This window comes from Triticum urartu, chromosome 7A (assembly GCF_056163025.1).
Source record: "Triticum urartu cultivar PI428250 chromosome 7A, HENAU_Tu73, whole genome shotgun sequence".
Classification (NCBI taxonomy): Eukaryota; Viridiplantae; Streptophyta; class Magnoliopsida; order Poales; family Poaceae; genus Triticum; species Triticum urartu.
The window spans coordinates 86,266,089-86,410,267 of NC_141879.1; the positions used below are offsets into that span (position 1 = coordinate 86,266,089).

General features: G+C 45.1%; 5 protein-coding genes, 2 long non-coding RNA genes and 1 pseudogene across 10 annotated transcripts; 3 read left to right on the forward strand and 5 right to left on the reverse strand.

Moving 5' to 3' along the window:
• Positions 1–15,151: 15,151 nt before the first annotated feature.
• On the reverse strand, positions 15,152–18,375 carry LOC125524217 (uncharacterized). Of its 2 annotated transcripts, none has more exons than XM_048689288.2 (3): positions 18,185–18,375; positions 15,761–15,847; positions 15,152–15,660 (listed from the first exon to the last, which is right to left on the reverse strand). In XM_048689288.2, the coding sequence occupies exons 1-3, from the start codon at positions 18,191–18,193 to the stop codon at positions 15,391–15,393; spliced, it is 366 nt and encodes a 121-aa protein (XP_048545245.1). In that variant the 5' UTR covers positions 18,194–18,375; the 3' UTR covers positions 15,152–15,390. The 2 variants fall into 2 exon arrangements, with proteins under 2 accessions (XP_048545245.1, XP_048545243.1); XM_048689286.2 differs by having other exon boundaries at positions 15,154–15,660; positions 15,761–15,850.
• A 31,783-nt stretch (positions 18,376–50,158) lies between these two features.
• Positions 50,159–52,953, reverse strand: MAX2 (RNI-like superfamily protein). The gene is made up of 2 exons (XM_048690609.2): positions 50,412–52,953; positions 50,159–50,334 (listed from the first exon to the last, which is right to left on the reverse strand). The coding sequence occupies exon 1, from the start codon at positions 52,754–52,756 to the stop codon at positions 50,603–50,605; it is 2,154 nt and encodes a 717-aa protein (XP_048546566.2). The 5' UTR covers positions 52,757–52,953; the 3' UTR covers positions 50,159–50,334; positions 50,412–50,602.
• On the forward strand, positions 52,952–57,425 carry LOC125525596 (putative thiol methyltransferase 2). The gene is made up of 8 exons (XM_048690611.2): positions 52,952–53,257; positions 53,937–54,067; positions 54,698–54,784; positions 55,361–55,461; positions 55,533–55,632; positions 56,641–56,687; positions 56,852–56,930; positions 57,093–57,425. The coding sequence occupies exons 1-8, from the start codon at positions 53,101–53,103 to the stop codon at positions 57,147–57,149; spliced, it is 759 nt and encodes a 252-aa protein (XP_048546568.2). The 5' UTR covers positions 52,952–53,100; the 3' UTR covers positions 57,150–57,425.
• A 2,091-nt stretch (positions 57,426–59,516) lies between these two features.
• On the forward strand, positions 59,517–61,483 carry LOC125518426 (uncharacterized). The gene is made up of 2 exons (XR_015611089.1): positions 59,517–60,266; positions 60,465–61,483. It is a non-coding gene; the product is annotated as an uncharacterized LOC125518426 (long non-coding RNA).
• A 16,765-nt stretch (positions 61,484–78,248) lies between these two features.
• LOC147958083 (protein FAR1-RELATED SEQUENCE 5-like) lies at positions 78,249–79,665 on the reverse strand (annotated as a pseudogene).
• Positions 79,666–79,708: 43 nt separating this feature from the next.
• Positions 79,709–80,750, reverse strand: LOC147958084 (protein FAR1-RELATED SEQUENCE 5-like). The gene is made up of 3 exons (XM_087531945.1): positions 80,607–80,750; positions 80,468–80,533; positions 79,709–80,164 (listed from the first exon to the last, which is right to left on the reverse strand). The coding sequence occupies exons 1-3, from the start codon at positions 80,748–80,750 to the stop codon at positions 79,709–79,711; spliced, it is 666 nt and encodes a 221-aa protein (XP_087388071.1).
• Positions 80,751–81,195: 445 nt separating this feature from the next.
• LOC125524980 (uncharacterized) lies at positions 81,196–84,082 on the forward strand. Of its 3 annotated transcripts, none has more exons than XR_007291095.2 (2): positions 81,196–82,166; positions 83,487–84,082. It is a non-coding gene; the product is annotated as an uncharacterized LOC125524980 (long non-coding RNA). The 3 variants fall into 3 exon arrangements; XR_015611091.1 differs by lacking the exon at positions 81,196–82,166 and adding an exon at positions 82,213–83,043 and having other exon boundaries at positions 83,225–84,082; XR_015611090.1 differs by lacking the exon at positions 81,196–82,166 and adding an exon at positions 82,213–83,043.
• Positions 84,083–118,946: 34,864 nt separating this feature from the next.
• LOC147958085 (uncharacterized) lies at positions 118,947–119,582 on the reverse strand. The gene is made up of 2 exons (XM_087535902.1): positions 119,394–119,582; positions 118,947–119,309 (listed from the first exon to the last, which is right to left on the reverse strand). Exons 1-2 carry the CDS (start codon positions 119,580–119,582, stop codon positions 118,947–118,949), a joined length of 552 nt encoding a protein of 183 aa, XP_087392028.1.
• Positions 119,583–144,179: the final 24,597 nt, after the last annotated feature.

The window sequence follows — 144,179 nt, forward strand, 5'->3', positions numbered from 1 at the left end:
GCTAGTCAACTAGAGGCTTACTAGGGACATGGTGTTGTCTATGTATCCACACATGTATCTGAGTTTCCTATCAATACAATTATAGCATGGATAATGAACGATTATCATGAAAGGAAATATAATAATAATCAATTTATTATTGCCTCTAGGGCATATTTCCAACAGTCTCCCACTTGCACTAGAGTCAATAATCTAGTTCACATCGCCATGTGATTAACACTCACAGGTCACATCACCATGTGACTAACACCCAAGAGTTTACTAGAGTCAGTAGTCTAGTTCACATCACTATGTGATTAACACTCAATGAGTTCTAGGTTTGATCATGTTGCTTGTGAGAGAGGTTTTAGTCAACGGGTCTGAACCTTTCAGATCCGTGTGTGCTTTACAAATCTCTATGTCATCTCCTAGATGCAGCTACCACGTTCTATTTGGAGCTATTCCAAATGACTGTTCTACTATACGAATCCAGTTTACTACTCAGAATAATCTGGATTAGTGTCAAAGTTTGCATCGGCGTAACCCTTTACGACGAACTCTTTTACCACTTGCATAATCGAGATAATTCCTTAGTCCACTAGTTACTAAGGATAACTTTGACCACTGTCCTGTGATCCGTTCTTGGATCACTCTTGTACCCCTTGACCGACTCATGGCAAGGCACATTTCAGGTGTGGTACACAGCATAGCATACTGTAGAGCCTACGTCTTAAGCATAGGGGACGACCTTCATCCTTTCTCTCTATTCTGCCGTGGTCGAGCTTTAAGTCTTAACTTCATACCTTACAACTCAGGCAAGAACTCCTTCTTTGACTGATCCATCTTGAACAACTTCAAGATCATGTCAATGTATGTGCTCATTTGAAAGTACCATTAAGCGTTTTGATCTATCCTTATAGATCTTGATGCTCAATGCTCAAGTAGCTTAATCCAGGTTTTCCATTGAAAACACTTTCCAAATAACCCTATATGCTTTCCAGAAATTCTACGTCATTTCCGATCAACAATATGTTAAAACATATACTCATCAGAAATTCTATAGTGCTCCCACTCACTTCTTTGGAAATACAAGTTTCTCATAAACTTTGTATACACCCAAAATCTTTGATCATCTCATCAAAGCATACATTCCAACTCCGAGATGCTTACTCCAGTCCTTAGAAGGATAGCTGGAGCTTTGCATACTTATTAGCATCTTTCAGGATTGACAAAACCTTCCGGTTGTATCATATACAACCTTTCCTCAAGAAAATCGTCGAGGAAACAATGTTTTGACATCCTATCTGCAAGATTTCATAAATAATGCAGTAATCGCCAATATAATTCCAACAGACTCTTAGCATCGCTACGAGTGAGAAAGTCTCATCGTAGTCAACTCCTTGAACTTGTCAGAAAACATCTTAACGACAAGTCGAGCTTTCTTAATGGTGACATTTACCATCATTGTCCGTCTTCCTTTTAAACCCATCTGTACTCAACAGCCTTACGACCATCAAGTAGTTCTTCCAAAGTCTACACTTTGTTTTATATATGGATCCTCTCTCGGATTATATGGCCTCGAGCCATTTATCGGAATCCAGGCCCACCATCGCTTCTCCATGGCTCGTAGGTTCATTTTTGTCTAGCAACATGACTTCCAAGACAGGATTACGTATCACTCTGAAGTAGTACGCATCCTTGTCATCCCACGAGGTTTGATAGTGACTTGATCTGAAGTTTCATGATCACCATCATAAGCTTCCACTTCAATTGGTGTAGGTGCCACAGGAACAACTTCCTGTGCCCTGCCACACACTAGTTGAAGAGACGGTTCAATAACCTCATCAAGTCTCCACTATCCTCCCACTCAATTCTTTCGAGAGAAAATTTTCCTCGAGAAAGGACCCGATTCTAGAAACAATCCTTTCTTGCTTTCAGATCTGAGACAGGAGGTATACCCAACTGTTTTTGGGTTGTCCTATGAAGATGCATTTATCCACTTTGGGTTCGAGCTTATCGGCCTGAAACTTTTCCACATAAGCGTCGCAGCCCCAAACTTTTAAGAAATGACAGCTTAGGTTTCTCTAAACAATAGTTCATACGGTGTCATCTCATCGGAATTACGTGGTGCCCTATTTAAAGTGAATGTGGTTGTCTCTAATGCCTAACCCATAAACTATCGTGGTAATTCAATAAGAGACATCATGGTATGCATCATATCCAATAGGGTGCAGTTATGATGTTCGGACACACCATCACACTATGGTGTTCCAGGCTGTATTAGTTGTGAAACAATTTCCACAATGTCTTACTTCTGTGCCAAACTCGTAATTCAGATATTCATCTCTATGATCATATCATAGATCTTTTATCCTCTTGTCACGACGATCTTTCAACTTCACACTGAAATTACTTGAACCTTTCAATAATTCAGACTCGTGATTCATCAAGTAAATATACTCAACATCTACTCAAATCATCTGTGAAGAAAGAACATAACGATATCCACTACATGCCTCAGCACTCATTGGACTGCACACATCAAAATGTATTACTTCCAACAATTTTCTTTCTAGTTCCATTTTACTGAAACTGAGGCTTTCAGTCATCTCGCCCATGTGGTATGATTTGCATGTCTCAAGTGATTCCAAAATCAAGTGAGTCCAAACGGTCCATTTGCATGGAGTTTCTTCATGCATATACACCAATAGACATGGTTCGCATGTCTCAGACTTTTCAAAAATGAGTGAGTCCAAAGATCCATCAACATGGAGCTTCTTTCATGCGTTTTATACCGATATGACTTACGTGGCAGTGCCACAAGTAGGTGGTACTATCATTACTATCTTATATCTTTTGGCATGAACATGTGTATCACTATGATCGAGATTCAATGAACCATTCATTTTAGGTGCAAGACCATTGAAGGTATTATTCAAATAAACAGAGTAACCATTATTCTCCTTAAATGAATAACCGCATTGCGATAGACATAATCCAATCATGTCTATGCTCAACACAAACACCAATCTCGATGGTAGAAGGAGCGTACGATATTTGATTATATCAACATTGGAAACACTTCCAACACATATCATCAGCTCACCTTTAGCTAGTCTCCGTTTATTCCGTAGCTTTTATTTCGAGTTACTAACACTTAGCAACCGAACCGGTATCTAATACCCTGGTGCTACTAGGAGTACTAGTAAAGTACACATCAACACAATGTATATCCAATATACTTCTATCGACCTTGCCAGCCTTCTAATCTACCAAGTATCTAGGGTAATTCTGCTCCAGTGGTTGTTCCCCTTATTACAGAAGCACTTAGTCTCGGGTTTGGGTTCAACCTTGGGTTTCTTCACTAGAGCAGCAGCTGAATTGCCGTGTCATGAAGTATCCCTTCTTGCCCTTGCCCTTCTTGAAACTAGTGGTTTCACTAACCATCAACAATTGATGCTCCTTCTTGATTTCTACTTTCGCGGTGTCAAACATCGCGAATGTCTCAAGGATCATCATATATATCCCTGATATATTATAGTTCAACACGAAGCTCTAGCAGCTTGGTGGTAATGACTTTGGAGAAACATCACTATCTCATCTGGAAGATCAACTCCCACTCGATTCAAATGATTGTTGTACTCAGACAATCTGAGCACAAGCTCAACAATTGAGCTTTTCTCCCTTAGTTTGCAGGCTAAGAAAAACGTCGGAGGTCTTATACCTCTTGACGTGGGCACGAGCCTGAAATTCCAATTTCAGCCCTCGAAACATCTCATATGTTTCGCGACGTTTCAAAACCGTCTTTGGTGCCTTAATTCCAAACCGTTTAACTGAACTATCACGTAGTTATCAAAAATGTGTATGTCAGATGTTCGCAACATCCACAGACAACGTTCGAGGTTTAGCACACTGAGCGGTGCATTAAGGACATAAGCCTTCTATGAAGCAATGAGGACAATCCTCAGTTTACGAACCTAGTCCGTACAATTGCTACTATCAACTTTCAACTAAATTTTCTCTAGGAACATATCTAAACAGTAGAACTGAAGCGCGAGCTACGACATAATTTGCGAAATCCTTTTGACTATGTTCAGGATAATTAAGTTCATCTTATGAACTCCCACTCAGATAGACATCCCTCTAGTCATCTAAGTGATTACATGATCCGAGTCAACCAGGCCGTGTCCGATCATCACGTGAGACGGACTAGTCAACATCGGTGAACATCTTCATGTTGATCGTATCTGCCATACGACTCATGCTCGACCTTTCGGTCTTCTGTGTTCCGAGGCCATGTCTGTACATGCTAGGCTCGTCAAGTCAACCTAAGTGTTTGCATGTGTAAATCTGTCTTACACCCGTTGTATGTGAACGTCTGAATAAAACACCCGATCATCACGTGGTGTTTTGAAACAGCGAACTGTCGCAACGGTGCACAGTTAGGGGGAACACTTCTTGAAATTATTATGAGGGATCATCTTATTTACTACCGTCGTTCTAAGCAAATAAGATGTATAAACATGATAAACATCACATGCAATTAAATAATAGTGACATGATATGGCCAATATCATATAGCTCCTTTGATCTCCATCTTGGGGCTCCATGATCATCATCGTCACCGGCATGACACCATGATCTCCATCATCATGATCTCCATCATCGTGTTTCCATGAAGTTGTCACGTCATCTATTAGTTCTACTACTACAGCTAACGGTTAGCAATAAAGTAAAGTAATTACATGACGTTTATGTTGACACGCAGGTCATAAATAAATAAAGACAACTCCTATGGCTCCTGCCGGTTGTCATACTCATCGACATGCAAGTCGTGATTCCTATTACAAGAACATGATCAATCTCATACATCACATATATCATTCATCACATCCTTTGGCCATATCACATCACATAGCATACCCTGCAAAAACAAGTTAGACGTCCTCTAATTGTTGTTTGCATGTTTTACGTGGCTGCTATGGGTTTCTAGCAAGAACGTTTCTTACCTACGCAAAGACCACAACGTGATATGCCAATTGCTATTTACCCTTCATAAGGACCCTTTTCATCGAATCCGATCCGACTAAAGTGGGAGAGACAGACACCCGCCAGCCACCTTATGCAACTAGTGCATGTTTGTCGGTGGAACCGGTCTCACGTAAGAGTACGTGTAAGGTTGGTCCGGGCCGCTTCATCCCACGATGCCGCCGAATCAAGATAAGACTAGTAACGGCAAGCATATTGAACAAAATCATCGCCCACAACTACTTTGTGTTCTACTCGTGTATAGAATCTACGCAATAGACCTAGCTCATGATGCCACTGTTGGGGAACGTAGCAGAAATTCAAAATTTTCCTACGTGTCACCAAGATCTATCTATGGAGAGACCAGCAACGAGGGGAAGGAGAGTGCATCTACATACCCTTGTAGATCGCTAAGCGGAAGCGTTCAAGTGAACGGGGTTGATGGAGTCGTACTCGTCGTGATTCAAATCACCGATGACCAAGTGCCGAACGCACGGCACCTCCGCGTTCAACACACGTACAGCCCGAAGACGTCTCCCATGCCTTGATCCAGCAAGGAGATAGGGAGAGGTTGAGGAAGACTCCATCCAACAGCAGCACAACGGCGTGGTGGTGATGGAGGAGCGTGGCAATCCTGCAGGGCTTCGCCAAGCACCACAGAAGAGGAGGAAGAAGAGATGCAGGGCTGCACCAACGAGAGATCGAATCACGTGTCTTCTGGGCAGCCCAATGCCTCAATATATATAGGGAAGGGGAGGGGCTGCGCCCCCTCTAGGGTTCCCACCCCTAGGGGGGGCGGCAGCCCTAGATGGGGAGCAAAGGGGGCGGCCAAGATGGGATGGGAGAGGGAGGCGCACCAATATGGGCCCTAAGGCCCATATCCCATTAGGGTTTGCCCCCTCTCCATCTCTTAGGCGCATGGGCCTTAGTGGGGCTGGTGACCTTGGCCCATGTAGGCCAAGGAACACTCCCTACAGCCCATGTGGCCCCCCGGAGCTGGTGGCCCCACTTGGTGGACCCCCGGGACCCTCCCGGTGGTCCCGGTACATTACCGATAAACCCCGAAACTCTTCCGGTGACCAAAACAGGACTTCCCATATATAAATCTTTACCTCCGGACCATTCCGGAACTCCTCGTGACGTCCGGGATCTCATCCGGGACTCCGAACAACATTCGGTAACCACATACAAACTTCCTTTACAACCCTAGCGTCATCGAACCTTAAGTGTGTAGACCCTACGGGTTCGGGAGACATGCAGACATGACCGAGACGTTCTCCGGTCAATAACCAACAGCGGGATCTGGATACCCATGTTGGCTCCCACATGTTCCACGATGATCTCATCGGATGAACCACGATGTCAAGGACTTAATCAATCCCGTATTCAATTCCCTTTGTCTAGCGGTACGATACTTGCCCGAGATTCGATCGTCGGTATCCAGATACCTTGTTCAATCTCGTTACCGGCAAGTCTCTTTTACTCGTTCCGTAACACATCATCCCGTGATCAACTCCTTGGTCACATTGTGCACATTATGATGATGTCCTACCGAGTGGGCCCAGAGATACCTCTCCGTCACACGGAGTGACAAATCCCAGTCTCGATTCGTGCCAACCCAACAGACACTTTCGGAGATACCTGTAGTGCACCTTTATAGTCACCCAGTTACGTTGTGACATTTGGTACACCCAAAGCACTCCTACGGCATCCGGGAGTTGCACAATCTCATGGTCTAAGGAAATGATACTTGACATTAGAAAAGCTTCAGCATACGAACTACACGATCTAGTGCTATGCTTAGGATTGGGTCTTGTCCATCACATCATTCTCCTAATGATGTGATCCCGTTATCAACGACATCCAATGTCCATGGTTAGGAAACCATAACCATCTATTGATCAACGAGCTAGTCAACTAGAGGCTTACTAGGGACATGGTGTTGTCTATGTATCCACACATGTATCTGAGTTTCCTATCAATACAATTATAGCATGGATAATAAACGATTATCATGAACAAGGAAATATAATAATAATCAATTTATTATTGCCTCTAGGGCATATTTCCAACACTAGTACCAGAGGTTCTCTGACCACGGCTGGTACGCCTGCCGGGCTTGTCAAGTGCGTAGGGGGATTCAAATTTCTTGGGAACGGTCCACTTCCGCTTACCAGACATAACCTCCTCATCCTTATCGATTGTTGCACCCTTTTTTCCATTCGCCTTAGCCATGAACTTGCTGACAGAAGATGGACAAATGTCTATGTCCGATGAAGGTGCTAGAGTAGAAGTACCAACCACCCAAGGGTTTTTCGGTGTACCCCCACATACATCATTACGCTTAACATGTGAAGCTTCCTTGTGTCCATTCATATTCGGTGGGGTTTTCTGTTTGGCAAACTAAATCGTGTGAACATTTCTGGACGTAAAAAAATTAAACGAGAAAATTATAGACAGAAAGATAAATACATAGTACCTCAGGTACGGTTTTATGGTCGGGAAGCACTATATCAGGCTGCGTCATGTCAATGATCGGCTGTCCATCACTGTCCATGTCTTCCTTGTACACGAATTCCTTCTTTTCATATGGACCATTCTCGAACGAATCCACTTCGTCCGGATCATTCTCGGCGGATGGCACGGCAACAGCCGGCTTGTACATGACACCTGCTTTGTTCAACTTCTCCAACAACCTCTGCAATAGAAATATAAACTTAGTAATGCTAGCATGGTTTAAAACAGCAAACATACTGTAAACTATAAAGTTTGGGTGTGATACCTCAGCAACTTGATCAGGGATTTGCCTCATCTGGGTGTGTATGAAGTCCATGCACCGCTTCATTAGAAGCTCCATCAAATCTTCTGACAATGCGACTGTCGTCGACTTCTTTGCGTTTCTAGTTGCAGGCTTGGTTTTTGGCTTCATGGTAGGCGCATTATTTGGGATGTTGGGCTCCTGAGCCCTATACTCCTGGGTGATATTATTTTCGATCTGCATGCGATATTCAAGTACATGTGATCAATAAAAAATAAATATTATTAAGTTACAAAACATTTAAGAAAGACGAAACACAATGACTTACCCTGACGTTACCACGGCCGCGCCCATTGTCATAGTCGAACCTATCTCTCCTAGTGGTTGCACCTTCTGTCCAGTTTCTCATAATAGGTTGTAAGGACAAGTTCTGATTATAGGTGCATTCGCCGTCGACCGGTTGCACCTTCTCCCAGTACAAGTACTACAAAAAAATATAAGGATTTAGAGTTAGTAAACTACATCACATAAAATTGCAATGATCTGATAATTGACATTATGCAACAGGTCTCATATGTGTACCAGCAAGAGAGCCAAATTGCCTTTCGGCCATTGGCGGAGGTGTTTGCCTTTCTTCACTATGCGAAGGCAATCAAGGAGAACACGCATGGTGAAGGCATTCCAGTTAATCTTTGAAATACGTTTCACATCTTCGACCAAAGCGTAGTACTGCTTTGGCACAATCTTGCTCGACATGGAAGTAATAATTGTTCCTAACAGGACAAGGACTACTTTGCGAAGGAAATCATCGTCCGTGGCTTTACTTTTAATTATGTCCTCAATGAGATTATCTATCACTATGTTTTCTGATGTCTTACTGAGAAATTGTGGCGGCACCCGCTCCTTCATGTCCTCGCCTTCTTCAGTCAGAATGTCCGAAGCAGACAGTCCTTGGTTCTCGAGGTTAAAGATGCACTCGACGTCGACCGCACCGAGAGTCACCTCCCCAACCTGCTCTTGTATAATGAATCTGCCCGTGCTGGCCTGAAAATTCTCAATCATATACCTAATCAGTAGGGTACGCATCTTAATAGCTGGTATCTGCAGCATGTTGCGCAATGTTGTATCAGCCACTCTAGCGCGTTGGCCGCTCGATAGAGCTGCAACAAGCTTGCACCATTTCTCTACGGCGCATACCATTTCTCCATTCAGCTCGTCCATCCTGTTGAAAGAAAATATATAACTTCGTGACATTAGCTAACACTAAAGCAAAAAATAACAATAGACATGCAAAAATATAAAACTTTCTGGCAGTAGCTAACACTAATGCAAAAATAACACTAATGCAAATACAAAACTATCACCATGTATAATGCAACATGCAGCCAAGTGTGTGCTGACATGAGGCAATAAAAAAATAACTACAATTGGTAATTGAATTTACTTGCATCTGATCAAGTTCTTTGAGTATCAGATAAATTATATAATCAATAAATTTAATATGGTCAACTGTTACTAATTCGTCTGGTTGTCTTATTAACAGGGTGACAGATTGTTCAGCTGTAACTATAAACTAGAGTCTATAGCAATGGTACCTATTTGAGGTTCATCAACACCTAATGCTAATAACTCTTTAATGTTTTATGTGCACAACAATATAATTGAATCGTGTGACAAAAATATAATTGGATCTTGTGACAAAAAATGTATTGCATCATGCTTCTCGAGAAACAACATCTTATTCTACCATGCTATGAAAGAACCAAAGATTGTTTTTATCTACGCCATCTGGTCAGAACGCATCTAGTCGAGTTCATACTAGTTGAAAATATGTGGTAAACCTAAGTCCATCAAAGCAACGAGATGGAGGAAGTAGCTTGCTATGAAGGCGCGAGTGAAGGAGGACAATTTACTTGATCGGTCGACGGAGATGAAAGAAGTCGGCAATGCGTTCTGGACGTAGTTCGTCGAGGTCGGCCTCCACGTGCGGACGACCTTGATCTTCTCAGGGTTTTTGTGGCGTGTGGGATGCGGCGGAAGGAGCTGTCAACGCCTCGCCGGCAGGAGTCGATCTAGTCGACGACATGTGCGAGGAGGAGGAGATTATATACGAGGTCGACGCCTAGGTCGTCGTAACTTCCCTGTGGCCAATCTCGCGATCTATATTTTCCTCCGTTGAAGCGAGGCTGAACGTGCTCCTCAATCGTAGGGATTAGGAACATATGGATTAGCACGATCCCAGAAATGTGTAACAGAACGGCAACTACTCCCGTGATCGACGTGCGTGTGATCGACGTGCATGGAAAGCGCAGCGTTGTGGGCCCCACAATATGGATCCAACACTTATTTGCGGTCTGGGCCGGCCCACCTACCTGCATTGTTTCTTCCCTCAAAATAAATATCACTGGTTCATCCCTAAAAAAAACTCTTTGTGACACCTATTAGTTATTGTATACTTGTATATGTTCAACAATATTTATAGTATCTCTATCATTTCTATAATATTATACATGCATCGAGTGTCGGAAATGAACGATACTTGTCATGCATGCATGCCATGGTCATCGTAGGTTACGCATAATGTTTGGGATCATTTCGTGAGATCGTAGGTTACGCATAAACCACTTTCAGACCTGCCCTCCGGCAGACCCGAATGGTCCTGCTTGTACATGGTGCATGTGGAAGCATGCATGAGATGACCCCGACTTTTGGGACCATGTGGGCTTGGCCAATGTGGTCCCCCAGGCAAGGTGTGCACGAATTCGGACACAAAACGCACGTTGCGTCACGTGGGGGCAGTGTTGTAGGGTTTTGTCATCGGAAATACCCTACAAAATGCATCGAGTGTCGCAAATGAATGATACTTGTCACGCATGCATGCCATGGTCATCGTAGGGTATGCATGAAGTTTGGGATCATTTGGTGGGACCGTCAAGGAAAACCAATTTCAGACGTGACCTCCGGCAGACTCGAATGGTCCTGCTTGTACATAGTGCATGTGGAAGCATGCATGAGATGACCCCAACTTTTGGGACCATGTGGGCTTGGCTAATGTGGTCCCACAGGCAAGGTGTGCACGAATTCGGACACAAAACGCACGTTGCGTCACGTGGGGGCAGTGTTGTAGGGTTTTGTCGCCGGAAAACCCTAGAAAATGCATCGAGTGTCGCAAATGAACGATACTTGTCACGCATGCATGCCATGGTCATCGTAGGGTATGCATGAAGTTTGGGATCATTTGGTGGGACCGTCAAGGAAAACCAATTTCAGACGTGACCTCCGGCAGACCCGAATGGTCCTGCTTGTACATAGTGCATGTGGAAGTATGCATGAGATGACCCCAACTTTTGGGACCATGTGGGCTTGGCCAATGTGGTCCCCCAAGCAAGGTGTGCATGAATTCGGACACAAAACGCATGTTGCGTCACGTGGGGGCAGTGTTGTAGGGTTTTGTCGCCGGAAAACCCTAGAAAATGCATCGAGTGTTGCAAATAAACGATACTTGTCACGCATGCATGCCATGGTTATCGTAGGGTATGCATGAAGTTTGGGATCATTTGGTGGGACCGTCAAGGAAAACCAATTTCAGACCTGACCTCCGGCAGACCCGAATGGTCCTGCTTGTACATAGTACATGTGGAAGCATGCATGAGATGGCCCCAACTTTTGCGACCATGTGGGCTTGGCCATTGTGGTCCCCCAGGCAAGGTGTGCACGAATTCGGACACAAAACGCATGTTGCGTCACGTGATGGCAGTGTTGTAGGGTTTTGTCGCCAGAAAAACCCTAGAAAATGCATCGAGTTTTGAAAATGAACGATACTCGTCATGCATGCTTGCCATGGTCATCCTAGGGTGTGCATACAGTTTGGTATGAATTGGTGAGACCGAGAAGATAATCCTGCTTCTAGTACATGGTGCACGTGGAGGTATGCATGCGAATGTCCCAACTAGATTTGATTTAACAATATTTCAAGGATCAAACAGAAAATAAAATTTATAATTAGGAATGAAGAATTGAAATAAAACAGAACATTTTATCAGAATGAAGAAGTGCAATAGAAGATAACATATTATTTTACATTTTGGAAATATTTCAAATATAAAGAAGAGAACAAATATTAGAATGAAGAAGTGAAATAAATCAGAACATTTTATCTTACAAACTAAAAATATTTAAAAAATAATAAAGATAAGAAATATTAGAATGAAGAATTGAAATAAAACACAACATTTTAGTTCATATTTCGTAAATATTATCAATATACAAAAGAGTACGAACAAATGAAATAAAACACAACAGAATTTGGCATATTTTTTTAATTTTAGTAAACACTGTTAGAAATAATATAGAAAAAAAGAGATTTGATTTCAAATATTAGAAATATAAACAAGAAAAGAAACAAAGAAAATATAAAACATATCAGCGCGCCGGTAAGGCTGCCCTGGGCCAGCCCGCCCGAATTGGGCCCAAGGCGGAGCCGCGCAGGGCACATCGCAGCGCACAGCCGTTGGGTGGTGGGAGTTTAGTCCCACCTCGCCAAGCGAGAGAGCGCCACACCCGACTGCGACTCCCCTCCCAAGCTCCTATCAATTGCAGGCAGTACATTGCCTAACTCTCGTCCCCTCTGCCCCGTGGGGCCTACTAGCAGCAGAGATATTCTGCACCACGGACCTGCATCCTGGCCCATGCACGGCAGGGTTCCTAGTCGTATGCAGGCCGTGGAGTATGAATTCTCCTGCTCTGGTAGGCGGGCACTTTTTTTTGGCATATTGCCATGTGTATTGATCTTGAAATCACACACTAAATTATACACCTGCTCACACGCATTCAATACACATTTTTTTTGCATATATGACAAGTAAATGTTTTGACCTTCAAGTCATCTAATATATTTTACACATGCTCACTTACATGTAATACACATGTATATTAATTGGATTTCAACAAAAATGAGGCCGTGGTGTATGAATTCTACTACCACATTATATCATACATTAGGAAAGACAACCATGAAAAGTGAAATATGAGACAACATTATATCATACATTATTTAAATTTATAACTGTCAGAACAAAGAAAACAGGAGAATATAGAAAACAGAAGAACAAATTTGAATGAATAAGTGCAATAAAAGACAACATATTATCTTACATTTTGGAAATATTTCAAATATAAAGAAGAGAACAAATATTAGTATGAAGAAGTGAAATAAAAGATAACATATTATCTTACATTTTGGAAATATTTCAAATATAAAGAAGAGAACAAATATTAGAATGAAGAAGTAAAATAAAAAAGAACATTTTATCTTACAAACTAAAAATATTTAAAAAATAATAAAGATAAGAAATATTGAAAAGAAGAATTGAAATAAAACACAACATTTTAGTTCATATTTCGTAAATATTATCAATATACAAAAGAGTACGAACAAATGAAATAAAACACAACATAATTTGGCATATTTTTTAAATTTTAGTAAACACTGTTAGAAATAATATAGAAAAAAAAGATTTGATTTTAAATATTACAAATATAAACAAGAAAAGAAACAAAGAAAATATAAAACATATCAGCGAGCGGGTAAGGCTGCCCTGGACCAGCCCGCCCGAATTGGGCCCAAGGCGGAGCCGCGCAGGGCACATCGCAGCGCATAGCCGTTGGGTGGTGGGAGTTTAGTCCCACCTCGCCAAGCGAGAGAGCGCCGCACCGGTTTATATACCCGGCTGCGACTCCCCTCCCAAGCTCCTATCAATTGCAGGCAGTACATTGCCTAACTCTCGTCCCCTCTGCCCCGTGGGGCCTACTAGCAGCAGAGATATTCTGCACCACGGGCCTGCGTCCTGACCCATGCATGGCAGGGTTCCTAGTCGTATGCAGGCCGTGGAAAATGAATTCTCCTGCTCTTGTAGGTGGGCACTTTTTTTTGGCATATTGCCAATGTGTATTAATTTGATCTTGAAATCACACACTAAATTATACACATGATCACTTGCGTTCAATACATATTTTTTTTGCATATATGACAAGTTAATGTTTTGACCTTCAAGTGATCTAATAAATTTTACACATGCTCACTTACATGAAATACACATGGATATTAATTGGATTTCAACAAAATGAGGCCGTGGTGTATGAATTCTCCTCCCACAAGCATGCCATGGTCATGGTACGCTGTGCAAAAAGTTTGGAATCATTTGGTGGGTCTGGCAAGGAAAACCTCTTTCAAACTTGCCCTCCCGCAGACCCAAATGGTCCGGCTTGTACATGGTGCATGTAGGGGCATGCATGAGATGACCCCAACTTTTGGGAGCATGTGGGTCACCATGATCAAGAAAGTTTGTGTGATTTGGAGGTGGTGGGAAAAATCACATTTTTTCAAAAACTGGCTTAAGTTAGACCAAATGGCCCCTCCGGAATGCGGTCATTTTTTCGACCACCTCCAAATGACCTCAACTTTGGCACACATGATCTATTGCACAAAAAAATGTGGGTTTCCAAGGTTTTATTTTTTTTGAATTTTTTATTAATTTATAATGCCCTCTAGACTGACTGGTCAAAACATCGGTCTATACCTCAGGGGGGCATTGTAAAATATTCTTTCTATATTTTTGAATTTTTTTGAATTTATAATGCCCTCTTATATTTGTTTACTTTTTTAATGCCCTCTTATTTTTTTTGAATTTTTTATTTATAAAGCTAGGTTTCCAAGATGGCTAGGATGGCCCATGCTTTTCCTTTTGTTTATTTTTTCCTTTCCCTTCACTTTACATAAAAATTACCTGAGCACTCAAAAAATGACATAAAAATTACATGACTCCTCAAATAATAACATACCAAAAATTCAAAAGGTATTTTTATCAAACACATCATTTTGAATATTTATATTTTCTTTTCTTATAAATAAGTGACATTTTCAAAATTCTAATAAGTAGGGTAATATAACTTTATTACAAAATAAAATAGATCTTATTTCAAATTCCTTTTTTTGCACACATTATTTTTAACTAGTATTACATTACTCTTCTAAATTTACATTTAATTCCTTCACACTTTGATGATGGAATATTTGCTCTCTAATTGCAACATAGGTTCAAATGATGGAACATTTGATCTTTTTGCTTATTCAAATTATGCGTTGATGGAATGTGTGAGGATGAACAATTATCAGTAACTTTACTAAACCCCATGTACTATAATTCATGATAGCCATTTTGGAACATTGCCACATTCAATATTTGGTATAATTGGCACATGGGCACAGCATGTTGCACTTGCCCACAGCATAGACAAGTGTTGCAGCATGTCTCAAGCAACACTGAAGCGCCATTTGTGATCATTGCACCATCGAAACAACAACTAAACATGAAGGAAGCATTCACCACCAATAAAGTTAAGGCCACACATATATAGATAGCATTCTAGGTTACCACCACAGGTAGCAGGCAGTTCACAACAGATCCAGTTCAAACACACAATACATTACATTACATTACATTACATTAATATAGCTAGTTTCCAAGCAGTTCAGACCCAGATGCAGCTTTCCAAAAGTAAAACATCATCAAATATACTGATGATGAGTACTGCTTCCAGCTTCCGATGATCAGCATGATGTACGACTAGAGGTCAGGGTTTCTCAGGACCTTCAGGAGGGCAGAATGCTGACCAATGATCTTGTAGTCATGACTGGAGATCGATGTAGCCCGACAATGTTCCATCGGATGCTCCAATAACCCAGATCTGGGCTTGGGCTTGCTGCAGTAGGGGCAACGGTACTTTTCATTCCTCCAGTTGTAGTACTTAGCTGGTCCTTGGGCCCTGATCTTCAACACCTCCTTCTCTTCAAAGGACTCGACGTTCCCCTCGACCACATCATCTCCAGATTCATACTACACACATTAATGACTGACATTAATACATTATGCATTCAAAAACTATAAACACATAATACTAACTCAATGCAGAAATAACATTTCAACTAGGCCTTACCTCGTACGGCTCATCTTCATCAGACTCATATGGGTAGAACCCAGTCTTGTCCCACTTCCTCTTGTTGCCCACAAGATCCTCCTCCTCCTGCTATATTGTCAAACAAGCACATCAATTACAATGAATTGAATTGCAGTTCAAAGAATGTCATTACAAACAAAATTGTTAATGTGAACCACATTGGTATGTTGCAAGTGACCAAATGCTTTCCTTATAAATACAGAATCTAAGCAATCAATCAACAGACAAATGATGTCCTTCATAAATGCTAATGAAAATGCAAGCTGGATTCTTGACATTCCCTGGATTAACCCAACACTTTTCTTTTGAGAGAATTCCCCCCCACACTACTTAATGGAAACATATAGTATATTTTGTTGCTAGGATCCTGCCTTGGAATGTTTACTTCACACTTTACATATAGTATATACTAATTACAGAAGCCAACTACAAATTTTAATATGTTTTTGGGATAATGCAGCAAAGCTCCTACACATATTAACATAATGCACTAGTTAATTAGGTACAACTTCAACTATAAATGCATACATCTCCAACAAACATCTAAAATTTCATTACTTACCTAAACAACAACAAATTATACTATAGATGAATCTTGTATCATCTAAATCAATTCATTGGCACATCTTAATTAATGCATTCCAAATCAAATATGTTTCCATCCAGTATCATTGAACCACAGATCAAATCAAATAATCATAAATGTCAACAGCATTGAACTACAGATCTAATAATCATATGACATCTATCTGACCTTAAATTCCCCCTTAAATAAGGTATTCAACCTCATACTAATTAAATTCTAACAAGCAAAAATTCAACTACTAATCTAATAAGCATCTGAAAAACCCCAAGATGCTTTTATCTCTGAAGCAACGGCATTGCAGAGGATGTTCAATGCTGTCAATATCTCTGAAGGAACGACAAAATTCCACTACTAACCCAAACTAAATAAGCATAGACTGCCCCTTCCCCTCGACCACACTTCCCCTCTCCTTCAGAAGCCCCAATCCAGCACAAAAAAATCCAGCCCTTGAGAAGCTCTTTTTGATTAACATGACAACACCCAGTACATGAGCACATCCTTCACTATATTTACAACCAAACTAATGCACCATCTAATCACCTCACGTAGACAATTTCCAAAAACACAAGGCCATGCACAACCCATCTTATAGCCTCTGCCTGACAGGCATCAATCAAGCATCAAATAACTGCAACTATGACAACATGCATCAATCAAGCATCTAAGAATTGCAACTATGACAACCATAATCCCTAGAACTAAGCATCCATTTAATTAATCATCAAGCCAAAGAACTAAAGCAGGCACCAACCCAAACCAATACAGAAGTATATATTTGACTAATCCATCGTCTAATCCTCAAGCCAAACACCTAAAGAATTGCAAAAATTCCACTACTAATCTAATAAGCATCTGAAAAAACCCCATCCCTCAATCTGGCTACTTCTAACCTAATCTAATAATCATATGTGGTCCACCATTCTTGCAAGAATCAAATACAGGAAAACCCTAATGCAGAGAAAACCCTACCTCCAACAAATCTAACCAAACAAAGTTCTGGCCACAAACCCTACAATCTAAAAACTACCAACTAAAAGTTAGCCGCAGATACCTTCTGCTCCGCTTCCTCCTCGCCGGAGCCAGCCTCCACCTTCTCCACCTCGTGCGCCTCGCCAGAGCCCGCCCCCACCTTCTACGCCTCGCCAGAGCCCGCCTCCACCTTCTGCGCCTCGCCGGAGTTCGCCAGAGCGGGCGCATCTGGTTGGACCGCCCCGCTGCGGCCCGCCCCCGCCTTCTCCAGATCTCCAGCGGAGGGAGCACCGCGCTGGACGCCGGCACGCCCCCTCACAAAGGTGCCAGCAGCCACCTGCCGCGCCTGCTCCACCAGATCTGTGCCATGGCGGTGGAGAGGATGCGGTGAGGGAGACGAGGAGGTTGGAGAGGAGAGGGAGTGGGGAGTGGAGAGTGGAGAGAGGGAGACGATGCGGCGGGGGGAAATGGTGGGCGATGCGACCGGAGGTGGTTGCCGTCCACATTTATATGATGGGACAGTTTTGGCAACTACCCGCGACACGTGCTGCCCCACGCGCGGGCGGCTTCACGCGTGCACGAAAGGCCGCCGTATACAAACAAATACGTATACGGACGGGCATACATATACGGCCGGGCATATGATCTAACCGGGCCCGTAAGGGCCTCCCAGGGCTCCTCGACGGCTATACGCGGGGGCAACAAAGACGATCGTGCCCCCCGTTATAAACCGTTTTTGGTTCATCCTGGCCGTCGATGTGTTTTTCCATCCCGCGTTCAACCAGGTGGGAGCACCGGAGCAGAAACGCTCGCGCTCACCAACAAAAGAAGACGCATGGTGGGCGCACCGATTCCATCTCTCCAGAACCGGCGACGATCGAAACGGCGACTTTCCGTTGCACGTGCACATAGCTAGAGCACGCGGGTAGAGGATGTATGGTGGTGCACGGGACACGCAGAAGGCGATGAAACGACACTGCTTGTGAGCAGTATATATAAAAGAAAACGCCTCTAGCTACGTGGCCCTTGGTTCACCGCGGAAGGCTGCCCCAGCTCCGGCCAGCCCGATCGACCGGCCACCGCACCCGCAGAGAAAAGGAAAAGGAAAAAGACACGCAGAACTGTGCCGCGACGCCGAGACCTGACGCCGCACCTCCGACCGATCCACATCCATCCATCCACTCGGTAGGGAAGGAGGGCCGGTCACCCACCACCACCATGTTCATGTTCCGTCCATGAAAGCTAAGCTAGCTAGCTAGTCCATGTCGATCCTATCCACAACGTGCGTGCGTGTTTTCCGGCGCATGATCCAAAGCATGCACGCAGCAGGTGGCAACTGGGATTGGGATTTAGTTAGGTACGCACGTAGTAGTACGTAGCTGCTCCTGCTAGTCAAGTCAGCTAGATAGATAGTGCATGCCACACGCAAAGCCAACGACGAAACGAAACCCAATCCCACTCACATGTCCATGTCTATCTCCAGTTCTCGGTCGGGGCCGGGACCCGGAGGTTTGGGCTTTGGTGTTTCCTCCCAACCTCCCTCCCTCCCTCCATGCTGTCGTCGCATGCTTGGATGCTCAGGGATAGCAGGGCAGGGTAGGTGACTGGGTTGATCACATGGACGTCCCTCTTATTGGATGCTCCGCCCGGATAAGGCGGAGAAGATACCACATTTTGTTTAGTACTACTTGTGATCCTTATTTATTACTCGTGCTATCAGTGTAGGACCCAATAAAAGACGGTTTAATTAATTATAACATCGACAGATGTAATGTGTACTTCCTCCGTTCCTAAATACAAGTCTTTTTAAAGATTCCAACATAGGACTACATACGAAGCAAAACGAGTGAATGTACACTCTAAAATATGTCTATATACATCCATATGTTGTAATCCATTTAAAACCTCTAAAAAGACTTATATTTAAGAATGGAGGGAGTATTAACGATTAGGATGAGCCACAGGGAGAAAAAAAACCCAGGATATACTCCGGTTAGTAGAATGGCACGATGCTTGATGATGAAAAAGACTGGGCAAGGTGGAAGGAAACTAGACAAGGGGACGGCCTAGCTAGGACGCACAAACTTGCTCCAAGCTATGCACCCAACCAAAACTAATCACAATTGTTGTTCTTAATTTGCCTGAAAAACCTTTTCAAATTGGTCGATTTCTGAAGGCGTTGCTCCAAGGCAAATACGAGGATGCTGCGGATAGTGGCAGCGAGGCCGGGCAAGGAGTGACCAGGAGCCGAGGACGGCATGGCAACAGCGTCGCCTGAGGAGAGGAGTCGGAGGTTGATAGGTGGTGGGGGGTGCTGGAAGGTCATCGACGTTGGAGTTCAGGGCGGCGGCATGGTGGATGAAGCGGCTTGGACAGGGCCGGGCGCCGGGTGGTTGGGCGCGGGCGGGATGGATAAGGGACGAGGAAGATGAACGAGAACCATTGGATGTGAATTAAACAGCTATGAAAATCAATTGACCGAAAAGAAAAACGGACAAGGTTGTCTCAAACTGCTACTGAAAATCTAGGTTTAGGCAACTGGTTGGTGCGATTTATGGCTTCTAATTCTTTCCCGCGGGCCGACCCGGCTGGTACATATGCCAAGCATATACATGCATAGTATTTTCTTTAAATGATGGCAAAAGCTTTGTCTCATCTCATTAATTAAGAAGAGTTTTACAAGTTACCGAAACGATCAAGAGCGGCCAAAAAGCTCGTAAGCCGAATCTCACGGCATCAAGGATCTCAAATGTTTAGCGCCCGCTAATCCCTCAAGTGCGGACTCGGACTTAATCCTGCCTGCTATTACCGCGGGCGTGGATGCCACGTTCCCAAAAGACTCTTGCATTTCTCTTATTCCAAATCTTCCATGAAGCCAACATAACCATGGAGAGACACCTTTCCTCACATTACCGTTGGCATTTACCATACCATGGAGTGCCACCAATCTTCGATCGAGTCAAAAATTGATCCAATTTGTCCAAGTTGATGTGCGCTAGACCAAGCCTGTCCGCGGTCCACACACGATCTTGGATGTGCCCTAGCCTGATGGACGTACGGAATGCCGACGATGATGCACTTGCCTTGTCCGATCGAGTTGCAGATCGAAGTGGTATGCACGTACCCCTGTTTGAATTGATACGGCTACTGGCTAGCTGCTACGTACCCCTTGGGGGTTTTGGCTTAGCTTGGCCCTAGCCGGCCATTTGCTTTTGCCGACCTTCGGTGAAAGCAAAGGCTGAAAGCCTGAAAGCAGCATCCGGCGCAAGCTACTACTGGAACGCGCGCCGGGAGGAGGGTTCGCGATAGCCGAGATGCTACCGCACGCCGTCGCTCTCCGCCGCGATTCCTCTCCCGCTTTCTTTCTTTCTCCGTGGATGGATAACAAAGACAAAGCGCGCAGTGAATGGAGAGCCGATCGATCCCTGCATACGGCGCCCCGCACGTAGCATGGTGACGTCACTGCATACGGCGACCCGCACGGAGACTAGTCCACGTGCGCCCTCCACCATGCATGCATTCTCGCAGTACATGTTGTACGTCTGGTGATCCATCGAACTAGACGAACGGTCACGACGCGGCGCAGCGGAGCGAAAACGAACGGACGGACGGGCGGTATCGATCAATGATCAATCTCATCAGTCTCGACCCGTCATGATCCGTTGTCTTCCATCGATCGATCGAACTTACGTACGTGCCGTTCCCTTTCGCTTTCATTTTTTAACTGCTACTACGTGGTGACCAGTACCACCACGGCCCGGCCGAACCGATCGAGGAACAATTAGACGGTCCAAATTATTATTTTTCCGGAACTTACGGGGTTTTGTTCATGTCTATATTTTACCAAACCTACGGGGGCACAAGTTTAAGGTAATCACGATCTGTTTAGTGTTAGTAGAAAGAGAGTATCGATGATTTATTTATGGAATAGTTTCATTAATATTCGGAATAGTTACAAGAGGAACCGGAAGCGTTTCAAGGTCACCAGAAGGGTTTCAAAATTTATCAGGCAATACCGGATATTCCAGATAAATAATATACATGTGAAAAACGTTTCTGATGATGTTAAACTAATAATAAAAGGTTCTAGTAATTGTAAGGAGGCTTTTATATTTTATGCAATATCAATAGGTCTTAAAAGGCTGAAGTAGTGAAAGGCAACTTGGGCAACAAGGGCCCAAATGGAGCCCCCCCCCCCCTTTTTATAGGGGAGGCCAAACTGGAGTGAGGTGGGGTGTGTGTGTGTGGGGGGGGGGGGGGGGGGGGGGATTCCTTGGCCGGCGCACCAAGGAGGGCCCTCCTTGGTGGCAGCCCCTCCTCCCCTCTCTAACCTATATATACTAATGGATTTTGTCCTTTGGACACACAAGTTTCGGAGCCTACTCTAGTTCATTTAGTTCTAATTCTAATTGATTCTAGTTGATCTAATTAGATCTAGACCTAGTTCTTCTGATCCTCATAATTAGAAGCCCCGTGTGATTCTAATCTCCCCCTCTAATTCTCCGGCGATGATTAGCTCTGGACGACGAAGCGCTTTCGGATCGTGAAGACTGTACGCTTGCAACCAAGTAGAGAGGCCGTGCTTTCGGTCTTTCGTTCGAGTGATCGTTCGCGGAATTGTTAATCTACTGTTCAGGGGACTCTTAAGTATGATCTACACCGACTCGTCTACTTTCGGTGGACTCCGGAGTCGGTAACGATCGTGATCCCAACCTCATATGAATCTTCATATTGTTCATGGGCGATCGTAGGATGATTTTTGTTTTTTTATACAACGTTTCCCAACAGGAATGTACATTGAACAATGTGAACTCATGTCATAGTCATTGCAGCGCTCCAAGGGCAAGGATGTAGCAGAGGGCAGCAACTCGAAGAGGCATTGAGGAAGGCCGACGAATGTCGGCCATTTCCACGAGAGCGTAGGTCCAACCCTATGGAAGATAATTTTAACACATGTGTTGGGGTTACTTTTGATCCCTAATGGTTTTCGTAAGCACATGACCACCATCCCTCCGAAGATCGGCAATATGATGAAAATAGGTTACGACTGGAGGGTGAAGGTTCGGGATGCCAACGGGAGGCTTGCCATTGATCAAGGGCGGCCGGCTTCGCCATCGCTCACCAGCTAAAGATTGGCTACATGCTCACCTTTAAGGTTGCGATTTACATGACTTTTAACGCGATTGTGTTCGACCTTTCCGGCTCTGAGGTGGTGGTCAAGTGCGATAAGCATGACCCAACCCTTCAATGAGCAGAGATTAATGTCTGTTTGTCGGTCCTAAACTATTTTGTTGTCGTTTCTGCTCTACTGACATGTTTGTTCGCGGGTGGTTGTCCATGTGATACTATTATGCATGACTTCCTAGTTCCTAGACCGTAGTCTAATATATGTGTGTTAAAGTCGCTTAAAATATGTTCATTGTTGTTGTGCCTATCAGTGTGTGGTAGCCTCACCACACAAAGAAAAAGCTTGGCAGATGCAAGTTTTGCATGTAACCGAACAACTACAAATTGTATCTTGGGAGTACATGTTTGCAACCAAACGCTAGTAGTTCTGCAGTAACTCAGCTTGGAGTTTTGTGGGCTACTCCCTCTGTTCCATAAGGTACGGTGTCGAAAAATGTCTTACATTATGGAATGAAGGGAGTGTTAAATGAAGTGTACATAGAGATTGCATTAGCACAGCCAGAGGCTCCAGCGATCGACAGATGCAATATGGCCAAAATGGCTATTAGGTAATCAAAATCAGACACTCCCTAGATTATTAGAGACTAATGCCTGTTCGTCGGCGCGTCGGTCCTGAACTATTTTGTGGTTGTTTTGTGTTCTACTGGCATGTTTGTTCATGTGTGGTCGTCCATGTGATACTATTATGCATGATTTGCTAGACCGCTGTCTGGTATACGTGTGTTAAAGTCGCCTAATGCATGTATGTTCATTGGTGTTGTGCTTATCACTGTAACCTCAGTACCTCACCACTCGAAAAAAGATTGGCACATGCATGTTTTGCATGTAACCAAACAACTGATGTTGCATCTGAGGAGTACATGTTTACAACCAGACGCCATGTTAGTATTTCTGCTGTAATGCAGCTTGGAGTTTTGTGGGCTATTAAAATGAAGTGCAGATAGAGATTGCATGCTCCAGCGATCGACGGATGCAATGTGGCCAAAATGGCCCTAATCAAAATCAGACACTCCCTACATATACGGTGAATCCACCTACGACATGCATGCATGTAGTGGCACTGTTGTCTTTAAACGGCAACGGGATGGTCGAGAAGAGTAGCGTGCCTTGCCTTGCCCGCCGCCACCACGTACGGTTCCACCCGCGCTCCCGAGCAAAAGTAAAGGTGACGATGCATGGTCATGGTGTTGGTGTCCGTTCCATCCAAAGGAGTAAAAGGAAGGATAGGCCTCCCCTCCACGTGGCCCCTGGTTCGCCGCTGGAAGCTGCCATCCTCGTCCATGGCCTCCACTCATCCTCCTCCTGCCATGCATGCACCCGCAAAGAAAAGGAAAAAAGGACCCAGCCAACACTGTGCCGCGACGCCAAGACCTGACGCTGCACCTCGGATCCGACCGATCCACATCCATCCGTCCACTCGGGAGTCAGGAGGGAGGGAAGGGCACCCACCACCACCACCAACGCACCATGTTCCACTAGGCACTAGCTCTCCCGGACAAGCTCAAGCCCACGTCCATGTCCATGTCTATCTCCAGTTCTCGGTCGGGCCCGGGACCCGGAGGTTTCGGATTAGATTTGGTGTGTTCCTCCCTCCGTGCTGTCGTCGCATGGGTGGATCCACAGGGGTACTAGTAGGGCAGGGTAGGTGACTGGGTCGATCACATGGACGTCCCTCTCCTCTCAGTGGATGCTCCGGCCGGATAAGGAGGAGAAGATACCCCCGTTTTGTTTACTTGTAATCTTTGTCCATCAGTATGTCACGTGCCATCACTGTAGGACCCAACAAAACACGGTGTAATTAATTCACATAGCCGAACGTAATGTGTATTAACAAATAGGACCAGCTACAGGGAGAAACAAAACCAGGATATAGTTAGTAGAATGGCACGATGACGGATGAAGAAAAACACTCGGCAAGGTGGAAGGAAACTAGCCAGCCAAGTTGAAGCTATGCCCCGAGCGGGGCGAACCCAAAACTACTGACAATTGTTGTTCTTCATTTGCCTGAAAACCCTACACTAGTGCAGAATCGGGCAATAACATCGGTTCGTAAGGCCCTTTAGTACCGGTTCCATAACCGGCACTAAAGTGTGGGCACTAAAGGCCCCCCTCCCCCTTTAGTACCGGTTCAGCACGAACCGGTGCTAAAGGCAACCACGTGGCACGAGTCAGCTCCGGGGGCCGGGTGTCGTGGTTCTAACTCTGATAGTGATGTATGGGGATGAGTATGGAGAGGCTAGATCCTAACTATTGCGAAGTTGTTACACGCGAGGTTTACGAGTTCAGGCCCTTCTCGGAGGAAGTAATAGCCCTACGTCTCGGAGCCCGGAGGCGGTCGACTGGATTATGCGTGTATGGATTACAGGGGTGCGAACCCTTCCTACTGAGGAGGGGGGTGGCTTATATAGAGTTCGCCGGCTCCCTCCTGCCCTCAGTAATGCGGGGTTTAAGGTACATTTAAGATTAGGCGTTACTGTTAACGCCCCTAATAAAGTGCTATAAAGGTCATGAAGACTACTTAACAGCTGACCGTTAGCCTATGGAGTGACTGTAGGCCTCCTGGCAGTCGAGTGATTACCTTCACGATCGAGTGGTAGCTTCTTGGTCGAGTGTCTTGAACCTGTCGAGTGGAATACCTTCAAGTCGGTTGATAGGTGACTTCTTCTAGGGATGTCCTTGGGTAGGGCTCTTTGGACGGGTCCGTGCCCCTATCCTAGGTACATAGCTTCATCATTAGCCCCCGAATGGATCGAGGTTAGAGTGGGGAAAGAGTTGGGGATCCTTTCCGACTGGTTCTTCGGGGCTGTATGAGTGTCTCGTTTACGGTCAGTTGTCACGGATGACGTCATCAACTCCTTCCAGTCGCCTTGATCCATTCCAGGCCCTTCGTCGAGTGAATATCTTTGCTTGCGAAATCCGAGTGTTGGTGCGAGCGGGATACTCTGTTTTTGGCAAGCGGTTCTGCGGCCCGCGGATCTCGCGGGATTCGGATTTTGGGAAGCGCGCGGGACGGGAGCAGCCGCAGTAATCAAAAGTGATAAAGCGGAAACTCCTCGATCCTCGCGTCGCCTTTTTCGCCACGTACTGGGCGCGCGTCTGTTGCGGGATTTGACTGGACTGCCTGGGCCTATCAGTCAGCCACTCGGGAGCGGCCCCTTATAAGTTGCCGGCTCGGGGCTTCCAAGCCGTGCGCTTCTCTTCTTCTTCCTTCTTCCTCTCTCCTTTCGTCAGCCCTCCCGCGACCTTCGGCCGTACCCTAGCGCCGTTAGCCCGTACGAGACCTCGCCGACGACGATGGTGAAGGGCAAGGCTACTGCTTTGGAGCGCGCGAAGAAGGTGGCGGCGGCGGGGAAAGGAAAGAAGTCTTCATGAGGTGGATCTTCCTCCCGGACCACCCTGCCCAAGGGTTGGATTCAGGGCGACTGGATGCCATCGGTGCTTCGACAGGAAGATCTTGACGACATGGTCGAGGAGGAGCCATTCCCCACGAGGCTGCGCGTCTCCCGGGAAGGGAGATCGAACCGCAACCCCGTGACGGTGAGTGCGTGCTCCTCGCCACCCACATCGACCGAGGGTTTTCTCTGCCTCCCCATCCGTTCTTCCGGAGTTTCTTGAATTTCTTTGGAGCGCAGCTCCATCACTTTACCCCCAACTCCATAGTCTATCTTGTCGCGTTCATTGCCATGTGCGAGGCCTTCCTGGGTTGCCGTCCGCATTGGGGGCTTTTCAAGCATATTTTTACTTGCCGCTCTCAGTCGGTTAAAAAGGCCAAGTCGAGTGATGAGAAGACGCAGGTGATCCAGCTGTGCGGGGGCCTGGCGATCCAGACGAGGGGGAAGAGCCGTTTCCCCTCTATCACCTTCCCGGAGTCGGTCCGTGGCTGGCAGTCGACCTGGTTCTACTGCTAGGACCAGGCGACCCCCGGACAGTCGACCGGTCTTCCTCCTTTTTCCCTCGACCGAGCCGAGAAGCCTGTCTCTCTGAAAGTCACGCCAGAGGAAAGTGCCCAAGTCAAGGTATTGGCGGGACGAGTGGTTGAGCTTGTCCGTGAGGGGGTGACTGGGATGGATCTGTTAGAGGTTTTTCTCCAGAGGCGCATCCAACCGCTCCAGGCGCGAGACCACCCGATGTGGTTATATTCTGGTCTTGACGACACCACTCGGATCCACCCGGAGGAGGTCACCGACGAGATGCTGGAGGGGTGGCTGTCAAGCATCACAGGGAACAAAGACAACCCCCGAGGAGCCAGAAGGGTAATTCCACTCGACAACTCATATGAAGTGGATCAGGTATGTCTTTGTGCTGGATATCTGGCCTTCTGTATTAGTCTCCTTTGGGTAAGTCGATTGACTTTCGCCCTGTCTGTTGTCTTCCAGGCTACCACTGAGATGTACTCGACGCCCAACGGGACACAGGGGTCGACTGAAGAAGGTGAGGGGAGCGGAGGCGAGAGCGGGGACGACCAGGTCGAGTGGGAGTCCGACGGCGAGGGAGAGGAAGGCGACGACATCTTCTCCAGCGAAGAGGAGGAGGAGGCTGAACCCTCTCGCCCGGAGGGGCGGTCCAAGCTCGCCCACGATCCAGCGCAGGAGCGTGGCAAGGCGACTGCTTCTGTTGGGCAGTCGTCGAAACGCCCTCGGACTTCTTCTCCTCCGCCGATCGGGAAGACTCCCAAGCACCCACGAACGATGCCATCCAAGCCGCCCAAGGCCTTGCCCAAGATGAAGATAGCCGTTCCCACCATTTCCGGGTAACAATAACACTTGCTTTCCTTTGTCGACTGTGGACGGATCCTTGGTCGATTCGCTGGGCCAACTGACTAACTTTCGAGATTTGCAGTGGTGCAACTTCTGAGGTCTCCGCCAGGAACGACGACCAAGAGATGGAGGATGCTGTCACCTCCAACCCTGGTACGATCGCTGATGTCCTGCTCACGAGTCGACTGAAACTTTATTGCGACTCTGGTCGATTGAATGTTTTCCTTGCAGCTCCTCCTCATGTTATTGACCTCCCGGACGACGACGACAACGCACCACTGAGGGTGAAGAGGAAGAAGAAGGCGTTGGCTGGCAAGACTCCGCAATCTACTCCGGCACCTGAGGCCGTTGTTCGGGACGATGGCGAACCCACTCGGGCTTCCATGACTTTCGCTGTTCCTCTGACGAGTGTGCGGCCTTCGGCGTCGACTGCAGATCCGTCTTTACTTTTTGCTGCGTACCCCGTCCCTGAGGACCAAGCGGCTGCCGCGAAGGAGGCTGTACGCCAGGCTGGAGTCATGATGGAACAGGTAAAAGTGGCTCGGGAGGCTTGCCAGGCGGCTTATGACGCAAGCTCGGCTCTTCAGAGCAATGTCCAGGTCAGTCGACTTCAACACTTGATCTGTTTTGATATGTCCTTTGAAGAATCTCTTTTCCGAAGATCTTTAAGTTTGTACACCCACTGGGTGTGTTTGCCGATTCTTGGACGAGTGGGGGCACGCTAAGTGCACCCACTGGGTGTAGTCCCCAAGACTATCTTTAAATTGAGTCTTAGTTGAGTTTCTTCGCTCTGTCTGATCGGGCCATGTCGAATGGAACAGTATCCCGTCGACTGCGGGCAGTCGACGTCTTTTTCTCTCTCTTTTCTTACTGTGGGGGCACGCTGAGTGCACCCACTGGGTGTAGTCCCCAAGGCTACTGTCGAATGTTTTTGCTTCGGCTGTAGTATTAGAAACTCCATTATTGTCTGTTAGCTGCTCGGAAGCAACTTGTCTTGGACTCGACTTCAGGGGTCGGTCGGGTGGGATAGGAACCGGTGGGGGCACGCTAAGTGCACCCACTGGGTGTAGTCCCCGAGACTATGGTGGACTGTTGGCAGTCGACTGTAGTCTTATTATTTATTGCCTTTGTTGCTTTTTTTTACTGAAATTGTAACTCCTCCCCTTTGACTTCAGAAATCTTGTGATCTTGGAACCCGCTTGGCTGACTTGGAGAAGCAGCAAATTCAAATGAACCTTGATCTGGAGCTGGCCAGGACAGAGCTGCAGAAGGTCAGAGACGGCGCTGCAGGTAAGACGCCTTTGTCGACTGGTTAATTTTCAGGCTTGAGTATCTTTTCGCTTTCTCCGACTTAATCATCATTTTTTGCAGAAAAACTGAAAGAAGCTCTGGCGAAGAAGGATCAGGACTTGGCTGCTGCCCGCAAGGAGGCTGATGACAAGACCGCTCTGGCCGCGCAGAAGCTGGCTTCGGTCAACCAATTAGAAGGAGAGAATACCAAGTTGAAGGCCGCTCTGAAGGAAGCCAATAAGGAGTGTTTGCGTTGGAAGAAGGAGCACCTCACCCTGAGCGAGAAGATGGAAGGCATCGCTCGCAGGAGGGACGACCTAGAGGGCTACTTGAGGAGCTTTGCCAAGAAGTTGTACATCAAGCTCGAAGGTGCACACTCAGTTCCGACTGGTTTTTCGTGTCGACTCAGTTTTACGGAATTTGACTTATCCTTGGGTCGTGTATGCAGAACTTTGTCAGAACTTCGAAGAGGAGACCGGGCGGATCGAAACAGGTTTGGATCCGATCAACTCTCCGGTGAAAGACGAAGCTGCCATTTACCTGCTCCGACTGGAATCCCGTATTGACGGCGTCGTGGATTACTTGGCTCGACTGAAGGTCGCCATGACGCGGATCGACCCGACGCTTTGGCCAGAGTCCACGCTCCAGAATGATCTCGAGTCTCTGATGACTCGACTCAACGAAATCCCTGACCGAGTGCAGGAGTGGAAAAAGTCTTCAGCTCGGTGTGGTGCTGACGTGGCTCTGTCTCTGATCCGCGTCCATTGCAAGGAAGTGCGGGAGGAGAAGCTGGCCGCCATCCAAGTCGCCAACACGAGAAAGCACAACTTCCAGGACTTCACGGAGACATTTATTGCTGCTGCTACCCGCATCGCAGACGGGATCGACTTGGATGAGTTTGTCGCCCCTGCCAGTCCTCCTCCTCCCGAGGAATGAAAAAACTTGCCTCGGAATGCCGAGTGTATTTTGTAATCCGTTAAACTCTGCTTTAAATTTGCCTCGGAATGCCGAGTGGAAGTGTAACAGTTAAACTCTGTCGAGCCGGGGGCTCGAGTACTTTGATCTGAGGTCTCTGGGACCTTTTAGGCTTTATTTGAACTTGATTTGTCGTTGAATCTCTTTGTGGATGATCCGTCGAGTGAAACTTGGTCTTCATTCGAAATAACTTTGTGTCTGTAGTGCAGCTCCGAAGGAGAAGGTAGTAGTCGATCTACACCCTGTTACTGCAGGCTGGGACGGAGCGCACATTGTATTTGTGGTGAAGCTCTCCAGGAAGAGGTGGCGGTCGACCCACACCCTGTAGCTGTGGGGTGGGACGGAGCGCACATTGTATTTGTGGCGAAGCTCTCCAGGAGAAGGTGGCAGTCGACCTGCCCCTCGTCGTCCTTGGGAAAAGAGTTGTGTCTCATACTTAGGCGAGTGCTGGACTGCAGCTAAGCCCCCGAGTGGGAGGTTCGCTCTCCACTCAATAGGATTTTTCAAACTTAGGCGAGTGCTGACTGCAGCTAAGTCTCTTCGTAGGAGAACTTAGGCGAGTGCTGGACTGCAGCTAAGCCCCCGAGTGGGAGGTTTGCTCTCCACTCGGTAGGATTCTTCAAACTCAGGCGAGTGCTGACTGCAGTTAAGTCTCTTCGTAGGAGAACTTAGGCGAGTGCTGGACTGCAGCTAAGCCCCCGAGTGGGAGGTTTGCTCTCCACTCGGTAGGATTTTTCAAACTTAGGTGAGTGCTGACTGCAGCTAAGTCTCTTCGTAGGAGAACTTAGGCGAGTGCTGGACTGCAGCTAAGCCCCTGAGTGGGAGGTTTGCTCTCCACTCGGTAGGATTCTTCAAACTTAGGCGAGTGCTGACTGCAGCTAAGTCTCTTCGTAGGAGAACTTAGGCGAGTGCTGGACTGCAGCTAAGCCCCCGAGTGGGAGGTTTGCTCTCCACTCGGTAGGATTTTTTAAACTTAGGCGAGTGCTGACCGCAGCTAAGTCTCTTCGTAGGAGAACTTAGGCGAGTGCTGGACTGCAGCTAAGCCCCCCGAGTGGGAGGTTTGCTCTCCACTCGGTAGGATTTTTTTTTAAACTTAGGCGAGTGCTGACTGCAGCTAAGTCTCTTCGTAGGAGAACTTAGGCGAGTGCTGGACTGCAGCTAAGCCCCCGAGTGGGAGGTTTGCTCTCCACTCGGTAGGATTTTTTAAACTTAGGCGAGTGCTGACTGCAGCTAAGTCTCTTAGTAGGAGAACTTAGGCGAGTGCTAGACTGCAGCTAAGCCCCCGAGTGGGAGGTTTGCTCTCCACTCGGTAGGATTTTTCAAACTTAGGCGAGTGCTGACTACAGCTAAGTCTCTTCGTAGGAGAACTTAGGCGAGTGCTGGACTGCAGCTAAGCCCCTGAGTGGGAGGTTTGCTCTCCACTCGGTAGGAATTTTTGAACTTAGGCGAAACGGATTCGCGGCTAAGTCACCCACTGGGGGTTTTCGTATGTAAACAAAAGTGACAGCAATCATTGGAACACTCTTGTCTTTGATAAGAATGAACTACGGAAGTTTCTCTTATTACATCTTTATAGGAAGGAACTTAAGTGTAAAAATGGCGGAGCAGTTCTGCGTTCCAAGCTCGTGGCTCGTCGATCTGGCGATCAACATTGTAAAGGTGATATGCTCCGTTATTAAGGACTCTGGTGATGATGAAGGGGCCTTCCCAAGTAGGAGCAAGCTTGTGCGGTTTCTGTTGATCCACTCGGAGGACCAAATCTCCTTCTTGGAAGGCTCGACTCTTCACATGCCGGGCATGGAATCGACGCAAGTCTTGCTGATAAATGGTCGATCTGATCATGGCCATCTCTCTTTGTTCTTCCAGGAGGTCTACTGCATCTTGCCGAGCCTGTTCTGCTTCGTCTTCGGTGTAAAGCTCGACTCGGGGAGCGTTGTGAAGGAGATCACTTGGCAGAACGGCTTCGGCTCCATAAACAAGAAAGAATGGGGTTCTTCCAGTCGACCGGTTAGGGGTGGTCCTTAATCCCCACAGAATTGACGGAAGCTCGTTGACCCAGGCACCTGCCGCGTGCTTGAGATCACGCATTAGCCGAGGTTTTAGTCCCTTGAGGATCAGACCATTTGCTCTTTCAGCTTGTCCATTCGACTGGATTAGGACCCTAAGGTGGGCGCCAACTGTCGTGGTTCTAACTCTGACAGTGATGTAGGGGGGTGAGTATGGAGAGGCTAGATCCTAGCTATTGGGAAGTTGTTACACGCGAGGTTTACGAGTTCAGGCCCTTCTCGGAGGAAGTAATAGCCCTACGTCTCGGAGCCCGGAGGCGGTCGACTGGATTATGCGTGTATGGATTACAGGGGTGCGAACCCTTCCTACCGAGGAGGGGGGGGTGGCTTATATAGAGTTCGCCGGCTCCCTCTTGCCCTCAGTAATGCGGGGTTTAAGGTACATTTAAGATTAGGCATTACTGGTAACGCCCCTAATAAAGTGCTATAAAGGTCATGAAGACTACTTAACAGCTGACCGTTAGCCTACGGAGTGACTGTAGGCCTCCTGGCAGTCGAGTGATTACCTTCACGGTCGAGTGGTAGCTTCTTGGTCGAGTGTCTTGAACCTGTCGAGTGGAATACCTTCAAGTCGGTTGATAGGTGACTTCTTCTAAGGATGTCCTTGGGTAGGGCTCTTTGGACGGGTCCGTGCCCCTATCCTAGGTACATAGCTTCATCACCGGGAGCCCTTTAGTACCGGTTGGTAACACCAACCGGTACTAAAATGTTTGGGTTTTTTTTTGGTTTTATGATTTCTTTTTCATTTAATTTTGTGTTTTCCATTTTAATTCTTTTTCGTTTGCTGGTATTTTACGATACTACACATTGTACACGTTATAAAAATAGAATTTCTAGTAGAACCAATCATATATATATATCATCAATGTCTCACAAACCACCATATTAATTCACACATACACACATGTATAGCTATATACAATTTCTCCTACATATGCATGTTGCCTTCGGAGCCAGTGGCATTAGCCTAATTGGTGCCTTCGGAGCACGATGACAATTGGAAGTGATTCATGACCTGGTCGATGGGGGCGGTAGCGGGTAATAGTATTCTCCCTTCGGATTTATGACCTGGTCGAGCAAAAATCCCGCTATTTCCTCTTGAAGTGCTTCTACGCGCTCCGTTTCTAGGAGCTTGTCCCGCACCTCTGTGAATTGTTAAGAAGGAGATCAATATGCATGTGTATTAGTTGTGTGACTAGATATCGATAACGGTGTAAAAATTGTGAATAGTGTTCTGACAAGCGTACCCATTCCTGTCTTTGAGATCTGCTCCTTTCGGACGCCATCATGCGAATGTTCTCGCAAACGCAGAATGCACATAGATCAGTCCTCTGCGCCTGCTTCAGGGCCTTTACGAGAATGGAATTTAATTTGATCAGATAATAATTAATCAAGCATGATAATTAAAGAGATGGCAGCTAGCTAGCTAACTAGTACTACTTAATTACTTACCTTGGGTCGAAACCATTTCAGCTGTCGTTTCCATTCGCCTGGAGTGACGCTGATGAACCTTGCCCAAGCCCTGCCCGCCGACAAAAAAAATGAATAAAGGGGTTATTAAATAGTTCATATCATGAAATGACGAACTAAATAGGCCGAGATATATAGTTAATAATGATTGAAATTACCTGTTGACCATCCCAAACAAGATGTTATAGTCACTATTTGCTTTGAGTAGTGAGTCTAGTATTTCAACTGTTCCGGCGTCAACTTTAATGATACACAAGATCCAGTGAAATCTGCATGCACACACGTTTGCATGTCTTAATTAAGCGGGCATATGTAAGCAAAAACATGTAGCTAGCTAGCTAGTAGGCAAAAACAGAGAATTTGTAGTACAAGACAGTGTGACTCACTGGAAGTTGTAAGGAAGTAGTATATCTTCATTGTATTTGAGGCGCTTCAAGAACTTTAGCATGTTGTCCTCTACCTGCTTTTCATGATGTGGATTTATTTTCCATGTGTATTCATTAACGGTGTTTGGGTCAATGAACCCAATGCCATAGCGTCCACCTTTTCTCATTTCATACATCTTCATCCTGCATAATACCACAGAAAAGAATATAGTGAGAATAATTACAGGTAATGATTGATCAAAAGGATCACTACAGCTAGTTTGAGACTTAAATTACAGAAAGAAATCACATACAGACAATAGCAACTGATGATAGATTTGTCGAGTGCGTCTTGATTGTATAACTGAAACAGTTCAGAATACTCAACTGTCACAGGTTTCTGATGGTAGTAATGATCCTTCTTGACTTGCACCATGAGGGACTCTCGATCGGATCTCTTGGTAATGTCCATGTACCATTGATGCAATTCATACATTCTCGTTGGGAGCTTCTTGACCTCTTCTGGCTTGACCAAAGGTTGGCCCCGGGCATATTTCCGTTTTATTTCCTCCTATCTAAGCACAGGAATGGGCTCGATATCGAGGAGTTGTCCAACAGTGATGTTGAGAGTTTCAGCGTGCATTATATGCTCCTGGGTTATTACCACATCGCCCAGCTCGGGAACGTAAACTGTTTGCCCATAATAATATTGGGCGCGCGTACTGTCACGTATTGTTGGCACAACAAGCGGGGGGATCGATTGCGCCGCCTGTTCTCCCAGCCGGGCAACGGTTTTCCCGCATTTTTTGACAGTTGCTTATTGTTTGCTCGAGCTCGAGCTCGCCTTCTTCTGTAGACGTTGTCGATTTAACTTCCTGATGTGGCGCTCATAGTCTGTGTCAACAGGCTTGGGAGCTGGTGGTTGAGCCATACGAATGAAGTGGTCAATCTTTTCCACATGCACTTTCTTTCTTGGCGGCGGTGGCGGTTTCGGTCCAAAATGGGCGTCGACTTCTACCCGCACTATGGCATTGGTTTGCTCCTCGGTCCTGTCGTAAGCCCTCTCAGGAAGAGGAGTAGTGAGGTTTGGACCATATTTATATCGCTTGCCTCCGCCTGTACTTCCTGTACTATGACCTCGACTCGTACTGCTACGCACCATAGTTGCGAGGTGTCTCTTCTGCGATTGCTGAGGCGGCGGAGATGGCTGACGGGGCTGAGTTGGACGAGGAGGAGTGGCCTGAAGCTGTGCCGGACTTGGAGGAGGAGTGGCCTGAGGTTGTGCCGGACTTGAAGGAGGAGTGGACGTCTGACGCTGTGTCGGACTTGAAGGAGGAGTGGCCTGACACTTTGCCGGACTTGGAGGAGGAGGAGTGGCCTCACGCGTTGGTGGACTTGGAGGAGCGGGAGTCTGCTGAATCGGTGACGAACTTCGACGAGGAGTCGGGTGACGCGGTGTCGGTGGCCTTTGAAAGATGATGCAATCCTTTCTTCATAGGATGATACGATGTTTGGCCTCTCCGAGTGTGTGCTCCTCGTCACCTTCAGGAATGTCAAGCTCTAGCCCCGAATATTGGTCCACCACCTCATCAACCATGACACGAGCATAGCCAGCTGGAATCGGGTTGCAATGGAAGGTTGCATCGGGGGAATTTGTATAAGCAACGCCGTCCGCCACCTTCAAGGATATGTTCTTAATTTTGAAGTGTAGCTCGCAGTTAGTGCTCTCTGTGATGTCATCCACGGGGTATCTATCCAGCATTGCGTCAAACGGGGCGGAACCCGCGCTGCTTCTCGGCATGGATGGGGTGGTGGTATCCAATGCTGGATCATCCGCTAGCTGCTGCAGCTGCTGAGACCCCCTTTGCTGGCTAAGTGAGTCGATCTGCTCCTGCTGCCGCTGGAATTTGACTGCCAAGTCCGCGTGCGCTGATTCTAGGCCTTGAAGTCGTTCATAGTCCAGCTTCCTCTTCTCCTCCTCCATCTTCCTCTACTTCTCCTCCGCAATCTTCCTTCTCGCACGGGTTCTGTAGTCGGCGTTTCAGTCCGAAAACCCCTCATACCACGGAATAGCGCCCTTGCCTCGTGTTCTTCCCGGGTGTTCAGGATTTCACAGGGCACGCGTAAGATCGTCGTTCTCTCTGTTGGATTGGAACACCCCCGTTCGAGCCTCTTCTATTGCAGCAAGTATATTATCGTCGGCTCCGTTCAGACATGCCTTCGTCGAAACTTTGCCTGTCTTCGGGTCCAACTCCCCCCATGCGCATAGAACCAAGTCCTGCACCTGGGGGGCCAGCTCTTAGTAACTGGAGTGACACCTGCATCCTCCATCTCTTTCTCAGACTTATCCCACTTAGGCATTGCCACCACGTAGCCACATGGCCCCAGCTTATGGAACCTATCCTTTTTTTCGGCATTCTTCTTGTTTATTCTCGACCGTTCCTTAGCTAATTCTGAATCCTTGAATTTCACGAAATCGTCCCAATAAGCACTTTGATTCTCTAGTGTTCCCTCGAATACTGGAGTCTTCCTTCCATCCTTGATGTACTTGTCCCATACACGATTTTTGTGGTTGTCGAATGCAACCACCATCTTCCTAAGAGCGGCGTCCTTGACTTTCTCCACATCTGCATCTGTGAAATGATCTGGTAGGGTGAAATGTTCCATGAGAGTATCCCAAAGCAGTTTTTTTGTCTGTCGTCGACAAAAGTAACATTTGGACGTGGCTTTGCTGGCTCTCTCCATTCTTGAAGGGAGATCGGGAGTTGGTCCTTCACAAGAACTCCGCACTGATGAACGAACTTGTCCGCAATCTTCTTAGGCGCTAATGGTTCTCCATTAGGTCTGATTGCCTCGATATTGTACTTTACGCCCTCCTTCAACTTTTTGTTCGGGCCTCGTTTCGTTCTGTTGCCTGAAGATTTGCTCAATCCGGATGGCTGAAAGAAGAAAGATCGATTCGTTAATATATCTTCAACTCATTTAAAACATGTGATGATCACCAGATGCCTGCTTATATAAATATATATACCTCGCCGGTCTTTGTTGTTTCAGGATCAACATGTTCTTCTTCATCGTCATAATCGTAGTTCATGACTTCATCAATTCGGGTGTCGCGATGAATTGAATACTACAGAAGAATCTAGGACACTCGCGGTTCTTGCGGCGCGGGCGGTGGACACCCAAAGAGAAGGAACCCTCACAGGATCATAGCTGAAGTGAGATCCCTGAAGAAACTGCCAGGTATTGGAGAACCTGCCGCCCTCTAACGCAACCATGTAGCGATGGACGTGCTCGTCCTCCTCCCTGACACGGCGATGTACCACCTCCGGCGGGGACGGCTCCCTCCGCACCGAAACTGGCCCACGCAAACGCCACCAAACGAGATCAGGGTCGACGACGGGACCCGGGGCCGGGTTCCTCATCAAGCGGCGCGCCCCTCCAGGAAGCACCTCCTAGTGCCAGCCCGGCGGAGCCCAGTCCCGGACATGGGTCAGCCGGACGTCGTCGCGGATGGGTCGACGGCGAGGATGCGGGCCGGGCATCGTCGAGAACAAATACTAGCTATATGCCCGCAAAAAGTAACATTTTTTAATGATTGGATTTTGATAACTAAAATTTCTAACATTTCTATATAACACTAATTATGCTATCATTGCATATGTCAAAATTCTATATGCTATTTCATACTAATTAAGCATCTAACACTAAAAACAGAAAACACAACTTCTATACATCCATTAAAAAACTGAAAAACAACATTATATAAAAAATTTCCATACTAATTAAACACTAATTATATCCATCTAACATGCATTCATACATATATACTAGTGAAAAAATAATAATCTAAAAAATCTAAACTAATTAAACATACAAAATACGTATATACTAATATATACATGCATTAATTCATACATATGTACGTGTATGTGTGTGTGTGTTTATCATGCTTGTGTGTGTGTGTGTATGGGCTCGGGGAGGGGCGGTGCCCATGGTGGCCGCCGGGGGCGAGGGAGAGGGGTTAGAGGGGGAGAGCTCACAGCGGGGCGACGGCGACGGCGAGGCGACGACTGGGGGCGGCGACGGGCCGGGGCGTGACGCGGGGACGGCGCGACGGGGACGGGCCCGGGGCGGCGACGGGGACGGGGGCGGCGACGGCGACGGCGTCGATCGACCGAGGTGCGCGGGCGGTGCTTTAATGGGGAAACAGAGGAAGAAACAGAGGGAGAATGAAATTTTCGTAAGTGTTGTATATATAGAAGGCACCTTTAGTACCGGTTGGAGCCACCAACCGGTACTAAAGGCCTGTTTTGGCCAGCCAAGCGGCGGGAACCGCACCCCCTTTAGTACCGGTTGGTGGCTCCAACCGGTACTAAAGGCCCCCTTTAGTACTGGTTGGTGCCACGAACCGGTACTAAAGGGGGTGCGCGGGCGCAGGTGCGGTGCGGCAAGTTTAGTCCCACCTCGCTAGCCGAGGGGCGACCGCACTGATTTATAAACCCCCGTGCGATAGCTCTCTCGAGCTCCTCTCCAAAGCAGGCCTACTAGGCCTACATGTTCTATGCTGCCCTGTGGGCCTACTGGGCCTTTGCGGGCCTGCATCCTGGCCCAACAACAGGTTGGGTTTCTAGTCGTATGCAGGCCGCTCTGGCCTAGTAGGCAGGCTTTTTTTTTTAATTTTTTGCTTTATTTATTTTTGAGTTGTTTTTTTGTGTATTTAGAGTTTCTTTGTGAATATTTTTGCTTTAGGTACAAAAAATTTACAAACTTTCTGTTAGTGCTCGTAGTTTTCAAATTTGAATAGTTTAAATTTTGAATTATTTAAAATTAGTGTGAATCACTAGTTTGTGAATAACTTAACTTTAAAAATCAGTAAAGGCATGAAATAATTTGTTTGCACATAAAAATTCTTCGCGTTTCAAATGCCAAAACACATAATTAACTACCCTAACTAATACAGAGATTCTCTTCTGGGTGTGAAACACAGAAGAAAGTGATGATAGTGAAGCCGATCACATCCCAGATCTTTGGGTGTGAAACTTTTTCTTTGCATGTGTCCCTTTGCGCCGTAACCATGGAAAATCTTTATCATTTAACGGGATGCTCGGGTCAATATTCACTGTGAATGGAGCAATTTCATCAAACTTTTCATAATCTTCTGACTTGTCTGTCTTGTCATCCACTCCCACGATGTTTCTCTTCCCAGAAAGAACTATGTGCCGCTTTGGCTCATTGTACGATGCATTCGCTTTCTTATCTTTTCTTTTTCTTGGCTTGGTAGACATGTCCTTCACATAGAAAACCTGTGCCACATCATTGGCTAGGACGAATGGTTCGTCTGCATACGCAAGATTGTTGAGATCCACTGTTGTCATTCCGTACTGCGGGTCTTCCGTTACCCCGCCTCGTGTCATATTGACCCATTTGCACCGAAACAAAGGGACCTTCAAACCACGTCGATAGTCAAGTTCCCATATGTCCTATATATAACCATAATATGTTTCCTTTCCCGTCTTGGTTTTTGCATCAAAGCGGACACCACTGTTTTGGTTGGTACTCTTCCTATCTTGGGCGATCGTGTAAAATGTATTACCATTTATCTCGTACCCTTTGAAAGTCATTTTATTCGAAGATGGTAACTGGGACAACAAGTACACGTCATCTTCAATAGAGGTGTCATGCATGGTACGTGTCTGCAACCAGCTGGCGAAACTCCTGGTTTGTTCACGTGTAATCCAGTCATCAGACCGCTCCGGGTGTTTGGAGCGTAGCAAATTCTTGTGTTCATTCATATACGGAGCCACCAAGGCGGAATTCTGTAAAACTGTGTAGTGTGCTTCAGTGAGAGAATGTCCGTCCATACATATTATTTGTTCCCCTCCTAGCGTGCCTTTTCCATCCAGTCCGCCCTTATGCCGCGATTCAGGAACACCAATCGGCTTAAGGTCAGGAATAAAGTCAATACAAAACTCAATGACCTCCTCATTTTGACGGCTTTTGGAGATGCTTCCTTCTGGCCTAGCACGGTTATGAACATATTTTTTTAAGACTCCCATAAACCTCTCGAAGGGGAACATATTGTGTAGAAATACTAGGACGTGCGTCATGATGTTGAAGAAGGATGGTGGGAACACCAACTCGAAACTGACAAGACATTGCACCAAATTATTCTCTAACTTGGTATGATTTCTGGATCGATTACCTTCTGAGAGATTGCATTGAGAAATGCACATAGCTTCACAATGGCTAATCGAACGTTTTTCGGTAGAAGCCCCCTCAATGCAACCGGAAGCAGTTGCGTCATAATCACGTGGCAGTCATGAGACTTTAGGTTCTGGAACTTTTTCTCTGCCATGTTTATTATTCCCTTTATATTCGACGAGAAGCCAGACGGTACCTTAATACTGAGCAGGCATTCAAAGAAGATTTCCTTCTCTTCTTTGGTAAGAGCGTAGCTTGCATGACCCCGATGTATGCCGTCTTTTCCGTGCATACGTTGCTGGTCCTCCCGTGCCTCAGGTGTATCTTTTGTCTTCCCATACACGCCCAAGAAGCCAAGCAGGGTCACACAAAGATTTTTTGTCACGTGCATCACGTCGATTGTGGAGCAGACCTCTAGGTCTTTCCAATAGGGCAGGTCCCAAAATATAGATTTCTTCTTCCACATGGGTGCGTGTCCGTCAGCGTCATTCGAAACAGGTTGTCCACCAGGACCCTTTCCAAAGACCACCTTCAAATCCTTGACCATATCATGTACATCAGCACCAGTACGGTGGCGAGGATTCGTCCGGTGATCCGCCTCACTTTTGAAATACTTGCCTTTCTTTCTTACGGGATGCCTGCTCGGAAGAAATCGACGATGTCCCAGGTACACATTCTTCTTACAATTAGCCAAATATATACTGTCGGTATCGTCCAAACAGTGCGTGCATGCGCGGTATCCCTTGTTTGTCTGTCCTGAAAGGTTACTGAGAGCAGGCCAATTATTGATGGTCACGAACAACAACGCCTTTAGGTCAAATTCTTCCTCCATGTGCTCATCCCACGCACGTACACCTGTTCCATTCCACAGTTGTAAGAGTTCTTCAACTAATGGCCTTAGGTACACATCAATGTCGTTGCCGGGTTGCTTAGGGCCTTGGATGAGCACTGGCATCATAATGAACTTCCGCTTCATGCACAACCAAGGAGGAAGGTTATACAAACATAGAGTCACAGGCCAGGTGCTATGGTTGCTGCTCTGCTCCCCAAAAGGATTAATGCCATCTGCGCTTAGACCAAACCATATGCTCCTTGCGTCATCTGCAAACTCCTTTCCGTACTTTCTTTCGATTTTTCTCCACTGCGACCCGTCAGCGGGTACTCTCAACTTTCCGTCTTTCTTACGGTCTTCTCTGTGCCATCGTATCGCCTTGGCATGCTCTTTGTTTTGGAACAAACGTTTCAACCGTGGTATTATAGGAGCATACCACATCACCTTGGCAGGAATCTTCTTCCTCCTCGACATCACCAGGGTCATCGCGGCTGATCTTATAGCGCAATGCACCACATACCGGGCAAGCGTTCAAATCCTCGTACTCACCGCGGTAGAGGATGCAATCATTAGGGCATGCATGTATCTTCTGCACCTCTAACCCTAGAGGGCAGACAACCTTCTTTGCTTCGTACGTACTCTCGGGCAATTCGTTGTCCTTTGGAAGCATATCCTTTATCATTACCAGCAACTTTCCAAATCCCTTGTCAGATACACTATTCTCTGCCTTCAATTACAGCAATTCCAGTGTGGTGCCCAGCTTTTTCTTGTCACCTACGCAATTCGGGTACAACAATTTTTTGTGATCCTCTAACATGCGCTGCAACTTCTTCTTCTCCAAATCACTTGCGCAGTTTCTCTTTGCATCGGCAATGGCCCGACCTAGATCATCAACGGGCTCATCTGATGCCTCTTCTTCAGCTTCTTCCCGCATTGCTGGCTCAGCTTCTTCCCGCATTACCGGCTCAGCTTCTTCCTTCATTGTTGTATCATCGTATTCAGGGAACCCATGGCCAGGATAGCTGTCGTCGTCCTCTTCTTCTTCATTGTCTTCCATCATAACCCCTCTTTCTCCGTGCTTGGTCCAAACATCATAGTGGGGCATGAAACCGGACTCAAACAGGTGGACGTGAATGGTTCTTGACGTAGAGTAATTGTTACTATTCTTACAGCCAGCACATGGACAAGGCATAAAACCATCCGCCCGCTTGTTTGCCTCAGCCGCAAGCAGAAAAGTATGCACGCCCTCAACGAACTGGGGAGAGCATCGGTCATCGTACATCCATTGCCGGCTCATCTTCATTACACAACACCGAATAGAGCAAATTAATACAAGTTCATACATAAAGTTCATACAACACTTAAATGCAACAAACAAATAACTCTCTAGCTAAAGCATTTAAATGCAACAACAAATGCGATCAAGATCGCAACTAAGGTAACAATTGATCCAATAGCATAATGATACTAAGCCTCACTATCGATGACATATTTTCTAATCTTTCTAATCTTCAAACGCATTTTCTCCATCTTGATCTTGTGATCATCGACGACATCGGCAACATGCAACTCCAATTCCATCTTCTCCCCCTCAATTATTTTCATTTTTTCTTTCAAGTACTCGTTTTCTCTTTCAACTAAATTTAACCTCTCAACAATAGGGTCAGTTGGAATTTCCGGTTCACATACCTCCTAGAAAAAATTTCTATGTCAACTTGACGGGCATAATTTGTCATAAACACGAAATGCAACTAGTTTTAAAAAAGAATATATATATACCACATCTGAATCATAACAAGGACGAGGGCCGACGGGAACGGATATCAAAACCATGGCACCATATGTATAACAAACAACGTACGGGTAAGATAATTATACGAGTAACTATATATCCAAATCACACAAACATCAATTTTTATATAAAATTTCATGAACAAGAGGCTCACCATAAGGTGGTGCCGGCGACGGGACGGTGCGGGCGATCGACGGTGGTTACGACGGAGATTTAGAAGGCACTAAGTAAACCGCACCTACATATGCAAAATAAGTGTTATTTTTGACCTCAAATTGCATATAAATCAAATACTAGCACATATATATATTTCCTCCCAAATTACCAAACTCACAAATTAATCACTATATAAAGCATTGCAAGAGCTAATCTAGCAATGAGAGATGAAAGGACAAAGTTGCTAACCTTTGTGATCATTTGAATGGATGGGGGCCTTCAAATCTTGACAAATTTTGGGCAAAATGTGTGATGAGGTCGAGAGGAAGAGGGGAAGAACAGAGAGGAGAGGGGAAAGGGGAAGAACAGAGCGAGCTCGGGTGGACGAAGGGTTTATGTAGGACGACCTTTAGTACCGGTTCGTCCCAAGAACCGGTACTAAAGGTGCTGGAGGAGGCCCAGACTGACAACATCCTGCCACCACTCTCATTAGTACCGGTTCGTGGCATGAACCGGTGCTAAAGGTTAGCCACGAACAGGTACTAATGAGAGCGGCCCGGCTAGCCGTTGGAACCGGCACTAATGTATACATTTGTGCCGGCTTAAATACAAACCGGCACTAATGTGTTTCATGTTTGACCCTTTTTCTAGTAGTGCTATTTAGTTCGGTCGAATCCTGAAGGCGTTGCTCTGAGGCAAATACTGGGATGCTGCGGAGTGTAGTAGCGAGGCCGAGCAAGGAACGACCGGGAGCCGAGGACGGCACGACAACAACGCCTCCTGTGGAGAGGAGTCGCATGTTGACAAGTGCCGGGGTTGTTGGAAGGTCGTCGACGTCAGAGTTCGTGGCAGCAGCATGTGGGAGGATGCGGCTCAGGCAGGGCGGGGCGGGATGGAGAAGGGATGGAGAAGATGAATGAGAACCGTTAGACGAAAATCAAACGGGTCTGAAAACTGAACAACTAGCTCGTGCCGTTCGTAAAAAAAAAAACCTAGCTCGGGCATGCATAGCATATATAGTAGCCTACCTACCTTGATCGACGGAATGCCGGCGATGATGCGTTTGCCTTGTCCGATGGTAGATGAATACGCGCAGGATCGAGTTGCAGATCGAAGTGGCACGTAGTACGCACGCACTCCTGTTTGAATTGATGCTCCTGATGGCCAGCTACTACACCTTGGGTTTTGGCCTAGCTAGCTTGGCCCCTAGCCGGTCGGCCGTCGGCCCTTTTCCGTGGCCGACCTCCGGCGAAAGCAAAGGCGACCCTTGACCCGTGCCCAAGCGACTACTCGAACACGCGCGAACCCGGCCGGCCAGCTGCAGTGCTACCTCAGACACGCCATCGCTCTCCGCGATTCCCCTCCCGCCTTCCTTTCTCCGTGGATGGATGACAAAGAGCGCCGTGATTGGAGAGCGTAGGGATCGATGATGTCCTGCGGCATGCACCGAACGAGCCAGGCCAGGGGTCGATCACCTGCTCACATCTATCGGTACCGCCCGCGCGCGGCCTTTGTCCTCGCCGCGACGGCGACGCGCGAGGGGCATGGATCGTCGCGGTGGATGGCGTTGGCGCCGTGGAAAAGATCGCACCACCGGGTATCTACGTCGGAGCAGGACCGGCAGCTAGGCACACGGAACGCGAAAGGGGGAGAGAGCGACGTACGGGGCCGGTCGCCGTCTTATCGGCGCGGATGAGGATGGACCAATCACGTGGAGGTGGGGCTCGCACGCCACCTCCGTCCCCGGCCGGTCGTCGTCAATCGGCATGGATGAGGCGATCGGATCTGTTGCACGTCGTCCGTGGCTGAGAGCTAGCTAGCCAATTAGCCGACGGACAGATCAGCAGCTGTCCGGGTGGAGTCTAGCTACTTCTGTAGATGAAAACGGGGTATAGAAACAGCACCATCCGTAGAGTGAAAATCCTGCGTGGCCACAGCGTATCGTTTCTTTCTTCGAGAGGAAGAAAGAAAGCCATCTCGCTCGCATGCCGCCGAGCGCTTCCTTCCGTCGCCGCCCTCCGGCGGCTCCTCTCCGCCGACGACCTCGATCGTCGGTGGTGAGGGGGTCGCCGGATATCGTTTTAGGCTTAAGTAGATTATAGATTTTGGGATGTTCATTGTCTTGGCTTCGGCGGTGACGGTAGCGGCGTTGAATATATCCTACCCTAATAAGTCGATCGGTCCTATGGTTGAGGATGATTTTGGACACCAGTCTGTTCAAGTAAGGATGGTGCGGCGCGGCAACATCGTCATGGTGAACATGTGTCTTTGGGCTCTGCCGTTGCAACAACGTTGGCTCCAGCGCCGACACGGAGCTTGGGAGATAGTTCAGAAGCGGATGCATATTACGGGGTCTGAATCGGCATCATCTGTAAGATGGTGAATTGTCTGCTGGGTTTGCAGATGGCAGTATTGTTTCCTCCTTCGACGGTTTTGTCTCGCGGGGGTGCAGGTTTGATGAATGCACCGGTCTGATTCGTTCAACGGTAACGGTTTTGACTTTGGGAGCCATCTTGGAGGCTTGCAAAGCCAAAAAAACCGCATATCATCAATGAATTCGCGTCCAGCTCAGACGAGGAGGTGATCCGTCATTCTTTTGTGGTTGTTGTACTGGTGCCAGAGGCACGTGATGAGCGCTGGTGTCAAATTTAGAGGATTCTTCAGACTTGATTATAATTTTTCTTCTTGGCTGGTGTTCCTTTGTGCAAAGACTAGTGTTTCGTTGTCTTTTCAGCTAAATCAGATCGGTGTGTACCTAATTTGTACTTCTAATTTATGCTACTAGTCAATGTGCACGTGCAATGCACATTAATTCGGAAGTATATTAAGTGCATGCGGATATTAAGTAGGATATTATTAGCAGGTTATTACGTGATTAGCTCTCTATTTGACATGAAATTAACTGCACGCTAAACGTGTTGAGCGCTCGACATTGAAGCAGTCTAGGTCCTTGGACTAACCTGATTTGATGGCCGAGATTAATTTAATATGCCCCTTTAACTCTTTTTATATTGGTATAGATAAATTAAATGAGACACTTATTACCATAAAAAAACAGACCACAGCTCAGCTCAGCCGGGCCGGCTGCATGCACTGGTGTCGATCCATCAGTGATGATGGACAGCACGTACGGACGTTCACTGCCTACGGCAACGCGCACGCAGACTAGTGGACGTTCGCCCTCCACCATGCATGCATTCTTGCAGTACATGTTGTACGTCTGGCCATCGATCCACCAACACCAACGGGAACGGTCAAGCCGCGGCCTGCAGCGGAGGGAAAACGAACCGACGAACGGACGTACATGTGGCAGTAGTATCGATCAATCTCATCAATCTCGACCCGTCATGATCCCTCCGTTGTCTGTCATCGATCCAACGTACTACGTACATGTCGTTCCCTTTCACTTTCATGTTTAATTGCTAGTAGCACGTACGTGTCACCAGCACCACCTGTGTTAATTTCCCTCTGAAAGCATTTTTTAGGAATCACACGGGGAGAGCTCTCCCACCTGATCATATTTCCCTCTCTGAAAGTAGTAGAACTCCATCTGTGAACTAATATAAGGCCTTATACAATGAGAGGTGTTTAGAGAAATAAACCAGACTTTTCTTAAGCACCGGTGCTTATTTGTACAGGGTAGATGCTTAATTAAGCGTCTCTCCTATAGAAATAGGCACCGGTGCCTGAGAAAATCTCGGTTTATTTTTCTAAGCATCCCTCTAAGCATATCCTATTATACAAGGCCTAAGATGCTTCGGCAGTTTGAATTGACCTGCCAAAACACATTATATTAGTGCGCGGAGGTAGTATTATTTTAGCAGGCAACTTTTGGAGCATCATATTGTCAACTATCGAAGAACGTCATTTTTCACTACTAACCAAAAAAAGGTGATCAAACACAACACGTTTAGCCATTTTCTATACGCTAATACAAGTCAGATCCTCGTCAGTGTCAGTTGTTATCCACTGGCACCAAGGACATTATGCGATCGAATGACGTAGAACCTCCATGCAGAAAGAAAAAGGAAAAGGAGTGACGTATCGTAGAAGCCACATTTGTTTCTCGCTGCCTCAATTTTATCTGGACATTACTTCAACCATAATGAAATATAAGATCTTTTGTATCACTACTTTAATGATATGAACGATCTTATACTCCCTCCGTATCAAAATATAAGACATTTTTAGACCAGCTTAGCCTACAAAATCGTTTCATATTTTGATACAAAGGTAGTATTTCTTTACGGAGGGAATGCATTTTTCATAAGAAGAGTCTGATCTAGTTAGGGCAAGTACAGTGGTTGATAAGATAATCTTATCTGAAACCTTGCATGTAGTTTAGAGATGACAATAAAAGTATGTCTATAATGAGTTATCTCTTAACCTTATCTTTAATAACTAGTTATTACTAAAAATATGGTGAGACATATTGTGCTAAAAGATCATCTCTTAAATAAGAGAAGATTCTTATGATTTTTCTTTTCTCCACCTCAACGTTTATTCTACGTGACACTCCTAAGATAACACCGTTGTATATGCACTTAGAGCATCTGTAGTGTGTTAGAGGCAAACCTGCCTCTAAGCTGGGCCCCATGATCCGCCTCTAACCAGGGGCGACTTGTGTGAGAGCTCACATTAGATGAGATCTATAAGATCGTTTTTTTAATACATGTTCAAACTCCTATGTACAACCACAAAAAGTTTGAACTCCTAATTCAACTTACATTAATAGAAACAAAAAAGACAAAATTGAATGTGAATAGTATTAAACTACTATTCACCCAAACATGTCACTATTCACATTCAAATTTGTCGCCCAAAGAGCCGCAATGTGTTGAATGTTTGCTGCCTCTATAGTTAAGCCCACCCCCTATTAGAAAATATATTGTTTGACCATTCATACAGTGTGTAGATGTTAAAAAACAATCTTTTTTTTTTGAAACAAGAAAAAAAATGGGCCTGGACTATGTTTTAGTGCTTAGAAAAGAATAGAGGCAACTTCTATGCTTAGAGGCGACGCTAATCATTTTTGACATGAAGACAGCTTGTGCAGTGTTTAGAGGCGGCAGCAAAGGCGTTAGAGGCAGGCGGATATTTCTCACAGATGCCCTTAGTAATCTCATTGACGATTGTGTAGTTTCAACATAATGAGCAAGATTAGGTGTAGTGTACGTCAACATGGCTAAGCCGTTGTTCCAAATCACTTTTTCCTTATCTTCATACGTGAATGACGTTATTGTTGATAATAACCAATATCACGCGGGTTACTATTCTTGCAATGAAAAGGCAAGGCACAACTCAAAATGAAAAAAGAAAAGGCAAGCTAGGTTATCTTGGCCCTTGAATCAAAATGAAATAACCATGAACGGCCCAAATTGGTCTGGAAGCGTCGCAAAAGCAAACCGATCCAACTCAACAAACTACTCCCTTCGTAAAAAAAAATATCAGTTTTGCTAAGTCTCAGTCGACTTAGATTTCGTTATGTTTCAGTCGATGTTATATTCCTTTGATCTTGCATGGAGATTCATACACAAAAATTCTTTTCAGTTTTTCTTTTTCTTTTTATATACTACTCACTTGATTGAGACTTGGTTAAGTCTCAGTCGACTGAGACCTAGACACACCCAAAAAATATAAAAACTTTAGTGATCTAAATGCTCTTATATTTCTCCATGGAGAGAGTACTAGTAATTCACATCACGCCGAGGATAACACCTCCAGAAAACCAAGGAAGGAAGCCAGCAGAGCTAGCTACTAGTAGCACCTACAGCAAGCAAGCAAGCAAACGCTTTACCCTTTTCCCTCTCCACTGCTTTTCCGAGCGAATGAGGTGCATGCATACACAGCTCTGCACATGCATGTTTGACTTCGCTGCCCGTCTCCGTACCGCACGCGGCGGCGACGACCACAAAAATCCTCCGGCCGATGAGTCGACATGTAGCTCATACGGCGTCGATCATAGGTTCGGCTGAACCATGGTCCAGAATCACGCCTCTCAGCACGCGCGTTGCGCTTTCGCTCGCAGGAAGCGCATCGCCTGAGGCCCACGATCGAGCAAGCATCCATCCACCGGGCGATCTGACCTCGGAATCACTCCTCATCAGGCAGGCACTTTTGGAATGGAACGGCATGGAGAATTGGGCATCTGCGGCTGATGGAATGGCATGGCATGGAGAATTGGGCATCTGCGGCTGCTTTTGAGCTTTGGTTCATAAACTGATGGATAAACCGCACGACGGAAGGGAGGCACAACCACTAGATCAGTACTGCAGCGTGGAACCGCCAGCAGCAGAATAACTCGTCGCGACGTTTGTTCTTCCACGGCAACCTGGCATTCAGCAGGGTAAGAACAAGTCATTAGCACGTCAACTTCACATTGTAGAGTAGAGTACCACCGCGCCTGGAGGAAATATACGAGGTGGAAATGCCCCTGAGGTCGCAAAAGATGTGGGTAAAATGGATGCAAGAGTCGCATACAAGTCTAGAACATTTTGCAGTTATATGACGGGCATATTCTATTTCTACATGATGCAAAGTTTCGGTTACAAATTCCGTCTGTGGATCTCAATATTAAAAGGACGAATAATTTGTAATGGTAATGCTAACTAAATATGAGATGAGATATAAAAGATAAAATGCCGCGGCGAACCTTTTGAGCTCCGTCTGCCCAATGCCCAATGCCCAATGCCCAATGCCGACCAGTTGCTTAAACGATAGGCAACGGGACGATGCATGTGTGCGTCTTTGTCACACACACACAAAGAAAAGGGCAAATCATGTGATGAACAAGCCCTCAACGTGGCACATGCACGCGAGAGGAAGAAAGAAAAGAGCAAGCTTCTGCTCTACCTAATCTAATCTGGCCCTTCTAGACGCCAGCTTTGCACTGAATTCTATAGAGCACCAGCATCCTACTCCTCCACTGAGACGCCTCCAGCTAACTACTTAACCCGAAAAGAAGGCATACTATTAGCGCACGCGCTGCTCGCACATTAGATTGGGACAAACAGAGACCTCTCTGTCACCAAGAGTACGCAGGGCTGTGCTTTGGTGCTTGGCTGCCTGCCTTTCTTCTGCAATAAGAGGAGAAAGAATCGTTGGGACTTGGCTTTGACAAAACGCACCTGGGATCGGAACTTGGAAGGGCGCGCGTCCATACCAGTTCTTCTGCAATAGGTTCCGATGCCGATCTTGTTCCGCGGCACGCCTGTCCGTCCTGTCCTCCTTGTCATGCTGCGATTTGCGGAACCACTCCTTAGTTGGGGGCCTTTGGGTTAACAAGTACTCCTATCAGCAAATTGTGGTAGTCTGCTCTGATGATGGGCTGCTAGCTTGGACCTTGCAGAAGCTCCTTTGATCTTTGATGCCTGCATCAACAAGGAAGAAAGTTAATTTGAGCACTCTGTACTTCTGTTGTCAGATCAGACCGAATTCTTAATGGCGGGGTGAACTTTCTTCTGTCAGGTGTTACAAGTTCATCTCATTTCAGTACTTAGCATAGCAGCTTGCAAGCCGGTTTGCCATGCAGTTTGAACTTATGGTCAAACCTGTGGATGCAAGGCAAAGGAGACAGTAGTAAGCACAAGGACACAGCGACAAATTATAACTTCCCAGTGCAGCTACTACGTATGCACCAGTTTCTCCATTCGTATAATTAACCAGCAAATTTTGGAATGAGGCCATCTTCAGAATGACGAAATGTGACAGTTGAAGGACAAGGGCATATGACAAACAAGTGACTGCCGATTTTTCTAATGTTTACAGAGCTCAAACATTACAATTTACCCGAATAATAACGCCAATTTCTCTTGCCGCAGTTCAACTGAGCTCAGCTTGAAAATAAATAAAAAACTTTTTCCCTTGACAAAATTCCCTCAAATGCTAATTTATCATCTTGCCTCCTGCAAATATGTGAACTCTGAGTCTCTCTCTTATTACACCAGAAAAAGAAAAAGGAATGCAAATAAAGATTCGATACCACTGTCACTTGATCAGGCATTGTCTTCTACTCTTATCATCAATGGACTGAGCAATTCCAGTTACTACAGCAATCATCGCAAGCAACCCAAAGATACTTCAGTAGCACTCTGGGTGACTAAACAAGAGCAAGGGCTCTCTGTGTTGATGTATTCAACATCGAATCACTGTAATGGTGCACCCAATTCGGCCTCAATCAGGAATTTGCCGAAATTGCCGGTTGTTCAGCTGCTGCTCGAACCGGAGACAAGATTCAGCCCGCATCTCTGTGATCATCATGTCGTTCTCCGGTGCTGGATAGTAGTCCTCCCTTAGCTGCACGTCCCTCAAGTTTGGCATTTTCTGGAAGAAGCTCATGAAGTGCTCGTGTGTGGTGCCATGGATGAAGAGCTTCCTGAGTCCGATGGAGTGCTGGAAAAGTGCGACCGCTGGCAGTGACAGGCTCCGGTGGTTCACATCCTTGTCTTGGGGCGGCCAGTAGTCCAGCTCATACAAACTCAGCAATGATTCGATACCGCTCAGATAAAACCGCTCCCACTGTGAAAGATCCATATGCCCCGTTGGCGCGGTGAGCGCATAACCCACCGCCTCGCTGAGGTCCAACTTCATCTTGGCCAGCGCCTGGAAGGCTCCAAGGTCGCTTAAGCCAAAAGCTGACCCGTGAAATGGACGCGGACAAGTCCGGAGATCGCCCTCCACCTTAATCGAGATCTTCTCAAGAACAGGGCAGCTATCGAGCCCGGCAGAAATGAGCGGGGAGAGCAGCTGACCAGCAGGGCACCAAAGGGAGAGTGAGCGGAGCATCTCCCAGCTTTCATAATTATCCATTTCCAAGTAGGAGAACCTGCATTTCTTGGGCGCGGACTGGTACGCCATTTCACTAGGCTCGTCATCCTCATGATCACTTCCGGTTGTGCCGTTGGCCAGGCAGCTGGAGCTGGGCTGTTCAACCTCCTCCCAGTCACAGTTGATCTCAAGGCTCTCAATCCGATCGCGGATTGGGTTCAGAGCAGCAAGGCATGCTGCAGTGTGCAGAAACCGGCAGTGCAGCACACTGACCTCCTTCAATGTAGGCCGAAGCGCCATGGCTAGCCTCCTGATCCCATCTGACGTGACAAGGTTGCATCCTTGTATGGCAAACTTGGCAAGCCTCCCACAGCCACGGCCGATCGCGCCGAGGCTGGCGTCGGTGAGATCCTCGCAGTTCTTGATGCAGAGCGACTCCAGCCCGCCGCACACGGCGACGCCGTCGAGATGCAGCCAGGCGGCCTTGCACAGCCCCTGGAAGCACCCCAGCGTCAGGACCTTGATCCGTGGGCACCTGCGTGCGAGCACCTCCAACGCCGGAGCTGCCTCGAGCACATTGTGCTGGAGGTCCAGCATGAGGTCCTCCAGCCCAGGGAGCGCGGCAAAGAAGTCAACGAGCCCCACGGCGGTAATGCCCGCCTGCTCCCGCTGGCTGGTGGACGCCGGCTCGAAGGGCTCGCTGAGGCGCAGGACGGTGAGCCGGGGGCAGCTGGCGGCGAGCGAGCGCAGCGCGTCGTCGCCGACGTGGTCGACGTAGCGGGGGTTGAAGACGCAGGGCGCGACGAGCCGCCGGAGGCCGGGGCAGGCGGCGGCGATGGCCGCGAGCTCGGCGGCGTGGAAGCCGTTGGAGGCGCCGGCGAGGCCGAGGTCGAGGTCGGTGAGCCTGGCGGCGGCGGCCGGGTGCGCGTCGAGCGCCGGCACGACGTCCTCCGTCCAGCAGTAGAACTCGGAGAGGTCGAGGGCCGCGAGCTGGGGGCAGGCCCCGAGCAGCGGCTCGAGATCCGCGCCGCCGGGGAGGTCGAGCGGCCGCTGGTGCCAGCGCACGAGCTTGACGGCCCGCAGCGTGGCCCGCCAGCAGGGGGCCAGGCTGGCGAGCGTGGAGGGGTCGCGGCAGTAGACGGCGAGGCGGGCCACGGCGGGGAAGTAGGCGGCGAGGCGCGCCGCCACGTACGCGTTCCGCTCCGCGATCTCCTCCGGGCGGAGCGCGAGGTGGTTGGAGGAGGAGGAGGCGGGCGCCCCCGCGACGCGCGAGGCGGACGAGAGCAGCGGGTGGCCCCACGGCGAGGCGAGGGAGAGGTCGAGCCTCTCCAGCGCCGGGAAGCAGAAGGCCGGCGGGAGGAGGAGGAAGTCGGCCGTCCGCGGGTCCCCGCGCAGCGCCATGGCCGCCCGCGTCGCCCGCTCCGCCGCCAGCAGCCGGCGGCAGGCCATGGAGGCCCGGTGCCGCGAGCGCGGGTCGTGGAGGGCGCCGAGGATGAGCAGCAGCAGCGGCTCCGGCAGGTCCAGCAGCGCCGACGCCGCCCCCGCCGCCGCCTCCGCCATGCGCAAAGCCGCCGGCTTTCCCCTTCCTCTTCTCCCCCCGCCGCGGGGGCTCGTCGCCGCGGGAGGAGGACGGATTTGGGTGCGGGTGAGGGAGGGGACGGGGCGGAGGCGTGCGCACAGGGGAAGTGATATACTCGACAGCTCCGCCCGGCTCCGGCTTTCCTTTTCTTCCCCGCTTTGCCCTTTCTTTTTTCTCCCCTCCCTCCCTCGCCGGTTTTATCCTCTTATCCCCTTCGTATTTTGTACTCCTCCTCCTGCCATTGTTTTTTATCCTTTTCCGCTTTTTGTCGCCGCAAAGCGCGAAGCTTTCTCGCGCGCGCTCTCCCGGCTCGACAGCGCGGCGGATGCGCCACGTGCTGCCGGCTGGCCGCGCCGTCGTCTCGCGCGGGGCGCGGGCGGCGGCGATGGGGTCGTCGGCGGGGGCGGGGGCGGGGGACCCGGGCGGGAACCCGACGGTGGGGAGGCTGCGGGAGATCTTCCGGGGCGGCGGCGACGCGGCAGGTGAGCTCGCTCGATCTCTGGGCCGATTGGTTGGTTGGCTGCTGCGGGTCGCTGTTGGGTGGGTGGGGGAGTTGAATGAATGAATGAATGGGGTGTGCTGCTGGTGGTTTCTCGTCCTCGTCGAGGTCGGGCGATCTCGTCTAGTCTCGTCTCGTACCTGGTGGTTGGCGCGATCGGCTAGCTGTGTGTGGGGTGGACGGATCGCGGCAAGCGGGCCGACGAGTAGTTGGGGAATTTTCCGCGGCGAGTTGGTTGGAGGCAACGACCTATGTATGTTTGGTAGCAGACTAGGCGTCAATGTGTGAAAATTGGATTATGGTTGGGGAGTTTCTCAGATGGGGGTCGCAGGTTAGGGGAGAATCTTCGCCCATTTCGTCGGGGAGCAATTCCAGAAATACGGAAATAACGCGGTAGAGCGGTCCATGTAGGAATCAGCTAGAGGGTAATCCATAACAGAATGAGGGGATTTCACTAGAGGGTAAAGGGCGTATGCTTGAGATACGTATAGTGGAATTGGATCACTGCAAAGCAGAAAATGCACTGTCGGCTTAATGTGTCATGGTGCCTCGTACCATCGCTTGATTCGTTTTTCGGTTCGCCATTGTATCTGTTTCCTGTCTTGTGGAGTAATTTCCCTTGCTATTTTTGGTTGCTCATTATTGCTGCTGCTGCTGGTCAGATGGCTGGGAGAAGTCCTGGGAGACTGGCGTGACCCCGTGGGATCTGGGGAAGCCGACGCCTATCATCGAGCATCTCGTTAAAACAGGAACTCTCCCTAAAGGAAGAGCGTTGGTCCCGGGATGCGGCATGGTATGTTAAGCAGATGGCATTTATCATCTGCCTCTGTCTGAACACTTACGCCTTTCCCTTCAATCTGTGCAATTTTCTGGCTACACCTATAAACCCAAGTGACATCCGTTATATGGAATGAGTCATCTAAGTCTTTATAAGATTTAAAAGAAACCCAATGGTAATCTCAAGTTTCTTGCTAAGGAAAAGGTTCAATAATAATGTGGTGATCAATTAGTAAAAAAAATTGGTCGCCAGCTAAACATTCAGCTCTTTCACCATTTGATAAAAAAAGAGTCATCACATACCGTAACAATGTGATCTAGTACTTCTTTAGCCTACTATAAACATATCAAATTTGTTTACACAGAGAGCAATTGTCATATGTATGAACTAGTGTGTTGAATATATATATTTTTCTATGGGGAGTCCTGGATGCGAGATTAATGTGGCAACTAAACTATTCTTTTAATGAATATGACAATTAAACCAAAATTTACAGCTTGAAATGCAAAACACGTTAAGTGGTTACCTGGTTCATGTCTATATATAAGATCATTTTGCAAATTGATACTAGTAGGACGGTTCTGCTCCAATTTTCCTTGCAACGACTTGTCATCAATCTTTTCTGATTGAGCTGCTGTATAACAGGGTTATGATGTGGTTGCTCTGGCAAGCCCTGAGAGATTTGTCGTTGGCTTAGAGATTTCTAATATAGCTGCTGAGAAGGCTAAGCAGGTGAGATGTAACTGAGTAAGAGCTTGATTGGCAGCTAAGGTGAGTTTATAACACAATGCTAGTTGCTTCTTTTAATGTTTTTTTTGGTAAATTCTTCTGTGCAGGATGATGATTTGTCATGTAAACATGCTTGATACCTTATCTAGAAAAAATATAGTTAATTCCAAAGTAGTTCAGGTCCATTTTGTGCTGGGAAAGATTAACCGTGTTTCTTGGAAGCAAAAGCTTTTATGCGGAGAATGGTTGTGTTTGATTTATGTCACGGGGCTAATTACAGCAGGCAACCATATATCTTCTAAAATGATGACTTTGTGACCAAGGATGCTACCTCTAATTTTTACATTTTTACATTAACATGTGTACTCATGAATCCTACTGCAGTATTGATTATAATGGCAACTGAACCCAGCTCTTGGTATTTGGATTGAATTGGTGTTTTTATAAATAATAATCATAACTGGGAATAAATTTAATGTACTATTACCATTTATCTAAAAAAACATCTTGCTATCCTAGGTACCCTTTGTGGTTTTAAAACTTATATACATTTAATTGTTTTCCCTGTTGATGTACCAGTGGTCATCATCTTTGCCAAATGCAGATTGGTTTTCTTTTCTGATTGCTGATTTCTTCAAGTGGAGACCAAGTGAACCATTTGACCTCATTTTCGACTATACGTACGTGTTAATTTATCTTGCTTATTTGTCATTCTGGAGGCAGTTTAGATCACCTTTATTAATTCACACAGGTTCTTTTGTGCACTTGATCCAAGCATGAGGCTGGCTTGGGCAGAGACAGTTAGTCGCCTTCTGAAACCAGATGGAGAGCTTATCACCTTGATATATTTGGTGAGGACAGAATCTCTCTATGCTTCTTGTTTACTTTTGCATTGGAGATGTTATTCTACTTATCATATGATATGATATATACTAAACTGAACTCTAAAAATGTTAACCAGTTGATTTACCTTTTAAGATTTCTATGCTGTTCTATGTTATACGAATAGCCTAATCCTGGAGGATTGTGGTGGTATTGCTGTCCTTCTATCAAGGATCATGAGTAGACAGAGTAGTAGTCATAGGTAACAACTGGAACTCGCTACTAAATTCACAGCAACTATGCCTGCAGCAAGTTCTGAACTCCGAAGAAAGCAAATACTCCCTCCGTCCCAAAATATAAGAACGTTTTTTACACTAGTATAGTATCAAAAACGTTCTTATATTTTGGGACAGAGGGAGTAGAATCTAGGTATCTTGGTAGAGCCAAATTCTTATGAGTAATTACCTTATAGTTTCCTGGACCTATGTTCTGGAGAACTGCAACATGCAACAATACGCATCGAAGGACATTGGATGAATTGATTAATGTGGGGTCCATAGCTTGGTGTGAAGCAGCAGGACTTTGCAGCCAAGTCTGAGCACTTGACGCGCAAATCCACCAACCATCTTATCGCTTTTTCCTCATTTCCTATCCTTATGTAACCACATGTTTTCATGACCTTTGGTGCATGGCACACTTTAAAAGAATCAGTATGCTTACTCTTCTTAAAGCTAATGCTGACATTTGATAAAGACATGCTAAAACCTCCCACGCTGTCGTTCCAATGTATTTTGCTTTGACACTTCGGAGTCGGACAGACAATCAGTGCTCTAATAGAAAACACACAAAAAATTCCGGGTGCCTACTCCAATGCCCATCCCTGATTGAAACAAGGGGGTGTTGATGCACATATTAAATCACTAGTTAGCACCAAAATCAATCTGGATAGGTGCATGAACGTGACCGGCTTCTTCGGATGCCGTCACATTACTTTGTTCACAACTGGAAGGCACTGCATATAATATTTCTTATTACAGATCAGCGATCAGGAAGGGGGGCCGCCCTACAATAATACAGTTGCTGAGTAAGTATGCATGCATGTCCCGTCCCTATCGTCGAAAGAATTAATTTCCAGTTGAAAAGCCCGGGTTTTTCCTCGGTGATGACGCAGCTTTGTGTAGGACAGAAACCGAAATGTCATCCTGCCTTCATTATTGACCCGATGGCCGTTCTTTTGCGAAACTGCAGCTATCAGAATGTGCTGGAGCCGCTGGGTTTCAAGGCTGTTTGGATGGAAGACAACGAGCTGGCTATTAAACCGCGCAAGGTACATCCTACACGCCGCTGTTGCTTTTCCTGTACCGAGTTATCTCCGGGGAAGAAAAATGAGTTATCTTGTGAACGCTCGCTCCTCTTGTCGGCAGCTATATTGGAGCTATGGCCCCCTTCTGTTCATGTCTTTGATCTTTCACATGCTTTTCCGTTCCAGGGTTTCGAGAAACTTGGAAGGTGGAAGAGATGCGGCAGGCGGCAATCTTCTTTGTGAGCATATATGAAGACCTTGCTGTATAGTTTGTATACACTGTGTATTGTGTTAGCTTCTGTGCTCAGTTCGTCATGTGCACTTCCTGAACGATGCATGTGTGATGTGCCATTTACTGCTTCTGTTCGAGATGAAATCGGCCGTGTGAAATTTCCGTGTGCTCTAAATGAGCACCTTATGGTATGGTGAGACGCTATTTGTGTTGTGCTGTCAACTTGGAGATCATTTTGAAACAAATCAAAGAGCTCAGGAAATGGTGATGGTAAATTATTTTTTCTTCGGAGCTTCTTGGTAAGATTTTGTTGTTGAGGGGAGCCAATTTGACCTCTCATGTTCCCTCTCCTTTCATCCTCGAGAGTCACCCAGATACTCTATTTCCGCAGGCCATAGCAGGTGTTGTGAGCGGTGGTCCCACTTGTCCCTGGCAAAGGCTCATTGGGACCGGTTAATCCCACCCGTTGGATCTGGATCCAACTGGGTGCTCGTTCCTGACCTCATGCTAGGGTTTTCATCGTCTAGGGCTGACGTCACTGCTCTCACCGGGTTGTTTGTTCTGTGCGCCTCTCCCTACCTCTCATGGGCTAGTTTGCCACCGCCTTCATGGCATGGGATGTGACCACTAGCGAGCACGCTCCAGAAGTCTATTTAGTCGATCAAGCATGAGATTCGACTTGGGCTTTTCATTTCCATATGAAATGGAGATGTGACCCTCTTCTGGTTAACCGCAAAAAAGAAAATGCTGGTTAATTATCTCTACTCCTATAAAAATCTGAGTTGGTGATGATGGTGTGCCTGCCATCTTTCATTTACAGCCATCCGATTTGCATCCAATGCGTCTGAGACAAACTATGGCAATTTTACAAATAACCCCCTGCCACTTCAGTTCAGTGTTTAGCCCATCTCTACCCCCACCTCATCTAGCGCCATCTCATGAAAGAAAGAAGGATCTGGACAGGTCGGTGCCGTCGTTCGTTCACCCCCAGGCTCCATTGCCGACCACTACCACAAACCCCTCCTCGCTGTCTCCACCACCCCCTTCCCTGTCTCCCTGACTTCGACCTGGGTAAGTATGCTGCCGATTAGGACTAGACACGAGCCAAGCCGAATTCAAACAGCCATGTTAGCTCGCTCGGAAGCAGCCAGCTCGGCTCGGCTGGGTGATGCCAACGAGCTGCATATGGGTGGCTCAGCTCGTTCTGCACTGGCTCTGTTTAGCCTGAGCGGCTCGTGAGTGGATGGACAAGGGAGGTGCATGCTGTGGATGTGCTGTGAGTGATGGTGGTCACCGCCGGCCACCAGCGCGTGCCAGAGCAAGTGGCGGTGCGGCGTTGAGGCGGAGGGCACGCACCTGCCGACGTTGGTGAGGATGCAACACAAGCAGAGAAGAACATGGGTGGGCAACGCATGAGCATCTGCGTGCGTGTGTGCGCTCGGCGACGAAAGCATGCCTGTGTGCGTGGGGCGGGGATGGATTATGGATGCGTTGGGAAGAAGAAGAGAATGTAAGAGGGAGGGAGGTGTGAGCAACAGCTGTGTGCGGCGGCGGGGGGGATGGATGCATCGCGTGGGTCAGTGGGTACATGCTGCTCGTCTAGGTCACCAAATAAGGATAGCTTCATATTGGGCTTGGGCTGCTCTTGTAGCCTATACATTTCGCTGCTAATTTTTAAAAAAATACTGGGCTGGAAACGAGCCACAGCCCCAACATTTCACCACCGGAGTCGTTCGAGCCCCAACGTTTCACTGCCTCCCCTGTATTCTTGCTTCAGCAGCCCCAACTGCGACCACAACGTTTGTGTCCTCCCCTGTCTCCTCCAACACCAACCCCCACAAGTACGTTGGTGGCTACGCCCTGCTCATCCTCGGCGGCGCAGCCACCACCTACTATTATTTCCCCCTTCCCGGCAACGTAATCCATGTTGATCACACTCTCATAGATGGAACAGAGTGTGGGGAGGTGAGATGCACTGCCCTTCGCCTTCTGATCTGACAAGGACCAATGTATGGGTATTGATGAAGAAGAAAATCTTCTTCTGCAGTTGCAGATATGTAATGGTAACATATGGAAGAAATGCCTATTCTGTAGTTGCTCGGCCCGACTCAGCTCGGCACGGCAAGGATCTAATTATAGGTTCGTCCTATTTTTTTAATTGATTGTTGCATAAGAAATGCCAGAAGGAAGATGGGACATGAACTTGGCTCTTGAGTTCAAATAATATCAATAAAATTTAAAGAAATCTTTTGGAAACAAACATGCAGAACTATTTGTGCAACATTTCATGAAAAAATAACATTAATGTTGGACTAGAAAAATAAACAAATCGTTAAAAAACTATTTTAAAAGCTTTTTTTGGCAAAGCACCACAAGTGTTTTTTCTTCATGAAGTTTTGCATGCAGCTTGAACACTGGAACATGTTTGTTTGCAAGAATAGGTTTGTTATGTTTGCTATTCTGTCTGCATTTACTCTTCATCCGGATGCTTGTGAGCTCAAAAGCAGAATGAATATATCCAAAGAAACATATTGATATTTGTTACACATGAGATGACCACCACATAAGTTGTGAAATAAACTACTCTAGATCAATGCATTTTGGTTAGCCGTGCAACGCACGGGCATCTTACTAGTATGAATGGACAAACTGATGTACATAACGTAACAGCACTCAGAAGCTATTATTTGTCGCCGTGTCCCTGTTTACTACTGTCACTTTCCTCTTCCTTGCTGCATCCGATCCACAGGGTTGACCATAACTTCAAATTGCATGGCAAACAGGTTTTACAAGCAGCTGCTGAGTACTGAAATGAGATGAACTTGTAACACCTGACACAAGAAAGTTCACCCGCCATCAAGAGTTCCATCTGAACTGCCTACAGGATGCTGAAATTAACTTTCTTGTTTTTGATGCAGGCATCAAAGATCAAAGAAGCTTCTGCAAGGTCCACCCGCAATTTGCGAATACTTGTTAACCCAAAGGCCCTGAACTGAGGAGTGGTTCCGCAAATCGCAGCATGACAAGGAGGACAGGATGGACAGGCATGCCGCGGAACAAGATCGGCATCGGAACATATTGCACAAGATCACGCGTGGACGCGCGCCCTTCCCAAGTTCCGATCCCAGGTGCGTTTTGTCAAAGCCAAGTCCCAACGATTCTTTCTCCTCTTTGGGTGCATGCTATTGGAGGGAAAGGCACCCAAGCACCAAACCACAGCGCCCTGCGTACTCTTGCTTGGTGACCAAGAGGTCTCTGTTTGTCTGTCCTAATCTAATGTGCGAGCAGCGCGTGCGCTAATAGTTATGCCTTCCTTTTGGTTCAAGTACGTAGCTGGAGGCGTCTCAGTGGAGGAGGAGGATCCTGGTGCTGTATAGAATTCAATTGCAAAGCTGGCTGGCGTCTAGAAGGGCCAGATCGATTAGGTAGAGCACAAGCTTCCTCTTTTCTTTCTTCCTCTCTCGCATCAATGTGCCACGTCGACGTGTGGGTGACAAAGACGCACGCATGCATCGTCCCGTTGCCTGTGGTTTAAGCAACTGGTCGGCATTGGGCAGAAAGGGGCTGGATGGAGCTCAAAAGGTTAGGTTCGCCGTGGCATTTTATCTTTTCGCTATCTCATCTCATGCCAGGTCGCCATGGAAGCTAGCTAGGCTGGTGACCTGCAAGGAGAAGAACAGACGTCGCGACGAGTCACTCTGCTGCTGGCGGTTCCACGCCGCAGTACTGATCTAGCGGTTGCGCCTCCGTTTCGTCGTGCGGTTTATCCATCCGTTTATGAACAAAAGCTCAAAAGCAGCCGCAGATTCCCAATTCTCCATGCCATGCCAATGCCATTCCATCAGTCGGAAATGTTCTGCAAGTGCCTCCGGCGAGAAGTGATTCCGAGGCCAGATCAATTTGCCGATGGACGGATGCTTGCTGGGATCATCAGTGGGCCGGTTTCAGGCGACGCGTTTCCTGTGAGCAAAAGCGCAAAGCGCGTGCGGAGGATGGGATACGAGGCGGCCGGCCGTCCGTCGACTGATCGGCCGGAGGACTTTGTTTGTGGCCGTCGCCGCGTGCGGATTGTACGGAGACGGGCGGCGAAGTCAAGCATGTCCATGTGAAGAGCTGTGTATGCATGCACCTTCCTCGCTCGGAAAGGAGAAAGGGAAAAGGGTAAAGCGTTTGCTTGCTTGCTTGCTGTAGGTGCTACTAGTAGCTAGCTCCGCTGGCTTCCTTCCTTCCTTGGTTTTCTGGAAGTGTTATCCTCAGCGTGATCTGAATGATGCTTTTTGGGACGCTTCCAAGCTATTTTGGACCGTTCATACTTCATTTTGATTCGAGGGCAAAAATTTACCTAGCTTTCATTTATTTATTTATTTATTTGGAGTTGTAGCTTGCCTTTTAATTAGAACAATTGATGTCATCCATGCATGAAGATATAAAGATACTCAATCGCTGCTAAGGAACTAGATTAGCCTCAGCTGCGTAAAATTTAGATTGATATCCGGACAAGATCGGAACAGATAAAACAAATGTGTATTCTACGTCACTCCATCGGCAACTGGGGGATGACAGTGGATCACAGCTTTACACTGACGAGGATCTGACTTCTACCAGCATATAGAGATCACTGAAAAAGCTGTCGTTGGTCGCTTAGTGGGAAATGACATTTTTCACTTCAGAATATGATACTCTACAATAAGGGTTTTCTGAAAAAATAATACTAAAACTTTTAGAAACCACATGTGCCGCCCTGCGCGTACGTCTATGTAGCCAAACGAAACAACGTGCGGGTGCAGTGCAGGCTCGACTCGTTTGTTACTCCCTTGGTCCTAAAATATATAGGGCTTGGCGTCCTGGATTTGGCTAAGTTTGCAAGAGCCCTTCGGCTTAGATGGCTGTGGTTCGAGTGGACTGAACCTTCCAAGACGTGGATTGGAATGGACAACTCTTGTGATGAGCTTGATCGTGATCTATTCTACGCCTCGACGCGCATCGCCATTAGCAACGGGGCATGCGCGCCATTTTGGGACTCCCCATGGGTTAATGGCGAGAAACCTTCCGTCATAGCACCTTTCATCTTCGAGGCTTCCACGAGGAAAAAATGAAAGGTACAGGAGGCCATGCATGCGGGCGCGTGGCTGTCCAAAATCAAGCTCCCCAACAACTGGACAATGAAGCATATCCGACAGCTTGTCACGCTTTGGGCTCGGCTGAGGGCCATCCCCCTCGCGGTGGACGCCGAGGACACCATCACCTGGAAGCATACTGCCAGCGGAATCTACTCCGCCACATCCGCGTACACTGCGCAACTCCTTGGGTTGGTCAGCTCGCCCATGGGCTTCGTCGTTTGGAAAGCATGGGCTCCCCCTAAGATGAAATTCTTTGCTTGGCTGGCAATCCAAAACCGAGTCTGGACGGCGGATAGATTGGAGAGGAGAGGGTGGCCGAACTGCGGCCTATGTCCACTCTGCAAGCAGACGTTGGAATCGGTGAGCCACATCTTCTTCAAGTGTCGGTAGTCCATTAGACTATGGGGCATGATCAAAGGCTGGCTCAAACTCGACTACCTCGACATCTCCTTCTGGATCACGATGCGCTCCATCAAGGACTGGTGGTTCAACATGTCGTCCTCCAGCATGCCCAACCGGAAGGCGATGACTTCTCTTGCTATGCTGACCTGCTGGACCATTTGGTGCGAGAGAAATGCACGGGTGTTTCGTCACAAGTCCACGCTTCCATCTGTATTGTTGTCAAACATTCAGAGTGACGTCAGTCTTTGGGTAATTGCGGGTGCTAAGCACTTGGGTCAAATCATGCTGGGAGAGTAGTGGCATTGTAATATTTTCTTTCGCTTTTCTTCTAAAAGCAACTCTAAACTCCTTCTTAATTAATGGATGAGGCAAAGCTTTTGCCTCCGTTTTGAAAAAAAATTGTTTAAATTTAAACTAAAAACGCACGATAATCAAATCCAGCCGGACATGCGTATCATTAAAAGTGCACCGGCCACTGGATTATCATGTCGTGCAAAGTTCGGCCATAGGCATCGTCTGTGTAGCAGTTTTGTTTTGGGACGGAAGGAGTAGTTAAATAACCGATAACATAGACAACATGCATGCATATTGGGTGGCCATGTTCAACGTGCAGTACAACCATCGACGCCATGTCATTGATATGTTGAATTGCGAGAATAGCCCAATTAATCAACCAGTGCAAGTACGTTTTTGTTAGTATGAGTATGATTATGGGGAAATATTAGTAATACTATATACGCTTTCAGAGGCAAATTAACACAGAAACATGCATGAACCGTCAGTTCATCCTTCGGTTCCTTTGGGCCGGGATGGTACTTAAACATGATTTTTTTTTGTTGAGGGGCTTAAACATGAAATTGAAATCGAAAGGGAGCGGCATGTACGTACGTACGATCGATGACAGATAACCGCACATATGAAGTTTGATTTTGCTAACCACATGTTCCATGCGGTGACAGATAACTGCACATGACGGGCAAGGTTAATGAGGCGACGATACTGCCCGTCCGTCCGTCAGCCCTCCCTCCGTCGAGGCGCAGCCCCGTCCCAGCTGTGGACTGTGGGAATTTCCACGCCACGGAGTCACGGAGACGGTGCTGTTTTTACCACGCATCATCGTTGGTGGTAGCATGCACGAGCTAGCAACAGTATATGCTTGGCACACGAGCCTGCGGAAACGAATTAAAAGGTAGAAATCGCATCAACCGGTTGCCTAAATTCAATTGAAATTTTAGTACACTAGTTCGGACCACCTATAAGTCAGATTTCCGGAGCCGTCTGATTCACATCCAACGGTTCTGTTTCATCTTCCCTCATCGCTTCCCCATCCTGCGCCGGCCTAACCACTGGCTCGCCACCTAGCCGCCCCGCTCTGCCGGAGCCACTCCCGGCGGCAACTCCTTGATCGGCCTTGCTACCGCTCTCTGCGGGCGTCCCTGCATTTGTATTTGGCTCGGAACACCGCCTTCAGAAGTTGACTAATCTAAAAAGGTCTTTTCCAGTCAACTAAGGAACAGGAGCAAGTTTGTGCGTCCACCTTGCTAAGTAGGGTCTTTTCTTGTACATCCCGTGACACATGTGCATTCATCTATGTGGAATACATCATTTGTCTAGATGCAGAGGCCGGGGGTAATCCTCCTTTACTAAAAAAAAATGGAATACACCATGTCGATTGGTTCCTACTACAATGGAGAAACATTGTATCTCATGGATTCGAAGGTTAATTTGGGGAATTCCAGTGTAGCAGTGAATGGGGAAAGGAGGATTTGGAATATTATTTGGAAGGCTAATGTCCCTCAAGGGTTATAATCTTTGCTTGACGGGTTGCTTCTAACAGTTTGGCGGTTCAAGTTAACAGAGTAAAGCACCATCAAGCTGTCCAAGGTACGTGTACAATCTGTGGCGTTGAAGATGAACGCACTTTTCTTGCACTTCGTATAGCTTTGAGGGAGGTGTGGAATTTGCGGGCCGAAGAGATTTTCAAAAATACGGGGCCGGATTGGCTTCTTATTTTATTGGATCAATTAAGTTTGTCGGCGTGTGAGCAAACTATATTCATGTTTGGGAGAGCTTGGCACTTGAGGAATGATCTGATCTTTGATAAGGGAAAACAATCCATCTCAGCCTCTGTGAATTTTGTAAAAAATTAGTCGGCTTCCTTTTCGTCTTGTCATGCAAAAGTGCAGGTAGAGATGAGTAACAAAGGCAAGGAAGTGGGGGACGGAATTTTGGCTTCAAATCATATGGAGAAGAATTCTGCTGCTTGGCAACCTCCCTCCGCGGAGTTCTTTATGATTAATATCGACGCAAGTTTTGTGGAGGCTATCAACGCGACAAGTGTGGGGGTGGTTGTGAGAAACTACTCCGGAGAAGTTTTCATTTCCTCTTGGGATTATATTGGGACTTGCTATAGCGTTGGCAAAGCGAAAATTAGAGCGACACTCTTCGGCCTGTATATTTGTATCACTCTTCACAAATCCATCATTTTAGAAACCGATAGTTATTTTGTGGCTTCTGTTTTTGGAAAAGACAGTATTGACTGGTCACCCATTGTTGACCTACAGAAGGAAGCTTTGGGTATCTCTAAGATGTTGGCGAATTCAAAGATCTGCAAGATTAGTAGGAAAGCTAATATAGTGGCACACGAGCCGGTGAAGTTTAGTTTTGTTAATAGGTCTGATGGTGTTGTTGTTAATAGTGTTCCGGCATGTGTGACAAATGCTATAACAAATGATTGTATAAACATTTTAATTTATTTAATATATGGGTGGGGTTTTTTTCTAAAAAAAAAGAGAAGAAACGCTGTATCGCCGGACCCTGCACAGACAGGGACGTCCATGTGATCCATCCATCCGTCCACCTACCCTGCCTATCCACCCATGGGACGACAGACAGCATGGAGGGAGGAAACACTAAAGTCGAAACCTCCGGGTTACGCTAAAAAAAGAAGTCGAAATCTCCGGGTCCCGGCGCCGACCAAGAACCGGGGATGGATATGGACATAGACTATCGGTTGGCTTTGCATGTGGCATGCACTATCTATGTAGCTGACTTGACTAGCCGGAGCAGCCACGTACTATGTCTACGTGCGTACCTAACTTTGTCACCTGCTACTGCGTGCACACTTTGGATGATATCATACGCCAGAAACACGCACGCACGTTGTGGATAGGAGTGGCTAGCTAGCTAGCTTTCGTGGACGGACAACAGTGCCACACCATTGGCTTGTCCGGGAGAGCTAGCTAGTGGAAACATGGTGGGTGCCCCTCCCTCCCGAGTTGATGGATGGATGGATGTGGATCGATCGGATGGCGGTGCAGCGTCAGGTCTCGGCGTCGCGGCACAGTGCAGGGTGGGTGCGGGGGTAGATCAGTGCGGGCATGGTGCATGGCAGGAGGAGATCGAATCAACTTCCAGCGGCGAACCAAGGGCCATGTACAGGCCTACAGCACTCTTTATTTTCCGTCTTTGCTGGAACCAAGGACTAGCAGCCTAGCACGCGGTTCTGGATTGAATCGTCGGTGCCGATGTTTCCATCTGATAGCTAGCTGCAAAATGCTCAAATTAAATTTCTTGCTTCTTGTGCAGGCAGGCATCAATGATCAAAGAAGCTTCTGCAAGATCCAAGCATGCAAGCAGCCCTTCATGAGAGCAGACTCCCACGGTTTTTTTTGCCAATAACCTATTACCCCGAACTAATAGATATTGGACGGATAGAAAGACAGCTCTTCTGCAAAAGAGTGGTTGCAAACATGACAAGAAGGGCGGGTAGACACGGTTGTGCTGCAGAACAAGATCGGCATCTAAACATAGGTGGACATTCTTCCGATCCTAGGTGTACGTTTTGTCAAAGCGAAATCCCAACGATTCTTTCTCTTCTTTGGGTGCATGCCATGCCACTGGAGGGAAAGGCACCCAGACAGCCCACAACCCTGCCTACTCTTGTCGAGCACCGCGTGCGCTAATAGTGATGCCTTCCTTTTGGGTTAAGTACTTAGCCGGAGGCCTCTCACTGGTGGAAGAGGAGGAGGCCAGATCGATTGGGTAGAGCGGAAGCTTGCTCTTTCCTTTCTTCCTCTCGCTTGCATGTGCCACGTTGAGGGCTTGTTCATCACATGATTTGCCCTTTTCTTTGTGTGTGTGACAAAGACGCACACATGCATGCACCTTCCCGTTGCCTATGGTTTAAGCAAATTGGTCGGCATTCGGCAGAAAGGTTTTGCATTTTTATCTTCCTACTCATACTCAGTATTTCATTGCACATTCCAAAGTCACTATGTTATATTATGTAGGTGTACCGTTGCAAATTATTCACAAACGAGTTTGAATTTGTCACCGGATCTGAAACTTCACGTCCATGTAGAACATGCCTGTGAGTCATTGTGCTGCTGGCAGCCGCACGCTCTAGTGGTTGCACGGTTGCGCCTCCCTTTCGCTGTGCGGTTTATGAACGAAACCTCAAAAGCAGCCGCAGATTCCCAATTCTCCATCGGTGGAAACAAACTATTCTGTAAAAAGTGATCCTGAGGTCAGATCGCCGATGGATAGATGCCTGCTCAATCGTGTGTGGGGGATCATCAGTGGGCTTCAGACGAGATGCCATCCCCGCAAAAGCAAAAGAGCAAAGCGCAGAGTATGGGATACGAGGCAGCCGGAGATCAATCCATCCATCCGCAGGACGATTTGTTATCGTTGCCGCAGCGTGCGGAGACGCCCGGCGAAGTCAGCATGTGCAGCTGTGTTGTATGCAATGGATGCACCTTGCTCGGAAAGTGTAGAATGGAAAAAGGGTAAAGAGTTTGCTTGCTTGCTAGGTATGAATGGATTGGAAGTTTTTCCCGCAAAAAAGAAAAAGATGCTACTAGTAGTGTTATCCTCAGCTTTTTTGTTTTTTGGGTTGTAGCGTGCCTTTTTGGTTAGAACAAAAGTTACCGGCGCTGATATTGTTGATGAATGCTGTCATCCATGCATTAAGATAAGGTAATTGGATGTGCCTAGCCAGTTTCTCTGTGTTCACTACGTACGTGGAACGTGATTTGGAACACGCTTAGCCATGTTAATTTTATACTCGGAAGAGCTGTGTCCGTTCAATGAACTCAATCGCCAAAGTGATTAGCAACTAGAAGATCAGCCTCTTCTGACCTAAAATGTAGCAATATCCAGATAAGATCGGGACAGAGTAAACAAATGCGGCCTCTACGTCACTCGCTCGCAAATTGCCTTCGATGACAGTGGAGAACAACTTACACTGATGAGGATCTGACTTCTATATATTAGCATATAGAAATGGCTAAACATGCTGTGTTTGGTCACTTGGTGGAAAATGACATTCTTCCATTGAAAATATGATACTCCCAAAGTTTCCTGGTAAAATAATACTCCCTCCGTTTCTTTTTGCTCCGTATATAAGATTTGGTCAAAGTCAAACTACACAAAGTTTGACTAAATTTATATAAAAAAATATGAACATCTACAATACTAAAACTATATAGTATGAAAATACGTTTCATGGTGCATCTGATAATATTGATTTCATATTGTGAATATTTATATTTTTTAATATAAAATTAGTCAAACTCTACAAAATTTGACTTTGATCAAACCTTATATACAGACTAAAAAGAAACGGAGGGAGTACTTTTATCTTTAGAAAACAATGCATGCATATCAGCATATAGAAATGTCCGTAACAACGACGTGCTTGCTCGACATTTGACTGGGAACACAGCACAGTGTCATGCATTTGGCGAACACGTAAACCACAGCATGAGAGTAGGGTAATCGCACTTTGTTACTTGCTGTTTATGACAGATACTGCCCGTCCATCGATCCGTCCTCCCTCCGTTACAGCGTGGCCTTTCGTCGCGAGGCCTACAACATGTACGTTCATGCACGGGGGAGTGTGTACGTTGACTAGTCTCTGTGCGTGTCGCCGTAGTCGGCGACGACACCGTACTACGTGCTGTTGCGTGCTGGTACCCCTGTGTGCACTGATGGATGGACACAGAAGCAAGCATCCCGGCCCCAGCTCAGCTGTGGTTCGTCGTCTGTGGCTCCTCTACGGATGGTGCCGTGCCGTTTTTATCCCGTTTTCGTCTAGAGAAGTAGCTCCTTTGATTCCACTAATTCTCCACGCGGGCAGCTGCTGATCGGCTCAGCCAGGGCATGCAGAGGAACGGATCACCTCATCCATGCCGACAACGATAAGACGGCGACCTCCACGTGACGGGGCGCGCCTCGGCCGGGGACAGACGTGATCCATCCGCCCTGATCCGCGCCGATAAGACGGCGACCGGCTGGCCTCCCGCCCCCCTACGCACGTCGCTCTCCCTCGCTCCGTGTGGCTAGCTGCCGGTCCTGCTCCAACGTGGAAACTAGCTAGCGGTCTTTTCCATCGTTTCTGCTCTGGTACTCCCCCTGGCTGAACGCGGGATGAAAAAACACATCGACAGCTAGGATAAACCAAAAACGGTTCATAACGCGGGGCGTGATTGTCTTTGTTGCCCCGCGTATAGCCGTCGAGGAGCCCTGGGAGGCCTATGGGCCTGGTTAGATCGTATGCCCGGCCGTATATGCATGCCCGTCTGTATATGTATTTGTTTGTATACGGCGGCCTTTCGAGCACGCGTGAAGCCGCCCGCGCGTGGGGCAACACGTGTCACGGGTAGTTGCCTAAACTGTCCCATCATATAAATGTGGACATCAACCACCTCTGGCCGCATCGTCCACCATTTCCCCCCGCCGCATCGACTCCCTCTCTCCACTCTCCACTCCCCACTCCCTCTCCTCTCCAACCTCCTCGTCTCCCTCACCGCATCCTCTCCATCACCATGGCGGACGCAGGAGGTGAGCGCCCTGATTGAGGCGCGGATCTGGTGGAGCAGGCACGGCAGGTCGCTGCGGGCACCTTTGTGAGGGGGCGTGCCGGCGTCCAGCGCGGTGCTCCCTCCGCTGGAGATCTGGAGAAGGCGGGGCGGGCCGCAGCGGCGCGGTCCAGCCAGATGCGCCCGTTCTGGCGAACTCCGGCGAGGCGCATAAGGTGGAGGCGGGCTCTGGCGAGGCGCACGAGGTGGAGAAGGTGGAGGCTGGCTCCGACGAGGAGGAAGCGGAGCAGAAGGTATCTGCGGCTAACTTTTAGTTGGTAGTTTTTAGATTGTAGGGTTAGTGGCCAGAACTTTGTTTGGTTAGATTTGTTGGATGTAGGGTTTTCTCTGCATTAGGGTTTTTCTGTATTTGATTCGTGCAAGAATGGTGGACCACATATGATTATTAGATTAGGTTAGAAGTAGCCAGATTGAGGGATGGGTTTTTTTCAGATGCTTATTAGATTAGTAGTGGAATTTTTGCAATTGTTTAGGTGTTTGGCTTGAGGATTAGACGATGGATTAGTCAAATATATACTTCTCTATTGGTTTGGGTTGGTGCCTGCTTTAGTTCTTTGGCTTGATGATTAATTAAATGGATGCTTAGTTCTAGGGATTATGGCTGTCATAGTTGCAATTCTTAGATGCTTGATTGATGCATGTTGTCATAGTTGCAGTTATTTGATGCTTGATTGATGCCTGTCAGGCAGAGGCTATGAGATGGGTTGTGCATGGCCTTGTGTTTTTGGAAATTGTCTACATGAGGTGATTAGATGGTGCATTAGTTTGGTTGTAAATATAGTGAAGGATGTGCTCATGTACTGGGTGTTGTCATGCGTTGTCATGTTAATCAAAAAGAGCTTCTCAAGGGCTGGATTTGTTTTGTGCTGGATTGGGGCTTCTGAAGGAGAGGGGAAGCGCGGTCGAGGGGAAGGGGCAGTCTATGCTTATTTAGTTTGGGTTAGTAGTGGAATTTTGTCGTTGCTTCAGAGATATTGACAGCATTGAACATCCTCTACAATGTCGTTGCTTCAGAGATAAAAGCATCTTGGGGTTTTTTCAGATGCTTATTAGATTAGTAGTTGAATTTTTGCTTGTTAGAATTTAATTAGTATGAGGTTGAATACCTTATTTAAGGGGGAATTTAAGGTCAGATAGATGTCATATGATTATTAGATCTGTAGTTCAATGCTGCTGACATTTATGATTATTTGATTTGATCTGTGGTTCAATGATACTGGATGGAAACATATTTGATTTGGAATGCATTAATTAAGATGTGCCAATGAATTGATTTAGATGATACAAGATTCATCTATAGTATAATTTGTTGTTGTTTAGGTAAGTAATGAAATTTTAGATGTTTGTTGGAGATGTATGCATTTATAGTTGAAGTTGTACCTAATTAACTACTGCATTATGTTAATATGTGTAGGAGCTTTGCTGCATTATCCCAAAAACAGTAATTTGTGCATATTAAAATTTGTAGTTGGCTTCTGTAATTAGTATATACTATATGTAAATGTTGGAAATATGCCCTAGAGACAATAATAAAATGATTATTATATTTCCTTGTTCATGATAATTGTCTATTATTCATGCTATAATTGTATTATCCGGAAATCGTAATACATGTGTGAATACATAGACCACAATGTGTCCCTAGTGAGTCTCTAGTTGACTAGCTCATTGATCAACAGATGGTCATGGTTTCCTGGTATGGACATGGGGATGTCATTGATAACGGGATCACATCATTAGGAGAATGATGTGATGGACAAGACCCAAACCTAAGCATAGCACAAAGATCGTGTAAGTTCGTTTTGTGAGAGCTTTTCTAATGTCAAGTATCATTTCCTTAGACCATGAGATTGTGCAACTCCCGGATACCGTAGGAGTGCTTTGGGTGTATCAAACGTCACAACGTAACTGGGTGGTTATAAAGGTGCACTACGGGTATCTCCGAAAGTGTCTGTTGGGTTGGCACGAATCGAGACTGGGATTTGTCACTCCGTATGACGGAGAGGTATCTCTGGGCCCACTCGGTAATGCATCATCGTAATGAGCTCAATGTGACCAAGGGGTTGGTCACGGGATCATGCATTACGGTACGAGTAAAGTGACTTGCCGGTAACGAGATTGAACAAGGTATTGGGATACCGACGATCGAGTCTCGGGCAAGTAACGTACCGATTGACAAAGGGAATTGAATACGGGATTGATTAAGTCCTCGACATCGTGGTTCATCCGATGAGATCATCGAGGAGCATGTAGGAGCCAACATGGGTATCCAGATCCCGCTGTTGGTTATTGACCGGAGAGGCGTCTCGGTCATGTCTGCGTGTCTCCCGAACCCGTAGGGTCTACACACTTAAGGTTCGGTGACGCTAGGGTTGTAGAGATATTAGTATGCAGTAACCCGAAAGTTGTTCGGAGTCCCGGATGAGATCCCGGACGTGACGAGGAGTTCCGGAATGGTCCGAAGGTAAAGATTTATATATAGGAAGTCCAGTTTCGGCCAGCGGGAAGGTTTCGGGGGTTACCGGTATTGTACCGGGACCACCGGAAGGGTCCCGGGGGTCCACCGGATGGGGCCACCTATCCCGGAGGGCCCCATGGGCTGAAGTGGCGTGGGAACCAGCCCCTGATGGGCTGGTGCGCCCCACCCAAGGGCCCAAGGCGCCTAGGGTTGGAAACCCTAGGGGGCCGTTGCCCCCCGAGGGGGCATGCGCCCCCTGGTTGGAAACCCTAAGGGGGCCGTTGCCCCCAGGGGCCGCCGCCCCCTTTTTAGATGGGATCTCCAAGGGGGCATGCCCCCCTAGCCCCTATATATAGTGGAAGGGAGGGAGGGCAGCCGCACCTTGCTCTTGGCGCCTCCCTCTCCCTCCATAACACCTCTCCTCCCCGCTTGTGCTTGTCGAAGCCCTGTCGGGATCCTGCTGCATCCACCACCACGCCGTCGTGCTGCTGGATCTTCATCAACCTCTCCTTCCCCCTTGCTGGATCAAGAAGGAGGAGACGTCTTCCCAACTGTACGTGTGTTGAACGCGGAGGTGCTGTCCGTTCGGCACTTGGTCATCGGTGATTTGGATCACGGCGAGTACGACTCCATCATCCCCGTTCACTTGAACGCTTCCGCTCGCGATCTACAAGGGTATGTAGATGCACTCCTATTCCCCTCGTTGCTAGAATACTCCATAGATTGATCTTGGTGATGCGTAGAAATTTTTTAATTTCTGCTACGATCCCCAACAGTAAAGTGTGAAGTAAACATTCCAAGGCAGGATCCTAGCAACAAAATATACTATATGTTTCCATTAAGTAGTGTGTGGGGGGGGGGGGAATTCCCTCAAAAGAAAAGTGTTGGGTTAATCCAGGGAATGTCAAGAATCCAGCTTGCATTTTCATTAGCATTTATGAAGGACATCATTTGTCTGTTGATTGATTGCTTAGATTCTGTATTTATAAGGAAAGTATTTGGTCACCTGCAACATAGCAATGTGGTTCACATTCACAATTTTGTTTGTAATGACATTCTGTGAACTGCAATTCAATTCATTGTAATTTATGTGCTTGTTTGACAATATAGCAGGAGGAGGAGGATCTTGTGGGCAACAAGAGGAAGTGGGACAAGACTGGGTTCTACCCATATGAGTCTGATGAAGATGAGCCGTACGAGGTAAGGCCTAGTTGAAATGTTATTTCTGCATTGAGTTAGTATTATGTGTTTATAGTTTTTGAATGCATAATGTATTAATGTCAGTCATTAATGTGTGCAATATGAATCTGGAGATGATGTGGTCGAGGGGAACGTGAGTCCTTTGAAGAGAAGGAGGTGTTGAAGATCAGGGCCCAAGGACCTGGTAAGTACTACAACTGGAGGAATGAAAAGTACCGCTGCCCCTACTATAGCAAGCCCAAGCCAGGTCTGGGTTATTGGAGCATCTAATGGAACATTGCCGGGCTACATCGATCTCCAGTCATGAGTACAAGATCATTGGTCAGCATTCTGCCCTCCTGAAGGTCCCGAGAAACCCTGACCTCTAGTCGTACATCATGCTGATCATCGGAAGCTGGAAGCCGTACTCATCATCGGTATATTTGATGATGTTTTACTTTTGGAAAGCTGCATCTGGGTCTGAACTGCTTGGAAACTAGCTATATTAATGTAATGTATTGTGTGTTTGAACTGGATCTATTATGAACTGCCTGCTACCTGTGGTGGTAACCTAGAATGCTATCTATATATGTGTGGCCTTAACTTTATTGGTGGTGAATGCTTCCTTCATGTGTAGTTGTTGTTTCGATGGTGCAATGATCACAAATGGCGCTTCAGTGTTGCTTGAGACATGCTGCAACACTTGTCTATGCTGTGGGCAAGTGCAACATGTTGTGCCCATGTGCCAATTATACCAAATATTGAATGTGGCAATGTTCCAAAATGGCTGTCATGAATTATAGTGCATGGGGTTTAGTAAAGTTACTGATAATTGTTCATCCTCACACATTCCATCAACGCATAATTTGAATAAGCAAAAAGATCAAATGTTTCATCATTTGAACCTATGTTGCAATTAGAGAGCAAATATTCCATCATCAAAGTGTGAAGAAATTAAATGTAAATTTAGAAGAGTAATGTAATACTAGTTAAAAATAATGTGAGCAAAAAAAGGAGTTTGAAATAAGATCTACTTTATTTTGTAATAAAGTTATATTACCCTACTTATTAGAATTTTGAAAATATCACTTATTTATAAGAAAAGAAAATATAAATATTCAAAAAGATGTGTTTGATAAAAAATACCTTTTGAATTTTTGGCATGTTATTATTTGAGGGGTCATGTAATTTTTATGTTATTTTTTGAGTGCTCAGGTAATTTTTATGTAAAGTGAAGGAAAAGGAAAAAAATAAACAAAAGGAAAAGCATGGGCCATCCTAGCCATCTTGGAAGCCTAGCTTTATAAATAAAAAATTCAAAAAGATAAGAGGGCATTAAAAAAGTAAACAAATATAAGAGGGCATTATAAATTCAAAAAAATTCAAATATATAGAAAAAATATTTTACAATGCTCCCCTGAGGTATAGGCCGATGTTTTGACCAGTTAGTATAGAGGGCATTATAAATTAATAAAAAATTCAAAAAAAAATAAAACCTTGGAAACCCACCTTTTTGTGCAATAGATCATGTGTGCCAAAGTTGAGGTCATTTGGAGGTGGTCGAAAAAATGACCGCATTCCGGAGGGGCCATTTGGTCTAATTTAAGCCAGTTTTTGAAAAAATGTGATTTTTCCCACCACCTCAAAATCATACAAACTTTCTTGAACATGGTGACCCACATGTGCCAATTATTCCTATGAAAGAAAATTTGGAAAAAGAATATTTTACAATGCCCCCTGAGGTAAAGACTGATCTTTTGACGAGTCAGTCTAGAGGGCATTATAAATTAATAAAAAAAGTCAAAAAATATATAAAACCTTGGAAATCCACATTTTTTTGTGCAATAGATCATGTGTGCCAAAGTTGAGGTCATTTGGAGGTGGTCGAAAAAATGACCGCATTCCGGAGGGGCCATTTGGTCTTAAACTTAAGCCAGTTTTTGAACAAATGTGATTTTTCCCACCACCTCCAAATCACACAAACTTTCTTGAACATGGTGACCCACATGCTCCCATCATGCCTATGAAAGAAAATTTGGAAAAAGAATATTTTACAATGCCCCCCTGAGGTATAGACCGATATTTTGACCAGTCAGTCTAGAGGGCATTATAAATTAATAAAAACTTCAGAAAAAATATAAAACCTTGGAAACCCACCTTTGTTTGTGCAATAGATCATGTGTGCCAAAGTTGAGGTCATTTGGAGGTGGTCAAAAAAATGACCGCATTCCGGAGGGGCCATTTGGTCTAACTTAAGCCAGTTTTTGAACAAATGTGATTTTTCCCACCACCTCCAAATCACACAAACTTTCTTGAACATGGTGACCCACATGCTCCCATCATGCCTATGAAAGAAAATTTGGAAAAATAATATTTTACAATGCCCCCCTGAGGTATAGACCGATGTTTTGACCAGTCAGTCTAGAGGGCATTATAAATTAATAAAAAATTCAAAAAATATAAAACCTTGGAAACCCACCTTTGTTTGTGCAATAGATCATGTGTGCCAAAGTTGAGGTCATTTGGAGACAATTTTGGCAGCGCACTCGGGGGATGTGTGTTTGAGGTTAGTCTACTGAGCATGATCTTCAAACTAGTACTGCTACTGCGGTCAAGCTGCAAAAAAGTTCAGTGTTTAACGCTTGCAGCGACAAGTTCAATTATAAAATGACTTGAATTGCTCATGATTTATTTAGGATGATATCATTTATGAGTATGTTGAATGGGTTGATGGGGAGTGGGATAGCAAAGCAAAGTCAGTCATTAAGTATCTTGCCATGAAGAACAAGAAACTGGAGACTAAGATTACAGAATATGAAGCTGAAATTAAAAGGAATGAGAAAGAAAAGAGGGCAATGGTTAAGATGCACAAGGAGATATTGCTCTATAGGGATAGGATTTTAGGATTTGGAGGTCTTCTGTATCTTGGCCTGCTTGCCATTATGATTGTTGTCATAGTTAGCAAGTAGATTGTTCATAAAGTTATTGACATCATTGTAATTGACATGATGAAATGATGCTGAATTATTTGCTATTCAGTTTATGGGCAAAGTGTAACAGAGATTGCAGCATAAATAACATGGGGCCATCATGATTGGTAGACAATGCACTTTTGGCATGTTCTATTTTGGCAGACAATTCACTTTGGGCATGTCCTATATTTGACAGACAATGCACTTTTGGCATGTTCTATATTTGGTATGTGATGCACATGGGCACATCACCTAGCAACACTACTGATTTATGCAGCAGCCCAGTTCATTGTCTTGTTGCAACATAGGAGCAACATCTAGCAGCTTCCATGCAACACTGAAGCAAAGCAACAATACATATTCAATATTCGGAAATTTAACTGAACTTGGCACTTAGGGTGAGCAGTAGATATTCAGTTCTTCAGCCACAAAGAACCCGATCAAACCGTACCGATTGCATAACTTATATGCTTACATATAAAAGCATACCTAACCAACATCAAACCCAAAATAATGTTAACTTATATGCTGAAACATATAACAGCATACCTAACTTAAGATAACCAGCAGCTTCCTCCTTCTTCAGCAACTGTGCCCATCTTCACTTCTCCAGAAATTTGAGGCGGCATGAGCGGCGCACCACACACGGAGAAGCCTTCTTCTTGACCGCCGTTCTGTTCGACAGTTGCGCCACCTGATCTTGAGCCACCTTCTCTTCTTCCACCTTCACTATGTCAGGGAGGTGGGGAAGGAGCTCGACGTCGATGGGCATTGTCTTGCCATCCTCGACGGCGACCGGCGCTACCATCTGCACAGCGTCCTCCTCGCCCTCCTCATGGTCATCAGGGATTACCAGTACCTCCTCCACGTCGTCCTCCACGACGTCAGAGCCCAACGGCAGCACTGGCTTCGACACGTGGCAGACCTGGTAGTCCGGGCTGACGGGCGCAGGGAGAGCGAGCTCGACGTCGACGTGGTCCGCCCTCGACGCGACGCGTGCTGAATCTGGCCGCAGCGTCATGGTGGTGGAGCGGTACATCCACCACCTTGCGCGCTGAACAGGGGAGTCGCTCAGCGTGGCCTCTCGCATTGCCCACACGAGTAGGACAGCCGGCGGGACACCGCGGCCGTAGGGGAAGGCGCGCTTCCTCTCGGCGTCGGTGAGGACTTTAACGAGGCCACGCGCGTGGTTGACCAACATCTCCGTGCTGGGGAACCAGCCGCACACCTCCGTTAACTGCGCGCGCCACCCCTCGTCATCGCCAGTGAGGTCCATCATCGCTCTCTGCCTACCGAGGCTTCTCTCCATGGAGGCGGCTGCAGCGGTCGCCGGTGAGGGTATTCTCGATCTACTGTAGGTGGGGATAAGAGGGGAGTTCGAACCGGCGCCCGTGGGAGGTGGGTGAGTGTGTGGTGGGGAGGAGAGTGGTACAGTTACTTATTTAATGGCATTTAGGACATGGGCAGGGAAAATGTACAATATTCTTTCTACCTCCCGCCCCGGTCATTACACAGTAAAGAATTTTTTTGATTTTTGTTTAGAGGGAAACATCTTACTTTATTTAAACAAAGACTGGGATCTCGTCTGCTAATACACTAAAGATACAATCAGGGCCAAACCAAAGAAACACAAGTGCCTACAGCTACCTTAGCCAAAGTATGAGCCGGCCGATTAACACAGTAAATAATTGAAGCAAGTGTTCTACTCTTGTTCCTTCTCCACATTTCTGCACATGATAGAAGACAAGCTAAGTTAATGAATGATACAAAATTTAATAATCCATAATGCATACAAACACTTACTTCTGTTTTAGTTTGCATTTCTTGCTACGTCTAGTGTGTCCTACCAATTTGCAAGCGCCGCACCGGGTTTTCAACTCATCAAAAGAGAGTGGTCTACCATTTTTTGAGACAGGGCGGCTCTCATCTACCTTTATTGCACCTTTGCTTGACACTTTCATAGGATCTTTAACCTCAATCATGTTGCCTTCACCATCGTCCACATATTCAACTCCACACTTACTGATGTCATTTGTTTGCTTCAACAAATTTTCCTGTAGCAGATCATACTCATGACTCTTAGCTATCACAGCCTTCAAACTCTCCTGTAACTGATCCACAAAGCAGGGTGTTTGCATGCCGCATGCATAGCTTCAGACGCTAACACACTGACCTGGCTATATTTCATTCTTTCCCCGGCCCCAGTCCAACCAAATCCCAACAGATCGCTTGTGCGCCTCGCGGGCAGTCCCAACCTTGCTTCTTTCGTGAACCGAATAAGAACTAAACACTTTGGTAATTCAGATATTTTCAAGTGCTTCATTACATGGAATATGTGCTTGCAAGGTAGACCCTTTCGAATCATTCTTCTGCAGCTGCACCTTATAGTTTCTGTGGAATTTACTGGTATACTCCACCCAAAAACGGCACTTCCGGTTATTCTTCCAGGCCACGATGTACTGCTGTGATCCGTCTCCCAGCTTAATTTCTACAATCTTCATGCCGTCAATTTTTCTAAGATCATCTTGCAACATATAGAAGTTTGCTGGAGTGAAGACGTGAGAAGCAGCTATCTCAAGTTCCCTCGAGCTAGTAACTGGCACCGGTAAACTCTGTGAGGCCGTGCAGTCATCTCGCGCCTCGTTTTCACGTATACGCACAACGGCGTTCTCATAGTGCAAAATCATATCCACTAGGGTCATTTCACCGTCTAGGTGGAGGTGAAGGCATGAGTTCAGGCTTTCACTCCGCTGGTTGCTTTTCATGCCAAGCCAAAACCCCTCTGTTAGATATGCCGCGGCCCACAGTCTCCTCTTCTTATACATCCGCCTCAACCATGTTACAGTTTTTTTCGATTGCCATCTTTTGGAAAATGCGTGCCATCTCTCCTCAAACGTTGCCGTGGACGTGCTGTAGTACAGAAGAGTTCGGAACTCCTTCAAGGACTTGTGACTGAGGTGAATCTTCATATTTTTCTCTATGTGCCACGTACATATACGGTGCCGCACGTCTGGCAAGACTTCGCGAATTGCCTTGATCATCGCAGCGTCGGCGTCTGTGATAACACTCTTAGGCATCTTTTGACACATGGACCTCAAAAAAGTCTGCAGAAGCCACACGTATGTCTCCTCGGTCTCGTCCGAAACTATGGCACAATCAAAAACAGTGGTCTTCCGGTGATTGTTAAGACCAACAAAAGGTATGAATGGCATACCATAGCGGTTCATCTTGTACGTGCTGTCAAATACAAGCACGTCGCCGAAGTCCTCATAGTCATGACGAGACTGGGAGTCGCACCAGAACATCCTATTCAAATGTCCTTCCTTATCTAGTCTGTACTCGAAAAAGAAGCTAGGATCCCTCTGTTTCCTACTAGCCATGATGCCTATGGCTATGGCAGCATCACCTTTTGAAAGAAGCTTCCTCTTCTCCTTGGCGCAAAGGTTGTATATTTCACGTCTGGTAAAACCAACACCGCCGTACCATACATGTTTGCTGATGAAGCAATCCATCATGTCGTGAATTCTAATCCCTGCAGCTCCCGTGGACATTATCTCATGCTTCTGGTACTCTTTGATTTTTTCTGTGGGACCAAAGAAAAGGTACCTCGTCCGGTCCTGCCAACATATGGCTATGCTTGTCCTCAAAACTTTCAACATACCAAACCCCACGCTTTTGGTCAAGCTTGACGGTCAGGTGCGCTTCGCAAAAGCAGCGTGTCTCGACTCTGAGCCTACGGCTGTGTCCTTCCTTGGTTAGCAACTTGCTGTCACGTTTCCCTTGTCTTGAACAAACAAACTGCCTATAACGCATATGACGTGACTCTGTTTTGCTATACCTGACCTTATTCTTTCTAATGCTGAAACCATTATCTCTAGCATAGCCGTTGTAGAAATCATACGCAGCATAGTGAGACGTAAAGGTCATTTCCATTATCTGCATGAACATATCCCTCTTATCATCTGCACTGGCAGTATTTTGGACATTCTTTGCCCCATCATCTTGTGTCACCTACACAATCAAACCACAGCCATGAAAACAGATTTCTATGGTTTAACATTACTTACTTCCATAGAACATTGATTACACACATACCTCACTCATGATGACTGACGACTCGGACTCCCCAGAACCGGGTGCATCTAATGATTCGTCGTTAAGGCCTGTCTCCGCGTCGGATTCACCTTAATAGTCGTACGCATTATGACATTCGGAAATGAACTGAAAAATACAACACAAATACATAATTACTTATCATATAATATTCCAGAAGAAATTCAATTTGCATGCCAACAAAATTTTTCACTTACGTACCTGACTAATATAATCTCCATTCGAGAGCTCCGAGTTGTTTTTCTTATCATCATCAAGCTCATCGATCTATAAATTTTCAACACAAAGATTTAATGTTGTCGGATGCCACCAAAAATTACAACATGACAATGCCACTCACATTAAGATCATCCCATTCGTTCCCATTCTCTGACCGATCTTCACGATCTAAATTTTCATCATCTGACCAATCTTCTATCCAGTCTTTCATCAGTTCTCCAAACTCCATGTCTACCATGATATCAGTTAACTCTTCGTCCGCCATTTCCTACAACCAATAATATGTATCATCACATGTGCAAACATTATCAATGATGAAATATAAAACACATAGCACACGATCACGGATGTTATGTAAACAACCGCAACCGAGGCCGTTCAGATCTGCCAAACTTAGTAAGGAAGATGGCCACGGCACCCGTCGTGATCACTTTCAATCGCGAGGAACTGCACGATCTCAAAACCTAGCTAGATCTGTGATTACCTCTGCCGCCGGATACCTAGGTTAGCCGCCACATCAAATAACGATCCCCATGGTGCGCACAGCCGACGGCAACCGACGCTACGTGAACCCAGATCACGAGGAGCAGCACTACCGGAATAAGATCCACGATCGCATGCGCCGCCGGGTAGCTAGGTTACCCGCTCCGCTAGGTTAACCACTGCCACTGGCGCGGCGGCAGTTCGTTCGATGTTGCCGCGAGCGAGACTAGAGGGGGGACGCGGGATGCGGTACCTGTGCGCGATCGCTCTCACGACGTTGTCGCGCCCGCTGTCCAACGAGATCGCCGGCGATGAGATAGCCGTCGGTGGAGATCTACTATGTGACTTATGGCGCTGCGTCAATGCTCGCGAGATTGATGGAGCTGCTCACGTGAATGATTGGATTCGGCAGGTCTTACGTGGATGTGGGGTCGTGTGATGTTTTTTTTCAAACCAGGGTAATATACGTATACGGTTTGGGTCATACAGGACTAGACAGGGCTTGGATCTAGGCTGCGGCAGGCCAGAAAAAAAAACAAATTCACAGGGACAAAAATACCCCTCCGAAATTAGGTTAGGGGGGAGCAGGCTCCTTTTCCATGGCGCCAACGTTATCCACCGCAACGACGATCCAAACCGTGTCGCGCTTCTTCCGCTCGTATAAAGACTTTGCGTTACACCACATGGACCGCCGTCGCCGTCGCGTCCAAGGACATGGCCGCGGGCGGGACCGATCGATAGATGTGAGCAGGTGATCGCCCCCTGGCCTGGCCTGGCTCGCTCTCTGCATGCAGCACGCCCAGTCATCATCGATCCCTGGGCTATCCAATCACAGCGCTCTTTGTTATCCATCCACGGAGACATGAAAGGAAAGCGGGAGGGGAATCACGGAGGGCGACGGCGTGCCAGGAGGGTTCGCGCGCGCTCGAGTAGTCGCTTGCGCCGCATGAGTGCTGCTTTCAGGGAGCCTTTGCTTTCACCGGAGGTCGGCGAAGGAAACGGGCCGGCCGCCGGGCTAGGGGCCAAGTTAGCCGATGCAAGATCCCAAGGGTTGTAGCTAGCTAGCTAGATATATAGGGGTATCACAAATTCAAGCAGGGGTGCTTCCCTGCTGATTCGATCTGCAACTCGGACGCACTTGTACGATCGGACAAGACAAATGCATCATACTTTCCCGTGGCATATCTACGCAATCAAAGTAACGCGCTTGCTTCTTTCTTTGTTGGACTTCTCATGACGTACTCCCTCTGTTCCAAATTACTCGTCGTGGTTTTAGTTCAAATTTAAACTAAAACCCCGATAAGTAATTTGGAACAGAGGGAGTACGTGTTTACTAGCTTTGTGGTCTTAATCAGGAAGTGAGCATGCAGAGAATATATATAGCTTTAATTTCTCATCTCTGAATTATGTGCTGCATATTTTGGACTTGTATATAGCTACCCAAGACATATGGTTCGTGTGTATATTGCTCATTTCTTCTAATCGTCTTGTTTGCACAATTATTCGTGTGGATTACACCGTCCTAGCTAGATGGGGTCGTTCATGGTGGCAACATGTGACGTGAAGACATACGTACATGATTAGCGAGTAAACAAAACGGGGCATCTCCTCCGGCTTATCCAGCCCGAGATGGAGGCCGACCCTCCACGGACACGGACGTCCATGTGATCCATCCACCCATGCGACGACACACAGCATGAAGGGAGGAAACCACAAAGCCGAAACCTCCGACCCCGACCAAGAACTGGAGGGTTTCGTCATACTCCAGTTGCTACCTGCTGCGTGCACAACTTCCGATCATAGGCCAGAAGCACGCACGCACGCATACACGCACGTTGTGGGTAGGATCAACCCGCCGGGCGCTTTCGTGGACGGACACCATCGGCTCGTCCGCAAGTGGTGGTGGCGGGGGTCGATCGGATGGAGGTGCGGCGTCAGGTCTCGCCGTCGCCGCACAGTGCCGAGTCCTTTTCCTTGTCTCTGCGGTGGTTGGAGTTGCCGCATGGCACTATGGCAGGATGATGAGCAGCCGACCAGCCTCCAGCTTCCTCTTCTCTTTCTTCCTTTCTCACGGGGTGGGTGACTCATACATAGTCAGTCTCGTTGCCTATGGTTTAAGCAACTAGTGGCACTGGGCAGAAATGGGCTGGGTGGAGCTCAAAACGTTCGCTGTGGCGTTTAAAAAAATCTTTTATTACATAGTATTTCATCTCATGTTATGTAGTTGTGCCATTATAAGTTATTTCGCTTTTTCAGATCTCGCGCAAGTCGCGATTTCCAAGCAAGTTTGAATTTGTCACTGAAACTTTGCATCCGTCCATGTTGAATATGCCAGTCATAGAACTGCAAATTATCCCAGAATTCTATGGGACTCATGCCTGCAACCTGTCTTTTACCTGCATCTTTTGGGATCTCAAGGGCATTTCCACCTCGTAAATTTCCTATAAACGCCCTGGTACCCAACTCTACATGTGAACTTCACGTGTTAATGACTTCTTCTTACCCTGTTGAGTGCCAGGTCTTCGTGGAAGCCAAGGCCAAGCTGTGACCTACCTGCAGGGACAAGAAGAAACGTCACGAAGAGTCATTGTGTTGCTGGCAGCCGCACGTTACAGTGCTCTAGTGATTGCACGGTTGCGCCTCCCTTTGGTCGTGCGGTTTATGAACCAAACCTCAAAAGCAGCCGCAGATTCCCAATTCTCCATCGGTCGAAACATATTATGCAACTGCCAACTGCAAGTGCCTGCCTCGTGAGAAGTGATTCCAAGGTCAGATCGCCGATGGATGGATGCTTGATCGAGCCTGTGTGTGGGATTATCATCAATGGGTTTTGGACGATGCGGTTCCTGCGAGCAAAAGCGCAAAAGAGCAGAGGATGAGATACGAGGCGGCCGGAGGATTGGTGGTCGTCGGAGACGGGTAGCGAAGTCAAGCATGCATGTGCAAGCTGTGTATGCATGCATCATGCTCGGAAAGTGTAGAAAGGGAAAAGCGTTTGCTTTGCTAGGTGCTAGTGCTAGTGCTGCTGCTAGCTTTGGCTGGCTTCATTGGTTTTCTGGAAGTGTTATCCTCAGCCTGATTTGAATTATATAGTTGGTTGGATTGGATCGCTTTTGGGACGCTTCCAAAATAGTTTGGACCGTTCACATTTCAGTTTGGTCCAAGGTCTAGGATTGACTAGCTTGCCTTTCCTTTAGAATTTTCTTTTACCCGCGTCATATTGTTGATTCCATGAAGGAAAAAAAAATACTGATTATACGCTTAGAGCTCGGGTATTCCTACCCAATTTCTATGTTAATTAAGTACATGGAACGTGGCGAACAGAGTGTCGCTCAAATGGTTAGGTCATGTTCATGTCAGCTTCAAGGCGCTTGTGTTGATTTTGTTAATTTTAAGATATGATGTCTCCAAGATTCTCATAGGAATACATGAACTTATAGGGATGACTGTATGTGTGTGTGTATGAGTGTGCTTATACTTTATGTTGTGTTTCTAGAAAAAAAAAAGTAGAAGTGCATGGAACATGATTTGGAACACGCAGGCATGTTGGAATATATTGGGGCTAATCTTGCTCATTACTTTTATGCTTCTTTGGAAGAGCTGGGTCCTTTCAATAGTCAATCGCCAACGTGATTAGTGATTAGATCAGCCTTTTTGACGTAAAATGTAATATCCAGATGACAAATGTGGATTCTACGTCACTCGATTGTCAACTGTCCTTCCCGACAGTGGAGCACAGCTTACAGTGGCTAGGATCTGACTTCTATTATCATATGGATAAGGGAGGCTAAACATGTCGTGTTTGGTCACTTAGTGGAAAATGACATTCTTCTAATATTGGGAATGTGATACTCTACAGAAAGGTTCTTGAATCAACTTGTGATTGGATAGTTAAGAGGACAACAGTGTCTCCTCACCATTCATTGCTAGACGTACAACATACACTCAATGCATGCATGCATGCATGGTGGAGGACTTGCGTTGACTTAGAGCATCTCCAACAGGCGCTCAAAAGTTTTAGCGCGTCACTGTAGCACTTTTAGCGCGACCCAACATTGATTTATCAAATGCCCAAAAGCGGGTCAAAAAAAATATGCAGTGCAAATTGTGAAGCGTGCGCAATCCGGCACCCTAAATTTGCAGCATGTGATAGCGTTTTTTAGCGCGTGCCCAACAATTTTTTGCACGTGCACTAGTTTACAGCTTCTGCTGGAGCTGTTTGATGCCCAAAAAATATGAACTGGCGCCCGTTGTAGATGCTCTTAGTCTTCGTGCGCGTCGCGATAGCCGGTGACGCCACCGTACTACGTACGTGCTTGTGCTGGTACCCCTGTGTCCACCGACGGATCGACACTGGCGCATGGATGCAGCCCGGCCCCAGCTGTGGACTGTGGTGTATGCACTGTCCTTGGCTATTCTGCCACAGAATTTGCACTCTACGGATGGTGCCGTTTTTATCCCATTTTCATCTACAGAAGTAGCTAGATTCCACGCTGCTGATCTGTGGATCGATCCATTAGCTAGCTAGCTCAACCACGGCCGATGCATCGGACCACCTCATCCACGACGACAACGACGGTAGCCAGGACTCTGCCGGGGACGGAGGTGGCGCGTGAGCCCCACCTCCACGTGATCCGTCGTCCGTGCCGATAAGATGGTGACCGGCCGGGCTCCCGGCCCCGTGCGTCGCCCTCTCTCGCTCCATGTGATGTGGCCTTCTGCCTTCTGGAGCGTCGATACCCGGCGGGGCGATCTTTTCCACGGTGCCAACGCCATCCACCGCGACGCGCCACGAGGATCGATCCGCATCAACCAGCGTGCGTCGCCGTCGCGGCCGGGACGAGGCCACGGGATCGATCGATCGATGCGAGCAGGTGATCGCCCCTTTAGCTCGCTCGCTCCAATCACGGCACGCTTCGTTATCCACACACAGGGAAAGGAATAGGCCGGCCAGGGAATCGCGGAGAGCGACGGCGTGCGGCTGGCCGCCGGGATGGTTCACGCGCGTTCGAGCAGTCGCTTGCGCCGCGCACCTTTCAACTTCAGGGAGCCTTTGCTTTCACCGAAGGTCGGCAAAGGAGAAGGGCTGGGGCAGGGGCCAAGCTAAGCCAATGCAACATCCCAAAGGTGTAGCTAGTAGCTACTAGCATAGAAAGGAGTATCAACTGAAACAGGAGTGCTATTTCGATCTGCAACTCACGATTCCACTCTTCTCGACCATCCCGTTGCCGATTACAAAGGCAACGGTGCTACCTTAGTGTTAATCCAAACCAAACCAATGGCTGATTGGTTGCCACCCTGCTATTCTGCTTGAGGATAGTATCGACACGGGCTAGATAGCTTTCGTTACTGGACCGATATTGAGTCCAAATATATAGCAGACTGTTAACGGGTTCGAACTGACGATGGGCTGCAATGGTATCAAATCGTTAACGGGCCGTTGACGGGCAGAATTGGCACATCTCATATGGGTCGTGGGCTTAAATGGACCTGACACAAGTAGGCCTTATATGGGCCGGCCTGCTAATTTTTACTGGGCCGGCCTTTTCCACCGGAATGGGCCACTGTTGGGCCGTGTCACGTGTCGACCTATCATATGCGCCTCCTGTCCAATGAGTGGATGACATCTGTCCCAACGATGAGCCAACACGTGTTTCCTCCAGCTAACACGAGTTAAGTTCAAAGGCCTAGCCCATCAGCTTGGACTTTTGAAACGATCTCAACAAGCTATACCTTAGTTAGGGTTTCCTTTTCCCCCTCACAACTGCGGTGGCTAGGGGAGTGCACTCATCCCCTTTATGTTTTGCCGGCGAGCCCGTGCATCCACATGTCCTCTATCTGCCGCCCAGGTGGCGATGGAAAGAAGGGGGATCCTAATACCTTGGCTTCGGCCAATAGTATAGGACACCTTCTCTCTCTCTCTCTCTCTCTCTCTCTCTCTTATTTTGGTGATTGGCGGAACTTAATCTTCAAGTTGGTTTTGGGGGCTCCAATCCTTTTCGAGTTTGTTCATCGGGACAGGGTCTGTGAAGCTCTGATGTAGATTCCCGTTGTGTTCTTGGGGCAGTGAGAGGTTACGGTTTCTCCTCGTGTGCTCGCACTGACAAGATTATGTGGCAGGCTATTCAGATTTATCCAACAGTTCAATGGCGATGACTAACATTCTGGGATGCTACTCCTTAGGGGCATGTACACGAAGTTCCCGGTTTTCATCAACCATTTCAAGCTGGCTTCGGTAGGGAAGCGGCGACAAAGGATCGTTCTGACGGTGGCAGTGGCTGTTCAATGATGTGGGGCCTTGATCTAATTTTATTATGTTTGGGCGCTTTGTACTTCTCATGAGCCTTTATAACATATTTGGGTCCTTTTCATGAGTAAAGGATCATACTTTTGAATGGCCTGGTGAAACAATGAAAGAACAAAACGGAAACATATATCTATTCGGCTTTGCTAAATTAAATTTGGGAAAACCAAGAAATAACTAAGATTCATATAAGTATAAAGACATAAGAAAATCTTTATCTAACACTGTGAATATCGATAGAGAAATACTTGCTTATACGTTGACTAAAATGTTTTTGTTAGTCTTGATTGTCCGAATTTAGAAAGCAACATAAATTTAGTTGAGATTATGACAGGACTTTGTCAAATTCAAATGTTCACCCAACTAGGTGTTACGCTGAACCAACCCAACCCAAGATATAGTCAGAGAGTAAGATGTGCCAAACGAGTTTTTTTTAGTAGTGTTTCCGCTCACGAGGCCCTTCAATTGGTGATGCTTTTCTTGTTTCTCTTCTTTGGTCTGTCCACCTTACCTTTCGGCGCAACACTCCGGTCATCAAACGACTGGAATATGATTGTTGGGGAACATAGCAGAAATCAAAATTTTTCTACGCATCACCAAGATCAATCTATGGAGTTCTCTAGCAACGAGAGGGATAGGAGTGCATATACATACCCTTGTAGATCGCGAGCGGAAGCGTTCAAGAGAATGGGGATGATGGAGTCGTACTCGCCGTGATCCAAATCACCGATGACCAAGTGCCGAACGGACAGCACCTCCGCGTTCAACACACGTACGGTTGGGGAAGACGTCTCCTCCTTCTTGATCCAGCAAGGGGAAGGAGAGGTTGAGGAAGAAAGCTCCAACAGCAGCACGACGGCGTGGTGGTGGTGAAGCAGCAGTACTCCGACAGGGCTTCGCCAAACTCTTGACGGAGGAGGAGAGGTGTTGGGGAGGGGAGGGGCTGCGCCTTGGATGTGGTGAGCAGCCCTCCCCTCGCCCCTCTATTTATAGGGGAAGGGGGAAGGGGGACGGCCCCTCTAGATGAGATCTAGAGGGGGGCGGCGGCCAAGGGGAGGGGGCTTGCCCCCCAAGTAAGGGGGCTCCCCCTTTAGGGTTTCCCCCAACCCTAGGCGCATGGGCCCTAGGGGGGAGTGGTGCCCCAGCCCACTTGGGGCTGGTTCCCTTCCTCTTGCAGCCCATAAGGCCCTCCGGGAGAGGTGGCCCCTCCCGGTGGACCCCCGGAACCCCTCCGGTGGCCCCTGTACAATACCGATATGCCCCCGAACCTTTCCGATGACCGTATGACAACTTCCCATATATAAATCTTTACCTCCGGACTATTCCGAAACTTCTCGTGACGTCCGGGATCTCATCCGGGACTCCGAACAACATTCGGTAATCACATATAAGTCTTCCTAATAACCCTAGCGTCACCGAACCTTAAGTGTGTAGACCCTACGGGTTCGGGAGACACGCAGACATGACCGAGACGACTCTCCGGTCAATAGCCAACAACGGGATCTGGATACCCATGTTGGCTCCCACATGCTCCTCGATGATCTCATCGGATGAACCATGATGTCGAGGATTCAAGTAATCCCGTATACAATTCCCTTTGTCAATCGGTACGTTACTTGCCCGAGATTCGATCGTCGGTATCCCAATACCTCGTTCAATCTCGTTACCGGCAAGTCACTTTACTCGTACCGTAATGCATGATCCCGTGATCAACCACTTGGTCACATTGAGCTCATTATGATGATGCATTACCGAGTGGGCCCAGAGATACCTCTCCGTCATACAGAGTGACAAATCCCAGTCTCGATTCGTGTCAACCCAACAGACACTTTCAGAGATACCCGTAGTGCACCTTTATAGTCACCCAGTTACGTTGTGACGTTTGGCACACCCAAAGCACTCCTACGGCATCCGAGAGTTACACGATCTCATGGTCTAAGGAAATGATACTTAACATTGAAAAAACTTTAGCAAACGAACTACACGATCTTGTGCTATGCTTAGGATTGGGTCTTGTCCATCACATCATTCTCCTAATGATGTGATCTCGTTATCAATGACATCTAATGCCCATAGTCAGGAAACCATGACTATCTGTTGACCAACGAGCTAGTCAACTAGAGGCTCACTAGGGACATGTTGTGGTCTATGTATTCACACATGTATTACGATTTCCGGATAACACAATTATAGCATGAACAATAGACAATTATCATGAACAAGGAAATATAATAATAATCCTTTTATTATTGCCTCTAGGGCATATTTCCAACAGTCTCCCACTTGCACTAGAGTCAATAATCTAGTTACATTGTGATGAATCGAACATCCATAGAGTTCTGGTGTTGATCATGTTTTGCTCGCGGAAGAGGTTTAGTCAATGGATCTGCGACATTCAGATCCGTGTGCACTTTACAAATATCTATGTCTCCATCTTGAACATTTTCATGAATGTAGTTGAAGCGACGCTTGATGTGCCTGGTCTTCTTGTGAAACCTGGGCTCCTTGGCAAGTGCAATAGCTCCAGTGTTGTCACAGAAGAGAGCGATTGGCCCCGACGCATTGGGTATGACTCCTAGGTCGGTGATGAACTCCTTCATCCATATTGCTTCATGCGCTGCCTCCGAGGCTGCCATGTACTCCGCTTCACATGTAGATCCCGCCACGATGCTTTGCTTGCAACTGCACCAGCTTACTGCCCCACCATTCAAAATAAACACGTATCCGATTTGTGACTTGGAGTCATCCAGATCTGTGTCGAAGCTAGCGTCGACGTAACCCTTTACGACGAGCTCTTCGTCACCTCCATATACGAGAAACATGTCCTTAGTCCTTTTCAGGTACTTCAGGATATTCTTGACCGCTGTCCAGTGTTCCATGCCGGGATTGCTTTGGTACCTTCCTACCAAACTTACGACAAGGTTTACATCAGGTCTGGTACACAACATGGCGTACATGATAGACCCTATGGCTGAGGCATAGGGGACGACACTCATCTTTTCTCTATCTTCTGCCGTGGTCGGACATTGAGCTGAGCTCAATTTCACACCTTGCAATACAAGCAAGAACCCCTTCTTGGACTGATCCATATTGAACTTCTTCAATATATTTTCAAGGTATGTGCTTTGTGAAAGACCTATGAGGCGTCTTGATCTATCTCTATAGATCTTGATGCCTAATATATAAGCAGCTTCTCCAAGGTCCTTCATTGAAAAACACTTATTCAAATAGGCCTTAATGCTGTCCAAAAGTTCTATATCATTTCCCATCAAAAGTATGTCATCCACATATAATATGAGAAATGCTACAGAGCTCCCACTCACTTTCTTGTAAACGCAGGCTTCTCCATAAGTCTGCACAAACCCAAACGCTTTGATCATTTCATCAAAGCGAATGTTCCAACTCCGAGATGCTTGCACCAGCCCATAAATGGAGCGCTGGAGCTTGCATACCTTGTTAGCATTCTGAGGATCGACAAAACCTTCTGGCTGCATCATATACAATTCTTCCTTAAGAAAGCCGTTGAGGAATGTCGTTTTGACGTCCATTTTCCATATCTCATAATCATAGTATGCGGCAATTGCTAACAAGATTCGGACGGATTTCAGCTTCGCTACGGGTGAGAAGGTCTCATCATAGTCAACCCCTTGAACTTGTCGATAACCCTTAGCGACAAGTCGAGCCTTATAGATGGTGACATTACCATCCGCGTCCGTCTTCTTCTTAAAGATCCATTTATTCTCTATCGCTCGCCGATCATCGGGCAAGTCTGTCAAAGTCCATACTTTGTTTTCATACATGGATCCTATCTCGGATTGCATGGCTTCAAGCCATTTGTTGGAATCTGGGCCCGCCATTGCTTCTTCATAGTTTGAAGGTTCACCGTTGTCTAACAACATGATTTCTAGGACAGGGTTGCCGTACCACTCTGGTGCGGAACGTGTCCTTGTGGACCTACAAAGTTCAGTAGCAACTTGATCTGAAATTTCATGATCATCATCATTAACCTCCTCTCTAATCAGTGGAGGCACCACAGAAACATTTTCTTGAGCTGCGCTACTCTCCGGTTTAAGAGGTAATACTTCATCAAGTTCCACTTTCCTCCCACTTACTTCTTTCGAGAGAAACTCTTTCTCTAGAAAGGACCCGTTCTTGGCAACAAAGATCTTGCCTTCGGATCTGAGGTAGAAGGTGTACCCAATGGTTTCCTTAGGGTATCCTATGAAGACGCATTTTTTCGAGTTGGGTTCGAGCTTTTCAGGTTGAAGTTTCTTGACATAAGCATCGCATCCCTAAACTTTTAGAAACGACAACTTAGGTTTCTTCCCAAACCATAATTCATATGGTGTCGTCTCAAAGGATTTAGACGGTGCCCTATTTAAAGTGAATGTAGCTGTCTCTAGAGCGTATCCTCAAAATGATAGCGGTAAATCAGTGAGTGACATCATAGATCGCACCATATCCAACAGAGTGCGATTACGACGTTCGGACACACCGTTACGCTGAGGTGTTCCAGGCGGCGTGAGTTGTGAAACGATTCCACATTTCCTTAAGTGCGTACCAAATTCGTGACTTAAATATTCTCCCCCACGATCTGATCGCAAGAACTTGATTTTTCTGTCACGTTGATTCTCAATCTCACTCTGAAATTTCTTGAACTTTTCAAAGGTCTCAGACTTGTGTTTCATTAAGTAGACATACCCATATCTACTCAAGTCATCAGTGAGAGTGAGAACATAACGATAGCCACCGCGAGCCTCAACACTCATTGGACCGCACACATCAGTATGTATGATTTCCAATAAGTTGGTTGCTCGCTCCATTATTCCAGAGAACGGAATCTTGGTCATCTTCCCCATGAGGCATGGTTCGCACGTGTCAAATGATTCGAAATCAAGAGACTCCAAAAGTCCATCTGTATGGAGCTTCTTCATGCGTTTGACACATATGTGACCAAGGCGGCAGTGCCACAAGTATGTGGGACTATCATTATCAACCTTATATCTTTTGGTATTCACACTATGAATATGTGTAACATTACGTTCAAGATTCATTAAGAATAAACCATTCACCAGCGGGGCATGACCATAAAACATATCTCTCATATAAATAGAACAACCATTATTCTCGGATTTAAATGAGTAGTCATCTCGCATTAAACGAGATCCAGATACAATGTTCATGCTCAAAGCTGGCACTAAATAACAATTATTGAGGTTTAAAACTAATCCTGTAGGTAAATGTAGAGGTAGCGTGCCGACAGCGATCACATCGACCTTGGAACCATTCCCGACGCGCATCATCACCTCGTCCTTCGCCAGTCTCCGTTTATTCCACAGCTCCTGTTTTGAGTTACAAATATGAGCAACCGCACCGGTATCAAATACCCAGGAGCTACTACGAGTACTGGTAATGTACACATCAATTACATGTATATCACAAATACCTTTAGTGTTGCCAGCCTTCTTGTTCGCTAAGTATTTGGGGCAGTTCCGCTTCCAGTGTCCCTTTCCCTTGCAATAAAAGCACTCAGTTTCAGACTTGGGTCCATTCTTTGGCTTCTTCCCGGCAACTGGCTTGCCGGGCGCGGCAACTCCCTTGCCGTCCTTCTTCTTACCATTGCCTTTCTTGAACTTAGTGGTTTTATTCACCATCAACACTTGATGTTCCTTTTTGATCTCCACCTCCGCTGATTTCAGCATTGAATATACCTCAGGAATGGTCTTTTCCATCCCCTGCATATTGAAGTTCATCACAAAGCTCTTGTAGCTTGGTGGGAGCGACTGAAGGATTCTGTCAACGACCGCGTCATCCGGGAGATTAACTCCCAGCTGAGTCAAGCGGTTGTGCAACCCAGACATTTTGAGTATGTGCTCACTGACATAACTATTTTCCTCCATCTTACAACTGTAGAACTTGTCGGAGACATCATATCTCTCGACCCGAGCATGAGCTTGGAAAATCATTTTCAGCTCTTCGAACATCTCATATGCTCCGTGTTGCTCAAAACGCTTTTTGAGCCCCGGTTCTAAGCTGTAAAGCATGCCGCACTGAACGAGGGAGTAATCATCAGCACGCTGCTGCCAAGCGTTCATAACGTCTTGGTTCTCTGGGATGGGTGCTTCACCTAGCGGTGCTTCTAGGACATATTGTTTCCTGGCAGCTATGAGGATGATCCTCAGGTTTCGGACCCAGTCCGTATAGTTGCTGCCATCATCTTTTAGCTTGGTTTTCTCTAGGAACGCGTTGAAGTTGAGGTTGACATTAGCGTGGGCCATTTGATCTACAAGACATATTGCAAAGATTATTTAGACTAAGTTCATGATAATTAAGTTCATCTAATCAAATTATTTAATGAACTCCCACTTAGATTAGACATCCCTCTCGTCATCTAAGTGATACATGATCCGACTCAACTAGCCCGTGTCCGATCATCACGTGAGATGGACTAGTCATCATCGGTGAACATCTCCATGTTGATCGTATCTTCCATACGACTCATGTTCGACCTTTCGGTCTCTTGTGTTCCGAGGCCATGTCTGTACATGCTAGGCTCATCAAGTCAACCTAAGTGTTTTGCATGTGTAAATCTAGCTTACACCCGTTGTATGTGAACGTTAGAATCTATCACACCCGATCATCACGTGGTGCTTCGAGACAATGAACTTTCGCAACGGCAGGGAACACTTTCTTGAAATTATTGTGAGGGATCATCTTATTTACTACCGTCGTTCTAAGCAAATAAGAAGCATGAACATGATAAACATCACATGCAATCAAATAGTGACATGATATGGCCAATATCATATTGCTCCTTTGATCTCCATCTTCGGGGCGCCATGATCATCTTCGTCACCGGCATGACACCATGATCTCCATCATCGTGTCTTCATAAAGTTGTCATGTCAACTATTACTCCTACTACTATGGCTAACGGTTTAGCAATAAAGTAAAGTAATTACATGACGTTTATGTTGACACGCAGGTCATAAATAAATTAAGACAACTCCTATGGCTCCTGCCGGTTGTCATACTCATCGACATGCATGTCGTGATTCCTATTACAAGAACATGATCAATCTCATACATCATATATATCATTCATCACATCTTTTGGCCATATCACATCACACGGCACATGCTGCAAAAACAAGTTAGACGTCCTCTAATTGTTGTTGCATGTTTTTACGTGGCTGCATTAGGGTTCTAGCAAGAACGTTTCTTATCTACATCAAAACCACAACGGGATATGCCAATTTCTATTTACCCTTCATAAGGACCCTTTTCATCGAATCCGATCCAACTAAAGTGGGAGAGACAGACACCCGCTAGCCACCTTATGCAACTAGTGCATGTCAGTTGGTGGAACCTGTCTCACGTAAGCGTACGTGTAAGGTCGGTCCGGGCCGCTTCATCCCATAATGCCGCCGAATCAAGATAAGACTAGTAACGGCAAGATAATTGACAATATCGATGCCCACAACTGCTTTGTGTTCTACTCGTGCATAGTAACTACGCATAGACCTAGCTCATGATGCCACTGTTGGGGAACGTAGCAGAAATCAAAATTTTTCTACGCATCACCAAGATCAATCTATGGAGTTCTCTAGCAACGAGAGGGATAGGAGTGCATCTACATACCCTTGTAGATCGCGAGCGGAAGCGTTCAAGAGAATGGGGATGATGGAGTCGTACTCGCCGTGATCTAAATCACCGATGACCAAGTGCCGAACGGACAGCACCTCCGCGTTCAACACACGTACGGTTGGGGAAGACGTCTCCTCCTTCTTGATCCAGCAAGGGGAAGGAGAGGTTGAGGAAGAAAGCTCCAACAGCAGCACGACGGCGTGGTGGTGGTGAAGCAGCAGTACTCCGACAGGGCTTCGCCAAACTCTTGACGGAGGAGGAGAGGTGTTGGGGAGGGGAGGGGCTGCGCCTTGGATGTGGTGAGCAGCCCTCCCCTCGCCCCTCTATTTATAGGGGAAGGGGGAAGGGGGCCGGCCCCTCTAGATGAGATCTAGAGGGGGGGCGGCAGCCAAGGGGAGGGGGCTTGCCCCCCAAGCAAGGGGGGCGCCCCCTTTAGGGTTTCCCCCAACCCTAGGCGCATGGGCCCTAGGGGGAGTGGTGCCCCAGCCCACTTGGGGTTGGTTCCCTTCCTCTTGCAGCCCATAAGGCCCTCCGGGAGAGGTGGCCCCTCCCGGTGGACCCCCGGAACCCCTCCGGTGGCCCCGGTACAATACCGATATGCCCCCGAACCTTTCCGATGACCTTATGACAACTTCCCATATATAAATCTTTACCTCCGGACTATTCCGAAACTTCTCGTGACGTCGGGGATCTCATCCGGGACTCCGAACAACATTCGGTAATCACATATAAGTCTTCCTAATAACCCTAGCGTCACCGAACCTTAAGTGTGTAGACCCTACGGGTTCGGGAGACACGCAGACATGACCGAGACGACTCTCCGGTCAATAGCCAACAGCGGGATCTGGATACCCATGTTGGCTCCCACATGCTCCTTGATGATCTCATCGGATGAACCACGATGTCGAGGATTCAAGTAATCCCGTATACAAATTCCCTTTGTCAATCGGTACGTTACTTGCCCGAGATTCGATCGTCGGTATCCCAATACCTGGTTCAATCTCGTTACCGGCAAGTCACTTTACTCGTACCGTAATGCATGATTCCGTGATCAACCACTTGGTCACATTGAGCTCATTATGATGATGCATTACCGAGTGGGCCCAGAGATACCTCTCCGTCATACGGAGTGACAAATCCCAGTCTCGATTCGTGTCAACCCAACAGACACTTTCAGAGATACCCGTAGTGCACCTTTATAGTCACCCAGTTACGTTGTGACGTTTGGCACACCCAAAGCACTCCTACGGCATCCGAGAGTTACACGATCTCATGGTCTAAGGAAATGATACTTAACATTGAAAAAGCTTTAGCAAACGAACTACACGATCTTGTGCTATGCTTAGGATTGGGTCTTGTCCATCACATTATTCTCCTAATGATGTGATCTCGTTATCAATGACATCTAATGCCCATAGTCAGGAAATCATGACTATCTGTTGATCAACGAGCTAGTCAACTAAAGGCTCACTAGGGACATGTTGTGGTCTATGTATTCACACATATATTACGATTTCCGGATAACACAATTATAGCATGAACAATAGACAATTATCATGAACAAGGAAATATAATAATAATCTTTTTATTATTGCCTCTAGGGCATATTTCCAACAATGATATGGTCTCGGATTTTTGTACCATTCTGTTTGCCTATCAGTTTCTCGCATCTTGGCGGTAGTTTTGGCATTGAACCTAGATTACTAAAAGCTTTGCGTCCAATTTGGCATTGTCATTATAGATGAGGCAGAGACGAGTCGAATGAGGGTTCATGGCTCCATTTTCATCTGTGTGATGATCCTTTCAACACTGTAGTGGATCTAGTAGTCTTTATGTTTGGCAGATCAAGGTCTCCATACGAAACGAAGACATTCAGATGGTTCTCCCAGTACTTCTGTCTTCTGTATTTTCTTTTCATTGATGCCTTCAGTCATGATTTTTGGACACATACGGGACATATCCTCTCTCTTTTTTGGTCGGGGACCAGACCGATGAGCTATGGAACGCTATTAACCCATCTCGTGCTTAGTGAGGTTTCTACATCAGTGCAAACCGAATCGCATGTTGCATAAGTCCTGGAGTGGAGTGGAGTCGGCAATCTCCTTCTTTTGGATGACCGATTACTTGTCTCCCATGGAAAGACTTCAAAACAAAAGTGAAGCAAGACGTTGTATGGTCTTTTTAAATGAAACGTTTGCAATTCAACGGTACACATACTTCCCTTTCATTTTCTTTTTTATAAGTGAGAAAACCAAAAATGTCCCAAAAATCTAACTCCTTTCCTTTCCATTTTCTTATCAGTAAAACGTAAATTTTATGTCAGACAGTGCTAATTAAGTTTAGGAGAAAATAAAATTCGATTAACAAAAAACGATATGTGACATACATGAGAGTTCTTTTTGAGTTGTACCCAACGAAGAGTTGTCGATTTTCTAGAGAACCAACCAGTGATCGGACAATTAGGATGGCAGTGGTACCCCAGAGCATCAGAGATCAAACACTATGTTTGAGGCTTTGGTATGTCACAAATATGAATTATTCTCTCCTCCTAAAAAATAAAATATTCTTTTAGTAGGAGACGATATTTCAATCTATAGCCAGGATTTCATCAATCTTCAAACTCTGCAGGATTTGAGTATATGGTGTCTGCGTTTCTAAAAAAGTCATTTTTTATGAAAGAAGAAATACAAAACATGAGCTCACCCATGCGACCGACGAGGGCCGTTTAGAACAGAAATATTACTTGATTTGTCAAACTTTTTTTAAAAAAAGATAAAAAGCAAAGTTTCTCCCTTGAGTGAAAAAAGGAAAATGCGAGAAAACGGCCGGTCGTCCGCGGCAAAACTCTTGTTTTCTTATTTGTGGGATTTTTGCGACCTATTAATGATTTTGTAAGGTAGACTCAAACACATTGTGCTATATCACTAGTTCGTGCCAAAGCCAATAAACCATCTAGTAGTAAAGATTCTGGTGAAACATACAAGCGATTGCTCAGGGAGAAACTAGTAATATTACTGTGACTTTATAATATCTAGAATTGTGTTAATTCCATGCGAATTTACTGGCTTTGGTAATTACCTGCTTCCATATCTTCAAGGGCAGTCTATTCTAGATAAACTTGCATCACCTCATCATTTAACAGATCTGCACTAGCAGCTTTTAGGAACTGCATTTTGCATGCTAATGTTTCATATGACCCTATCCTTCATGTCAAATTATTTCTCGAGCTTCATCTGCAACATATATGCGAACGAAATATAGCTCACTTCTTCATTTAAAGCCATCTTAATTCTGTTTTCTGCCGTGCCAAAATCTGATGTCAACAGCCACGAAGAATCTGATAAAGGAAATGCTGCGCAAAAAGGAACAGTTACACAAAAACATCCACGTTAAAAAAAAATCCACGTTAGATCAAGTACAACTTCTGAGAACAAAACAGTAGTTTGCAGATGAGAAAAGTCCATATTTAAACCCTGAACTAACCAGTCGGCTTGATTTACAACCCTCATCTTTGAAACCGGTTGAATTGCACCCTCAACTTATCACATAGTTTGAAAAAACAACCCTTGACTCAGTTTTGAGCGGGTCAACCGGTTTTGACCAAGTCAAAGCTGACTGAGCAAGCCAACTCAGCAGGATGTGAAAAAACAATTGATCGATCTCCAATGTGGTTCTGTCTCCACTCGACCCCGACCCTCTTCTCAATTCTCATCTCGCGACAGAGTCGCCGCCGCTACCGCCGCCGTTTCCGCCGCCCCGCCGCACCTAACTCCGGCTGCCGCCGGCGACTGGCGTGCTGCATCCCCGCCTCTCGCCCCAACCGCAATCCAGCTTGAGCCCCGCCCCCGCCCCCCTAGAGTCGCCGCCACCACCAATACCTGGGATGCCTCCACCCTGACCGGGTTTCGTGTGGTTCGGCGGCGGTAGCGGGAGAGCAAGGGGAAGGGTCGAGGAGGATCGGGAACTCATTCCCAAGATGACAGCCGTGTCAGGAAGACAAGGAGTCGACCTCGTCCTCAATGGCGGGCACCGAGGCATGGGTGTGTGGCGAGGTAGGCTCGGGGAAGTGGTGCTTCCTGTGAGTTCGCTTGGAGCTTCGCCAGGACGTTGCGAGACCGAGGGAGCAGACGGTGAGGGCAGTGTCGAGGTGCAGACGGAGATCTACGACAGAAGATGATCAGTCGGAGGCGAAGAAGATGGTCTCAGATGGTTCGATTGGAGGCATCCTGCGTGAATCGCCTAGACAAGGATGAAGAGGGGGTGCAGCGAAGCTAAGGGACATGGCAGCGCCTCGAGGGGTGGCCGGTGGCTACGGTTGTGACAGTCGGTGGTGATGACTAGCTCGCGGGCACGTCGCTGGCGTCGGGCTCGGGGCTCTACTGCCTTGCGGCTACAACGCGTGACGGCTGTGTGGTGGCGCCGCCGGTCTCCGGTCGCCGGCGGCAGGGGTGGTCGTGGTAGAGGTGGAGGGCCTTGGCATCCCAGGCGACCCAAGCGGCGGCTGCGGAGACTGGGTCGGGGCTATGGCTAGAACAAGCCGCAAACCTCTTTTTACCGGACGGGGTACGTACCGGAGCGGCATCCACCGTTCGCATTGTTTGCGATTCGTGCCTTTTGATGGCCCACACGTTTGTATATAAGTGTATTCATCTGCCCGGGCCGCTGTATTGATCATTACGTCCTATCAATGGTTGGCCCCACTTATTATTAACTCTTTTTCTTTACCCCCTAGTCCTCACCCACCCCCCGCAAACCTATCTTCTTCCATCGGTTGCTATGATTCATCCGCCGCCATCTCCTCCGCCGCCTGGCCTCGTTCTTCGCAGCCGAACTGTTGATTTCTTCCCCGTCGCCTCGGCCGCCGGTCCGCGTATTTTGGCGGCTCAGCAGTCGCTTTTCTTCCCCTCCGACTGACCTACTTCCGCCGCCCTCGTTAGTTCGTAAAGGTTAGATATCCATCTTCATTTACCCATAATTCCTGCTGCTCATCTTCATTTACATATTCTACATTTAGCTTATTTTGGTTAGATATGTAGAAATCCGCGACCTCTAAACCTATATTCCGTAGTTGATAAACGCTTTGGTTCTCTAATCCTAGATCCCCATGTGTAAACTAGAAAAAGCGGTAGCTCATTAGTAATGAGATGTTCAAAGTGAGATAGTTATTAGTTACAGAAACTGTGATTGAAATATGATTTCTATTTTCCTTAATTCGTTTGAAGGGTACACTCTGTGTGCATGATTTCAATTTTTATTGAAATAAGATCGTGCAAATTGTTAGTTAAATGGCTATTGTACATTATTCCAATCTGTATTGAAATAAGGTACAGAAACTATATCTGAACGTGCAAGTTAAATGGCTGCATCATTTCAATTTTTATTGAAATAAGAACCTTAAAATTGTTAGTGAAATGGCTATTCTACAGGATTTCAATTGTTATTCTACATGATTCCAATTTGTATTGAAATAGGTTAAAGAAACTATATCTTAACGTGCTTGTCATATGGCTATTCTACATGATTTCAATTTTTATTGAAATACATTTTTTAAGTACAGACTGCAGACATTTTTTAAAATAAGATGGCACATAATTTGTGTTAAGGGTACACAGTGGGTACTGAAATGTTACATATAGTGTTCAAATTTGACTAAAATCCATACTAAACTGCTACATCCGTACGTAACTTAGGGGTTTCATAAGTCCACAGGTTGTAAGTACATTCAGCTCCAAATAATCTAAAATGTTAAAGTTACTGATAACTGGATTTCCTCTTGACCACTTTATTATTTCTACCTATGCTGGTTCTGAATTTCGAATTTTTAATTTCACAGATGACTAATTCTGCACGCCGTCGCCGGAAATCTCCAAGCTTTGAGACAAGGAACTCTGATGAAAGCTGTAGCATCGACATGAGTGATACCGATGTTTCCTCTCAATTAAAATCAACCAGGAATAGCCGTAGAAGATTTCCGAAGAAACTTAAGAGAGCAGCTTCCCCCGAAGTTAAGCAGGTATTTACTTAGTACACTAGATGTTTGCATCGCTTTAAAATGTAATTATTGATGGCAGCACTAACCTTCTGCTTCCCCGAACATGCATGTAGACAATCAACTGGAAATGTGATCCAAACAAGATACGCGCCATTATAAAAAAACTATGTCCAGAACAGCTAAAATGGATAGAAGAATTGGGATTTGGTCACTCATTCACATGATTGAGTGCAAGTTACCCAGAAAGCTAACTATATGGCTGATGAAAAGAGTAGACTGCGACAGCAAGTGTCTAGTATTCAGAAACAGGAAGGTTTCTATAGTACAAGCTGTTGAAGTTACCTGCTCTTGACAAAGCAGTTCCAATGCCCCGTCCAGGTAGGGTTCGTGATAAACCTTTCAGAGGTAAAACTGAATTCAAGTCTGCTACGGCCGGAAGAGGAGAATCACTCAAGGAAGCGACAGACAGGATGTTAACGTACAAAGAGGAGAAAGACAAGGACAAGTTTTGCTTGTGTTTCATGCAAGTCATTCTTTGCGCCTACTTAGCTCCGACGACTGGTTACCAAATTAATAGAAGTTACCTGCTAGGAGCTTTGAAGGACTTGAGCGACATCCCTCGTATGAATTGGTGTCGTTTTGCTGCTGAGTACCTTATCGAGGCAATCCGTGAATCAAGGGAAAACAAAGTGCCCAACCTGAATGTCGGTGGATGCGTACATATTCTACATGTAAGCTAAACCTTTAAAAAATTGCACATACTATGCTTCCACTACACATTCACATCACTGTGGTACTAATAAACCCTATTTCTATTCTGTCTAATTATTGCAGCTCATATATGTGGATCTATTTCAATCACATTTAGTCAAAATACCTCAGGGTTACCCAAGGATTAAATATGTGGGTTCAGCAGTACTGGAACAAATAGATCATACTGGAAAAAAGAAGACACAAGATCATTGCAATTTGTTTGAGAGCTTACTGGTATACAAGTCATGTAGTTATTAATACTCTTCATTTTACCTATTTCCTTTAACTTTTTAACTGAATCTTCATGTATTCTATTGCAGGACGATGAAAAGTTAGCAATGTTCCCTACTGCAGAAGACCATAATGATGATCTTGATGATCATGAAAAATCTACACATTCCACCCCACCAGTAACAGCTAATATAAGTATTGTACCTTGCCAGGAGAAACATAAACTTCCTCCACAAGTAGTACAAGTTTCTAAAAAGCGCCCGTTGATGAAGCTATGTACCTAGGGTAGGGGCATGGACCTGTCCTAAGTACCCTACCCAAGGACATCCCTAGAAGAAGTCACCTTTCAATCGACTTGGAGGTATCCCACTCGACAGATTCAAGACACTCGACCATGGAGCTATCACTCGACCACGAAGCCAACCACTTGACTGCTAGGAGATCTAAAGTCACTCCGCACGCAAACGGTCGGTCATTAAGTAACTTTTATGGTCATCATAGCACTTTATTAAGGGTGTTACCAGTAACGCCCAGTCTTAATGTACTTTAAACCCTGCATTACTGAGGGCTGAAGGGGCCTGGCGAACTCTATATAAGCCACCCCCCTCCTCAGTATTAAGGGTTCGCACCCCTGTCATCCATACACACATAATTCAATCGACCGCCTCCGGGCACCGAGACGTAAGACTGTTACTTCCTCCGAGAAGGGCCTGAACTCGTAATCCTCGTGTGCTTACAACTCCTCCATAGCTAAGATCTAGCCTCTCCATACATACCCCCCTACATCACTGTCAGAATTAGAACCACGATAGTTGGCGTCCACCGTGGGGCTAGGAGTCTTAGCGCCTAGTTGGAGAAGTTGCGATTTTTCCAATCCCTTTGATCATGGTTTCAGGCGGAGCTTTGGTGGAGGGCCGCGGGATCCATCTCGGCGCACTCACGTTCATCGCCGACGACTCCGCTTGGCTTCAGGAGGCTCCACTCGACATCGACGCGCTCCCCGTCCGTGGGGCGACACACTTTCGCGCATGCGTCCGTGGTGTCCTCCTACGGCAGCCGTCGACCCAGTATCGGCCGGCTCCTGTGGCATCCCCCCGCCTTGTCTCTCGCCGGCGCAAGCGCTCCGGTCGGTCGAGGCTTCAGAGGTGGGTGAGGCATGCGGTGGCCCGCCAGTCGGCCACCCCACAAGTCGCGGCAATCGAGCCCGACGAATCCCTCTACGGCCTGTTCGACCTGTCGACTGGCTCCGCAGAGACCGCATCCGAATGCGACAGCAATGACCCAGCGGCAGAGGTTCTGGTGATCGATGGGCCACGCAGTCCTCCCGGCTTTCCCCGCACCGATGGAGGCGCGGGTGGGGGCGACCCGTCGCATCCCCACGAAGAGTATCTCCCCGAGCCTCTCACGTCAGTACAGCGAGAGGAGCTTCACCGCTGGAACATGGATGCACTCCACACTCCTATAGTTGGAGAAACCCCCGAGGCCCGAGCGTTGGAGGACGCGCGCTTGGCTAACTTGGCCGAGCGCACTCGACTGGAGAATCTCCAACGGATACTCGACGAGCGAGCACTGGGCAAGCATAAGGATCGACTCCGGAGTGGCAAGCATAAGGCAGTCGCCCAGGAAACCAGAGGAAATTCCAGTCAGAAAGAGAAGCGGAAGGCCGAGCCAGACGCTCCTGGGGAGGCCCTGGCCGTAACCCAGGGAAAATTTAAGGGAAAACCCAAGGGGCCTTGGAACCCCAAGAAAGTTAAGGACCAAGATGGAAATGATATTTTGGATCTGCCGTGTCACATCCACACCAAGAAAGATGAAGAGGGTAAACTCATTTACCCAAAGCATACCACTCGATAGTGTCGGCTCCTGATCCAGCAGTTTCAGGGCAAGCAGTCCAAAGATAAGGAAAAGGAGTCGGACAAAGTTGAGGACAAAGAAGATAGTGACGATGGGTACCCCCAGGTCAATTCCACCCTGATGATTTTTGCTGATGTTGAAAGCAAAAGTCGACCGAAGGTTATTAACCGTGAGGTGAATATGGTTGCTCCGGCAACACCCAGTTATCTGGAGTGGTCTCAAACTGCCATCACATTCGACTAGTCTGATCACCCTACGCATATTGCTACCCCTGGGAGGCAAGCTTTGGTGGTCGACCCAGTTGTCGAAGGCACTCGACTGACCAAAGTCCTGATGGATGGCGGCAGTGGTTTGAACATACTGTACGCAAAAACATTGAAAGGGATGGGCATTCCGATGTCCAGGCTCAGTACCAGTAACATGAGCTTCCATGGAGTCATTCCTGGGAAGAAAGCCGAGTCACTCGGCCAAATTGCTCTTGATGTGGTTTTCGGTGATTCCAGGAATTACCGCAAGGAAAAGTTGACATTCGAGGTTGTGGATTTCCAAAGTGCTTATCATGCTATTTTGGGCAGGCCAGCTTATGCACGCTTCATGGCTCGACCGTGTTATGTGTATCTCAAATTGAAGATGCCTGGTCCCAAAGGTGTGATCACTGTTACAGGCAATTGAAAGAAAGCAGAAGAGTGTTTTCAGAAAGGCTCAAAGATTGCTGACACTCAGATGGCAGTGGTCGAGCTGCAAGAGTATCAGAAGACTGCAGATCCGAGTAAGTTGCTACGAGCCAAGAAGCCTGCTTCAGAGTCAGCTTTTCAGTCGTCCGGTGAAACGAAGCCAGTTCACATTCACCCGACCGATCCAAATGCTGCTCCGAGTCACATCTCAACAACGCTCGACTCCAAATAGGAAGAAGCGCTCATCCAGTTCCTCCATGAGAACTGGGACATCTTCGCATGGAAGCCTTCTGACATGCCTGGAGTTCCCAAGGGGCTGGCTGAGCACCGTCTACGAGTCGACCCAAAATTTAAGCCTGTGAAAGAACATCTTTGACGGTCTGCCGTTCAGAAGAGGAAGGCCATTGGCGAGGAGGTGGCTCGGCTCTTAGCAGCAGAGTTCATCCGAGAAATTTACCACTCCGAGTGGCTCGCCAATGTTGTCATGGTCCCCAAGAAGGACAAGTCACTTCGCATGTGCATTGACTTTAAACATATCAATCGGGCCTGCCCGAAAGATCATTTTCCTCTCCCCCACATCGACCAGATAGTCGACTCGACCGCGGGATCTGAACCTTTTTCTTTTCTAGACGCCTATTCCGGGTACCATCAGATCCGTCTGTATGGGCCCGACGAGATCAAAACAGCTTTCATCACTCCATTCGGGTGCTTCTGTTATGTCACCATGCCATTCGGCCTCAAGAATGCCGGAGCCACGTTCATGAGGATGATTCAGAAGTGTTTGCTTACTCAAATCAGTCGGAATGTGGAGGCATACATGGATGATATTGTGGTTAAGTCATGGAAAGCTTCCGACCTGCTGACTGACCTTGCTGAAACCTTTGCCAACCTCAGGAGGTATGATATCAAGCTCAATCCATCAAAGTGCACATTCGGAGTTCCAGGTGGGAAGTTACTCAGTTTTCTCGTTTCCGAATGGGGAATCGACGCCAATCCTGAAAAAAATTGGTACTATACTCCGGATGAAACGTCCTGTGCGTGTGCATGACGTCCAAAAGCTTACAGGATGCTTGGCCGCTTTAAGTCGATTCATCTCTCGCCTCGGCGAAAAGGCATTGCCTCTTTACCGATTGATGAAGAAGTCCGACAAGTTCGAGTGGACTCCAGAAGCTGATGCAGCGTTTGCAGAGCTCAAAGCTCTGCTCTCCACCCAGCCGGTGCTTGCTGCCCCAATCAGCAAGGAGCCTTTGCTGCTGTACATTGCAGCCACAGGACAAGTTGTCAGTACAGTACTGACAGTCGAGCGGGAAGAAGAAGGAAAGGCCTTCAAAGTTCAGCGCCCAGTATATTATGTTTCTGAAGTTTTGACTCCTTCAAAGCAAAGATATCCTCATTACCAGAAGCTTGTATATGGGATTTATATGACCACGAAGAAGGTTGCACATTACTTCTCTGATCATTCTATTACAGTCGTCAGCGACGCTCCACTATCAGAGATTTTGCACAACAGAGATGCAACTGGTCGAGTGGCCAAATGGGCGATTGAACTTCTTCCCCTAGATATCAAGTTTGAGGCAAAGAAAGCTATCAAGTCCCAAGCAATTGCAGATTTCGTTGCCGAGTGGATCGAACAGCAACTTCCGACTCAAGTTCACTCGGAGCACTGGACCATGTTCTTCGATGGATCTAAGATGCTGAATGGTTCCGGTGCTGGGGTAGTATTGGTTTCCCCCCGAGGAGATAAGCTCAGATATGTTCTCCAGATTCACTTCGGTTCCTCCAATAACGAAGCAGAATATGAAGCACTTTTGTCTGGGTTGCGCATGGCCATTTCACTCGGCGTCCGTCGCCTCATGGTCTATGGCGACTCAGATTTGGTGGTTAATCAGGTGATGAAGGAGTGGGACGTCAGAAGTCCAGCTATGACTGGTTATTGCAATGCAGTGAGAAAGTTAGAGAAGAAATTCGAGGGGTTAGAGCTTCATCACATCCCCCGACTGAAAAATCAAGCGGCTGATGATTTGGCAAAGATAGGCTCCAAGAGAGAAGCCATCCCCAGCAATGTGTTCCTGGAACACATCCACTCGCCATCAGTCCAAGAAGATCCTTTTACAGATGAAGCCCCGCAGCCAAAGAGTGCCACAGATCCGACTGAAGTCGAAATTCCAGCTGTGGTCGACCTAATTATGGAAGTTTTGGCAATCACCCCCGACTAGACGATACCGTACATCGCGTATATCCTAATAAAGGAACTCCCGGAGGACAAGGAAGAGGCTCGACAGATCGTCCGTCGATCCAAGGCCTTCACAGTCATAAAGGGACAGTTGTATAGAGAAAGCGCGACTGGAGTCGGTCAGAAGTGCATAACACCAGAAGAAGGTCAAATAATCCTTGATGATATCCACTCGAGGACCTGTGGTCACCATGCGTCCTCTCGGACCATTGTGGCTAAAGCATACCGAGCGGGATTTTACTGGCCAAGAGCAAACGAGATGGCAAAAGAGATAGTCGACAAATGTGAAGGGTGCCAGTTCTACTCCAACATGTCGCACAAGCCTGCATCAGCCCTGAAGACCATTCCACTCGTCTGGCCCTTTGCTGTTTGGGGACTGGACATGGTTGGCCCATTGAGAACAGGCAGGAGCGGTTTCACACATGTGCTTGTGGCAGTCGACAAGTTTACCAAATGGATTGAAGCTAAGCCTATCAAGAATCTTGATGCTTGCACTGCTATCAGTTTCGTGAGGGAGTTAACATTTAGATATGGAGTCCCGCACAGCATCATCACTGACAATGGGTCAAACTTTGATTCAGACAAGTTCAGAGCTTTTTGCGCCTCTCAAGGCACACAAGTCGACTACGCATCGGTCGCCCATCCCCAGTCGAATGGACAAGAAGAAAGGGCAAATGGTATGATTCTCAAAGGACTAAAACCTCGGCTGATGCGTGATCTCAAGCACGCAGCAGGCACTTGGGTCGACGAGCTTCCGTCAGTTCTGTGGGGATTGAGGACCACCCCGAATCGGTCGACTGGAAGAACTCCGTTCTTTCTGGTTTATGGAGCAGAGGCAGTCTTGCCGAGTGATCTACTTCACAATGCACCTCGAGTCGAGCTTTATACCGAAGATGAAGCAGAACAAGCCCGGCAGGACGCAGTCAACCTCCTGGAAGAAGAAAGAGAAATGGCTATGATCCGATCGACCATTTATCAGCAAGACTTGCGTCGATTCCACGCCAGAAATGCGAAGAGTCGAGCCTTCCTAGAAGGAGATTTGGTCCTCCGAGTGGATCAACAGAAACCTCACAAGCTCGCTCCTACTTGGGAAGGCCCCTTCATCATCACCAGAGTCCTCCACAATGGAGCATATCACCTTTACAATGTCGATCGCCAGATCGATGAGCCACGAGCTTGGAATGCGGAACTGCTCCTCCCCTTTTACACTTGAATTCTCACTCGAATGAGATGTAATAAGAAAAACTTCTGTAGTTTATTTATCAAAGACAAGAGTGTTACAATTTTTCCTATAATTGTTGTCGCTTTTGTTTGCGTGTGTAATCCCCCAGTGGGTGGCTTAGCTGCGAATCCGTTTCGCCTAAGTTTGTACAAAAAAAATCCTACCGAGTGGTGAGCCAGACTCCCACTCGGGGGCTTAGCTGCAGCCCAATGCCCGCCTAAGTGTTTAAAAATCCTACCGAGTGGTGAGCCAGACTCCCACTCGGGGGCTTAGCTGCAGCCCAGTGCTCGCCTAAGTGTTTAAAAAATCCTACCGAGTGGAGAGCAGACCTCCCACTCGGGGGCTTAGCTGCAGCCCAGTGCTCGCCTAAGTGTTTAAAAATCCTACCGAGTGATGAGCCAGACTCCCACTCGGGGGCTTAGCTGCAGCCCAGTGCTCGCCTAACTGTTTAAAAATCCTACTGAGTGGTGAGCCAGACTCCCACTCGGGGGCTTAGCTGCAGCCCAGTGCTCGCCTAAGTGTTTAAAAATCCCACCGAGTGGAGAGCAGACCTCCCACTCGGGGGCTTAGCTGCAGCCTAGTGCTCGCTTAAGTTTGAAAAAATCCTACCGAGTGGAGAGCAGACCTCCCACTCGGGGGCTTAGCTGCAGCCCAGTGCTCTCCTAAGTGTTTAAAAATCCTACCGAGTGGAGAGCAGACCTCCCACTCGGGGGCTTAGTTGCAGCCCAGTGTTCGCCTAAGTTTGAAAAAATCCTACCGAGTGGAGAGCAGACCTCCCACTCGGGGGCTTAGCTGCAGCCCAGTGCTCGCCTGAGTTTGAAAAAATCCTACCGAGTGGAGAGCAAACCTCCCACTCGGGGGCTTAGCTGCAGCCCAGTGCTCGCCTAAGTTTGAAAAAATCCTACCGAGTGGAGAGCAAACCTCCCACTCGGGGGCTTAGCTGCAGCCCAGTGCTCGCCTAAGTATTTAAAAATCCTACCGAGTGGAGAGCAAACCTCCCACTCGGGGGCTTAGCTGCAGCCCAGTGCTCGCCTAAGTTTGAAAAAATCCTATCGAGTGGAGAGCAAACCTCCCACTCAAGGGGCTTAGCTGCAGCCCAGTGCTCGCCTAAGTTTGAAAAAAATCCTACCGAGAGGAGAGCAAACCTCCCACTCGGAGGCTTAGCTGCAGCCCAGTGCTCGCCTAAGTTTGAAAAAAAATCCTACCGAGTGGAGAGCAAACCTCCCACTCGGAGGCTTAGCTACAGCCCAGTGCTCGCCTAAGTTTGAAAAATCCTACCGAGTGGAGAGCAGACCTCCCACTCGGGGGCTTAGCTGCAGCCCAGTGCTCGCCTAAGTACGGAACACATTCCAATCCGCAAGAGCAACGAGGTGCAAATTGACTGCTACCTTCTCCTTCGGAGCTGCACCATAAATGCAAAGTTATTTCGAGTGAAGAATAAGATCCACTCGACAGATAATTCATGAAGATATTCAACGATAAATCAAGTTCAGATAAGATCCAAAGGTCCTGGACCGCAGATCAAAGTACTCGAGCCTCCGGCTCGACAGAGTGTAACGGTTACAAATCCACTCGGCATTCCGAGGCAAATTTAAAGTGAAGCATACAAGTTTTTATTCCTCAAGCGGAGGACTGGAAGGGGCGACGAACTCGTCCAAGTCGACCCCGTCTGCAATACGGGTGGCAGCAGCGATGAAAGTCTCCATGAAGTCTTGAAAGTTGTGCTTCCTTGTATTGGCAACTTGAATGGCAGCCAACTTTTCCTCTCGCGCCTCCTTGCAATGGACGCGAACCAGAGACAGAGCGACGTCAGCGCCACATCTAGCAGAAGATTTCTTCCATTCCGCCACTCGACCTGGGACTTCATTCAGTCGAGTCATCAAGGACTCGAGGTCATTCTGAAGCATCGCCCTAGGCTAGAGCGACGTGTCGATCCGCGACATCGCAACCTTCAGCCGAGCAAGATAGTCAACAACGCCGGCAACACGAGATTCCAATCGGAGCACGTTCATAGCAGCCTCGTCCTTCACTGGAGAATTGATGGGGTCCAAGCCCCTCTCCACTCGACCGGTCTCCTCTTCGAAGTTCTGGCAGAATTCTGTAAACACAATTCAAGGATAAGTTAGTGGCTCTACACGAGTTTGGTGTCTACAAGTCAGTCGGACCGGAGTAATTACCCTCGAGCATGACGAACAGCTTCTTGGCGAGTCCACCGAGATAAGCCTCCAGATCGTTCCTCTTCCCTGCCAGTTCGCTTGCCTTGTCATTCAGAGCTATCTTGTCATTCTTCAGACGGCTGACCTCTTGATTAGCCGCGTCGAGAGCGGTTTTCAGTCTGGAGTTCTCCTTTTCAAGAGTACCAACTGAAGCCAGTTTTTCTTCAGCAAGCTTCATTTTGTTCAAGGCCTCCTTCCGCGCTTTGGCAAGATCTTGATCCTTCTTCTTCAGAGCTTCCTCCAGTTTATCTACGGAACGTCGAGTGAGATCAACATCAAGAATGGACAAGAAAGAAAAGTCACTCGTAAAGAATGGAAAACCTCACCAGCCATACCTTTTGCTTCTTCTCGCGCCTTCTGCAAGTTCTCTTGAGCAAGCTTCAAGTCAAGGTTGAGATGGATCTGTTTGTTCTCCAACTCAGTATAGCGAGCCACAAGTTCGCAGGATTTTTGCAAAAAATCAGTCGACAGACGTCCAAGATAAGTTGCTTCCGAGTAACCAAGAGACAATGGTGGAGTTTCTAAGACTACAGCTGAATCAAAAACATTCGACAGCAGTCTCGGGGACTACACCCAGTGGGTGCACTCAGCGTGCCCCCACTGGCTCAAAAAAAAATCGACTGCCCGCGGTCGACCGTGTACAGTTCCATTCGACATGGCCTGACCAGACAGAGTGAAGAAGTTCAACTAAAGCAACACAATATAAAGACTACAGTTGATTGCCAGCAGTCCACCGTAGTCTCGGGGACTACACCCAGTGGGTGCACTTAGCGTGCCCCCACTCGACCAAAAAGATTAATCGACACACCCAGTGGGTGTACATGTATAAAGATCTTCAGACAAGAGATTCTTCAGATAGCATATCCCAACAGAACAAGCGGTGATCGACTGACCTGGACGTTGCTCTGAAGAGCTAAACTTGCGTCATAAGCTGCTTGGCTGGCTTCCCGAACCACCTTCACTTGCTCCATCATGATCCCCGCCTGGCGTATAGCCTCTTTAGCGGCACCCACTTGGTCCTCAGGGACGTGGTGTGTGGCGAATAGCGAAGGCGGATCTGCAGTCGACGTCGAAGGCCGGACACTCGTCAGAGGCACAGCGAAGGTCACAGAAGCCCGAGTGGTATCACCACCCTCACGAACTACGGCCTCAGACACCGGAGTAGTTTGCGGGGTCTTGCCAGCCGGCGCTCTCCTGTTCCTTCTCGCCCTCAGCGGCACTTCGTCATCATCATCAGGGAGGTCAATGACATGAGGAGGAGCTACAAGAAAAATCCAATCGACCAGAGCTATAAGAAATCGTCAGTCGACTAAAAGCAGGGCATCAGTAATCGTACCAGGGTTGGAGGTAACAGCATCTTCCATCTCTTGGTCGTCTTCCTTGGCGGAGATCTCAGAGGTAGCAGCGCTGCAAATTTCGAAAGTCAATCATCTTATTCAATGAGTCGACCAAGAGTCCATCGGGTTCAACAAAGGAAAACAAGTTCTACTATTACCCAGAAATGGTGAGAACAGTCATCTTCATCTTGGGCAGAGCCTTGGGCGGCTTGGACGGCGTCGCTCGTGGATGCTTGGGAGCTTTTTCTGTCGGCGCTGGAGAAGAGGTCCGAGGGCGCTTTGACGACTGCCCAACAGGGACAGTCGCCTTACCACGTTCCCGCGCAGGGTCGTGTGTAATCTTGGATCGCCTTTCCGAGCGGGGAGGCTCGACTTCTTCCTCCTCCTCTTCACTGGAGTCGTCGTCGTCATCCCCCTCTCCTTCGCCGTCAGATTCCCACTCTCCTTGCTCGTCTCCACTTTCTCCTCCGCTCGCCTCTCCTTCCTCGGCTTGCTCCTGTGCTCCATTGGGCGTCGAGTACATCTTAGTAGTGGCCTAGAGGACAGCAAACAAGACAAAAGTCAATCGACCGATTCAAAGAGAACAAATAAAGAAAGAAAGATCTCAGTCAGAAACGCAAGGTCAGACCTTGTCCACTTCGTATGTGTGGTCGAGTGGAGGAATCCTCCTGGCTCCTCGGGGGTTGTCTTTGTTCCCTGTGATGCTCGACAGCCACCCTTCCAGCATCTCGTCAGTGACCTCCTCTGGGTGAATCCGAGTGGTGTCTTCGAGACCCGAGTACAGCCACATCGGGTGGTCACGAGCCTGAAGCGGTTGGATGCGCCTCCGAAGGAAGACTTCCAACAAGTCCATGCCAGTCACACCCTCGCGGACAAGCTGAACCACTCGACCGACCAACACCTTGACTTGTGCCTTTTCCTCCGGCGTCACTTTCAGAGAGGCAGGTTTTTGTGCTCGGTACAGAGAGAAAGGGGGAAGCCCAGTCGACTGTCCTGGGGTCGCCTGGTCTTTACAGTAAAACCAGGTCGACTGCCAACCACGGACTGACTCGGGAAAAGTGATAGACGGAAAAGAACTTTTTCCCCTCATCTGGATCGCCAGGCCCCCGCACAGCTGGATCACCTGCGTCCGTTCATCACTCGACTTAGCCTTCTTGACCGGCTGGGAGCGACAAGTGAAGATGTGCTTGAAGAGTCCCCAGTGGGGGCGGCAACCCAAGAAGTTTTCACACAAGGAAACGAAAGCAGCAAGATACACAATGGAATTGGGAGTAAAGTGATGGAGCTGCGCTCCGAAGAAGTTCAAGAAACTCCGGAAAAAGGATGAGGAGGCAGAGAGAATCCGCGATCGATATGGGTGGTGAGGAGGACGCACTCACCATCAAGAGGCTAGGGTTCGACTTCTTTTCCCGGGAGACGCGCAGATTCGTGGGGAATGAATCCCCCCTCGACCAGATCATCAAGATCATCCTGCCGAATCGCCGACGGCATCCAGTCGCCCTGGATCCAATCCTTGGGCAGAGCAGTCCTCGAGGAAGATCCGCCCCGAGCGTACTTCTTCCCCTTCCCCTGCACCGCCGCCTTCTTCGCGTGCTCCAGAGCCAACGTCTTCTCCTTCACCATCGTCGCCGGCGAAGCTCGAACAGACCTACGGCACCAAGGTGAGAGCGAAGGTGGCGGAGGATCTTGTGAAGGGAGAAGGAAAAGTGAAGGCGCACTGTTCGGGGGTCCTGAGCCGGCAGCTTATAAGAGGTCGCTTCCGAGTGGCTGACTGGTAGGCCCAGGCAATCCCGTCAAATCCCGCAACAGGCGCGAGCGCGGTACGTGGCGAAAAAGGTGGCGCGGGGATCGAGGAGCTTCCGTCTTATCCCATCCGATTACTGCGGCCGTCCTCGTCCCGCGCGCTTCCCGAAATTCAAATCCCGCAAAATCCGCGGGCTGCAGAATAACTCGTCAAACAGAAGATCCCTTTCACACCATCACTCGGAACTTCACAAGTAAAGAAATTCACTCGACAAGAGGCCTAGAATGGATCAAGGCGACAGAAAGAAGTTGACGACGTCATCCGTGACAATTGATCCAAAACAGGGCGTTCATATAGCAGAGAGAACCAGTCGGAAAGATCCCCAACTCCTTCCCCACTCAAACCTCGATCCATTTGGGGGCTAATGATGAAGCTATGTACCTAGGGTAGGGGCATGGACCTGTCCTAAGTACCCTACCCAAGGACATCCCTAGAAGAAGTCACCTTTCAATCGACTTGGAGGTATCCCACTCGACAGATTCAAGACACTCGACCATGGAGCTATCACTCGACCACGAAGCCAACCACTCGACTGCCAGGAGATCTAAAGTCACTCCGCACGCAAACGGTCGGTCATTAAGTAACTTTTATGGTCATCATAGCACTTTATTAGGGGCGTTACTAGTAACGCCCAGTCTTAATGTACTTTAAACCCTGCATTACTGAGGGCTGGAGGGGCCTGGCGAACTCTATATAAGCCACCCCCCTCCTCAGTATCAAGGGTTCGCACCCCTGTCATCCATACACACATAATTCAATCGACCGCCTCCGGGCACCGAGACATAAGGCTGTTACTTCCTCCGAGAAGGGCCTGAACTCGTAATCCTCGTGTGCTTACAACTCCTCCATAGCTAAGATCTAGCCTCTCCATACATACCCCCTACATCACTGTCAGAGTTAGAACCATGACACCCGTCACATCAAGCTACAGATGAGGTGATTTCTTAAATCTGTGTTACACTAGTTCATTATTTTTCATTGATATATTCATGAATTAGTCTATGTCCAACTTGCAGAATTTGATCAAACGGATAAAGATTCTTGAAGACCAGTACACAGCCGATCGACAAAGGTTGATAACTTTGTCTGAATGAAAGCTTCAAAACAAACTGCAACAGCTTCAAATTAAGAAAACCAAGGAAATGGCAGCCTTGGTCCAGGAAGAGATTCAGAAGGCTATGTTACCGATGATTGATGATGCACGTCCAGGAAGTTCTCTGCACAATGATGATGCAACTTTGACGAAACGAACTGTAGGAACACAAAGTCCATGTCACTCCAATCTAGATGAAGTTGTTCTCAATTCTTCCCAGTCTGCTCAACTGGTTCACGAAACTAGCGCTCATGTTGATGTCATCCAGCAGTTGACAGCTGGAACACCGGCATCTCCAACCTTCATGAATGAAACTCTAGAAATTGGTACTTATGAATCAGAACCAGGAACCAATTTTTTGAACATTGAATGTGTCGAAGCTGACAACTTCCATCCTGCTTCGCCAATTCTTGCTCAGATTACTCAGTATGAGCCTTCTTCTTCTTCTAAAGAATTGACTACCACGGATCAGATTGTTGAGGCTGAACCTGCTGCTTGTAAAGATCCATTGGTGGAAAGAATTTGCACTTTTCAAAATCTCAAGTCTGATGCTATATCATGTTCTGCAACAACCGCCTTAGAAAGACAAGAGACTTGTGTTGCCAATGTGGTACTGTCGTCAAATAATTCTGCTTCTACACATCCCCCAGAATTAGTCTCTGCAGTCATCATTCCAACAACTGCAATTGTCATTCCGAACATTGCTGCAGACCAAGTCCAGTCACATTCTGTTCAAACTGAGAGAAGCAACATGCCAAGTGAAGATTCATCAATAATGAAGTTTGTTGGTACTGATGGTCAAGCGGATAGTGCTTTTCTTCTACCTGTTACTAGTGCTCATAATGTGCTTGGACATGGCAACCAAGGGGATCAGCCAGAGAGTAATGCATTTGCTGTTCAACATGCACAACAGGATTCATCGAAAGATGTTTTGCATGAAGTAGGTAATACCGTTACTACGGCACCAACTGCTGATGGAATTCAAGATATTGCCTTCATTGATCCAAAAACAACAAAATCTTCATCTCAAATAGATGTTTCTGATTCACAGAAAGCTACCAAGAATAATAGTTTCCCACACAATCCTGCATCAGATGTTGTTCAACTACAACATACAGACAAGTCGACACTTGAAGATGGCATTCAGAAACAATCGAATGATCATTTGGTAAATCTTGATGTCAGCAAAATTGATATTCTATCGACGAAAGATATTGAAATTGCTGATACTGATTCCACTTCAAAAGATGTTCCAAATATTTCTTCCCCACCTTTATCCATACAAATAGTAGGTGATGTATCAATTATGTCAGTGGGTCAGATGACCAGGGAATATGATAGGATGAATGTACCAGCGGGTGCTACTATTCATACTACCCAACATAATGCTGCATCTACGTTGCAGGAAGTCTCAAGAATTTAAGATAATCAGGCTATTGTTTTGGAAACTTCAGTTCTGCCAGACCATAGCTCCGCCAGTTTGGATGTTTTACAGATAGACCCTTCAAAGTTACCTGATGATATGCCAAAACCAAGCACTGTACCCTCAGATATCACATTGCAAATTGGTCAAACCTCACCAAAGGAATCCGCAGCACTGCAAGATTCTGATAAAAAAATACTAGAAAAATGTGTGGAAATGATTCTATGTATGACACCGAATCCAGCACCTGCAAATGATAACAACGAATCACTAAGTCTTGCTATCAATGAAGTGCTCAGTTAAAACTTAGAACAAACTCTTGCATTAGCAGAAATACAGACTCAGTGCACTGCAGGAGACATAGAATCATCATCTTGTCAGTCTACACAAGAAGATGTTGCAAACATTGCCCAAATGGATATAACTGCAAAAAAACAAGATGAATCCCAAGAACATCCTTCCGATGATTCAATTGCAGAAGTAAGTTCTGAGCGCACTGAAGATGATGATATATCTAAAGTGGGCAAGCAAGATTCAGACTCTCATACTTCTTATTTAACTCCTAGTAAGTTAATACAGCCAACAATTGTTCTCACTTAAATAATGTATTTATAATTTACATGACTTAGTATAGTAATAATTATCTGACTTGTAAATATTCAAATATCAGGACACAACTTCAGAGATATAGAGATAGTTCACATAGCCGATGAACCTTCATCTCGTAAAACAATTGATTGTGACCACATCTCTAAGCTTGCTGAGCCATTACCAGATGGAGAATGTTTTGATTATGCTGGTAGCATAAATCCTTCTATGAAGATGAGAAAACAGTGTTATCGGAAGAAAGAGGAGATCGTCGAAGGCATATCTGAGCTCATAAAGAAGAAGCAATATCCGGTGAAGAAGTTGAACGACCTGTACAATACTCTTGTCGCTGGTAGCAAGTTCCGAGGTTTACGTAAGACACGACGACGCAATGATAATGACACAGGTGGTACCAAGATAAGGATAGGTCCAGCTTCTGTAACAGAAAGAGAGTTAGTACAATGCCTAATGCCAAAAGGAAAGATGTGCAAAAATATGATGTGGTTACTGTCCGTCGCACTTATGTATGATTGGGGATCAAAGACCAAGATTATATTGGACCAGACTATTATAGTAAGCACTCTTTACTTTTTTTACGCATAATTTTCATTCCATTCTTGTTATCTAACAACTCCGCATTCTTATTTAGACCGAATTGCTAAAAAAAGGAAATAAATGCAACCATGCATATCTCTGCAAGAAGCTTCGTAAGTTGCCACTTCAAAATGTTGAGCAGGTAATCTTTCACCATCTACATTTTTACTTTCTTATGTAAGTACATGTTAGTAATAAACAAATTTGTACTTTTTTTTCAAGCTATTTCTGCCTACACTATCGGACAACCATTGGATTCTGGCTGTCATTAACCTCACGCAAAACACAATTGAAATTTATGAATCTAACTTAGAAGTCAAAGAAGGTGAACACCCGCACAGGGTTATGTTGGAGAACATGGTAGGTCATTCTGTTACTAGTTCTATTTCATATTTCCTAATTCTGACAAATGTTCAACACATTACCTGAAATTTCTCACATAAATAATTTGCATTCACGACCTTTCTCAACAAATTGGAGGCTAGCAATCTCAAAAAATCATTGAACGATTGTCTCCACAAGAGTGCTTTCGCATTTACTGATTTCCCAATGAAGTATTGTTCTGCTGGAAAACAAACAAACAAGTATGTATGCTACATCTTTTGTTATATACTTCAGTAATATAATGAAATACTAATAATAATTATTATGGCAGTGATGACTGTGGTTCCTGGGTTCTTAAAGTCCTTCTGTGTCACAATGGCAAAGAGCTCATTGGAAATTACAAGGTTTACTATTGAACACACAACAATGTTCTCACAATCTTATATAACATCACAACTTCCTATGTACAAGTTCATCAACTATTAACTCTTCCTTGCTTCCTTACAGTGGGCAATGGATGTCTTCAGGAAGGAAATATGCTATATCCTCGTTTACCACCGCTTCAATGATCTCAATCCAAGGAGCCCTGAGATTAAGAAGATAGCATCCGCCGTGAAGACAAAAACAGACTGATTCCTCCACCGCGTTGTTGCCTATGTAGCATTCGCTACGTACTGCAAGTTATTTCATATGATGTAGTAGTTTCATCTGAAATGAACAATGTTCATTCCATGCAATCGTCGTTTTGTATGGTACTTTAAAACTATTAAGGTTATTCCCTGCTTTATAACCAATGGTTGTATTGCCAGTATGTAAGGAAATGACAGCACAACTTCTTGCTGTCTTCCAATCACTTTATGTATCTCATATTTCCGCTACTAACAGTATATATTGCACTCACGGTCTCTATCATTCTTAAATTCTGTATAATATATTTCTAAAACGTACTCTTAAGTCCAAAGATTGTTCCACATCATATGAATAAAATAACTTGTATGCTTGTTCTTCTTGCTCACAGCAAATTTTGGGCTCACAGCTAAACTTCTTGTTGTCTTTCAAAGTGTTTATATTTCTTCTATAGATCATATTATTTATCATACTTAAATTCAGTATCATAGCTATCAATCAAATACTATCAAGTACAAACATTTATCCATATCATAAGAAGAAATTACTTTGGGTGCTCACAACTAACTTTTGTCCTGACGTATCTTTCAAATGTCACACTAAGATACTTATTCTGTGTTTATCTGCTATGTGAAATGAGACATCACATACTTGTATTGGCATACCAATTATGTATGTTACTCGTTTCACTGAAAATTAAACTTATTTTGTAACTTTCTTGTTACATATTTCATTCCATACTTTTCTTTCAAAATTTGGTTTCAAGTAATAGAAACGATATACCAATACAATAATCTCTTTCCAAATTTGATTTCAATTAATACAAATGATATACCAATACAAACGAGCTACCGCTACATATTTCAATTCTTTTTACTATGCTCTACAGATTTCATTACAGACATCTCTTTCCAAATTTCATTCCACACATCTCTTTCCAAATTTGATTTCAACTAGGTTGCCCATTTGCGTAATGACATGACAAAAGCAAGCTTAACTAGATTTTCATACATCATTATAGAATAACATTACATATTGGTTCACACGGATAGGTTTTCAAAGTTAACCTACATCAAGATAAATTAAAGTTACAGCTAACAGTATAGTCACCAAACTTGAAGGAGATCCTCCAATTGCTAACCAAGTTGATACCAAAAAGATTGTTCCCCATATGAACATCTTCAACATTCTCACTGATCCTTCAAGCTTTGTTATACAACCTATGACCTCTCCCAGCTGCTGCTCTCTATCACTAGAATCTTGTTCAATCTTCAACCTCAGGGAATTAATTAATCTAGCTTGATCAGCAAGCTTTCTGTTTGCATCATCAAGCATCTCCTTAATTGGCGCTCCACAATAATCCATCATTTCCTCAACGTACTCCATTAATATATCTCTCCAAATCCAAATGCTACATCTTCCTGGCTGCTCTTAAATATATTAGGTGCGAGATGATAATTAGATTTCTGCCAAGATCCAAAAATCAGTAAAGATGAACAATCAACTTACAGTGCTTCCACATGAAAGGTACTCTCGATCTGGATTCCGTGTGGTGCGAGACATCATCTTCCTCGCCTCAACCTTGCAAGCACACCTCAGCTCTGGTGGATCCAAGCTTCTACCATCTCTAACTGACTTGTACACCCTTCTAGAAGACCTAGAGCTTGCAGATCCAGATGAATTACCCGGTTGCAACATTTTGCTCTGTGAAATGAGTGTGTTCGTTCCGCACTCTTATATCCCCCACTGGTCATTGGATTCTAACAAGTGGGTTGGCTTTCTCATTTACTCACATGCGTCAGTACCACGCATCCTTGTGAGGTCAGTTCCTGCTTTTCACAGTACCACGCATCCTTTGATTTGACATATCATAATATACAATTTTTAGACAACGCCACACTACTACGTTTCGAAATGTAACTCTTCACTGTTGTGTAAAAATGCAATTTTCCACTTTATCAGGTCGCTTTAATTTCACATATACTAATATTTTTTAATTACAGTACTGCAAACTACTAATTACGAAATGTAAATAGTGCAGAACATACAGACATATTATTTTACATTCACTAAACGTTAGCACATCGTACCACGGTAAAAATTGCAACCTATCTAACACAACAAGATGGGTACTAAAATACAATAAGTTCAGTCATATATTCCATTTCAATTTTACATTTTTTTTTGTTTTATGTAATATGTTTTTGGTTAAGTTCTATCAAACATGAAACATTAATATCAGTACAAATTATTTCAAAAAACATGTATAACTATTTTTTCATTTGAAAATTATTTCATCACATGTGAATCGTTAAATAACATATCACATTTCATTATATCCACATTTCAATATTTCCAAATAGTCAATCAATATTTACGAAAGTGAAATGCAATATCAATAACATATCACATTTCATTCTTTCCACTACTGTTCAAAATTTATATTCCATTATACACACAATACGAACAATATGTCATTTTATACATCTGAAATATGATATATCTTAGACAACATATTTCACTGCTACCAACCAACAACAATATGTGAATCTATACATGTGCAATATGAATTATATTAAACTACATGTTTCAGTAATACCAACGAGGACATATCATATGTCATTGTATACATGTCAAATATCGTATTTGTTAATTAACCATGTTAGCACCGTGTAGTCACATGAGGTAATATGAATGTGAAACATTTTGACACAATTATTAAATGACATATGTGAAATATGTTTTCCCATTTTCGCTATGCAAATATTGCATTTAATAATCTGAAAGTTAAATGACATATATAGAACATATCACATTTCATTCTTTCCACAATTGTATATTGTACATAATGTGAATCTATACATGTGCAATATGATATATATTACACTACATGTTTTAGTACTACCAACGAGGACATATCATATGTCATTGTATACATGTGAAATGTCCTGTTTGTTAATTATTTCATTTCATGCTATAAAACTGATCTCATATTATATTGTCCCCACAATTGGTGGATTTCACATAAACATTGATAGTTACAACATCTCATATTTCATTACACACAAAATAGGAACAATATGTGATTCTATACATGTGAAATAGTGAAATACGATAAGTTCAGTCATATCTTGCATTTCATTTCTACATCATACATTCTATTAGCAGTGAATTATTTAAATATGATATATATTATTTACTAAATTTTTGTTTTATGTAATATGTTTTTTTGTTCAGGTCTGTCAAACATGAAACATGAACATCACTACAAATTAGTGCAAATATCTTATATACCTGTTTTTTTAATCAAAAATATTTCATCACATGTGAAGCTTTAAAAACATATCACATTTCATTCTATCCACATTTCACTCTTTTCAAATAGCCAATCAATATTTATGATAGTGAAATCCAATATAAATTACATATCAAATTTCACTACTATCACTACTGTTCAATATCATATTTCATTTTTCACACAAATAGGAACCATATGTCATTTTATACACCTGAAATATGATATATCTTAGACAAATGATATATATTGTACATAATATGAATCTATACATGTGCAATATGATATATAATACACTACATGTTTCAGTACTACTAACGAGGACATATCATATGTCATTGTATACATGTCAATTGTCATATTTGTTCATTATTTCATTTCATACTATAAAACTGATCTAATATTATATTGTCCCAACAATTGTTGGATTTCACATAAACAGATTGAATTGTTATAATTACAACGTGTAACATTTCATTATTTCATTTATAACTATACAATTGAAAAGTCCTATTTATAACAGCGCAGATTTTATTCATTGCACAATTATATAATTTCATATAATGATATTGAAGTGTGATAATAACAATGTCTAATATTTCATTCTATCCACAATAGGAAACTTACCAAATTAATGAATATTGTACTCATGTGACACAAATGTGAAATATGTTTATTTTTTCTATGCAAATATTGGATTTTATATTTTGAAAATGAAATGACATATATAGAACATATCACATTTCATTCTTTCCACTATTGTACATAATGAAATGTCAACTTATTATGATACTGATATTTGATTGTTAAACCATCTCATATTTCATTACAGACAAAATAGAAACAATATGTGATTCTATACATGTGAAATACTGAAATAGGATAAGTTCAGTCATATCTTCCATTTCATTTTTCCATCATAGATTCTTTTACCGGTGAAATAGTGAAATATGATATATATTATTTACAATAAATTTTATTTATGTTATATGTTATTTTGTTTAGGTCTGTCAAATATGAAACATTAACATCAGTACAAATTATTGCAAATGTAACATATACCAGTTTTTTCAATTGAAAAATATTTCATCAAGTTTGAAGCTTTCAAGACCATATCACATTTCATTCTATCCACATTTAAATCTTTCCAAATAGACGTGAAAATTCATATTTATAACAGTGCATATTTCATTCATTACATAATTATTAAATTTATAATGATATTGAATTGTGATAATTACAATGTCTAATATTTCATTCTATCCACAATAGGAAACTTACCAAATTAATAATTATATTACTCATGTGAGACAAATGTGAAATATGTTTTTCCATATTTGCTCTGCAAATATTGCATTTTATGAAAATTAAATGACTTACATAGAAAATATCACATTTCATTCTTTCCACATTTGTACATAATGAAATGTGAACATATTATGATAATGAAATTTGATAGTTACAACATCTCATATTTCATTACACACAAGATAGGAACAATATGTGATTCTATACATGTAAAATAGTGAAATACAATAAGTTCAGTCATATCTTCCATTTCAATTTTCCATCACACATTACACTATGGATGAAATAGTTAAATATGATATATATTATTTACAGATTTTTGGTTTTATGTATTATGTTTTGGTCTCTCAAACATGAAACATTAACTTCATTACAAATTATTGCAAATATCATATATACCTGTTTTTTCAATTGATAAATATTTCATCAAATGTGAAGCTTTAAAAACATATCACATTTCATTCTATGCACATTTCACTCTTTCCAAATAGCCAATCAATATTTATCAAACTGAAATGCAATATCAAGAACATATCACATTTCATTAGTTGTAGTAGTGTTCAAATTTCGAATTTCATTACCAAAACAATAGGAACCATATGTCATTTTATACATATGAAACATGATATATATTAGACACCATATTTCATTGCTACCAACCAGGAACAATATGTGAATGTATACATGTGCAATATGAATTATATTAAACTACATGTTTCAGTACTACCAACGAGGACATATCATATGTCATTGTATACATGTGAAATGTCGTATTTGTTAATTAAGCATGTTAGCACCCTATAGTCACATGAGGAAATATGAATGTGAAACATTTGGACATCACTTAATGCACACTATACAACTGAAATATGATATTTGATATTCAATTATTTTATTTCATACTATATAACTGATCTCATATTATATTGTCCCCACAATTGTTGAATTTCACATAAACATATTTAATTGTTCTAGTTACAACGTGTAACATTTCATTATTTGAGTTCTTACTATACAAGTAAAAAGTCATACTTATAACAGCTCATATTTCATTGATTCCACCATTATTTAATTTCATATAATGATATTGAAGTCTGATAATTACAATGTCTAATATTTCATTGTATCCACAATAGGAAACTTAACAAATTAATAAATATATTACTCATGTGGCCCAAATGTGAAATATGTTTTCCCATTTTCGCTATGCAAATATTGCGTTTTATAATCTGAAAGTTAAATGACATATATAGAACATATCACATTTCATTCTTTCCCCAATTGCACATAATGAAATTTGAACATATTATTATATTCAAAATTGTTTGTTACGACATCTCATATTTGATGACACACAAACTAGGAACAATATGTCATTCTATAGATGTGAAATAGTGAAATATAATAAGTTTAGTAAAATCTTCCATTTCATTTTTCCATCATACATTCTATTACCGGTGAAATATTTAAATATGATATATATTATTTACGAAAATTTTGTTTTATGTAATATGTTTTTTTGTTCAGGTCTGTCAAACATGAAACTTGAACATCAGTACAAATTATTGCAAATATCGTATATACCTGTTTTTTCACTTGAAAAATATTTAATCAAATGTGAAGATTTAAAAACATATCACATTTCACTCTTTTCAAATAGCCAATCAATATTTATGAAATTGAAATGCAATATCAATGACATATCACATTTCATTATTAGTACTACTGTTCAGTTTCATATTTCATCTTTCACAAAATAGGAACCATATGACATTTTATACATTGGAAATATGATATATCTTAGACAACATATGATATATACCTGTTTTTTCAATCAAAAAGATTTCATCACATGTGAAGCTTTAAAAACATATCACATTTCATTCTATCAACATTTCACTCTTTTCAAATAGCCAATCAATATTTATGATATTGAAATCCAATATCAATGACATATCACATTTCATTACTACCACTACTGTTCAATATCATATTTCATTTTTCACACAAATAGGAACCATATGTCATTTTATACATCTGAAATATGATATATCTTAGACAACATATGATATATATTGTAAATAATGTGAATCTATACATGTGCAATACGATATATAATACACTACATGTTTCAGTACTACCAACGACGACATATCATATGTCATTGTATACATGTCAGTTGTCGTATTTGTTCATTATTTCATTTCATACTATAAAACTGATCTAATATTATATTGTCCCCATAATTGTTGGATTTCACATAAACAGATTGAATTGTTATAATTACAACCTGTAACATTTCATTATTTCATTTCTAACTATACAATTGAAAAGTCCTATTTATAACAACGCAGATTTCATTCATTGCACAATTATATAATTTTATATAATGATATTGATGTGTGATAATAACAATGTCTAATATTTCATTCTATCCACAATAGGAAACTTACCAAATTAATGAATATAGTACTCATGTGACACAAATTTAATCTAACAGTAGATTGTTTATAAATACAAATTTAGGTACTAGTTATAATTTTTATAAATCTAAAAATAAAAGAAACTAGAAATAAAACAGTACAAGAAAATAAATAAAAGAAAAGATAAAAAAAGGGAGAACAACCCCCCTCCCTCGCTGGGCTTCGGCCCAGCCGGCCACCAGGCTGCCTGGCCGGCCTAACCGGCCACCCACGCCCCTGGCCTACTAGGCCTCCCACCCGAAACCCTAACCCCATTGCCCACTCACTCCCCCGATTCTCCTCACTCTCCCTCTCGCGCCGCCGCACACTCTCCCCCCCCCACGTCGCCCACTCCCCCCCTCGATCTGGATCGAGATCGAGGGCTCGACCCCTGAGCCACCCGACGCCGCTCGTCGTCTCCAGCGCCGCCGCGGCCACCTCGCCCTCGGTGGAACGCGTCCTCGCCGGCCTGCCTCCTCCGCCATCGCCGGCCTGCATCCTCTTCGCCGCACCGTCCCCGTCTCTCCAACTCGACCCCCACTGCCCCCGTCCCTACGAATCGCGGTGAGGGCCCGCCTCCCTCTGCTTTCCCCCGCTCACCGCACTCACCTTCCCCTGCCCACGATGGCCGGCGCCCCGCGCACCCTTGCACGCGCCCGGGCACACTAGCCCGAGTCCCTGCAACTCTGTGCTTCCCGCGGTCGGGCAGCGCCCTGGCCACGCACCGCCCCGCCCGGGCGCTCCCGAGCCCTACCTTGCACTGCCGCGACGCTGCTCGCCGCTCCCAACCGCCCCGACGAGCTCCATCGCGTCGCGCCCAGCCGAGTCGCTCGCGCCATATCCCGCCTCACCACGCGCGCTCGCACCTGGATCCACTGGCCTCTCCGGCCGTCGACGCACGCTCGCGGCCGCCGCCGACCTGCACCGTCCCGCTGCCTCCCTGTTCTACCATGGCCCCCGCCCCAACTACTCCGCCCGTGGCCGTTCCCCACTGCCGCCTCCTGCCCGGCGCACCTCGCCGCAGCCGCCGGCGCCCGGCGCCTCCACTGCCTTGGGCAAGCGCCCAAACGGGCTGACGCCCACAGGGCCCGGTCGCCCGATGCCCGCTGCCCGCTCACCCGCTAAGGCTTCCGATGGGCCACAGACATGTGGGGCCCGGCCCCAGAACGTTTTAATTAAAAAAAAGAAGAAAAGAATTAAAAAAATATATAATAATAAAATTAATTAATTAATTAATTAATTAAGTTAATTAATTATAATTAGATTAACCTAATCACTAATTAACCTAATTAACTGTTAGTTAATTAAAACAGAGTATGACGAACGGGACCCACCTGTCAGGTTGACCAAGTCAACTACTGACGTCATGCTGACGTCATGATGACGTCAGCAGACACTATTCTGGATAATGTTGATTAAAATAAATAAATAAATCCTAAAAATGATTTAAATCTTTTAAAATTAATATAAAATAAACCGTAGCTCGGATGGAAAAACTTTGTACATGAAAGTTGCTCAGAACGACGAGACGAATTTGAATACGCAGCCCGTTTATCCGCCACGCATCCCTAGCATAGCGAACACGCAACTTTCCCCCTCTGTTTCATCTGTGCGAAAACGCGAAACACCGGGGATACTTTCCCGGATGTTTCCCCCCTTCACCGGTATCACCTCATACCGCGATAGGGCACCCCTAACACCGCTACTTGTCATGTCATGCATTGCTATGCATCTGTTTGCTTAAATATTTATTGTTTCTTCCCCCTCTTCTCTCGCTAGACACCGAGACCGACGCCGCTGCTACCCAGTACGACTACGGAGTTGACGATCCCTCTCTCTTGCCAGAGCAACCAGGCAAGCCCCCCTTTGATCACCAGATATCGCCTACTCTTCTCCATACTGCTTGCATTAGAGTAGTGTAGCATGTTACTGCTTCCCGTTAATCCTATACTGATGCATAGCCTGTCCTTGCTACTACTGTTGTTACCTTACCTGCAATCCTAATGCTTAGTATAGGATGCTAGTTTTTCATCAGTGGCCCTACATCCTTGTCCGTTTGCCATGCTATACTATCGGGCCGTGATCACTCGGGAGTTGATCACGGGTATATACTATATACTTTATACATGATACACGTGGTGACTAAAGACGGGTCGGCTTGAGGAGCACCCGCGAGTGGATCTTTGAGGCGGAGCGACAGGGCAGGTTCCGACCACCTAGGAGAGAGGTGGGCCTGGCCCTGGTCGACGTTCGCGGATACTTAACACGCTTAACGAGATCTGGGTATTTGATCTGAGTTTGGCCATTTGGTCTATACGCACTAACCATCTACGCGGGAGTAGTTATGGGTATCCCGGCGTCGTGGTATCAGCCGAAGCCTTCGTGACGTCAGCGACTGAGTGGCGCGCGCCGGATTGGAACGTAAGCCTGCTCTTGTATTAAGGGGGCTAGTTCTGCTTCCGGCCGCGTACGCAACGTGCAGGTGTGCTAAGGGCGATGGGCCCAGACCCCTGTGCGCTTAGGTTTAGACCGGCGTGCTGACCTCTCTGTTGGTCTAGGTGGGGCTGCGACGTGTTGATCTTCCGAGGCCGGACATGACCCAGGAAAGTGTGTCCGGCCAAATGGGATCAAGCGTGTTGGGGAATGTGGTGCACCCCTGCAGGGAAGTTAATCTATTCGAATAGCCGTGATCTTCGGTAACAGGACGACTTGGAGTTGTACCTTGACCTTATGACAACTAGAACCGGATACTTAATAAAACACACCCTTCCAAGTGCCAGATACAACCGGTGATCGCTCTCTCACAGGGCGACGAGGGGAGGATCAGCGGTTAGGGTTATGCTATGCGATGTTACTTGGAGGTCTTCAGTCTACTCTCTTCTACATGCTGCAAGACGGAGGCTGCCAGAAGCGTAGTCTTCGAAAGGACTAGCTATCCCCCTCTTATTCCGGCATTCTGCAGTTCAGTCCACATATATAGCCTTATTCCAGTTGATACCAATTCATACATATGTAGTGTAGCTCCTTTCTTGCGAGTACTTTGGATGAGTACTCACGGTTGCTTTCTCCCCCTTTTCCCCCTTTCCCTTCTTCCTGGTTGTCGCAACCAGATGTTGGAGCCCAGGAGCCAGATGCCACCGTCGATGACGACTCCTACTACACCGGAGGTGCCTACTACTACGTGCTGCCCGCTGACGACGACCAGGAGTAGTTTAGGAGGATCCCAGGCAGGAGGCCCGCGCCTCTTTCGATCTGCATCCCAGTTTGTGCTAGCCTTCTTAAGGCAAACTTGGTTAACTTATGTCTGTACTCAGATATTGTTGCTTCCGCTGACTCGTCTATGATCGAGCTCTTGTATTTCGAGCCCTCGAGGCCCCTGGCTTGTAATATGATGCTTGTATGACTTATTTTATTTGTAGAGTTGTGTTGTGATATCTTCCCGTGATTCCCTGATCTTGATCGTACACGTTTGCGTGTATGATTAGTGTACGATTGAATCGGGGGCGTCACAAGTTGGTATCAGAGCCGACTGCCTGTAGGAATCCCCCTTCCACACTCCTTGGCTGAAGTCGAGTCTAGATATTACAAAACTTTTACTAACATGGCTATGCGGCTTACGGACCCACGTCGCCATTTGGGTGGTATTAGGATCTTTTATTCCTCGCCTTTACTCTGGGACCCTGATCTCTCTTCTATTCGGGTTAAATGGTTCTGCTAACTCTAACTCTAGGTTCTCGTAAATGCTTTCTCCCGGAGAGCCCCTTCATTCCAGATGATGGCCTGCTTCACCAGAAGATTTCGAAGATACTATTTGCTATTCCTCTCGAGACTTTGTGCCCATCACTTTTGCTAATCCCGACCACTGATAAATCCTTATGGATAACTACTTACACTTGCCATTTATACGATCATCCCCCATTGATCTTGTTATTACAAGATACCCCGAAGTCTTCTCTATTGTTTCGATAATCCTTTGAGCTTACTGCCTTGCTGTTCTTTGTCACCCGAATACCCCTACGGATAATTCTCGCACTTATCGAGTATCCGCTCATCCCCCAGTTGTTCATGTGTTTCTCAATGGTCTTCGAAATACTATTCGATCCTCCAAAATTCCTTAGTAGCTTATTGCTCTGCAATACTTGCCTGCTTGCATTATGGATGCTTTCCATATGTCTGGCAATATTCATTAGTATCCTTAGGCATCGTCTTTTTGATCCCATTGATTCAAAATGAGTGCGAATGCACGCAATCATCAGTTGATCCTTTTAAATTATCTTTCCGGCTCAGATGTTATTTTAAAACATGAGCTGGATCTCGACCAATCAAATTGCTGTCGATTGTACCCCTAAGGCTATTCAACTTATCCATCCCTAATCAGAGCATTGCTTCTGATCCCTTGTCTTGGAAGTTATAATTCCTTTGCATTTGAACTTTGAGTTAGTTAGTTGTTTCCATAAACTGATCTCCTTGTATTCCTTCTTCCTCGGGTTGAGTACCGATGCTCACATCAGACCCCTTGTGGACCACCAGATCCTTTGTTGGATTTTATCTGACAGATTCCTTCATATTCTATAAGCTTGTGAGCCTTTCCTCGGATACATAATGCCTTTGGTAAATTGTATCATCTGCTTTCTCCAGCATGCTCTACTTTCGAGCTTGTGATATTTACTCATGAAACTTGTGGTATATGTTTCTAAGAAGCCCCTATGGGTTGAACATATGCTTTCTCTAAAACTGTGTGAACTCGAAAGTTTTCACGGGTCATACTCCTCTGATAATTCACCAGGTAGGTTTTGACACTGAAATCAGTTTTATCTAGAGCAGTGAATGAAAGGTTATGCATTGAAGAAGTGGGAGTCGACCTTGAACTTGTGTTCATGCCCATGGACACGATGTATATCCTATCATGGAAGCTTCTTGCAATAATAACTATCCTCCTTGATATAATATCATTTGGTATCTGTGAATTGATCCTTGCAATCGTGGTTCCGACCATATGTTCTTCTTTGACCCCATTTCTCGGGCAAGTTTAAGCACTTGTCTTGTGTGGACCAATACACCAGTCTAACCTTTACTTTGATCTACCGTCGAGTATTACACCCTGGTATCTCGGGAATATCTTGGGACATCATAACTTCTTATGGGTTCTTCATAAACCATTATCACTCGCCGGATCCAATTGTTCCTAGGTTCTGGGTTGTCGTCAACCGAGAACATCGAATAGTGAATCGAGTCCGCACTCTGATTCAATAACTCTTAAGTAAATGTTGTTGCTTACGAGTTAATATTCATTTAAGTCATTCCTAGCCTGATCGGCTATATCATCATTGTGCTAAATTTTAACTGTGCTACCTGGTCCTTCACGGAGCACAATTCTCGATGATGAGCTAAGCTTACGTCGATTTTCCTCATCATATCATTTCTCCCTGAACAGAAAACTTGATTTCGAGTTTGTGTCATACCCATGGTTCCAATAACCATTCGCTTCATCATTCCTTTCACTTGATGTCATCGCCGATCGATTACATCTTCGTGGAGCCTCTCGACTAAATTTGGCGTGGTCATCAAACAACATTTTGATTCCTGATAGAATATCAACCAAATGTATGATAACATGTAACCATCCTTGTCCCTCGATGATTTGTGTTATCACCGACAACATTATTGCTTTCCCTCCAACACAAACTTGTTCGTGTTTTGTGTTATACCTGGAGACCCGTGCTATCCAGCAATTATTCTTCGATACCTTGGAGTATTACCATCTTTTATGTCAAGAATGTCGTGATAATTTAACCACCTCCTAAGGATTCTTGATACAGGTAATACTTATCATCATCACCATTCTTTCTTGGTCCCCGTGTTGGATCTAACCGGGATACCAACAGGTGAACGGTGCTGTTTGGATTCTGCCCTTCTAGCAACCCTATTGCTTTGAAGTTAATGGTCGGCCGTTCGTTCTTAGACTATTGATTATTGAATCACCATTCTGACATTAGTCGTGCAACCCAACCCATATTTTGGGCGCACCTTTCAGCCAATGTTTAATTGTGTATGTTTTCCGTGAGCATACTTCCTTATATCATTTGATCTGACAAATGTTATCTCCTTGTTCACTTAATTGTGGAAATCCATCTTTTGTTAATCTCGATGAATTGTCGCTGATTCCATCAGCCACCTCCTCATTCTATCCTTGATTTAATAATGAACTCATGATTCAGAACTTGCTTCCACAGTTCAATTCCCGAGAATCTTACAATGTCATCTCGTCAATTTGTCTTGCACCTTTTCTTCTCAGGCATCTTGAGTCTGAGGTTTCCTAACACCGATCAGATCTGAATCTCGGTCAGATATGATGGTTGGAACATACTTTCAAGAGTTATAACATTGATCCTCATATGACCTGGTAAGGTGATGTCATGCCAGCACACCTGGCCGGAGGACCTACTGTTATAGTTTCTTATTAGCAAGGTTATCCATTCTTCCATGAGGAAATTGCAAGACTTATTCTATAAGTTGTTCCTGATGAATCCTTGGTGTATCCAAAGTACGACCTTTGCTTGAAGACTATGTCAATGCTATCTCGAAGCATGTCTATGGTACTCCGATTTTCAACAAGAACATTTAAAGCCCAATGCTAAATGTTTCCTGCTCAATTCTCCAAACACCGCTGTATGGGTAATGTCATGAAATTTCTCTCCCCTACCTAAAGAGTTTTCTACATTATATCCTGTCATGGATATCATACTCTGCTTGTCCTTGGGAAGGATATACCCTTGAAATATGTGTTTAAACACATTTTCCTTTCCATTTTTCTGTTTAAATCTGATAATCATATTTTCCTTTCCATTGGTTGGTTTAACGTTTCTTGTGATCTATATGATCTAATCAGTAACATTCTCCTGCTTATGTAAACACCTCGTTGTACAATGCTGTCAGTAACACCCTGTTACTATTGATGGTGACATCCCGGTAACCACCGATGGACGAGAACTTTGCCTATTGGTCTGCCTCGTTTCAACGAGCAGGAAAATGGTTCTCTTCGTCCCTCGCCCTTGGTACTGACTTTGTTGCCGACATAACTGATAGGCTACTCTCTGACATGTCTTGCTATCATGGCCGTGCCAGATGTCGACGCCCTTCCTACTTTAACCACATGGTGGGCCCATAACCCACAGTTCCACAGGATCGAAACCTGACTCTCCTATACACCCCCTGTTTTTTAAGGTTGTTCCTCGCACCTGGCCTCGTATGTAATTCACGAGCCACCTTCCATGTGATCCTCAATCCTGGTATTAAACACAATACTGTTTCCGTTGCTTTGAACCCCTTTCACACTCTGTTTCGGGGAACGACGCTTGTCTATCCGCTTCAAACTCCTTATTGTACCTTCTTACCTTACTCTTGATTTGTTAAACTCGAGAGATACTCATCTGTTCATTCACGGGAAAACCCCAGACGATTACCCCTTAAGCATTCTGTCGTAGCCGAGCTACCCCTTACCTTTTCGTAAGTACGATGAAGATCCCGAAGACAGGATGATGACTTCATCATTTTGACCTGAAGCAGAAGTATGAAGGCATCAATATATTGGATTGACCTCTTCGAGAAGAGCAACCAACACCGAGAAGATCCGTTAGAATTTCGTAACCTATTCTTCCCCCTTACTCCCCTCTTAAATCTCGGGACGAGATTTCTTGTAGTGGAGGAGAATTGTGACGCCCGGATAATCAAGCTACAGTAAACCTCTGCTAATGGTGCCACGTCACCTCGGTTACTGTTGATAAACTCGAGCTAGTTCAAAGAAATGATTCAAATTAAAAATTTAAAATATAGGCAAATAGTAAGTTTTTCAAATATCAAAACTAAAATTTTCGGGTTGTGTCAAATAAATCGTAAGTAATTATGGTGGAGAAACCAAACTTTGGTAAAATGTTTAAAGGCTCTAAAATAATTAAAACAGTAGTGAAAACAATTAAACAAATGCCTATTGAATTTTATAAAAATATTAAAACTATTTTATTATGGGTCAAGATTTAATCTAACAATAGATTGTTTATAAATACAAATTTAGGTACTAGTTATAATTTTTATAAATCTAAAAATAAAAGAAACTAGAAATAAAACAGTACAAGAAAATAAATAAAAGAAAAGATAAAAAAAAGGGAGAACAACCCCCCTCCCTCGCTGGGCTTCGGCCCAGCCGGCCACCAGGCTGCTTGGCCGGCCCAACCGGCCACCCACGCCCCTGGCCTACTAGGCCTCCCACCCGAAACCCTAACCCCATTGCCCACTCACTCCCCCGATTCTCCTCACTCTCCCTCTCGCGCCGCCGCACACTCTTCCCCCCCCCCACGTCGCCCACTCCCCCCCTCGATCTGGATCGAGATCGAGGGCTCGACCCCTGAGCCACCCGACGCCGCTCGTCGTCTCTAGCGCCGCCGCGGCCACCTCGCCCTCGGCGGAACACGTCCTCGCCGGCCTGCCTCCTCCGCCATCGCCGGCCTGCATCCTCTTCGCCGCACCGTCCCCGTCTCTCCAACTCGACCCCCGCTGCCCCCGTCCCTACGAATCGCGGTGAGGCCCCGCCTCCCTCCGCTTTCCCCCGCTCACCGCACTCACCTTCCCCTGCCCGCGATGGCCGGCGCCCCACGCACCCTTGCATGCGCCCGGGCGCACGAGCCCGAGTCCCTGCAACTCTGTGCTTCCCGCGGTCGGGCCGCGCCCTGGCCGCGCGCCGCCCCGCCCGGCGTGCCACCCGCGATGGCGCGCCCGAGCCCTGCCTTGCACTGCTGCGACGCTGCTCGCCGCTCCCAACCGCCCCGACGAGCTCCACCGCGTTGCGCCCAGCCGAGTCGCTCGCGCCATATCCCGCCTCACCACGCGCGCTCGCACCTGGATCCACTGGCCTCTCCGGCCGTCGACGCACGCTCGCGGCCGCCGCTGTCCCGCACCGTCCCGCTGCCTCCCTGTTCTACCATGGCCCCCGCCCCAACTACTCCGCCCGTGGCCGTTCCCCACTGCCGCCTCCTGCCCGGCGCACCTCGCCGCAGCCGCCGGCGCCCGGCGCCTCCACTGCCTTGGGCAAGCGCCCAAACGGGCTGACGCCCACAGGGCCCGGTCGCCCGATGCCCGCTGCCCGCTCACCCGCTAAGGCTTCCGATGGGCCACAGACATGTGGGGCCCGGCCCCAGAACGTTTTAATTAAAAAAAAGAAAAGAATTAAAAAAATATATAATAATAAAATTAATTAATTAATTAAAGAATTAATTAAGTTAATTAATTATAATTAGATTAACCTAATCACTAATTAACCTAATTAACTGTTAGTTAATTAAAACAGAGTATGACGAACGAGACCCACCTGTCAGGTTGACCAAGTCAACTACTGACGTCATGCTGACGTCATGATGACGTCAGCAGACACTATTCTGGATAATGTTGATTAAAATAAATAAATAAATCCTAAAAATGATTTAAATCTTTTAAAATTAATATAAAATAAACCGTAGCTCGGATGGAAAAACTTTGTACATGAAAGTTGCTCAGAACGACGAGACGAATTTGAATACGTAGCCCGTTTATCCGCCACGCATCCCTAGCATAGCGAACACGCAACTTTCCCCCTCTGTTTCATCTGTGCGAAAACACGAAACACCGGGGATACTTTCCCGGATGTTTCCCCCCTTCACCGGTATCACCTCATACCGCGATAGGGCACCCCTAACACCGCTACTTGTCATGTCATGCATCGCTATGCATCTGTTTGCTTAAATATTTATTGTTTCTTCCCCCTCTTCTCTCGCTAGACACCGAGACCGACGCCGCTGCTACCCAGTACGACTACGGAGTTGACGATCCCTCTCTCTTGCCAGAGCAACCAGGCAAGCCCCCCTTTGATCACCAGATATCGCCTACTCTTCTCCATACTGCTTGCATTAGAGTAGTGTAGCATGTTACTGCTTCCCGTTAATACTATACTGATGCATAGCCTGTCCTTGCTACTACTGTTGTTACCTTACCTGCAATCCTAGTGCTTAGTATAGGATGCTAGTTTTTCATCAGTGGCCCTACATCCTTGTCCGTCTGCCATGCTATACTATCGGGCCGTGATCACTCGGGAGTTGATCACGGGTATATACTATATACTTTATACATGATACATGTGGTGACTAAAGACGGGTCGGCTTGAGGAGCACCCGCGAGTGGATCTTTGAGGCGGAGCGACAGGGCAGGTTCCGACCACCTAGGAGGGAGGTGGGCCTGGCCCTGGTCGACGTTCGCGGATACTTAACACGCTTAACGAGATCTGGGTATTTGATCTGAGTTTGGCCATTTGGTCTATACACACTAACCATCTACGCGGGAGTAGTTATGGGTATCCCGGCGTCGTGGTATCAGCCGAAGCCTTCGTGACGTCAGCGACTGAGTGGCGCGCGCCGGATTGGAACGTAAGCCTGCTCTTGTATTAAGGGGGCTAGTTCTGCTTCCGGCCGCGTACGCAACGTGCAGGTGTGCTAAGGGCGATGGGCCCAGACCCCTGTGCGCTTAGGTTTAGACCGGCGTGCTGACCTCTCTGTTGGTCTAGGTGGGGCTGCGACGTGTTGATATTCCGAGGCCGGACATGACCCAGGAAAGTGTGTCCGGCCAAATGGGATCAAGCGTGTTGGGGAATGTGGTGCACCCCTGCAGGGAATTTAATCTATTCGAATAGCCGTGATCTTCGGTAACAGGACGACTTGGAGTTGTACCTTGACCTTATGACAACTAGAACCGGATACTTAATAAAACACACCCTTCCAAGTGCCAGATACAACCGGTGATCGCTCTCTCACAGGGCGACGAGGGGAGGATCAGCGGTTAGGGTTATGCTATGCGATGTTACTTGGAGGTCTTCAGTCTACTCTCTTCTACATGCTGCAAGACGGAGGCTGCCAGAAGCGTAGTCTTCGAAAGGACTAGCTATCCCCCTCTTATTCCGGCATTCTGCAGTTCAGTCCACATATATAGCCTTATTCCAGTTGATACCAATGCATACATATGTAGTGTAGCTCCTTGCTTGCGAGTACTTTGGATGAGTACTCACGGTTGCTTTCTCCCCCTTTTCCCCCTTTCCCTTCTTCCTGGTTGTCGCAACCAGATGTTGGAGCCCAGGAGCCAGATGCCACCGTCGATGACGACTCCTACTACACCGGAGGTGCCTACTACTACGTGCTGCCCGCTGACGACGACCAGGAGTAGTTTAGGAGGATCCCAGGCAGGAGGCCCACGCCTCTTTCGATCTGCATCCCAGTTTGTGCTAGCCTTCTTAAGGCAAACTTGGTTAACTTATGTCTGTACTCAGATATTGTTGCTTCCGCTGACTCGTCTATGATCGAGCTCTTGTATTTCGAGCCCTCGAGGACCCTGGCTTGTAATATGATGCTTGTATGACTTATTTTATTTGTAGAGTTGTGTTGTGATATCTTCCCGTGATTCCCTGATCTTGATCGTACACGTTTGCGTGTATGATTAGTGTACGATTGAATCGGGGGCGTCACAATATGATATATACCTGTTTTTTCAATCAAAAATATTTCATCAAATGTGAAGCTTTAAAAACATATCACATTTCATTCTATCCACATTTCACTCTTTTCAAACAACCAATCAATTTTTATGAAAGTGAAATGCAATATCAATGACATATACGATATATATTACACTACATGTTTCAGTACTACCAACGAGAACATATCATATGTAATTGTATACATGTCAATTGTTGTATTTGTTCATTATTTCATTTCATACTATAAAACATTTCTCATATTATATTTTCCCCACAATTGTTGGATTTCACTTAAAAAGATTGAATTGTTATAGTTACAACATGTAACATTTCATTATTTCATTTCTTACTATACAAGTGAAAAGTCATATTTATAACAACGCATATTTTCATTGATTCCACAAATATTTAATTTTATAAAACGATATTGAATTGTGATAATTAGAATTGACGTAAAATTTCATTCTATCCACAATAGGAAACTTAACAAATTAATAATTATATTACTCATGTGACACACATGTGAAATATGCTTTTCCATATTTGCTATGTAAATATTATATTTTATAATCTGAAAGTGAAATGACATATATAGAACATATCACATTTTAATATTTTCACTATTGTACATAATGAAATGTGAACATATTATGATAAAGAAATTTGATTGTTACAACATCTCATATTTCATTACACACAAGATAGGAACAATATGTGATTCTATACATGTGCAATAGTGAAATACGATAAGTTCAGACATATCTTCCATTCAATTTTCCATCACACATTACACTACCGGTGAAATATTGAAATATGATATATATTATGTACATATTTTTGGTTTTATGTATTATGTTTTGGTCTCTCAAACATGAAACATTAACTTCAGTACAAATTATTGCAAATATCATATATACCTGTTTTTCCAATTGATAAATATTTCATAAAATGTGAAGCTTTAAAAACATATCACATTTCATTCTATCCACATTTCACTCTTTCCAAATAGCCAATCAATATTTATCAAAGTGAAATGCAATATCAAGAACATATCACATTTCATTAGTTGTAGTAGTGTTCAAATTTCAAATTTCATTACCAAAACAATAGGAACCATATGTCATTTTATACATATGAAACATGATATATATTAGACACCATATTTCATTGCTACCAACCAGGAGCAATATGTGAATGTATACATGTGCAATATGAATTATATTAAACTACATGTTTCAGTACTACCAACGAGGACATATCATATGTCATTGTATACATGTGAAATGTCATATTTGTTAATTAAGCATGTTAGCACCCTGTAGTCACATTAGGAAATATGAATGCGAAACATTTGGACATCACTTAATGCACACTATACAACTGAAATATGATATTTGATATTCAATTATTTCATTTCATACTATATAACTGATCTCATATTATATTGTCCCCACAATTGTTGAATTTCACATAAACATATTTAATTGTTCTAGTTACAACGTGTAACATTTCATTATTTCAGTCCTTACTATACAAGTAAAAAGTCATACTTATAACAGCTCATATTTCATTGATTCCACAATTATTTAATTTCATATAATGATATTGAAGTGTGATAATTACAATGTCTAATATTTCATTGTATCCACAATAGGAAACTTAACAAATTAATAAATATATTACTCATGTGGCCCAAATGTGAAATATGTTTTCCCATTTTCGCTATGCAAATATTGCATTTTATAATCTGAAAGTTAAATGACATATATAGAACATATCACATTTCATTCTTTCCCCAATTGCACATAATGAAATTTGAACATATTATTATATTCAAAATTGTTTGTTACGACATCTCATATTTGATGACACACAAACTAGGAACAATATGTCATTCTATAGATGTGAAATAGTGAAATATAATAAGTTTAGTAAAATCTTCCATTTCATTTTTCCATCATACATTCTATTACCGGTGAAATATTTAAATATGATATATATTATTTACGAAAATTTTGTTTTATGTAATATGTATTTTTGTTCAGGTCTGTCAAACATGAAACTTGAACATCAGTACAAATTATTGCAAATATCGTATATACCTGTTTTTTCACTTGAAAAATATTTAATAAAATGTGAAGATTTAAAAACATATCACATTTCACTCTTTTCAAATAGCCAATCAATATTTATGAAATTGAAATGCAATATCAATGACATATCACATTTCATTATTAGTACTACTGTTCAGTTTCATATTTCATCTTTCACAAAATAGGAACCATATGACATTTTATACATTGGAAATATGATATATCTTAGACAACATATGATATATACCTGTTTTTTCAATCAAAAATATTTCATCAAATGTGAAGCTTTAAAAACATATCACATTTCATTCTATCCACATTTCACTCTTTTCAAACAACCAATCAATTTTTATGAAAGTGAAATGCAATATCAATGACATATCACATTCCATTACTACCAGTACTGTTCAAAATCATATTTCATTTTTCACACAAATAGGAACCATATGTCATTTGATACATCTGAAATATGATATATCTTAGACAACATGTGATGTATATTGTACATAATGTGAATCTATACATGTGCAATACGATATATAGTACACTACATGTTTCAGTACTACCAATGAGGACATATCATATGTAATTGTATACATGTCAATTGTCGTATTTGTTCATTATTTCATTTCATACTATAAAACATTTCTCATATTATATTTTCCCCACAATTGTTGGATTTCACTTAAAAAGATTGAATTTTTATAGTTACAACATGTAACATTTCATTATTTCATTTCTTACTATACAAGTGAAAAGTCATATTTATAACAACGCATATTTTCATTGATTCCACAAATATTTAATTTGATAAAATGATATTGAATTGTGATAATTAGAATTGACGTAAAATTTCATTCTATCCACAATAGGAAACTTAACAAATTAATAATTATATTACTCATGTGACACACATGTGAAATATGCTTTTCCATATTTGCTATGTAAATATTGTATTTTATAATCTGAAAGTGAAATGACTTACATAGAAAATATCACATTTCATTCTTTCCACATTTGTAAATAATGAAATGTGAACATATTATGATAAAGAAATTTGATTGTTACAACATCTCATATTTCATTACACACAAGATAGGAACAATATGTGATTCTATACATGTGCAATAGTGAAATACGATAAGTTCAGACATATCTTCCATTTCAATTTTCCATCACACATTACACTACCGGTGAAATATTGAAATATGACATATATTATGTACATATTTTTGGTTTTATGTATTATGTTTTGGTCTCTCAAACATGAAACATTAACTTCAGTACAAATTATTGCAAATATCATATATACCTATTTTTTCAATTGATAAATATTTCATAAAATGTGAAGCTTTAAAAACATATCACATTTCATTCTATCCACATTTCACTCTTTCCAAATAGCCAATCAATATTTATCAAAGTGAAATGCAATATCAAGAACATATCACATTTCATTAGTTGTAGTAGTGTTCAAATTTCAAATTTCATTACCAAAACAATAGGAACCATATGTCATTTTATACATATGAAACATGATATATATTAGACACCATATTTCGTTGCTACCAACCAGGAACAATATGTGAATGTATACATGTGCAATATGAATTATATTAAACTACATGTTTCAGTACTACCAACGAGGACATATCATATGTCATTGTATACATGTGAAATCTCGTATTTGTTAATTAAGCATGTTAGCACCCTGTAGTCACATGAGGAAATATGAATGTGAAACATTTGGACATCACTTAATGCACACTATACAACTGAAATATGATATTTGATATTCAATTATTTCATTTCATACTATATAACTGATCTCATATTATATTGTCCCCACAATTGTTGAATTTCACATAAACATATTTAATTGTTCTAGTTACAACGTGTAACATTTCATTATTTCAGTTCTTACTATACAAGTAAAAAGTCATACTTATAACAGCTCATATTTCATTTATTCCACAATTATTTAATTTCATATAATGATATTGAAGTGTGATAATTACAATGTCTAATATTTCATTGTATCCACAATAGGAAACTTAACAAATTAATAAATATATTACTCATGTGGCCCAAATGTGAAATATGTTTTCCCATTTTCGCTATGCAAATATTGCATTTTATAATCTGAAAGTTAAATGACATATATAGAACATATCACATTTCATTCTTTCCCCAATTGCACATAATGAAATTTGAACATATTATTATATTCAAAATTGTTTGTTACGACATCTCATATTTGATGACACACAAACTAGGAACAATATGTCATTCTATAGATGTGAAATAGTGAAATACAATAAGTTTAGTAAAATCTTGCATTTCATTTTTCCATCGTACATTCTATTACCGGTGAAATATTTAAATATGATATATGTTTTTTTGTTCAGGTCTGTCAAACATGAAACTTGAACATGCAATATCAATGACATATCACATTCCATTACTACCACTACTGTTCGAAATCATATTTCATTTTTCACACAAATAGGAACCATATGTCATTTGATACATCTAAAATATGATATATCTTAGACAACATATGATGTATATTGTACATAATGTGAATCTATACATGTGCAATACGATATATATTACACTACATGTTTCAGTACTAACAACGAGGACATATCATATGTCATTGTATACATGTCAATTGGCGTGTTTGTTCATTATTTCATTTCATACTATAAAACTGATCTCATATTATATTTTCCCCACAATTGTTGGGTTTCACTTAAAAGGATTGAATTGTTATAGTTACAATGTGTAACATTTCATTATTTCATTTCTTACTATACAAGTGAAAAGTCATATTTATAACAACGCATATTTTCATTGATTCCACAAATATTTAATTTTATAAAATGATATTGAATTGTGATAATTAGAATTTCTAATATTTCATTCTATCCACAAAAGGAAACTTAACAAATTAATAATTATATTACTCATGTGACACAAATGTGAAATATGCTTTTCCATATTTGCTATGTAAATATTACATTTTATAATCTAAAAGTGAAATGACATATATAGAACATATCACATTTGAATATTTGCACTATTGTACATAATGAAATGTGAACCTATTATGATAAAGAAATTTGACTGTTACAACATCTCATATTTCATTACACACAAAATAGGAACAATATGTGATTCTATACATGTGCAATATCATATATATTAAACTACATGTAGAAGTACTACCAACGAGGACATATCATATGTCATTGTATACATGTGAAATGTCAATTTTTTTAATTAAGCTTGTTAACAACTTGTAGTCACATGAGGAAATATGAATATTAAACTTTTGGACATGACTTAATGCATACTATACAACTGAAATATGATATTTCATATTCAATTATTTCATTTCATACTATAAAACTTATCTCATATTATATTGTCTCCACAATTGTTGCATTTCACATGAACAGATTGAATTGTTATAGTTACAACGCGTAACATTTCATTATATCCACAATATGAACCATACAAAAATGCATAATTATATTCCAAAAGATCAGTTGTGCAATATAATATTTAATCTTGCAATGTTTTTATTCCATTCCAAATTTTAAAATGAAAAATTTCTATGTACAACATCATATACGACATGCCATAATATTTCACTACAATATTTCCATTTCAAATACGTAGTTATTTTTAACATTTTAGTCACATGAGGAAATATGAATGTGAAATAGGGTATTTTATATTTGCTATGTATTTATTCCATTGCATATATTGTACTTAAGAAGAATTATGTACAACAAATCATATTACATTATTCCATAACTTGTTCCATTTCATATTATCATAATGAATTGTGATAGTTACAATATATCAAATATGATATCTCTGACGGAACATATTTCAGTTCTACCACCGACGACTTGTCATATTTCATTTCTTTTCTGTGAAATGTCACATTTTTTCATGACATACTACAGTTCTTCATATTGCAAATTCTATGATATGAAATATAAAATATAATCCTTGTCTATTCAAAGCAATTTATACATACATTCTTTTCATACCCAAGTAGTCACATATAATATTGATGAAATTTCATTTCTGATTACAATGTAATATGAAATGCTGTATTAACGAATTTAAAACGTCATATATTAAAACCAATATAAATATCATAGTATGTAGTTATTCGACCGAAAATTGATATTGCAATTTCAAACGTGAATACATCACTTAATTCATTCTATACATCTGATAAATCATATTTGTTATTCAATTATTTCACCAATTACTATAAAAGTGAATTGTCATAGTTACAACGTCTCATATTTCATTATATCCACAAAAGAAACAGTACCAAGTAAATAATTATAATCCTAATGTGACTCCAATTTGAAATATGATATTTGATATTTGCTATGTATTTATTGCGTCGCATTTTTTGAAACTAATTAAGTGTTATGTAGAACAAATCATATTACATTGTTTTAAAAACTGTCAAATTTCACATGTTTTTTTATTTTCATATAATTAACATGTGAAATATATGTATTCATTATTTTATTTCATATACTGCATGTCAGATTTTATATGAATGACTTTTCATATTTCATTTTTTAAATAATAAATACCTATGACCAAATATAAGTACAATATTCAGGATGTAAGACATGGAAGGACATCTCAACACTGTAATATGTAACTTCAAATTAAAATATTCTAGTTATTAGGCATGTTCGAAACATTCAAATATATTACAATCTAACTTATATCATCCAAATAGGACTAACATCCTTACAATCCTTAAAATATTAGACATGGAAGCTTCGCCAAAAGGTATGACGAACCAACTTGACGTTTCAAGTGTCCATGATATGTCTTCATCGCCCAAAATAATAACACTTCTGCCTTGTTAGTTCACATGCCCAGATAAGCCTACATTTCAAACATAAATGTGAGTGTTTCATAACTGGTTGCACTAAATATCCTGGTTCAATTACTAAACAAAAACCTACCAGGGATATATAAAGTTGCATATGGGTAGACTGACATAGTAACTTCTGGTCCAAACAGCTTTCTACCAGCTTCATTGCAAATGTCCACTTCATAGACACCATCTGCAGTTCTAACAATCACCATTTCTCTATCTTCAAAAACATGAAGTAATATTGCTTTAGGCTTCCAGCACAAATGTGTTGTTCTTGGGAAGGAAATAATTGGCTGTAGTTGAATCACTTTATGAGGAATCCAGCATATTGTTTCATCTAAATCAGCTTCCATCCTCCATATTCTCATCTCAAAATTAATAACAGCAGCAACTCCAAGTTCATGATTTCTAATCTTCATTACATGAACATTCCTCCTAAGAATTGTATCAACTTCATGAGGTTGTTCTATGTAGCTCATGCTACTGTCAATCATATTGAAACTAAACAGATGGTTTACACTCATTACCCAATACATGACATTTCCAACAATGGTTCTAGGACGGAATTCAACATATGACAAAGATGGAAGAACACACACAACACATTTCCACTCAACAGTAGCAGAACAAAAGGTGTACACCTTGGTTGGATTTCTTCC

What these genes read in the sequence shown, in the direction of transcription:
- LOC125525596 (XM_048690611.2), top strand. Translation starts at nt 53,101, where the DNA reads ATGCGCCACGTGCTGCCGGCTGGCCGCGCCGTCGTCTCGCGCGGGGCG. An exon ending in GGGCGGCGGCGACGCGGCAG is followed by an intron (nt 53,258 to 53,936) that starts GTGAGCTCGCTC and finishes GCTGCTGGTCAG; the next exon opens with ATGGCTGGGAGAAGTCCTGG. An exon ending in TGGCTATTAAACCGCGCAAG is followed by an intron (nt 56,931 to 57,092) that starts GTACATCCTACA and finishes TTTCCGTTCCAG; the next exon opens with GGTTTCGAGAAACTTGGAAG.
- MAX2 (XM_048690609.2), bottom strand. Translation starts at nt 52,756, where the DNA reads ATGGCGGAGGCGGCGGCGGGGGCGGCGTCGGCGCTGCTGGACCTGCCG.
- LOC125524217 (XM_048689286.2), bottom strand. An exon ending in ATGAAGATGAGCCGTACGAG is followed by an intron (nt 15,661 to 15,760) that starts GTAAGGCCTAGT and finishes TAATGTGTGTAG; the next exon opens with TATGAATCTGGAGATGATGT.
- LOC147958085 (XM_087535902.1), bottom strand. Translation starts at nt 119,582, where the DNA reads ATGTTGCAACCGGGTAATTCATCTGGATCTGCAAGCTCTAGGTCTTCT. An exon ending in ACCTTTCATGTGGAAGCACT is followed by an intron (nt 119,310 to 119,393) that starts GTAAGTTGATTG and finishes ATTTAAGAGCAG; the next exon opens with CCAGGAAGATGTAGCATTTG.
- LOC147958084 (XM_087531945.1), bottom strand. Translation starts at nt 80,750, where the DNA reads ATGGCGGACGAAGAGTTAACTGATATCATGGTAGACATGGAGTTTGGA. An exon ending in ACGAATGGGATGATCTTAAT is followed by an intron (nt 80,534 to 80,606) that starts GTGAGTGGCATT and finishes GAAAATTTATAG; the next exon opens with ATCGATGAGCTTGATGATGA. An exon ending in ATGGAGATTATATTAGTCAG is followed by an intron (nt 80,165 to 80,467) that starts GTACGTAAGTGA and finishes TTGATTGTGTAG; the next exon opens with GTGACACAAGATGATGGGGC.